General features: G+C 51.4%; 4 protein-coding genes across 6 annotated transcripts in view; 2 read left to right on the forward strand and 2 right to left on the reverse strand.

The window, feature by feature from the left end:
- Positions 1–1,175: 1,175 nt before the first annotated feature.
- On the forward strand, positions 1,176–20,608 carry LOC106731991 (uncharacterized). 2 transcript variants are annotated; one of them, XM_025184454.3, is made up of 4 exons: positions 1,176–1,368; positions 6,720–6,846; positions 8,690–9,189; positions 13,229–20,608. In XM_025184454.3, the coding sequence occupies exons 2-4, from the start codon at positions 6,735–6,737 to the stop codon at positions 13,322–13,324; spliced, it is 708 nt and encodes a 235-aa protein (XP_025040239.3). In that variant the 5' UTR covers positions 1,176–1,368; positions 6,720–6,734; the 3' UTR covers positions 13,325–20,608. The 2 variants fall into 2 exon arrangements, with proteins under 2 accessions (XP_025040239.3, XP_025040238.3); XM_025184453.3 differs by having other exon boundaries at positions 1,182–1,368; positions 6,724–6,846.
- Positions 20,609–21,674: 1,066 nt separating this feature from the next.
- Positions 21,675–100,547, forward strand: SLC4A8 (solute carrier family 4 member 8). Of its 2 annotated transcripts, none has more exons than XM_075901677.2 (25): positions 21,675–21,858; positions 47,914–47,995; positions 54,954–55,091; positions 56,273–56,408; positions 57,521–57,681; positions 59,575–59,763; positions 60,706–60,797; positions 63,149–63,306; positions 64,326–64,413; positions 66,465–66,611; positions 67,906–67,997; positions 69,854–70,028; positions 72,031–72,164; positions 74,040–74,285; positions 75,233–75,338; positions 78,698–78,859; positions 79,834–79,947; positions 81,998–82,159; positions 82,304–82,555; positions 85,580–85,648; positions 87,142–87,315; positions 88,420–88,557; positions 91,322–91,422; positions 94,448–94,550; positions 96,023–100,547. In XM_075901677.2, the coding sequence occupies exons 1-24, from the start codon at positions 21,811–21,813 to the stop codon at positions 94,533–94,535; spliced, it is 3,252 nt and encodes a 1,083-aa protein (XP_075757792.2). In that variant the 5' UTR covers positions 21,675–21,810; the 3' UTR covers positions 94,536–94,550; positions 96,023–100,547. The 2 variants fall into 2 exon arrangements, with proteins under 2 accessions (XP_075757792.2, XP_006122755.3); XM_006122693.5 differs by lacking the exon at positions 21,675–21,858 and adding an exon at positions 35,061–35,631.
- An 8,542-nt stretch (positions 100,548–109,089) lies between these two features.
- Positions 109,090–115,458, reverse strand: LOC102463478 (exendin-3-like). Its single transcript, XM_075903382.1, has 4 exons — positions 115,358–115,458; positions 113,547–113,699; positions 110,620–110,688; positions 109,090–109,099 (listed from the first exon to the last, which is right to left on the reverse strand). Exons 1-4 carry the CDS (start codon positions 115,456–115,458, stop codon positions 109,090–109,092), a joined length of 333 nt encoding a protein of 110 aa, XP_075759497.1.
- Positions 115,459–138,348: 22,890 nt separating this feature from the next.
- Positions 138,349–140,262, reverse strand: part of LOC102461312 (aquaporin-5) — a 5,542-nt gene continuing 3,628 nt past the window's right edge. Inside the window, exon 4 of the mRNA XM_006139579.5 lies at positions 138,349–140,262. This exon is cut by the window's right edge and continues 420 nt beyond it. The gene's annotated coding sequence lies outside the window, so the exon portion shown is untranslated.

Genomic DNA, 140,262 nt, shown 5'->3' on the forward strand with positions numbered 1-140,262 from the left:
GACCCAGTCTGTCCAGTCTAATGTTCTTCTTGAAATGCCTTCTCCAAACTAGTCTTTGAAGCCTCTGTCTTCTTTCCAATCCTTTCCCCAGGCCCGTTTTCAACCCCACACGGGCAGTTGTTGGCTTACAGGGGCTGGGCAAGCTGCCCACACGCTCAACCGAGACCATTCATAATTCCTGGTTATTTGTAACTTTCAATGGACGGAATTGCAACTTGCTACCTCGTACAGTCCAGTCGGAATCCCAGTTGGAATCCCCGCCCAAACTCTGTGGGGCAGGACTCTGTCCATTCGGTGGCTGTTAGAAGGTCCTGATTGTTCTGATCCAGGGCTTAAACCCCGGAGTCCCGTGCTGAGCGGCTGCCGTGTGACTTGCAGCCCCTGCCGGTTCAGCCCCGCTAGTTCCTTGGGAAGGGAACGCTGTGGTTTGCTTTGCACCAAGGCCCGTTTTTAACACTAGATGGTGGTAGCCTCATGTCTCTCAGCACCAGGGAGATGCAGCTACGGCCGCTTCCATTGCAGCAAGAAAGTGCTGGCTTCTAGGAATCCAGTACAGCTGGCCTTGCTTTCCAGCTAAAAGCAGAGGGGAAAGTAAGGCGGGGAGGGGGCCTGGTGCGTTGCTCCAGCAAGAGCCAGTCTGGGGCCGGCTCTTTAAAAAGCGTGTGTGTGTGTGGCTGCAGTCCTGGCCCAGATCCTGGAGGCCCATAAGGACTCCAGACAACAAACCGATGAGACCGCCGACACAAAGGCAGAGAGAGATGAAGTGACTTGCCAGAGGTCATGCAGCGGATCAGTGGCAGAGCCAGACACCTGGGGCTCAGAAGAGCTGGGCTAGTCCCAAGACTGGGCTACACTCACTCTACTGCCAGCCCCCCTCCGCAGGACCGGTGTGAGGCGTCTGCAGTCCTCCACACAGGGCCTTGCGCTTTATTTCGGGCCCTGCCTGCATGGGTGGTATGTCCTGAGGTACCTCCCGACGCTGCTGGCTGCGCATGGCAGTGGCGCCCCCCCCAAGGGAGCTCCCGGCCAGTGGGAAAAGAGAAGGAGGCTGCCGCAGGTACCAGTGGAACTAGGCCCCGTTTGAACTAGATCCTGCAAAAACCACGCCGGCCCTGCCGCCTTCCTTCAAGGGCTCCAAGCTGATGGCAGAACCTACTTTGAAACCCTGGCTCTGTGCAGAACTGCCCCTTTAATTCACAGCGACTCTGTTTCCTGTTCCGGCGCTGGGCGGAGGCTGCACGCTGAGCGTCACGACGGAGGGGAAATTCCCTGGCCCCGAAGTTCTCCCTCTGAATTTCTGTGTCCACTGAAACTCGCAGGCCCAAATGCCCCACAACTGCACAGAGGCCCAGGAAAGGAGGAGACCAGGTATGTTCTTTCTGGAAGTCCGGCCCTTTGTCTCCAGGGATCAACACCCCTGAATTGACTGTCTAAGTTGGGGAGAAGGGAGAGACGCCGAGATTGTGGAAAGTGGTCAAGGGCCGCACTTTTTTATGGGGCGGGTGCAGGGTCTGGGACGGAGGTTGGGGGCTGAGGGGAGCTAGGAATACAGGACTGGGGTGCAGGAGGAGGTGTGGGGTGTGGGAGGGAGTTTGGGTGAAGGAGGGGGTTGTGACCTGGGCCAGGGGATTGGGGTGCAGGAATGGGGGAGGGGGTCTGGGTGCAGGAGAGGATTCTGGGGGTGGGGTACCTGGGAGGGGGTTGTGACCTGGGCCAGGGGATTGGGGTGCAGGATTGGGGGAGGGGGTCTGGGTGCAGGAGAGGATTCTGGGGGTGGGGTTCCTGGGAGGGGGTTGTGACCTGGGCCAGGGGATTGGGGGAGGGGGTCTGGGTGCAGGAGAGGATTCTGGGGGAGGGGTTCCTGGGAGGGGGTTGTGACCTGGGGTAGGGGGGTGCAGAGGGGTTGGGTGGAGTCCCGAGGCAGGGAGTTGGGATTTGGGAGGGGTTGGGCTGCCAGGTGCAGACTCTGGCCAGGAGGCGGTTACCTAGGTGACTCCCGGCCAGTCGACCAGCGGGACCCTCAGGCAGGCTCCCTGCCTGTCAGCTTCCCGGCCAATAGGAGCGGAGAGATTGTGCTGGAGGCGGGGGCAGTATGCAAAGCCACCTCCCCACACCTGGCGTGTGGCACAGAGCACCTCGTGGAACAACCAGCAGCGTGGGGCCGCCCCGTGGCTGAGGGTCCCAGTGGGGCGGGCTGAAGGGAAGGCTTGGCAGGCCGCATCCGGCCCGCCCTGGTATAAGGGGAAGGCTTTGTGCAAGGAAGAGAGAACCAGGCAGTCGGTGCGGATGCTGCAGTCTATAACTATCTTCTAACTCTGCCAAGTGTGGGGGGGGGCACACCGGCCCCCCCTCACTGTTATTAGCAGCATAGCTGATTGTGTCCCGTCGTCATCTGGCGCATCTACCAAGGGATAGGTGGAAGAGGCAGGGCTGTCTGTCCGCTTCCCTGACTTGTACCAGAGCCGTGCGACTGATGCCTAAGAAGTCAGATTGGACCAGCCTCCTCCTTCGCCTGCAGGAGCTGAGGCCACAGTTGAAGCAGAAGCGGTCAGCCAAACGGGCACGCTGTTTGCTCGCTGGAGATCACTAATGGTTGGACATCCCCAGTCCAGCTCGCTCAGGACCGGACTAGTCAGGAATGAGGGATTTTGCCAAGGCAGGAGAGGTCTCCAGTCACTGGTTCCCCTCCCCCCACAACCTGCCACCAGTGCTTGTGTAACCGCCACTAGGTGGATTTGAACCTGGGATCTTGGGAGCGGAGTATAAGAGCCTCTACCCGCTGAGCTAAAAGCCACTTGATTCCCAGCCTGTCCTGTAGAGGTCTCTTGATCTTAACTGTTGCTGTGGGCTAGGGACCACTTGCATTGCTCAGTAACCACACTAGGGTTTGTTTATTCGGCAAAGGGAAATGAAGCCGCGATTTAAATAATCGCGGCTTCATTTAAATTTAAATGGCTGCCGTGCTCTGCCGATCAGCTGTTTGTCGGCAGATCGGGGCAGTCTGGACGCTCCCCTGTCAACATGAAAGCCCTTTATCGACCTCTCCGGTAAACCTCATCCTACGAGGCATAACGGGGAGGTCAATAAAGGGCTTTCAGGTCGGCGTGGGAGTGTCCAGACTAGCGCGCTGAGCCGACAAACAGCTGATCAGCTGTTTGTCGGCTCAGCGCGGCAGCCATTTAAATTTAAATGAAGCCGCGATTATTTAAATCGCGGCTTCATTTCCCTCTGCCGATCAGCCTAATCTACATGGCTCCGTCGACGGAGCCATGTAGTTTAGACACACCCTAGGTGTGTGGGTTACACTTGCAGCCCCTCTACCGCCAGCCCCTGCCGGCACCCTACCCACCTGGCAGGAACATCTGTTGCCGGATCAGAGACTCCTGGTTTGGAGAGGTACAACCTGTGCATGATTTTATACTGTGAGTAGCCAGCAAGTTGCATCTCAGATTAAAATTCCTAGCTACACAATTATCCCAGTTTTATTACAGTTACCGTTGGATATTAAATAGCAAAAAACGATTAAAGTTTTTCTTGAGTGAAACCAGTGTAATGAAGGCAGAATCAGTAATTAGCCCCCTTTTTAATTAACACTTTTTAAATAATTCACTGGCATATTATTGTATGAAATATGGATTAGGGATCTGTAACACATTCCTGGTGTTTGCTTCCCACGGGGTTCCTACAGTGTCTGCTTTGTCGCACGGTACATCTGAGATGGGTTTCTGCTTCTGTGGTGCAGTGCAGTGTCCACTGAAGTATTTTGTTATGTATTTTACTAGAAGACTCGTTGCTTGAGTCCTGCAGGGTTGGGGGGAGGGGGAGAGGGCTCAGAGCAGGAGTCTGGAGGTTTGTATCAGCTACAAACTTTATGAGTTTGATGAACTTGTTGAAATGGCTGATGAAATGCATCCTAGAATACTCAAGGAGCTGACAGAGGAGGTACAGGCAGTCCCCGGGTTACGTACAAGATAGGGACTGTAGGTTTGTTCTTAAGTTGAATTTGTATGTAAGTCGGAACTGGTATATATTGTAGGGGAAACTCTAGCCAAACATTTCTCCAGAGCTCAGTTTTATTCTCTCACCCCTCACTTCCCGCAGTCCTTTATTCTCAAGCTGAGGTGTCTGCTAAGAAAAGCCGCTCCGCGTCTCCCTGGTCTGCTGGGGCGGGGGGGGGGGGGGGCGCTAGCTTCACGTCTCCCTGGTCTGCTGGGGGGAAGCAGCTAGTGCGGGGTTGCCTCACCCCGTTTGTAAGTAGGGATCCGATGTAAGTCGGATCCATGTAACCCGGGGACTGCCTGTATCTGAGCCTTTAGCTGTCATCTTTGAAAAATCATGGAAGTCAGGAGAGATTCCAGAAGTCTGGAAGAGGGCAAATCTAGTGCTCTTCTATAAAAAGGGAAATAAGAACAACCTGGGAAACTACAGACCAGACAGTTTAACTTCTGTGCCAGGAAAGATAATGGAGCAAGTAATGAAGGAATTCATCTGCAAACCCCTGGAAGATAATAAGGTGATAGGGAACAGCCAGCATGGATTTGTAAAGAACAGATCATGTCAAACCAGTCTGATAGCTTTCTTTGATAGGATAATGAGTCTTGTGGATAAGGGCGAAGCGGTGGGTGTGGTATACCTAGACTTTAGTAAGGCATTTGATATGGGTCTCGCATAATCTTCTTATCAATAAATTAGGCAAATACAACTTAGATGGGGCTACTATGAGGTGGGTGCATAACTGGCTGGATAACTGTTCTCAAAGTAGTTATTAACATTGGACTTTGGAATAGTGAGCTATTTTGAAATAGCGGGCTTGTTTAAAAGACACGGCATAGCTCTTTCGGGATAACAGAAGTATCCTGAAATAGTGCCGCAGTGTAAATGTACCCTATTTTCCCTTTTCCAGTCTTCTGGAACCTCTTCCAACTTCTGTGTGTCATCAGATGGATTAACTGAGCCCCTAATTAGGGAACTAGAGTTTAAACTTTCAGTGCAGAGCTGCAGGAAAAAAATGGGAAATTAAGACAAGCAGCAAAGCTGATTTGCATAGTTATGCTAATAGGGATGCATGAGTCCTTCAAACAAGAATTTACGTGGTAGGTGGCTGTGAGCATGGTTTTATTTCCTTCCTTCCCCCACCTAATAATTGGTGGAAACAGCAATGTCAACTCGGCGGTTAAACCAGGAGGATGGTGCTAGATACAATACAAGGATATTTTTCTTAGTGGCAAAACTGTTTTGTTATGGCGTCACGTGGGGGTCCTGAACTAGATTTCCCCTCACACCGTATGTTAGGGGGAGATTTTCAAAAGGCGCAACGGGCAGCTGAATTTTAAAAAAGAACAACCCATGCGCCTCGCTCCCATATAACAATCTTCCCTTTTGCCGTCTGTCTCCCTTTGCCACTGCACGGCCCCCCCATGGGAATACATAAGAACATAAGAACAGCCGTACTGGGTCAGACCAAAGGTCCATCTAGCCCAGTAGCCTGTCTGCCCACAGTGGCCAGTGCCAGGTGCCCCGAAGGGGGTGGACCGAAGACAATGATCAAGCAATTTGTCTCATGCCATCCATCTCCAGCCTCTGACAAACAGAGGCCAGGGACACCATTTCTATCCCCTGGCTAATAGCCTTTTATGGACCTAACCTCCATGAATTTATCTAGCTTCTCTTTAAACTCTGTTATAGTTCTAGCCTTCACTCTGGCAAGGAGTTCCACAGGTTGACTATGCTCTGTGTGAAGAACTTTCGCTTATTAGTTTTAAACCTGCTACCCATTAATTTCATTTGGGGAGTGGGGGGTAAAATTCAGGATGCTCACAGGTGGATGGGAAGGTTTCATGAGTGATGCAAAAGTGATTTAGGAAGCAGCCCTAAACCTATCCGAATGATGATTTCATTGCATTCCCTCTTCAAATCCATGAGGAACCCCAGGCCTGCCAAGTTTAGCCTTTTGTAAGGGTAGTTCCAAACTTCCCTCTTTTTATTGCAAAGTGGCAGTATGGCCTAGTGGCTAGACAGCTGCGCTAAGCGTCAGAAGACCCCTGTGTGTCGTCCCACAACTACTAGGATCCTATTTTGGGCAACTTGCTTCCCCTTTCCTGGTGGGTTACAAGTGTATTGTTGAAGAAACTGCTTCTTATTGTGTGTTCATGCCAACGGCTCCCAACCTTTTCCAGCCTACGGACCTTGGTTCGTACTTCTTCAGCTCCCGCCCCCTCTGTCCCCTGCCCATCCAGGGAGGATATGGCAAGGGGGCTCTCGTGACCAAAGGCAGCTCCTGCCCCGGTATATTGCCCTTGGCCACGCACGGAGCCCTGGGGGAGAAGAAAAGAAAAGGAAAAGAAAAGTCAGGATCGGGCCTACTGCGGGATGGGGATGGGGAGGGGGGTGCGTAAGGGAGCGAGAGGACAAATGGTCACAAATTGCAAGTCCCGGGCAAGAGTCACCTGTAGGAAATTCCCAATCTGGCGGTGGACCTGGTCCTTACTTTTAAACTTTCAGCGGAATCCTTACAGTACCATCATGGACCACCAGGGGTCAGTGGCCACTGGTGGGGTACCACTGGCTTACACAGTGCGCGACGTCTGTCGCAATTCAAATAAAAACCCAATTGTATCCATTTCCGCAGCGGCTCCAAAAATACACTGCATGCCAGTGACAACCGGCCTCCGGTTCTTCCTCAGCAGTTTCAGGTCTAATCCGACTCTGTTTTCCCTGAGCCAGGTGCTGGAGGAATGGATGAAGCCTTTTTCCAGCTTTGCCAGGAATTCACGCGGCTGCAGGACTTATGTGCAAAGCAGGCCGAGCTTTTACAGGAGTTGGTGGCGACGCAGGAGCCCGTCCCTGGTAAGGAACGCTGCTTGCTCCGTGCTTCGGTTTCAGCCGGCGACGATTTCTGGCCAGGCGTAATGCTAAATCTAACCTGAAGGCACCTGCCTTTTAAGGGGAGTCTGCATGCAGCTGGTGTAACCCACACACCTAGAATAGTAATAGAAATGTAGCCGTGTTAGTCCTGTATTTTGCGTCAGCTACACCAGACTATGTAGCACTTTAAAGACTAACAAGATGGTTTATTAGATGATGAGTTTTCATGGGCCAGACCCACTTCCTCAGATCAAATAGTGGAAGAAAATAGTCACAGCCATATCATCTAATAAACCATCTTATTAGTCTTTAAAGTGCTACATAGTCCTGTATTTTGCCACACACCTAGGCTATGTCTACACTGGTTCCCTCTTGTGGAAGAGGAAATGTCACTTATTAGCATATATCATGTTCTCATTTGCATATTTTCTTCTGATCCTTTTTGCGAAGAGGTTTTTGCGCAGAAAAACTCAGTGTAGACAGGGCTGTTTTGTGCAAAAAAATCCTTTTGTGCAAGAACCCTTATTCCTCAAAAAATGAGGTTTACAGGTTCTTGCGCAAAAGGGTTTTTTTTGGCGCAAAACGGACCCATCTACACAGCATTTTTTTGTGCAAAAACCTCTTCTGCAAAAAGCATTGGAAGAGAATATGCAAATGAAGCGCGAGAAATTGCTAATGAGCACTCCATTTGCGTTGCCTCTTCCACAAAAGAGAAGCAGTGTAGACATGCCCCTAATAAGGTTCACTGTCCCATTTGGGGGCACTTAGACAACATCTACACTATGAGTGTTTGTGGCAGAAAATATGCTAATGAGGAACTCATTAGCATAAGTTGGGATCTCATTTACATATTTTCTGCCGATCCGTTTTTGCGCTGGGGTTTTTTGCGCAAAAAACAAGCTGTGTGAACGTTTCCTTTTTACGCGGGATCAGTGTACCTCCTTTTTCGCGGCATAAAGATTTTGCACAAAAAGGGGGTTTCTGAGCAAAAATGAAACGTCCACACTGCTTGTTTTTGCGCAACCCCCCCCCAGCGCAAAACCGGAAATATGCAAATGAGATCATGATTTATGCTAATGAGTCCCTCATTAGCAGGGCTTGCCAAGCGGCGGCGAGCCCTGCTCGCCAGCTGCGCGGTTTCGCGCAGTTCTGCGCTCTGTACATGCGCAGATCATTCTGCACCGGCTCTTCCAGGTTGTAATCTACTCTCCACTGATTTGCATTCGTGCTTTGGTGTGGAGTCTTACCGTCGTTCCATAGGTGACGCAAGGCGAGGAAAGGCAGCTGGAATTGCATTAGCTTCTTCCTCATGCGCAGTCCGTTGACATGAGGGTGCATAAGAACGGCCACAGTGAGTCAGATCAAAGATCCATCTAGCCCAACGTCCCATCTGCCGACAGGGGCCAATGCCAGGTGCCCCGGAGGGAGTGAACAGAACAGGGAAGCATCAAGCGATCCAGTGATCCATCCCCTGTTCCCCATTCCCAGCTTCTAACAGAGGCTGACCATTCCTACCCATCCTGGCTAAAAGCCGTTGATGGACCTAACCTCCATGAACTTATCTAGCTCATTTTTTGAACCCTGTTAAAGTCCTGGTCTTCACAACATCCTCTGGCAAGGAGTTCCACAGGTTAACTGCGTGCTGCATGAAGAAAAACTTCCGTTGCTGCTGTAGAATCAATGCCTAGTTACCGGTGTTTGTCGGAGAGGGCAATGATTCACAATAGGAGAATGATACAGTGGGTTGATGGGGCGGGAGTGCAAACAAAGACAATAAGGTCCTTTCAGCCCCCTGGATGAGTGGCCTCTTTGTTTTCTTTTAAAGCCATGCCCATTTCGATGCCAATCCAGTGCACAGATGCCGGCGGGTTGGAGCAACCAGAGAGGAGCGTCCTCAAACAGCAAGTACCAAAGGCTGATGGCTCCGGCCTTCCCAACCCAACGATGCCTCCATGGCCCAACACCGGCGCTTTTTGGGGCCAGCTGCAAGACTCGTTTTCCCAGGTGGACATCACGTACCCACCCAGGGCTGATGCGGCAACGGTGTTTTTGAGCCGGCCTCGCCACACCCCTCCTGCGGGCAGGATCCCGGAGGGTGACCCGCCACTGGGAACGGACATGACGTTTCCCGCCTGGAACGCGGCCCAGGGAAAATCCACAGCCCCTCGCAGACCTCTGGAGCATGGGACCCTGCATCCGGAGGAGCTCGGTGCCTTCCCCAGCTTCCTGGATCTTTACAGAGCCCCCCAAGAGTTGCAGGTGGAAAGGGCTTCCCGTCGTGTGGCATGGAGCCAAGCGCCTATAGAAATACGCGGCCCCACACAGGTACAGCCGCGGGTTACGCAGCCCTATTGGTTAGTCATGTGATTGCTAGAAGACGTCCCCGGCATCGCTCGGGCCCTTCAAGGCAGGGGGATGGCGGTGGGGGGGGGGGGGGTGCAGGAGTCAGGGCAGGGGGTTGGGTGTGGGGGGGATGTTCAGGGAAGAGGATGGGGGGTAGGAGTCAGGGCATGGGAGGGGGCTCAGGGCAGGGAGTGGGGGTGCAGGAGTCAGGGCAGGAGGTGGGGTGTGGGGGTGCTCAGGGAAGGGGGTGCAGGAGTCAGGGCAGGAGGTGGGGGTGGGGGGTGCGGGGGGGGTGCAGGAGTCAGGGCAGGAGGTGGGGTGCAGGAGGGGGTCAGGGCAGGAGGTGGGGTGTGGGGGGTGCTCAGGGAAGGGGGTGCAGGAGTCAGGGCAGGAGGTGGGGTGTGGGGGGTGCTCAGGGAAGGGGGTGCAGGAGTCAGGGCAGGAGGTGGGGTGTGGGGGGTGCTCAGGGAAGGGGGTGCAGGAGTCAGGGCAGGAGGTGGGGTGTGGGGGGTGCTCAGGGAAGGGGGTGCAGGAGTCAGGGCAGGAGGTGGAGGTGTGGGGGGTGCTCAGGGAAGGGGGTGCAGGAGTCGGGGCATGGGTGGGGGGCTCAGGGCCGGGGGCGGGGAAAGCTCACTAGGGATGCCTGACAGTGCTGCAGCTGCCACCCCCGGCTCTTCGGGGGGGGGGGGGGGGCTGTGGCCCGGCCCAGCAGGCCCTCAGGGGGCTGAGTGGGGGGTGGGGCTGTGCAGCCCGGCCCTGGCCCCGGCAGATTCTCAGAGAGTGTGGGGGGGGGGGGGGCCCCCGGCAGTTTCTTGGTGGGACGACGAGGCTGCTCTGGCTGGCCTAGCGGTGCTCCCGGGGCGGGGGTGGGTGGCAGGGGAGACACTTACCTGTGGCTGGCGGCCGGCAATATGGAGAGCGCTGGCCCCAGCGGGCCACTGTCGTCTTGGTGAGGCCACGCCCCCCGTTCCGTGGCCATGCTGCAGTATAACCGTCCCCTGCGCTCGCTGCCCCCTGTGGCCACTGACGAGCATAGCTGGCTCTTCTTTCAGCCCCCCTCCCCTTCTGTGATCTGGAAAACAATCGGAGTCCAGGCACATCCCGTTTTCCTGGCCCAACCCAGCCCTGACCTGGCGTTAAGTTAGGACAAGAGGAAGCTGCCTCCTGAAATCGGTGATCCTGGCTCTTACCGTTTCGGAGGAGTTCTTGAACCAACGGACTCACAGATGGGCAGACGGACGCACAAACCCCTAAAATACACAGATAGATAGCTCTGGCCCCAACCTGATTGCGCTAGGTGCTGTACAAACACGGAACAAAAAGACGGCCCTTTGTTTTATTGGTCTTGGAGCACCTAATAACTTTCAGCATCGCTACCCGCCCCCAACCGCCCTGCGAAAGAGGGAATGATGATTAGTTCCATTTTACAGAGGGGTCAGAAAAGGCCAATGACATACCCCAAAGTCTGGAGCACAAAGCCTTAAATCCAGATCTGTCAAGTCCTGGTCTAGACCCCCCTACCCAAGAGACCACCCTCTTTCTCCAAGAGATTACAGGGTTGGCCATACACGAGCATTTCCCCAGACATTTTTGGCCCAATTCTAATGAAAATAGGCTCTCACTTTTAGTTTGCCTACTCCAACCCGGCTCTGCCCTGAGGCTCCGCCCCCCACTCCACCCTTTCCCCCAAAGCCCCGCCTCTTTCTGCTCTTACTCTGTCCCCCCCCCTTGTCCCCCGAGACCCTGCCCTTGTTCTGGCTCTTCCTGCCTTTGCTCCACCCCCTCATGAGGCCCATGTTTGCTTGCTGCTCTTCTTCCCCCCCAGTCCCTCCCTGACTCCAATTAGCTGATGAGGGGTTCCACAAAACAGCAGATTGGCAATGGTACCCAATCTTTATGATTGCTTCTTTCTTCCCCTCTCCGTCAATTGGTAGGTCTCTTCAGACTGCACGCTTTTTGAGGGCAGGGTCCATTGTCTTGTTCGATATTAATGATCTGGGTGAGGGGATGGATTGCACCCGCAGCAAGGTGGCAGATGACACCAAGCTAGGAGGAGAGGTAGATACGCCGGAGGGCAGGGATAGAGTCCAGAGTGACTTAGACAAATTGGAGGATTGGGCCACAAAAAATCGGATGAGGTTCAACAAGGAGAAGTGCAGAGTCCTGCCCTTGGGACGGAAGAATCCCAAGTATTGTGACAGGCTGGGGACCAACTGGCTAAGTAGCAGTTCTGCAGAAAAGGACCTGGGGAGACAGTGGATGAGAAGCTGGACATGAGTCAACAGGGCGCCCTTGTAGCCAAGAAAGCTAAGGGCATATTAGGTTGCCTTAAGAGGAGCATTGCCAGCAGATCTAGAGATGTGATTATTCCTCTTTACTCGGCTCTGGTGAGGCCACAGCTGGCGTACTGTGTCCAGTTCTGGGCCCCCAATTACAGGAAGGATGTGGACGCATTGGAGAGGGTCCAGCGGAGGGCAAGCAAAGTGATCAGGAGGCTGGAGCATATAACCTACAAGGAGAGGCTGAGGGATTTGGGTCTGTTTAGTCTGCAGAAGAGAAGAGTGAGGGGGGATTTGAGAGCAGCCTGCAACTTCCTGAAGGGAGGTTCCAAAGAGGCTGGAGAGAGGCTGTTCACAGTCGTGGCAGATGGCAGAACAAGGAGCAATGGGCTCAAGTTGCGGTGGGAGAGGTCCAGGATGGATATTAGGAAAAACTATCTCCCTAGGAGGGGGGTGAAGCACTGGAATGGGTTCCCTAGGGAGGAGTGGAGTCTCCATCCCTACAGGTGTTTAAGTCCCAGCTTGACAAAGCCCTGGCTGGGTTGATTTAATTGGGATTGGTCCTGCCTAGGGCAGGGGGCTGGACTTGATGACCTTCTAAGGTCTCTTCCAGCTCTATGGTTCTATGATTCTATGATTTGGACAGCTGCTAGTGCAAAGGGACCCAGGAGTAGGGCTTGTAGGCAGAATTCCCTATAAGTTATGCATTTGTGCCCTTCCCGAGAGATTCGCATGCCACCCAGCTGATTAGCAGAGCACTCACAGCTAAGTTTTGTTTCTACTGGTGGTGCACATTCACCCATGTCTTGGGGCACATAATAAAATTATTCCACACATGGATGGAAAAAGATTAGAGGGGACACTGCTCATAGGTGCTACGGAAGTACGAATCAGTAATAGTGACAAGACAAACAAATAGATGAACTAAACAAGGTGATGTCGTGGGGAACGGGGAGACGTTTATTGTAATACAAGCACGTTTTTGCATCGTTTCCTTCACTTTGCCAAAAAATGGGACCTTGTTATAATGACATTCTGATGACGGAACTGTGAACAGTGGCAGCTACAGATAGCCAGCCTGGAATCTGTTATTTTATTTTAAAAAGGGGGAAAAATGGACGCGCCACATGTCCTGTAAAACCTAAATGTGCCTTATCGGCACTTCATAATCAAGCGGCGCAAAGGAAATTACAGAAGCTTTCCAATTGACCTTCTACAAAAGCCCTTTTATCACAGCGCGGCTTTGACAGAGACAGACACGCTCAAGTGCCATCAAGAGTAAGGGCAGGAGGGACCGTCCGGGGGAGGGGGAAGGGATTCCTGAAGGAATTAAAGTGGGAAACAGAGGAGCTGCTAACCAGGACAAATCAGACTCACTGGATCTTAGGGGATGGGGATGAGGATGGGCCAACGTTGGCTTTCAACTCTCTTTGCACCTTCTGCTTTCTGTCTGCTCCAGGGCTCGGCATGGCTGCTCTGTCTTAAGGATAGCTGTATTGCTAGCTCCTCCTCCTGCCTGGGTCTGCCGTGCACCTGTTTTAACATAAGAATATAACATCAGAACGGTGAGACTAGGTTGGACCAAAGGTCCCTGCAGCACAGCATCCTGTCTGGCATCAATGCCAGATGCCCCCAGAGGGTGTGAACAGAACAGGGAATTCTCTGTCTTATTCTTTAATCCTTTCTTAATGCTTTCTTTGGGTTAAACCAGTCTTATCTCTTCCCCTTCAATCGTTTTCTAGACATCCTGGACGCCAGAATGGGCGGTAGAAGACAGCTCACTTGGCCACAGTGGGAATTTTGAACTCCAAGGGGACTCTGAATACACAGACCCGTGATTTTTGCCAGGCAACGCAAGGAGACTATCACGAGCTTCGCACGGCCCGTATCAAATAGGAGTGGTAACGTCACATGCTTGTAACCCCGCTTACCCAGGTTATATGCTTGTAACCCCACTTACCCAGAATGGTTTTCTGCCCCCTGGCATAACCCCTCACGGGCCTCGGTTGCCCATTGCTGGTTTGGACAAAAGTCTTCTTATTTCTTCCTTCCCTGTTTGCTTCAGACCCACACCCAGCAGAAATGGCTTCAATCTCCTCCCCCATCCGTGCTGCTAGGCTACTCTGGACAACAATGAGAGGACGACATTGTAATTATGCTCCTTTGTGGTCCTGTGCTGCACGGCCTCGAGGGGAAGATTCACACAGGGTTGTGTTCCTGGCAGCAGTGTCAGAAAACCAGCTCGGGGGGAGTGGCAGTAAATTGGTCTGGTAGGACGTTCTAGTGGGCATGGGGGAAGCGGAGAATCTGCCAGGAGGAAAAGGCTGGATCTTTTCTGTTTTAGAAGTCAGCGTTGTACATTTGATTAAAAATAAAGCACAGATGGATTTTCCCCAGGAACGAAATTCATCTTCAGTGTGTTGCTGAGTGACAGTCTCTTGTATATGAAGTTATACCGGTTAGACATCCCGGATCTGGCACCTTAGCATCCAGAAGAGGAATTTTGCCATACCAAGAGAGGTAATTTCTGCCTGCCCCCTGCTGTCAGCTCCATCCCCTGCTGTCGGCTCCATCCCCTGCTCTGCTGCCCCACCAGCTCCCACAGGCAGCCTCGCTGAGCCGCATGCTGGGTTCCCCCTCCCCTACATCATGCTGGTCTCCTCCCTTGCATTGGGCCAGCCTCCCGGCCCCATGCCCTTTGCAGTGCGGCAGGATGCTCTGATCCTGGACCACGGAGGTTGCCGGACCAGAGCGCCCCGGTTTATAGACGTGCGGCCTGTCGTACAATAGCAAGGAGCGCTTGGAGGGATTGTGTTGAGTAGGGGTTCATGCCAGCATGGGTTTGCGGGGTGTGGCACAACATCTGTAGTATCCCAGGCTCCTTGTCTCCTTTCTGAGTTGCCACGTCAACAAGCCACTTTGGTGCATGCCGAACATTGCGCGTGCGCGTCACGGCCTTGCCGTCGGCAGTGCTGCTCAGATGTGTCACTAGTTGCACGCTCGCTCCCTACCTGAGTCACAGGCCCCGCCACGCGCCGTGAAAACTAACGCGACTCCTTCGGGCTTTGTTACCTTTTTAAATGTCATGCTGCAAGGAGCAGTGAGTCACCCTGGCTCGGCAGATGGTCGGCAGGGACATAAAATTAAAAAAAAAAATCATCGAGTGGTTTTCACGGGCATGAAAATCCCTTTGCTCCCTAAATAACCATAAGTGTTGCGTGTTTGTCTAACTGCCGAGGGTGTAGGTGGCTTCTCACTCTACTCGGCTGGGTTGAACTCACTGAAATGGACGGGGTATCACTTCTGAATAAGCCCGTGTTGGCTGGTGCGTGCACGTTCCATGCATAGAATGTGCGATACCCTCCCTAAGATACTGCTCTTACCGCTGGATGTGTTATGGATGCTGCGGCTCACATGGGTTAATACAGAAACAAGCCTGAGAGCTGACCGGTAATCGGCTGACCACCGGGGAATGGCGTTGTGGATGCAACACTTGTCAGGTGTTTGTGGGAAGGTGAGATTCCCGTTGCAGTCTCTATGCCAAAGGAGAAATGGATGCAAATCAGACATCGGAAATGGTAACACACGCAAACCCGGAGGGGAACATTTTAACCTGCCTGGGTGCTCGATCGTGGATTTAAAAGCAGCTGTTCTTCTCCAAAGGAATTTCACCAGCCAATTACAGAGAGAGACGGCAGAACTGGAATTCATCGGCAGATTCGACACAGTCACCCTGGGCTTGAATAAATACATTAATTAGTTAATGCACTACAAAGCCAGTTTCCCCTGCCTTTAACATCCGCATTGTCCCATCAAAAGCTATGTTTGGGACACATCCAGCTGACTTGATTAGCTTAGTTAGCCCTACAATTGGCAGGCACTTTTTTTTCCCGTTATAAAATACTTGATATTTGTTATTTCTCTCCAGCTCATCATCTGACATTCCCCCCCCCCCCCCCCCCGAAAATATCTGTCAAAAAAATTGTTTTGAAAATGGCAAAGTGGAAAATTTCGGCTTTTCGTTAGAAAAGTGAAACTCAATTTGGTTTTTTTTTCTGTCACTTTTCCGATGAGCAACAAAAAAATTTCGGCTGAAAATTTGTTTGCTCAGCTGCATTTCAGCAAAAAGTCAAACATTTTCAAGGTGAGCGGACATTTTATGCAATTTTTTTCATTTGATCTCCCCTCCTCTCCTCCCCTCCACCCCGCTGCAATTTTTCTCTTGGTAAAAAAATTCCAAAGGAAAATTTTCAACCAGGGCAGTTTATATCCCTGTCAGTTCACCAGATGTGCCTTGAAATGGCCACTGGTCACTTGGATCAGACCATAATGTAACTATTTACTAGCCAGATTAGCTTTCAGCATCTTCTCCATCCTTGGCCAGTTTGGCCCTGCAATCAGGTAGGTCTCAAACAGCTGGTGGTTTTTGAGACATGTCGGGCCCTACCAAATTCACAGCCATGCAAAACGCACCGCGGACCATGAAATCTAGCCTTTGGAGTGCTTTTACCATACACTCTGCAGATTTCACGGGGGAGAGCTGGGTTTTTCCAATTGGGGGTTCTGACCAAAAGGCAGTTGCAGGGGAATCACAAGGTTATTGGGGGGGGTCACAGTATTACCCCCCTTATTTCTGCACTGCCTTCAGAGCTGGGTTCCTGGCCAGCAGCTGCTGCTCTCCAGTTGCCCAGCTCGGAAGGCAGTGCTGCTGCCAGCAGCCATGCAGAAGGAATAATAGCAGAGCTGTGATCCCTCCTAACGCTTCTGTAGTTCTAAGAGGAGGGGTCACGGTGAAGACTGGGCAGCGCTAAGGACTGACTGCCCTTGTCCTTGTCCCTTCCAACCTTGGCCCCGCCCCTTCCACTCTTGGCTCCTCCCCTTGACCGCCTTGCTGCCTTTGATTGGTTCCAGGAATTCTTTCAGGGTCCAAAAAGGGCAATCAACATCAGTTTCTCGCCACTTATCATATAATCCTATCTGGTCATCTGCCACTTTATAGGAAATCCATAATGGGTCTGTTAATTACTAATTTACCGAGTTACATTCCATTTTCAGCTTCCGGTAAGCCACGGGGAAGATTAATGTTTCCTCGCACCATTTCATTAGCAAATGAATACGAACCTGGCCCGTACACAGACAAGATCCATTTTTAATCTGTTTTATAACTAAAAAAAAAAAAAAGCAGTGTCATTGGAAGAGTTACAGCTAAAGCCATATAAGGTGGAAGCCTGGCTCTTGGCAAATGTTTTTAAAAGCTACTTTTGAAAGCCCCAAAGTTCCATCTGGCATAAGAAGGGGATTTCTAAGGGCTGTGATGGACAGAAAGTGAGACTAGATGAGGGCAGAAGTAAGGAAGCTTGGGGTTAAGGAGGCAGCGGTAGATGTGATACATCTTGGCTTTAATAAGGCGTTTGATATAATCTCCCATGACCTTCTCTTAAGACAAACTAGGGAAATGTGGCCTTGACAAACTTGCTATAAGGAGCCTTTAAGGGGGTCAGCACTCACCCCCTGCAAGCGCCCCCGTTTGGCCAAGTGTGGGTTCTTGCACTACCTCGATGTTAAATGCCTTGCAGCCAAGACCTACAGCCTTGTGTGAAGGCACCAACCGCTTCCAGGGTACACCTCTGCCTGGAGCCCACCCCGGTGCCCTCTGTCGAGTGTCTCTCTGAGTCCAGTCCAGTATCTCAATCTGCATCCCCATTCGGTAGGTTTCTCCGCCTGGCAACAATGTTCTAAGAGCTCCCCACTCTGAGCTGTCCCTGGTCCTGCCAGCCAGCTCCCTTGACCTTCTCCCTGCCAGGTCTGGGCTGCAACTGAGCTACTGCTAGTCCTGCAGCTCCTCTTGTAGTCCCTCCTGGCTCCTGATTGGCTGGTTTCCTCCTAGACCCTCTAGCCACCTGGAGGGCTTCTCTATGGTCCTTTTGGCCATTACAGGGCCATACTTGGAGAGAGTTTTCAATGTTTCGCAGCAGGGGGGGCGGACAGAATTGCCAGGTCCCTGGACAAGGTGAGGAGTGACTCCATGCTCCTGGAAGGGGCGGGGCCTTGGCCAGAAGGGGAGGGGCTGGGGCAGCCAGCCCTTAACGCTGCCAGACATGATGCCGTCTGGGGCTCAAGTGCTGATTTAAAGGGCCGAGGACTTTGGCCACCACTGCTGCAGCCCTGGGCCTCTTTGAATTACCGGGCCCCAGGGCAGTTGCCCGTTGGCAAGCGGGGAGGGCATATCATGGGTCTGGTTCCATTCAAGATCACCATCAATGCTTTGGATAATGACGTAGAGAAACCACTCGAAAAGTCTGTGGATGATACCACGCTGGGAGAGGTTGCCAGTGCTTTGGGGGGCAGGGTTAGCCTTCGAAATGCTCTTGGCCAACTGGAGAAATGGTCAGAAATAACTCGGAGCCCATTCAAGAAGGAGAAAGGGGAAGTCCTGTATTTAGGAAGGAAATAATGAAGTGCACAAATTGAAAACGGGAAATGTCTGCCGAGGAAGGAATGCAGAGAGACAAGGTGGGGGAGGTAATATCTTTTATTGAACCAACGTCTGTCGATGAGAGAGACAAGCTTTTGAGATTACTCAGCGCTCTTCTTCAGGTCTGAGAAATTCACTCAGCTGTCCCTGTGAATCGCAGAGGAAGCAGCATGGCAGAAAAGGATCGGAGGTTATAGCGGATCACAAATAAAATGAGAGTTAGCAGCGTAATACAATTGCATAAAAAGGCAACCATCATTCTAGGATGGTAAGAACATAAGAATGGCCAGATGGGGTCAGACCAAAGGTCCATCCAGCTCAGTGTCCTGTCAGCCCACAATGGCCAATGCCAGGTGCTCCAGAGGAAGTGAACAGGAAATCATCAAGTGATCCTTTTCCTGTCATCCATTTCCAGCCTCAGACAAACAGAGGCCAGGAACACCATTCCTGCCCATCCTGGCTAGTAGCGATTGATGGACCCAACCTCCATGAATCTATCTAGCTCTTTTTTGAACCCTGTTATAGTTTTGGCCTTCACCATATCCTCTGGCAAGGAGTTCCACAGGTTGACTGTGCATTGTGTGGAAAAAAGTACTTCCTGTTTGTTTTAAACCTGCTACCAAATCATTTCATTTGGTGACCCCTAGTTCTTAGGTGATGGGAAGGAGTAAATAACTCGTCTTTATTCACTTTTTCCACACAAGTCATGATTGTATAGACTTCTATCCTATCCCCCCTCCAGGAGTGTTGTAAGGAAGAGACGAGATATAACTCTTCCACCATATTCAGTCCTGAAATGTCTCATCTGGAGTCTTGTGTCCAATTCTGGTCCCTGCACTTCGGGAAAAGAGTGGACAAAAAGGAGAAAGTATAGAGGAGAGCAACAAAAATGCTTAAAGGGCTAGAAAACATGACCTACAAGAGAAGATTGACAAAAAATGGGTTGGTTTGGTCTGGAAGACTGAGGGGAAATGATAACAGTCTTCAAGGGCGTGGTTATCAATTGTGCTTATACACTGAGGACATTCGAAGAAGGCACGGTCTCAAATCGCAATAAAGGAGATTAAGGTTGAACATTAGGAAAAACTCCCTAATTGTCCTGGTCATTAAGTAGGCACGAACCCTGCAGCTCCTAGGGCCCCCGGTTCACCATTCCTGGCCAATGGGAGTGGCAGGAAACAATGACCCGGTCTGTGTCACATCTCCCATTGGCTGGGAACTGTGGCTGCAAGTTCGATACCCCTGGCCTACATAAATTTAAGTCCTGCCTCAGTGCAGGGGACCGAACTAGAGGTCGCTTCTAGTCCTACATTTTAAGATTCCATCACCACATTTCTATGGCTTTCCAAGCACAGAATGTGCATCTTAAAAAAAATTTATAAAAGCCACCTGGCTCGTACACATGGATTTATGGTTTTTCTCCTGATTTCATGAGCATAGGTCTCTTTCCCGTAGCATTATGACTCAAACTCCCAAGCTACCATTCTATGATTCACATCTCCAAAAAGACAATGTGTTGCCAAGTGGCGTACACAAAATAGACTCTGCTTCATATATCTGCATTCGAAGGAGCTATGTTTCATTATTTTTTTCTCAGGGTTTGATCCAACTGCCATGAATTTTAAGAGATGATGGATCAGGTCTTCAATGAATAATTGGGAATATGGATGTAAGTTACAATTAGAGATGAGTGAATAGGCGTTCTTTTTTTTTTTTTTTTTGGTTTGGTGACCCAACTGAAAAATGTAAATAAATACATAGAATATTTTGGGTCACATTGAAATTGATTTTTTTTTTTACCTAAACAGGTAAACAACCAAGCAAGCAGATCCAAAAAGAGCCCCATTTGCTTTGGGTGGAGCAAGATATTTTGTTTGGCCCACGCTATTTTTTTCATTGTTGGTTTTGTTGAGTTCCTTTTTCTGGCATTTTTAAACTCTTTCCATTTTCCTTGACACACCGATCTAGCTCACTTTCGAAATGGAACACGACCTTGAAATAAAACGTCACGTGTCATTTAAAAACCTGATAACCAACTTTCTTTTTTACCTCATTTTTTATTCATCGGGGATTATTTGCACACCTGACCTGAAATCTTGAATCGTTTTGGTCATCCTAAGAGTGCATTTTTCAGTGAATAAGCTATGCCTTAAAGAAAGAAGGAGACCGTGCTACTAGGCGAGCAAACTTCTGAGCTGAATGGTGCTGGAAATGAGTAGCTTTGCTCCTAAAAAAATACGCTGAGTATACTCGGAACAAGGGTGTAGGGGACCTAATATGAAGGTGGGGGGAGTTTGGAGGGGAAGGCATCCCCCGATCTCCTTTCCCCCAAGTAATATCACCAAGACATTTTAGACAATCTGGCATTCCACAGGCAAACAAATTGAGTTGCTGTGTGGCTGTATTTTTTCCTAACTCCATCTCTGGCAGGTAAGGGTTAGCAGCAGGGGAGTTTGGGGTGGGCAGGTGGATTTCCACGGACTCCATCGGAGGCAGGGAAAACACTTCAGCTCACCCGCCAGCAAAAAGCTTTAGGGTCCCCTCCCCACATATTCCCTTTCTCCTCCATCTAGGAACCAGAACAGGAATCTCCCTCCTTCCTATCCCACCTCTCCATCCCTCTTTCCTCCTTCATTTGCCTCCTTGTATTTCCATTAGCCACTTCCACATCCTCCTCCTTCTTATCCCTCGCCTGCAACTTGCCCCCTCTCCTGCCTCTGCGCCTTTGTGCTCTCCTCCTTCCCCCTGCACCCCACATCTTCTCCCCCTCCCCCACAGCCCTTCTGCTCCCACCTCTCACCTCCCCCGCTCACCTTTCCCCTTTATCCCCCATGTGTCCCAACCTGTATCCCCTCCACCCCATGCTCTGCCCTATACCCCAACCCCCACATCCCCTCCCCCTGCAACCTCCACTTCCCCCCTCCCTCTTTTCCCCCTTGCAGCCTCATCTTCCCCCCAATAATCTCCACCTGTCTCCTCCTTCTTGCCCCTCCCTCTTCAGCCCTCCCCTCCACCTGTCTCCTCCCATGTGCATCTCCCATGTCTGCCGGCTCCTTCCCCTGTCCCTTCCCCCTCCCTTCCACCTGTCCTCTTCCCCTCCCTTCCACCTGCCCCCTTCTCCCTCTCCCCTCCACCTGCCCCCTTCTCCCTCTCCCCTCCACCTGTCCCCTCCCCCTCATCTCCCTGCACCTGTCTCCTCTCCCCTCCCTTCCACCTGCCCCCTCCCCCTCATCTCCCTGCACCTGTCTCCTCTCCCCTCCCTTCCACCTGTCCCCTCCCCCTCATCTCCCTGCACCTGTCTCCTCCCATGTGCATCTCCCATGTCTGCCGGCTCCTTCCCCTGTCCCTTCCCCCTCCCTTCCACCTGTCCTCTTCCCCTCCCTTCCACCTGCCCCCTTCTCCCTCTCCCCTCCACCTGCCCCCTTCTCCCTCTCCCCTCCACCTGTCCCCTCCCCCTCATCTCCCTGCACCTGTCTCCTCCCCCCTCCCTTCCACCTGTCCCCTCCCCCTCATCTCCCTACACCTGTCTCCTCCCCCTCCTCCCTCTCCCTGCACCTGCCCCCTCCTCCTCCATCCCCCTCCACCTGTCCCCTCCACATGCATCTCCCTCCCCTCCTCCGCCCCCCCGTGCCCCTCCCCCGCATCCCCATCTCTCCCCTCCCCCTGCAGCCCGCCCCTCCCCCTCCCGCTGCCTCCTCCCCTCCCCGCGCCCCTCCGCTGCTCTGCCCCCTCCACGCCGCTCGCCGCCGGGACTGGCTGCCGGCGGGGCTGGGGGAACCGGGCGAGGCCGGCGGGGGGGAGGGGGCGCGCAGCGGAGCTCGGCGGGGCTCGGAGCCGCCTGGCCCAGCCATGCCCGCGGGCAGCAACGAGCCGGACGGCCTCATCCTCAGCTACCAGGTGCGGGCCGGGCCGCCGCGGGGATGGGCGGGGGGACCGGTCCTTGCTGCAGCCGGGCCGGGCCGGGCCGAGCCGGGGGAGCTGCGGCTGCTGCTCACTGCGGCAGAGCCATTTCCTAGCGCTGGGAGAGGGGTCTGACTCCGGATTCGGGGGGCTGGCGGGGGGGGGGGGTCTCACTCCGGAGCGGGGGTTGGCGGGGGGGGGGGGGGGTCTGACTTCGGATTCGGAGGGCTGGCGGGGGGTCTGACTCCGGATTCGGGGGACTGGCGGGGGGACTGACTCCGGAGTGGGGGGTTGGCGGGGGAGTCTGACTCCGGAGTGGGGGGTTGGCGGGGGGGTCTGACTCCGGATTCGGAGGGCTGGCGGGGGGTCTGACTCCGGAGTGAGGGGTTGGCGGGGGGGTCTGACTCCGGATTCGGGGGGCTGGCGAGGGGTCTGACTCCGGATTCGGAGGGCTGGCGGGGGGTCTGACTACGGAACGGGGGAGCTGGCGGGGGGTCTGACTCCGGATTCAGGGACTGGCGGAGGGGTCTGACTTCGGATTGGGAAGGTTTGCGGGGCGTCTGACTCCGGAGTGCCTGGCTTGTGGGGATCTGACTCCAGAGTGTGGGGGGGGGGGGGCTTGCGGATGGTCTGACTCCGCATTCGGGGGCTTGTGTGGGTTTGACTCCGCATTCGGCGGGATTGTGGAGCTATGACTTTTGAGGGGGGCGGCCTTCGGGGCTCTGACTCTGGGGGGGGGGAGGGCTTGTGGAGGTATGACTCCGGAGAAGGGGGTTTGCGGGGGGGGGGGGGGTCTGACTCCGGAGTGGGTGTTTGCGGGATGTGTGAACTGCTGCTGCCCGGGAGGGGAGGGGTGACCAGATCCCCCTCCCCTCTCTACTCCCCCCATTGCACAGAGCTGCCCACCTTGTGGGGTGGGGTATGCACAGCTAGGCCTGGGGGCTGATAGGGGAGACCAGTTCCCCCTCCCCTCTTTGCTGAGAGCTGTCCGGAGGCACCTCTCTGGGGTGGGAGTTGGAGTTGTACCTAGCCACAGCCTGGGAGGCAGGGGGGAGGGGAAAGGGGAGGCCACCCCCCTCCCTTCCCCGCCCCATCTGCAGGGAGCTGTCCAGATGCAGGCATGGGGGGGAGAGGGGAAGGCTAGTATACATCGCTATTGCCCCGGGGGGGGGGGGTAAGAGGAGACCCAATCCCACCTCTCCCCTTCCCTCCAGATGCTCTCTCCTTGCTGGGGGGGGGGGGGGTTACCCAGCTGCTGCAGCTGCTGCCCCTCGGAGGAGAGGGGAGAGCAGCCCCCCCTCCCATGCTGAGAGCTGTCCAAACTTGCTTTGGGGAGGAGGGGGGCAAGTCCGGACCTTGTCCGGGCGGGGGGGTGTCCAAGGAGCCCTGCCCTACCCCTACAGCCCTGTCCAGACCCACTGACCTTTGGGCGAGGGAGACCAACCACGACCTCGGTGGTGGAAGAGCCCTTTTATCCCCCCCCGGCCCCCGTGGCCCACACACACTTGAGGGTGGGATCCGACCCCTCTCCCCGGCTGGCCCCCTGGGGCTGCCTCTGGGAACCAGCCAGGTGCCTAGGGCAGACTTTCAGGGAGCCATCCAAGCCAGTGCAAGCGGATGCTCTGGGTCAGCTGGGGGTGGGGGGCTGTGCCTGGTGGCAGAGGATTTGGACACCCTGAAACAGCAGCTGACTGTACCCGGGGAAGATCCCAGATGTCTCATTTCTCCCTTGCCAAGGGGCCAGGGAGAGCAGCAGGAGAGCTAATGGCCGATGGGTATTTTAACCCCCCGTGTTTCCCCCTCTGGTCAGGGTACTGTGTCCGGGATTTACACATCAGCTGGAGGGCTGCTCCCAATTCCCTCCGGATTCTTCTGTTCTGGTTGGCTGTTGGCCATCTGGCCCCAACCCAACCCAGGGGAGGTGGGACTTGAACCCACGGCCCTGTCCTCCCTATCGCCGGGAAGCATTTGCATAACTGTCGCCCCCTGTGGGCCCTTCCCTAGGCAACAGATGCTGCCCCCAAAGAGCTGGCAGGCGGAACAGAGGAACCAGACAGCCGAAGTGATCTCTTCAAGGTCACGCGGCGGCCGAGCCATCCGCAGAGGCCTGCTCCTCCGAGCCCCTCGCTAAGTCCCTCATGACAGTGCCGAAGCTGCGATTTGCCACGTCCCCCCCCCCCAGGGCAGGACCAGGAGTAATCAGCTTCGTTTGCAGCAGGGAGGCTTCAAGGAAAACGTCCCGAGTCTCGTCGCGAGGCGGTGGGACGGGCTGGCGAGGGAGACTGTGCGGTCCCAGTCCGCCGGCGGTGGGACACAACTGTTTGGAGAGGCGCCTGGTGGGGAGGGTCTGGGGACGGGGGATCCTGCCTCAGTTCGGGGGATGGATGAGATCACTCCCGAGGTCCCTTCCAGCAGAGCGTAGCTGTGACGCGATCACTCGAGTCTTTTCCATCCAGGGACGGATTTTTTTCCCGTCCACGTGTGAACGTTGCCGCCAGTAGCCCCGGAACGATGGCCTAGGGGGGTTGTGGACTCTCTAACACTGCAGATATTTAAGAGCAGGTTGGACAGACCCCTGCCAGGGATGGTCTAGAGCAGAGGTTCCCAACCTTTTCGGGCACACGGCTCTCTTCTCCATTTGGTTAAATTTCACGGAACCCGGCTCCCCGGGGGAGGAAAAAAAAAGCAAAGGAAAAGAAAAGTAAGGTGGGCCCGATTCTTCCTTTTACACTTTCCACGGCCCCCCTGAAGTACCGCTGCGGATCACAGGTTGGGAACCACGGGGCTCGTGGGTGCTCGGTCCTGCCGTGACTGGGCTTGGGGACCTCTTGTGGGAAAGTGGCAGGATTCTGTGTGTGATGATCTGTGAGGCAGAGGTGGCACGCCAACGGCCTTAAGTCCCAGGACGGGTTCTGCCGGGGTAGCTCCGCCAGAGCAAGCAAACAAGGAACCGAACACACGATAGATGGGGCCTGCCAGGACGGAGAAACGAGTTTCTAGGAGACCTCTTGGTTCCCAGCTTTTTTCTCTGGGGCCTCGCGGCTGCCTGCTTATACCTGGGGGGAGGAGGGAGCATGCACAGCGCCTAGCTACAAACCCTCTCTCTCGGATTCGCCGCTCCTCAGCGGAGCCAATCAAGCAGGGGGTGGAAACGCCAGCTGGGCAGGAAGTGATGCTGGGGTTAACTGAGGGTTTCCCCAGGGATACGCTGGATCTCCACATGCCGATGCTCATCCAGGTTTTCCCATCTCCTGGCTCACCCGCAGGGGTGGTGGGTGACCCCCCTGGGAGAAGGCAAGTCCAGTCGCCTCTTCTGGCCAAGGCTCCACCCCATAAGAGGGAAACCCCCTGAGGGGCCCTGCAGACCAGGGGAGCCCCGGTCTGCCCTCCCCAGCCATACTGGACCGAGCACCCAAGTGTTGGCCCAGCCCCAGTGCTGCCAAAGTTGGGTTTGCCCCAGGCCTGTACTTCCAAGCATTGGGTTGGCCCAGTACCGGGCCCAGAGGGCAACCCCCCTTCCCTACCCCAACTGAGCCGCCGGCCCCAGCCAGGCCTGCCAGTGGAGGGGGGCAAAAGGGGCAATTGCACAAGGCCCCAGTGTTTCAAAGGGGCTGGTTCTCTGGACCCCTTTGAAATGCGGCTGGAGCGCTGCTCTGCTGCTCCGGAGGGGGCGGGGGGCCCAGCATTGTGCTCTGGGTGGCGCGAGGAGCTGACAGCCTCCTGCCCTGCCTCTTCTATCTGAGGCTCTGCCCGTTCTGGGGGGCACAGCGCCAGGCCTCCCCACACCTTGCCCCCGGGCCCGCAGTCCGCCGGCTCCCCGCGTCGCTCCTCAATCCCCTGTCCCCAAGGGGAGGGGGATGGTGGCAGAGGAGGGGTTCTCAAGGAAGGGAAGCCCTGCAGATGCACCTTCGCTGGCCTGTTATACCCACCGCCCGTGTCCGCCAGCGTCCGCTGCGCCTTTTCGTGCAGGCACCACGGGCCCAACGTGCCGGCGGCAGGCACGGATCACTCGGCCCCCCCAGCCCGTCGCATTAAGGAGAAAGGGCGGCCGTGGTTTTGTGATGTCGTGTAAGGCCGAGAGGCGGCACCGAACTTGGGACTTCTAGGCATGAGGCTCTACCGCCTGAGCTAAAAGCCCGCTGGCTCTCAGCTAAGGCTGTAGTGCACACTCCACGGTGCCAGTGTCCGTTGTTTTGCTCTGTGTTTGTACAGCACCTGGCGCGGTGGCCTCTGGTGCATGATGGGGGCACATGGGCGCTACTGGAACAGACATCATGAATACAGCCGGTCCCCGAGTTACGAACGCATCGACTAACGACCGTGCGTATTTACGACCAACCTCCTATACAGCCAGAACCCGAGTTACCAATGAAATCCGCACTTACGAACAGCGCGGCCGTGCGTCAGTGAATGTAACCCGACTTGCGAACATCTCGCGTTACGGCCAACTGGTTGGTCTGTCGCTCGTGCGTAAGTCGGGGACCGGCTGTAATAAGAATACTGAGCGAGGCCAATGTACTGTGGATTGTACAGCTCTCTAGGGAGACAAGGGGTGAAAACTGGGATGGGTTGAAACTGGTTTTGGTGGCCAATTGGGTTGTGGAGAAACCAATTTTTCAACGTTTGTTTTTTTCTGCAGAAAAACAAATGGACTTTTAGTTGAAAAACTGAACATCCGACACCCTTCCCCCCCCCCCCCTGCAAATTTCAGTTTTGGAAATGTCGTTATGGCGCCAGGTGGGAATTGTAGTCTGAGTCACTCATGCTGCCCCATTCTCCACTGTTGGCTGGGGTCCCTCCATGAGGCTACATCTCCCAAGAAGGGAATGAACCTAGAGGTCATGTGATGGGAGCATGTGACTCGGAGCCAGGCATGCTGGGAGATATAAAAGGCAGCATACGCAGTTAGAGGGCGAGCGTCATAGGAGGTAGACCTGCTTTATCTTGACCTCTGAATTTGGAGAAATGAAGCTCACGCTGGCAGGAAAGGGCCGGGAAGCCGGCTGCTGTTGGGAATATTATCTGATGCGCTGGCGGGTGGGTTGGCTCAGGCACTTCCTGGCGGTTCTGGGGTGGCAGGGACGGTTTTAGAACGTGGAAGGAGTTCGGATCCAGTCGAGAGGAGGCCGTTGCCATTAGCAGTGGCACTGTGAATGAGTTGGATTCTTTTTATTCCGTGTAAATGGGAGTTGGTTGTTTTTTTTTTAAAGATCTCTTTTCTCAGGATCCAAATACCAAATCCTGAATTAATCCCTCTCTTTTATTGTGAATTATTTTCAATACATTACTTCTCCCAACCAGGATCTGGGCTTTGTTTTGCCCGGCTCTGTACAAACACACAATCAGAGACAGACTTTTGCCTGGGTTCTATTCTACACAACTTCTTAAACTATCTTCGTCCCTGCATCGAAGCACACACTGTTACTAAGTGGAAGGAGCCCGTCTTTCAAGCCCTGGGTTCTGTTCCTGGCTCTGCTTCTGTGTGATGTGCTTCCCCTTCCTGTGCCTCAGTATTCTTCAGTGTGAAATAGGTGTGGTGATGCTGAACTCCTTTGGAAAGCACTTTGAGAACTACTGGTAAAGAGAAACGGAGGCCCAGAGAACTGAAAGGACCTATCCACAGTGGGGCAGAGCCAGGAAAGAAGTTAGGTATCTTGAGTTCCCTAGTCTGGCACTATAATCCTTAAAATCATGCTGGTTCCTCAAGGTTTTTGAAGGTTTTCAGTAACACAGAAGATGGCCTGTGGGAAAGGACAGTTTAATTTATCTTTTCCATGCAATGACATTAATAGGCAGCAGGCTCAAAGCAATCAAAAGGAAGTACTTCTTCCTGAATCCATAGTTAACCTGTGGAACTCCTTGCCAGAGGATGTTGTGAAGGCCAATACGATTACAGGGTTCCAAAAAGAGCTAGATATATTCACAGAGGTTAGCTCCATCAATGGCGATTAGCCAGGATTGCAGGTTTATAGGCAAGCGAGGTGGATCCATGGCCCCAGATGGCCAAGCCATCATATCTGTGGTTCCTTTGCTCTCGTCTCTGCCTGTTGATTGCCGAACGCACCGGTGTGAGCAAGCAACCCAGGCTGTTTTCCAAGTCAGTTTCATTTGTCCACGTGTAGAGGTGGCACCTCTATAAATCGGGACTCTGTGGTCTGGCAATGGACCATGGATGTTCCAGGATCAGAGTCTGGTGCACTGCAAGGGTGGGAACCCAGAATGCTGAAGAGGGCATTGTGGGGTGGGGGCAGAGACCCGATGCAGGGGAGGGGGCTGGGAGCCAGGAAGCCAGACTGTGTGGGGGGGTGGTGGAGGGGAAGGCGGAGGCTGGGAAGCTGGTGGGGGAGGGGGGGAGGGGCTGGCATGATGTAGCAGAATGAGGTAGGACCCCAGAGCATTGCAGCTTGGCTTCTGGTGGGGGGAAGGGGGGAAGGCTTGGAACCCAGCATGTGGCCCAGTTGGGCTACTGGGGGAGGGGGGAGATGGGAAATTTGGCCTAGCTGGAGCTGGAAAACCTGCTGGGGAGGCAGGGCAGGGTGTGGGCCCGGCGGCGGGGGAGGGTGAGGCAGAAACAACCTCCCTTGGTCTGGCCAAATTCCTCCTCCAGGACCCATCGAGTCCCAAGGGTGCCGGGCCAGGGAGGTGCACCCTGTATCTGGTTGAACTGAAGGTTCCACGTCACGTTAGCCGTTCAGTGAGAAGAGGTCCAGTAGATCTCAGATAATTGCCCTCCTGGGCCAAAGAGGAAGTTTGACGAAGAAAAGTTACACCCCCCAGGCCTAGGCAACCCCAGCGGCTGGAAAACGCCATTCCAACAAGGAGCAGCCGTCGGCCCTCGTGGTCCCCGGAGCCTGCCACAGCACGGTGACTGCACCGTGCCACAAGGGTCAAAGGGAGAACGGTCGAGCGCCGGCCCTTTAAACTGCGGCTGGAGCCCTGCGCAGGAAGGGCCAGGTGGCCCTGACAGCTGGCTGCCTCTAGCCCCGCCCCTTCTGTCGAAGCCCTGCCCTTTCTGGCGGGGCCCGGGGCTAAGCCCCGCCCCTTGTGAGGGAGAGGCACCAAGTCCAGTCCTCTGCCCTCGTGGCAGGGCCTAGCACCCTTTGAGCTGAGGGACTTTGAGCTGAGCCTGGGGCAGGGAGTTGGGGTGCAGAAGAGGGGGCAGGATACAGGCTCTGTAAGGGAGTTTGGGTCCAGGGGGCACAGGGCTGGGGCACGGGCTTGGGGTGCAGGACGGGGGTTCATGACTGGGGTAGGGGTTCGGAGCTGGCTCCAGCTGGATGCTGCTGACCTCAGGTGGCTCCTGGGTGGGGGGCAGTGGGGCCAAGGCAGGCTCACCGCTGCCCTGGCCTTGCACCACTCCCCAAAGCAGCCAGCAAACTCCCTCCCCCACTCCCCAAAGCAGCCAGCAAACTCCCTCCCAAGTCCTGTTGTGTCCCTGCCCTTCGTTCTGTAGAGATAGAATACAGGGTAGGAGGGGGGCACCCTGACATCAGCACCCCCTCCTCTCCCTTCCCTGCTCGGCACAGCAAGCAGGGGTGGACGGAACAGCTGCAAGGCAAAGGGCAGGGGATGCGCAGCATTGGGAGGAGGGGGAGCTGAAGTGCCGGCACTTGATAGCCTATTGGCCCAACCAGTCGGGTTCCCCGGCCAGAGGCTCCAAGATCTACCGGTAGATCCCAATCGACTGCTTGGTGACCACTGGTCTAGACCATCGCTGACAGGTGTCTGTCCAACCTGCTCTTCAATATCTCCAGGGATGGAAATTCCACAACCTCCCTAGGCAACTTATTCCAGTGTTTAACCACCCTGACAGGAAGTTTTTCCTAATGTCCAACCTGAACCTCCCTTGCTGCAGTGTAAGCCCCTTGCTTCTCATCATCAGAGGCCAAGGAGAACAATTTTTCTCCCTCCTCCTTGTCACACCCTTTAGATACTTGAAAACCACTATCATGTCCCCTCTCAGTCTTCTCTTTTCTAAACTAAACAAGCCCAGTTCCTTCAGCCTTCCCTCCTAGCTCATGTTCTCTCGACCTTTCATCATTTTTATTGCTCTTCTCTGGACCTTCTCTAATTTCTCCACATCTTTCCTGAAATGCAGTGCCCAGAACTGGACACAACGCTCCAATTGAGGCCTAACCAGCGCAGAGTAAAGCGGAAGAATGACTCCTCAGGTCTTGCTCACAACACTCCTGTTCATGCCTCCCAGAATCGTGTTTGGTTTTTTTGCAAGTGTCCCATTGCGGATTCCTATTTTGTCTGTGGTCCACTCTGACTCCCCAGATCCCTTTCTGCAGGGTTCCTTCCTAGACAGTCACTCCCCATTCTGTGTGCGTGAAACAATTTGGGTAGCATGTTATGAAACCAACGTAAAGTTGCTTAAAGAGTTTTAGGGTTAGCTGCATTCTGGTATTTTCCGAAGGCTGAGCTAAGTTGAATATTCCATTGTATGGAAACTTCTGTATCATCAAATGTTTATTTTAGGGAATTAGAAAGATGGCAAACTTGTAAGAGCAGTGGGCACAGAGCCAGAAAGCAAGAAAAATCCATTCTGTTTGGATAATCACCAATTCTCTGGCTGGCTGCGATTCAAAGACGGACTTATTTAGCTCCGAGCATCAAGGCTTCGAGTCCCGGACGCCCGCTGCAGGAGTCTGACTTCTCAGCTACACACCCTGAGAGAGATTTACACAAAGAGAAGAAATCCCAGGGAGATCAAGGGAGGATGACAAAAACTGTTTGCGTCTGTCAGGAAGTGGAGGCAGGATAATAGATGTCTGAATAGGGTTGCATTGTTGAAAAGGTTATAATATTGTGGCTTTATTAGGCTGCTAAATCCCTCCATCGACTAACCTATTCAAAAGGCTGCTCAGGATAAGATAGCGTTCCCTAGTTGGGATGTATCTTTTTTAAACGGCCTGTAGGTTTGATGCATGTGGTCATTTCATATATTATTTAGTGTTGGTGCTCGAGAAGCACCCTGGAAGCCGAGTGCTCAGAATGCCTTTATACAAAGCACCGTGCAGCCACATAGCAAGAGATTGGCCTTTTCCCCACAGGCCGCAGACGGTACAGGCAAAGGGGGGGAGGGCAGACAGATGTGGTGACTTCCCCAACATCAGCCAGCTGGGAATTGTCTCTGAGGCCAGTACACTTATCCATAGGCTACCTTGACTCTCTCGTCCTCTCTAGGCTGGCATCTGTGGTAAGATAAGGGCCTGCCACATAAGCCCACGTATCACAGGCTGGGTATGAGGACTGAGGCCTACACACAATGGTCAACACCCGGGTATGAGGCCTGAGGCCTACACACAATGGTCAAGACCCGGGTATGAGGCCTAAGTCCTACACAACAACGGTCAAGACCCGGATATGAGGCCTAAGTCCTACACAACAACGGTCAAGACCCGGATATGAGGCCTGAGGCCTACACACAATGGTCAAGACCCGGGTATGAGGCCTAAGTCCTACACAACAACGGTCAAGACCCGGATATGAGGCCTAAGTCCTACACAACAACGGTCAAGACCCGGATATGAGGCCTAAGTCCTACACAACAACGGTCAAGACCCGGGTATGAGGCCTGAGGCCCACACAACAACGGTCAAGACCCGGGTATGAGGCCTGAGGCCCACACAACAATGGTCAAGACCCGGATATGAGGCCTGAGGCCCACACAACAACGGTCAAGACCCGGGTATGAGGCCTGAGGCCCACACAACAACGGCCAAGACCCGGGTATGAGGCCTGAGGCCCACACAACAATGGTCAAGACCTGGATATGAGGCCTGAGGGCTACACAGCAATGGTCAAGTCCCGGAGGCAAACTCAGGAACGCACGCAGCCGAGCGGTGATCATCACTGAAGAAGCAGGAGACCTGTCAGGACACACCAGTGAATCCTGCCAGCTGTAGGAGCCTTTTTGGGAAAATGTGGCCACACCCTTCAGTCATGGGAAGGGGCCCTAATTCTTCCATATTCTGCTGTTTCTTCTCTTTAACTCCATCTTAACCTGGACTGGGCCAGGCACCTGTCTCTGCGAGACACTAGGTTATCATGGTGAGACACAGTGAGACTCAGGTATCATAGTGAGACATTGTCGAGGTTAGATGTGGGACAGAGAAATGCATGCTGAATTGCTTCCCTCCATCCCCAACTGGGCCCACATACGTACACACATACAGGTGACCTTAGAAATGCTAGGACAAGATGGGTTAGAAAATGCCTGTTGTCTCTCCCGGGGATTTCTCTGGGAAGCAAACCCCTACACCTTCTGGAGTTTGCAGTTGAGTTTCTGCCACCTAATGTCCAAGAGCTGCTAAAACTTTGGGTAAGTCTTTAAAAAAATCAGCATGGCTCTCTGCTCCAGGCACGTTGCTAAGCATAGATCACTAGCCGGTGGCTTCTCTGTATCGAACAGCCAGTACCATAGAGCAACATGACTGGGAAGCTAGAACTGAGATTTCCAGCTGTAAAACCAGATCGGCAGGGACCACGGAATCCTAGAATCCCAGGGCTGGAAGAAACCTCAGGAGTCATCTAGTCCCACCCCCTACCCAAAGCAAGACCAACCCCAATCTCATGTTCTTCTCTAATCTCTTTGTGAGCATTTCACAAATGTATTTATCCTCTCACGCTGCTTGTATCCTGTTTTGATTCCGTCCACTTTTATTAACTTATTAATAAAGAGGGGGATTTGATGAATTCCTTGCCGATCGGAGAAAGCTGTAGGTCCTACAGGAGAAGTGCCCTGTTTAGACCAGTATTGCTGTATCTGGAATAATGCGTGAACATTGGCCTTCATTAGTCAGGGCTCTTTCTGAGAATTGTCTGTTGTACCTCGCGGCATTTTGTGAGAGCTATTGCATTGATTTTTAAAAGATCTAGCTCTTAGGAAAGTATTTATAGTAGAAGAGGCAAGTCATTCTGCACGGCAGCAGACTCTCATTGCAACGTTGACTGCAATTTGAGCATTATCAGCACAACCTGTGTTTCATTTTAAAGAGGGGTAAAGTCGGGACGAAACTCTTGCATGAAAATAATTATTTCTTGGTCTTATTAGTGAAAAGTTTTGAAAATGTCTCCCCCTCCCTCTCCCCCTCCACAATGGAAATTTTTAATTCAAAGCAAAGAACGTGTCATCGGAACTTTTGGTGGAAAATTGTGATTTTTTATTGAAACAAACCAACCCCTCCAAATGTGTCAGTGTCCCAAGGAAAAATTGGAATTTTTGGAGGAAAGCTTACAAAAACTGTTTCTTTCTTTGAAAATCCAATTTTCCCTTCCAAAAAAGTCAATGGAAATTTTTCAACCAGCCCTACCAATCCCATCTTAATTTACTGTTAAATTATTTCAACCCTTTTATTGCTGTTGTTCAGCATTTATCACTCTTTGGCTTTTTGCCCAGTTTGAACAATGAGGGTAAACTGGCCTCTTTCCCTTTCGGCCTATAGGAAAACTGATCCAAAATCAGAATTTCTATCACATGGGAAACACTGATATTTCAAAATTTGTTTCCATCCCAAACTGGGTCCCAAAGTCAAAACGTCAGAAGTTTTCGTACAGTGCAAAGTTTTACTTGGTGGGATTTGTGTTCTTCTGGAAATCTAGTTCCTGTTGTGAGGCCCGAGGTGACGGTGTTGAGGCGCCTAAATTTGAAAAAGTTTGGTGTGGTATACTTGAAAACTGTGCCAGAGTGGTAGGCTGTCACTTTCAATCATAAGGGGTTTCCTGATCCTGCTTGCGTGCTAAGGGGCTCTACAGGGAAGATGCGCCTCTCTCTTGTGAGGAGCAACCTGGTGGGTCTATGTGTGTGGGTTGTGATGTGCGATCCGGCTGAATTCTAAGAAAGGAAGTAGTGTTGTGTTGTTGTGTTGCAACAGGAACCCTTCATGCTTTCAACTAACTTCCTGGAGTGTAGGCTGTGAAGGCCAACGGTTGCCCATAATACTTTCCATCTCCTTACAGATTGTCTCTTCCGCTTCTCCAGTTTCTTGCGTCTGAGGCTTTCCTGTTAAATAATAAAAAGGCACCTGGGATTGGAGACCGAATTGTGACCTGATTTTAATTGATTAGACCTCGGTGTCGTTTTCATGTACCAGGTCATTTTACACCGAGTGTCACATTTCTTTTAAAGCTGGGCAGTTGACCTTTGGCCAGCGTCGGAGGAAGCGAGTCCATTACAAGAAGCGAAAGTGAAGCATATAACTAATTAGTCGTGCTTTTAAAAAAACCTCCATAATTTATCCTTGTAAGAGAGAGAGATGTTGAGCACAGTGTAAATAAGTGATTGGAATCAAATGTTAAGCATCCCTGTAGATGCTAGGTTCAGAGTCCACTGAGGCTCTGTGGAAGTTATTGCATCACCTGCACAGTGCATTCTGGGAAATTCTCAGGAGGCGTAGCCCCCAAAAAGAAAGGAGGGATTTTCAGCAGAGGTGGTTGAAATTCAGAATTTCTGTTCCATGGGAAATTCTGACCATTAGACATTTCCTGAATTAAAAAAAAAAATTCAAAATTTTCAAATTTTCCCTGTGATATAAAAACTCAGCCTAGTCACTTAGGCCTGGTCTCCACTAGAGCAGAAGGTCGACCTCAAATACTCAACTTTAGTGATGTTAATTGCATAGCTGGAGTCGATGTTTCTTAAAACACAGTGGGAGGTTGATGGGAGCAAATGCTCCCATTGGCTTTCTTTATTCCTCATGAGGAGCAGGAATACTGGCACCAACGGAGGCACCCTCTGAGTTTGATTTAGCACGTCTTCACTAGACCTGCTCAATCAAACCCGGAAGATTGATTGCAGCAGCATAAATCTTCCCTCTAGTGTAGACGTGCCCTTAGGTAGTTGCTAATAGAGACACTTAATTGGAGGTGATTGTTGATACTTGGGGGCAGTGATTGGGTAATGAGGTAATTAGCACATTAAGGGAAAATATATAATTGGCAGGAACAGGAAGAAAAGAGGGAGAGCGGAGAATGAACTGGGTGTGGAAGAGAAAGCTGGGTGGAAGGCTTCTCTTCACACATACTTGTACTGTGTTTTCCGAAGCTGACAATGTAAAGGTGAAAGATACACCCAGGGAAAATAAATCTATCTATCGTAGGGTTAGAGTAATAGACAACCCAGATGCGCCCGGAAGCTGGGTGCACCGCCCTGAAATGAACCTCAGTCCCATAAGCTCTTTGACCAGCCCATACGGTTATGTGTCAGCCTCGCGTTTGATTGAAAACGTTCAAATAGGACTAGCCCCTCCTCCCACTCCGATGCCTTTCTCCACACTGACTCAGGCGCGATATCTTTTTAAAAGCACTTAGAACCTTTTGGCTTGTGATGCGTATTTTCAGAAGCCAGTAGAACCAACCCCCCACTTGCTGTTTACTTTGTGCCATGCTGTGTCATTGGCCATCAGATCCGAGAGTCGTTTGCCATTTAGGCGTTCGCTGCAGGGTTACCGGGTGGACTAATCAGAGTCGTATGAAAGTGCCCATTGGGTTTTCCCCTCCTTTGGCTCCAGGACTAGGATCGCAGTATTTAAGGGCTAATCCGGACGTCCGTTGGCTGCTTTTTCTTTTTTAATCAAAAGCGATTGCTGTAAAGTTCCCCTCTCTCCCCATGGCCCAACGCAGGCAGCAGCTTGGAGGCTGAACTCGGCGAAACAGGCAGGGAATTGGCTCCGAGGTCCGATCTGGATACGAAATAAATAAAGCATTGGCTCACTCCGCAGCAGTGGGCCCAGACTGAAAGCAGCCATGTCCTCGGAGAGACTGCAGGTAACGGGAGACGCGGGCAGGTGATAAAAAACACAATGGGGTTGAAAAGAACAGTGCTCGTACTGAACTATAAAACCCCGGTGGCCCACTGCATTAGCATGTTCGGAAGTGATGCTCAGCAGGAGCGGGGAGGAAACGGTTTCAAAGCGAGAGGGGGTGCCTGGGAAGCAAAATGGCGGCGCATGTGGCCGAGGGACGTAGACAGAAGTGGGTGTTGAAAGAACCAGGGTGCAGCAATTCGGATCAGAAAGGGAGGAGAGGAAAGCGTGCCACGGTTGCATACGGCAAAGGGACGGCTGAAGTCACACGGACTGATGCATGTCCGGGATGAGTGCTGTTGCTGTCGCAATCCTGAATGTGCATATCGTGGATATAGGGTGTTCTAGGCAGATGTGTGCCTGGCTGCGGCTACAAAACAGACGCTGGCTGAGGATAAGAAAGGGGGTACATTTATATGGGGGTCCGGACCTTTCCAGGACCCAATCCCTGATGCAAGCAGGGACACACCTTCATGACTGTCCTGTGATAGGAGTCAGTGTCCCTGGATTCCTAGAACAGCTGCGAGGCGTTGCCGCCTAGAAAGCATGCAGGGTCCTCACCAGACTTCCCCCACGAGGGCATGCTGAGTTGGGGACGATGAAAAGAACAGGGGCAAGTTTTTCTGCCCCTCCCTGGCTGTGTCCAGACTCAGGGGTTTTTTCGGGAAAAGTAGCCTTTTTCCGAAAAAACTTCCCCTGCGTCCAGACTCAAGCCACGTTCTTTCGAAATTAAATCGAAAGAACGCGGCTTTTCTTTCGATGGTGGTAAACCTCATTTCACGAGGAAGAACGCCTTCTTTTGAAAGTTCCTCTTTCGAAAGAAGGCGTTCTTCAATGTAAATAGGGCTTCTTCGAAAGAGAGCATCCAGACTCACTGGATGCTTTCTTTCGAAAAAGCAAGCCGCTTTTTTGAAAGTTCAACGTGCAGTCTAGACGCTCTCTTTCAAAAGAGGCTTGCAGTCTAGACATAGCCCCTGAGAGCAAGTGATCAGGCCCTTTGTCACTGCTGGAGAAAGGTTACCTCTGCCCTCGCTGTCTTCTGCTGCCCTGTGGGAATTCCGAATGCCTGTTCCCGGTAACAGGCGGGTAACAGGCGGTAACACCTTCTCCCAGCAGGGCCAGGGTTACAAAAACTTTCCCCTGCCCAAGCCGGTTGTTCTGGAGTTCACTTTCTCCCCTCTAGCTATGAGGCTGCCTTTAAGTTTGTCCTTGACAGCTCATGCATATTGACAGTCCTGATTCTGCAATAGCCTCCGCTTGGGGCTGGTAGCTTCTTCAAATGGGATTTACCTCCCATGGATTGAACCTCTCTAGTCCGGCACCCTCGGGAGAATTTGCCAGACCACGGGAGGTCGATACTGTCTAGCAGCATTACCAACACTTTCGCTGCTTCCTAGGCTCTGAAAAGACATTGAGGAGTAAATTAGAACGAACTAACAGCACAGGACACTGCGAGTGAGTCTACACAACAATGTTTTTCGGAACAACGGCCGTTATTCTGAAATAGCAGTGTGAGCGTCTACACAGCAATTCCGTTATTTCAAAATAAATTCAAAATAACAGACGGTTTATTCCGATTTCTGTAAACCTCATTCCACGAGGAATAGCGCCTCTTCCGAAATAGCTATTTCGGAATAGCAGTAATGTGGACGCTCCACTGCTGCTATTTTGAAATAGCTCCTGCCCAGGGCTATTGAAGTAATTACTCCCCAGTGCCTCCTGGGGCTTCAAATCAAGGTGGTACATTCACATTAGGGGAGCCTGCCTCGGATTCATTTGGAGGCTTCCCTGTAGTGTAGACGTGCTATTCCGAAATAAGCTATTGCGGAGTATTTCTTCCAGAATAGCTTATTTTGAAATAAGTGGGCAGTGTAGACGTACCCTGAGAGCCAGGACTGGGGGCAATAAAGAAACTTTATGGGACCACGGGAAACTTGGCCACCCCCATGCTAAGGGGCCATCCGGCGAACTCAAATCGTGCCGAACCACGGACGTTGCCGGACCAGAGAGCGCCGGACCAGAGAGTACCAGATGAGAGAGGTTCAACCTGTAGTGATTAGATTATTTCTCTTTACAGGGAATTAGGCCTCAAAGCCAAGGGATTTAGACACCTCATGTCCATAGGAATCGGTCACAGCTCTGGGCCTAAGTACTGGCGAAAGGAGCCAGGAGCGAGCTCCCCGGGACAGGGTGATGTCCAGGCGTATCTCACGGGATTTTCCAGGCTCCGCCCCCTCAAATCTGCGCCTATTGAAATCAGCTGAGAAGCTCCTGTTGATTTCAGTGGTGCAGGGGGATCAAACCCAACGCAGATGGGGTTTGGCTATAGCCTGTGCCTCCCTGGCAGAATCTGGCCCAAAACGCGGAAGGGGGTCAGGTTATTTATATTGTAGCCATTCCCAGGGTGCAAAGTTTGGCAGGAACCCCAAAATAGCAGCTCCTTTCTGGCTTCGTGCTAATCTCAAGACTGGGTTTCCCGCTCGGATTATTCCTCGTGGACTCGGTTTTAAAACGAGAATGGCAGAGCCTCAGTGCCTGGTCTGTGGGCCGAGAGAAATCCAAGCCCTGGGAACAGACACTCTGCCGTGATGGCTGGTGAGGAGTTGTCGCTGGGTCTCGAGGAATCCCTCGAGAGCTTGTATTTTTAGCGCTGTTCCCATTTTTTCCGAGCAACGACACGTCAGTCATTAGGGTGGGAAAAAGAAAGGACAACAGGGCAGCCGAAGCTCTTATGCTCAGCAACTTCCTCTCTCTCTCTCTGAAGCCAGGTCTACGCTGGCAGAGAAAATAATAGAATCAGAGGATACAGGAATGGGAAGGGACCTCGAGAGGTCATCGAGTCCAGTCCCCTGCCTTCACTGCAGGACCAAGCACCGATCATCCCTAGCAGGCGTCTGTCCAACCTGCTCTTAAATATTTCCAGAGATGGAGATTCCACAACCTCCCTGGGCAATTTATTCCAGTGTTTAATCACCCTGACAAGCAGGAAGTTTTTCCTAATGTCCAACCTCAACCTCCCTTGCTGCAATTTAAGCCCATTGCTTCTTGTCCTGTCCTCAGAGGCCAAGGAGAACAATTTTTCTCTCTCCTCCTTGTAACACCCTTTTAGGTACCTGAAAACAGCTCTCATGTCCCCTCTCGGTCTTCTCTTTTCCAAACTAAACAAGCCCAGTTCTGTCAGTCTTCCCTCATAGCTCATGTTTTCTAGACCTTTCATCATGTTTGTTGATCTTTTCTGGACCTGCTCCAATTTCTCCATACATTTCTTGAAATGTAGTGCCCAGAGCTGGACACAGTCCTCCCATTGAGGCCTATTCAGCACAGAATTGAGCGGAAGAATTACAACATTGATGTGAATTACATTGCTGGAGTCAATGTACCTAGCATCGATTTTTCTGGGGCAGTCCCTCAGATGGAGGTCGATGGGAGAAATGCTCTGGTCAACTTCTCTTGCTGTGAGGAGTAATGGTGCCAATAGGGGCACCCTCAGTGTTTGATTTATAGGGTCTTTACTAGACCTGCTAAATCGAACCCTGGATAATCAATTGTGAGAACATCTGGTCAGTGGAGCCGTGGCCTGAGCCATGACAGAATTGAAAGTCAGGCGTATCTTGTTTGTGACTTAGCCCAGATCCACACTAGAAAAGCAATACCAACAAATGAAGACATAACTCTGCTTTGCAGTGATACCCACAAAAACACTTGACCATAGTTACCCTAATGGTCTGCTGACACCCTGCCTAGCAGGCTAACTGGTACTGATTCTTTGTTTCCTTGTTCTCTCTTGGCTGGCTACTGATCCAGGTCTCATTCTTAGATTGTAAGCTGTTTGAGGCAGGGACCTTTTCGGTTTGGTGTTTGTACAGCATCTAGCACGGTGGGGTCTTGGCCCAGACTTGGGGTTGGTTCCCAGAACAAAATAAGCTATCTGGACCAAAGTACTTTCATGCTGGTATAACTACATCTCCAGTAGGGCTTTTGTAGGTATAGCAATGCTGCCAAAAAGCACCTTCCTACCCACTCACAAACACTCAGCAGTCCCTGCTTTACCAGCAAAGGTTTCTAGTGCAGATCTGGCTGGAGAGCCTCACCTACCGACCTATGTTTTACACATCAACTCTGAATTTGACACATGAGGCCTTTTCTAAACTGTCGACCGTAGGCTGTGGACCTAAGTTATGCAACTTCACTACGTGAAGAACGGAGCTGAAATCGGTGTACTTAGGTCTGCTTAGCACGGCATCTTCATTGCAGTAAGCCGACAGCTAACACTCTTCCACCAACTCCGCTTTTCTTCTCATTTTGGTGGAGTAGCGGAGTTGATAGGAGAGCACTTAGCGATCGATTTATCATGTCTCCATTAGACGCGATGCATCAACCCCTGCACGATCAATCGCTGCCCGTTGATGCAGTGGGTAGTGAAGAGTCTACCCCAGTTTAAGGAGTCCAAACTGATCTAAGTTACATGTGAAAGGGGCTGGAAAAAAGATGTAAATTATATCTAATTATTTCCCCTGTGATTCATCTCTGAGATGGGCCCCACACATTTTACACTGAAAGTCCATATTTACCAACAGCTGCCACACACTGTAGTATCCCACATGAGCACAGTCTCCCCTTATAATTAGGAAAATAAACAACTATATTGTCCGTGGGGCTTCCGGTGGCAAATATTGATTTTTAGAAGGCAACCACTGTTATTTTAGCTCTCGGAAATGGTGATTTTTTTTTAGTAGCAAGTATGGGACAAAGGGTCCTCCAAAGCCACAGGGGGCAGCGTTAATGTAGACAATTTTGGCAGGCTCGGTGGCGGGTGCACGGTGTCTGCCTCATTAGTTAAGTTGTGTTGAAATTAGTTGGAGGGGTGATGTAACTCACCAGCAAGTCTGGGAATCGACTACATAAACGGAACACTCTCCCACTGTGGTCAGATCTCTTTCCACGTGCCAGTGTAACCCACACACCTGCTGGGTGTGGTGTCCTGTCTCATGCAGTGCTACTGAGGCCAGGTCTAGACTAGATGCAGAAGGTCGGCTTACGGTACGCAACCCCACTGACATAAATAACCTCAAAGGGGTTGCCGTGTAAGTCTGTAATTTTAAAAACAACGAGTCGTCCTGTGGCACCTTAGGGTGTGTTTACACTTGCACCCTATTTCGAAATAGGGATGCAAATGAAGGTATTCGACATTGCAAATGAAACTGGGATTTAAATATCCTGCGCTTCATTTGCATATTTGCGTTATGGCACTATTTTGAAATAAAACGTGCTGTGTAGATGCGTTATTTCGAGAGGAAACCCTTCTCTCGAAATAACTGTTATACCTCATTTTATAAGGAATAAGGGTTTATTTTGAGAGAAGGGTTTTCTCTCAAAATAACGCGTTTACACAGTGTGTTTTATTTCACAATAGCGCTATTTCGAAATAGCGCCATAATGTGAATATGCAAATGAAGCACAGGATATTTACATCCTGGCTTCATTTGCAATTTCAAATGTCTTCATTTGCAGCCTATTTCAAAATAGAGTGCAAGTGTAGACATACCCTTAGAGACTAACAAAAATATATATAGTATCCTGAGCTTTTGTGGGCAAAACCCACTTCCTCAGATGAGCTGGAGTGGAAAAAATGAGAACCCAGAATTTAGAGACACAAGGAAGAGAAAGGAAAAAAAAAAGGACCTGTCAAGTGGGGTGCCCTCACCGTTCGATTTAGCGGGTCTTTACTAGACCTGCTAAATCAAATGTCAGAAGATCGATTGCCAGCATGTAGTCCTAGCAATGGAGAGGATGAATGAGAGTGCTCTATAGCCTTTGCTGAGAGCCAGCTGGCTTTTCTCTCCTGCGGCAGAGACTCCGCACTGAGGTCCCAGGTTCGGTTCGGTCAGGGTTACACCAGCTCAGCCAGGAATACAAAGGACAGGCAATGCCACTTAAAGGCCTTAATTGAAAAACAACTGGTGCTAACGAGTTTAAATTTCCATGAGCTAGAGTTCTGCTGCAGGGCTATTGCTTTTACATCCTGCCTTTTAAGACGGGTCAGATAAGACTCACTCGAATCAGGATCTGTCTGATGTTGCCTTCGAATGAAACCACTGGGGTGATTCTGTGCCTGTCTGAAACTTTGCCAGAGGCAGTCTGGCGGCTGTTGCTAAGAGGGGACACACAGCAGCAGAGCTAGTTACAGGAGTAATTAGGAAATGGAAAGGCAAGAGGGTTTGTGATAATAACCTTGCTGCTAAGTAACGGGAATTAGTTCTGCAGAAATAGGACCAATTTGCTTTCTGTCAACAAAGTCAGCACAAGTTTCCACCAGACCTGGGACTTGTGGGGCTGTAACGAGCAATGCTCCTTCTCCGACGGGAACCACGTCTGTGGTCTCAGTGGTTTCCCGTTGTTTTTCGTGGCCGGCGCTAGGATTCTCCCGAATGCACGGTGTTTATTTGCAAGCGATGCCGTACGTTTGAAGTAAGAACTCAGAAGAGACACGTCCAGACAAACACGCCACCCAAGTCTCCTCCTGTGGAGTTCGGATTTTCTTTTTAATCATTTTCCCAGCATGTTCCAAACATCAGCAAGAGTAGGGTCTGTGGCAAATATGCTAGGCTGAAGCATAGCATGATAGCGGTCTTTTTGGCTGGGCTTGAATTCGGAACCAGCAGAGCTAAAAAGCATCAGTTATTAGAACTTTAGCTAAAGCTGGAGCTATCGCCGGCTTGTATGTCTAAACTACACCCCTTTTTCGATAAAGGGATGTAAATTAGACGTATCGAAAGTGCAAATGAAGCTGGGATTTGAATTTCCTGCGCTTTATTTGCATAATGGCGGCCGCCGCTTTTTTTCAAAACGGGGCTTTTCGAAAAAACCTGGCAGTTTAGAGGGGGCATTTTCGACAGAAATACCCCGTTTCGAAAGATCCTGTACTCTGGCTTCATTTGTACTTTCGATATGTCTAATTTACATCTTTTTATCGAAAAAGGGGTGTAGTCCAGACTGTGGAACAGACACAGAGTCTGTAACACGCAGTCACCAGTGCATTAGCCCTTCAGGTCCCAAGTACTGTCCCAGGGCCCAGATGGTACAATTCCGGTTCAACGCCTGCTAACCTTAGTTATTTGCCTTACCGCTTCTGATCAGCTGTTTGTTTTTGGATCCTTCGTTCCTCAATTAGTCTCCTTCTTACATAAGCACAGCCAGACTGCATCAAACCAAAGGTCCATGTAGCCCAGTGTCCTGTCTTCTGACAGTGGCCAATGTCAGGGGCCGCCAGGGAATCATCATATGATCCCTCCTCTGTTGGCCCTTCCCAGCTTCTGCTGGGAAGGAGAGGCTAGGGATACCATTCCTACCCATCCTGGTTGATAGCCATTGATGGACCTATTTTCCATGAATTTATCTAGCTCTTTCTTGAACCCGATTGTAGTCTTGGACTTCACCACATCCTCTGGCAAGGAGTTCCACAGGTTAACTGCGCCACGTGAAGAAAAACTTCTTGTTGCTTGTTTTAAACCTGCTACCTATTCCTTTCACAACATCCTTTGGCAAGGAGTTCCACAGGTTATTAATACGTCCCATCTAGAGACCCTAACCAAGATCGAGGCCCCATTGTGCTAGTCCAAACACACAGTAGGAGACAATCCCTGACCCAAAGGGCTTGGGGTCTAAGGAACCGAAACATGCTCATGGTGAGGGCTTTTGTTTTAAAAAGTGGACTCATTCCAGCTACCTGTTGGATGTTGCCAATCTGTTTGGGGGCATCCATACAAGTCGCAGGTGTCGCTAAACTTTGTTCTTTCCAAGGGTTGCCTCTGCCAGCATCGCAGACAGGCGTGCAGGGAAACAAAATGGAATCCTAGGATAAGAGAGCAGAAGAATGGGGTGGTAGATGATGACAAAGAAGCATATTTAATTGCATCTCTGTTTACAAAGCAGAGCGCTACGCATGCCGACATAGCATATGCTTTTAAATCAAGCTCCGTGTTCTTGTTTGATTCGAGCCCATTAATATGTGTAAGCAGCGTTGCTTTTAGCTTTCCTGTTTCTATAAAGCTGCTCTCTTGCAATTGTATTGCGAGTCAGTGGGTTTGTTGTTGTTTTAGCTCCAGCAGCCATCACGGTATTTTTTGTTTTTTGCTTCACAACTCTTGGCCCCTCCCTTTTTTTTCTCAACAAACTTTTTCCTGGCATGTTTTTGTTGTTGTTGTTCGGTATTTTTCCTGAAACCATCTGGCAACCCTCATGTCTTATGCGAGCCAAGGGAATAAGATACATTCTGAGACAAACGCAAACTAAAAAGTGACCATTCCTGCCTCTCAGAATCCCTTCTCTGCGCCTCCCAGCTGGAAAGGTTTTGCTTTTTTTTTTTTTTCTGGAAAGCTCTAATTGCAAAGAGTGATACCAGCTTCACCTGCACGCAGGGCAGGATTAAGACCTTTAGAAGCCCTAAGCACTGAAAAGCTTATGGTGCCCCGCCATATGTAATTCAAAATAAAAACAATACTACACCGTAAAATAAATTTTTATTTTTCGAAATGACACAAAACTTACATGTCTGCTGAAATGAAAATAGCTTCTTTCTAGATTTTCTGATTGCAAAATTCTGGATAAGTTCATTGACGCTGACTCGACGAAGCACGTCCGCTTCCATACACAATAGGGAAAGCGAATCAACTCTGTCCTGACACGTAGTTCTCTGAGGTTTTTTTATTCTTTTCAGCTGATAAAAAGAGGGCTCTGCAGAGTTCTGATTTTTCCCATGATGACGACTTCGATGCTTTTTTTGAACTATCAAATTTAAAAAAAACCCCTCTTTTTTTTGGTGCCCCTGTTCGGCTGGCGCCCTAAGCACGTGCTTAGTCTGCCTATTGGGTAATCCAGCCCTGCCTGCACACCTGACTTTCCAAGTGCTGAGGGGAAACATAAGGGGTGTGTCTAGACTACATGCCTCCTTCGATGGAGGCATGTAGATTAGCCAGATCGGAAGAGGGAAATGAAGCCGCGATTAAAATAATCGCGGCTTCATTTAAATTTAAATGGCTGCCCCGATCTGCCGATCAGCTGTTTGTCGGCAGATCGGGGCAGTCTGGATGCGATGCGCCGACAAAGAAGCCTTTCTTCATCGGCACAGGTAAACCTGGTTTCACGAGGCTTACCTGTGCCGATGAAGAAAAGCTTCTTTGTCGGCGCGTCGCGTCCAGACTGCCCCGATCTGCCGACAAACAGCTGATCGGCAGATCGGGGCAGCCATTTAAATTTAAATGAAGCCGCGATTATTTTAATCGCGGCTTCATTTCCCTCTTCCGATCTGGCTAATCTACATGCCTCCGTCGAAGGAGGCATGTAGTCTAGACACACCCAAGGACACAACGGTGTACTTTCCCCCTGTTGAAAGAGTCTTAACAATGAAGAGCAGAAATGTAGCATGAAGAGAAGGACAAAATGCTATTCCAAAAGGCGCTGTGTTAAAGCCACAACTGTGGCGTACGTCCGAAATGCAGCCGGTCTTCGCATCTTTGCTCAGAGAGAGGGGCGATCCTTTTCCACAAGGCCGATGTCAGGGAAAAGCAAAGACTTTTCTGTGTCCTTTTTGGTTGTTGTGCATTTTGAGAAACGAACATTTTCTCTGGCCTGAACCATCCTGAAAGTGACTGCATGTGGACACCGTTATGCCAATTTTAACATCTTTAAACCAGCTAAATAAACTGGGAATAAACTATACTGCTCTAAAAGTTTCCGAGGGGTAGCCGTGTTAGTCTGTAACTGGGAAAACTTAAAAACACGCACCTAGCAGCACCTTAGAGACTAACAAAAAATGTCGGTGGTATCATGAGCTTTCATGGGCACAACCCACTTCTACAGATCAATGGAGTTTAAGGGGTCGGTCCTTAAATAAATAACCTCTCTGTGCTACCTATTTGAAACCTGGTCCAACGCCTTCAACTCCAGTCATCTGAAGAGGTGGGCTGTGCCCACGAAAGCTCATGATACCACCGACATTTTTTGTTAGTCTCTAAGGTGCTGGGAGGCTATTTGTTGTTTTTTATACCGATATAAGTGTACCTCCTTCCACACTACAGGGGGTTTATTGCTTTAACGATGCTGATATAATTAAAGTGTGTATAGAATCATAGAATCATAGAATACTAGGACTGGAAGGGACCTCGAGAGGTCATCGAGTTCAGTCCCCTGCCCTCATGGCAGGACCAGATACTGTCTAGACCAGTGGTCCCCAACACGGTGCCTGCAGGCGCCACGGTGCCCATGGGGGCATTTGTTTGTGCCCGCCCAGTGCTTGGTGCTGGCCCCACCCTGGACACGTGGTGCATGCGTGGTGCCGGAGCCGGCCCCGGGCACATGGCGCACGGGGAGCGCCAGCCCCAGGCGCACGGCGAATTGGGTGCTCTGTCCCCGGGCGTGCGGCGAATTGGCCTCCCTGCACCCGGGCACGCGGCTATGGGGGGCGCTGGCCCTGGGAGCATGGTGAATTGGCTGCCCTGGCCCCTGGGCGCGTGGCTGTGGGGGGGGGGGTGCCGGCTTTGGGCGCGCGGCTCTGGAAGACACTGGCCCCAGGCTTGATGCAAACGGGCAGCCCCCCCACCCGTGGCCACGCGGCGCATAAGGTTGCTGGCCCCAGGCACGTGGTTCATGGGGGTGTGGTGTATGCGTGGCCCCGCCCCCGGGTGCGTGAGTGTCCACGCCCCCTGGCGCCTGGCAGCTTCAAATGGTTGGGGACCACTGGTCTAGACCATCCCTGATAGACATTTCTCTAACCTACCCGTAAATATCTCCAGAGATGGGGATTCCACAACCTCCCTGGGCAATTTATTCCAGTGTTTAACCACCCTGACAGTTAGGAAGTTTTTCCTAATGTCCAACCTCAACCTCCCTTGCTGCAGTTTAAGCCCATTGCTTCTTGTTCCATCCTCAGAGGCCAAAATGAACACGTTTTCTCCCTCCTCCTTATGACACCCTTTTAGATACCTGAAAACGGCTCTCATGTCCCTCCTCAGTTTTCTCTTTTCTAAACTAAACAAACCCAATTCTTTCAGACCAGGGCTGGGCAAGATGTGGCCCTGGGACCGGATCCGGCCCGCCTAACACTTTCATCCAGCCCACAGGCTGCATCTAGCTGTTTTCTATTTATATCCTGCTGCCTGTACCACTGAATTTCCAGGCGGTGGCTCAGGCAGCAGGATTCTATTTAAATGGCTCCTGGCTCCCACTTGTGGTGCTACTCCAGCAGAGGCTGGAGCCGTGAGCTCTTTGCTGTGTGTTTAATTCCATGTCTCCAGCCCAGTTCTCAGCCCCGCCCCTTCCATGTAAGCCCCGCCCCTTTTGGGGGTGGAGCCAGCCCCGACCACGTACCGAAATTCATTAAGTGGCCCCCTGATGAAAATTATTGCCCACCCCGGTATAGACCATAAACATCATGAGATTTACCACCTCCCCTCACAATGGTTGGGATCAGTTTATTTGTCTTGTGTGTGTCTTAACTTTTAGGCCTCACATTTTTTAACCTTTTTCTGTAATTATGAGGGCTTAAAAAAAGAAGAAGACGGTGATGGCAGGAAAATCTCATGACTCCAGGAGCTGGGTATTTTTGGAAACTCACCAAATCTCTCAAGACGCATAATTAAATCAGGAGACGTGCGTGAATCCATGATGTTGTGAATGTTTGACTGTAGCTCCTTGCTTCTTCGCGTTCCGCTGGTCTCTGTCGGGATTGGGATGGCATTATGCTTGGTGCTGTACAAACATCTAGGAAGATAAGTGGTTACAGTTTTAGCAGTGGCAGCGCAGCTAAGCCAACACTAAAGGTACGTCTGGACTGTGTTCCTCTTTCGAAAAAGGAATACAGGCTAGACGCACCTTAACTGTGTTTGAGAATCTCACATTGTGCTGCTAATTGGAGCCAGGCGAAAAGGGCATCTTTTGGCGCATTGGCAACTCTGAAAATGAAGAAAAAATCATTTACGATTGAATTGAAAAGAAAGTTTTTGGTGTGTTGAAAAGTTGAAAAAAATCACATGGTGGGAACACAATGTTTCATTTTTATTGCACGCACTTTAAAATGTTTCAACTGTAAAAAAAAAAAAAAACAAGGAACGGAAATTTTGAAATGTCTTTGGAATTGTTTTTAATAGGTTTTGGTTCTGAATGAGAAAAATGCGGCAGCATTGCCGCGGGTTCGTGAAATGTTTCGGTGTCCCTGAATCTACATTGGTTTGGTTTTGTTTTTAAACAGAGAGCTGACGAAGAGGCGGTTGTGGATCAAGGCGGGACCAGTAATGTTGTTAATATTCATTATGAAAAAGAAGAGCTGGAAGGTAAGGCTCCGAGCTGCTTCTGAGAACTAGAGTTGTTGCTTTTCTTGGACATCATTCATTTCTAGCTGGATGGTGCTTCGTGGTTAATAAGAATTAAGATAGATGAAGTCTGGTCATAACACAACTTCCATCAGTCCCTTTGTGACTGGATTGTCCTTCCCCCTCCGGAGTGCTGTTGTTTACTTTTCCTTGCATACCGGAGGCCTCGTGTTCCGTTGGGCAGCCCTTTTGCACTAGTGCAAAGTATGGTGTAAATGGTGACCATTTAGGCGTGGCAGTATTTTACCCCTCACCGGTGTAAATACCAGCAGGAGGGGCAGAGCCACCGAGAATCAGGCCCTGTGAGCACTGCTGAGCTGTGTCAGGCTAATTCTGTAGCGTTACGTTTTGGTGCCAGTCGCCACACACAGTGGCACAAAGAGCCATTGTGCACGTTCACAGTGGTCTGGCAGTGCAAAGGGGCGTGAAGGCACAGGAGCGGGAGGCCTATTCACGGGTCCCACGGTGGCAAGAAGCGGCGGAAAAGCGAGAGCAGACGGGCAGTGTGGGGGGTAGGCAGTGGCTTATCACCGGACAGACGTCACTGGACAAGCTATCCCTGGAGAAAACGTTCTCATAGCCTGGTCCATCCCTCTGTGCAAAACCGTTAGGGGGCGTGTCTGTCTCGGTTCGTGACTCACTACTGCGGCGCCACCTGCTGGTCATGCTGGGAATGAGCCCAGCCTCACAGCGCCCTCTGCTGGCGGTGTCTCGCCCGCCGTTACCTACCTTTTTGTCCGTTCTCCACCGCTCGCCCCTCCCAGACTGAGGCGCCCTTCCCTCTGGGTGCTGCCCAGCCGTAGCACCCACACTCCGAGGTCCTCCCCTCCCAGGGAACCCCCATTATCTCTAAGCCACCATCTTGCCTCAGTGGCCCACTGCTGTTCGTCCCCTAGCCCCTTCCCTCAGGGGCAAGCTGCAGTCTGAACTGGCTGTTTCATCGTGGGCCAGGGGGACGGGACCTGCTGCCTGTTCCTACCCTGGCTGCTCCTCTGTACCCCGAGTATCTCCCTGAGCCCCTTTTGCTGGGCCTCAGCCTGGGGCTTATTCAGGCCCGAGCACCCCGGCTCCCCACTTTTCCCCAGCACTGCTTTGTCCAAGGTGCCCTTGCTAGGAGGCAGCTAGGCCCCTCTCCCTCCAGAGCTGGAGCAAGAATGTGCCGCCATTTTGCCAGCCATCTTTTTATACAGCCCTGCCGGGCTCTGATTGGCTGCCTCAAGCCCTCTCCCGATTGGCTCCCAGCTTCAGTCCTCTCCCAGGGCTTTTTTAACCCTTTCCATTCCAGTGCAGGGCAACTGCCCCATCACTGGGTCTTTCTGAGGGAAGCTCCCACAGGAGCGACACAAACGGGAATTTCAGTAGGTTTACCCCAACTTTAGAGGGTGTGTCTAGACTACAGGGTTTTGTTGACAAAAGTGGACTGCGTCTAGACTACCGCCAAGTTCTGTCGACAGAACGCGGCAGTTTTGTCGACGGCGGTAAACCTCATTCTACGAGGAATAACGCCTTTTGTCGACAAGAGTTCTGTCGACAGAACGCGGCAGTTTTGTCGACGGCGGTAAACCTCATTCTACGAGGAATAACGCCTTTTGTCGACAAGAGTTCTGTCGACAGAACGCGGCAGTTTTGTCGATGGCGGTAAACCTCATTCTACGAGGAATAGCGCCTTTTGTCAACAGAGTTCTGTGGACAGAAGACGTTATGGCATCTACACTGTCCTTTGCCTCTACACTCTCATGTCGACAAAGCGGCTTGCTTTGTCGACAGAACTGGATGTCGTCTAGACGCTCTTTGCCGACAGAATCTGCCAACAAAGCCTCTGTCGACAAAAGCCTGTAGTCTAGACATACCCTAGGTGACGCAAGGCTAAGAGTAACCCCCACACTGAGCATGGTTCACTGTCCCATGCTGTGGCACCTAGACCACAGCCACAGATAAGCTCAAGAGACCTCTACAGGATGGCTTCGGAGCTAGCTGGCTTTTAGCTCAAAGGGTAGAGGTTCCTATACTAAGCTCTAAAGGTTCCAGGTTCAAATCTGCCTCCGGGCGGTTATACAGAAGTCATAGGTTCAAATATGCCTCCTGGCAGTTATATAAGCATGACAGCTCCTAGTTGGGCTGACGGCCCAATCTTGTCGTTAGCTTTTAATTCTTACGTTTAGTTTGGAAGCGCACAGGGACCAGCTGCAACCCCCTGGTGCTAGCGCTGGGGGAACATGGAGCGGTACCCAGACCTTGCCTTGCAGAGCAGAGCCGGGCTGAGGAGAGGAGAAGAGAAGAGGCAGAGGAACAGGCTGCATTGGCACTTCAATGAAGTCGCTATGGCGCTGACAGGAGTTTGTCGGTCAGGGCTGGGCAAGATGCAGCCCAGGGAGGGATCCGGCCCATCTGATGCATGGATCCGGCCCCCAGCCTGTATCAGGATCCTATTTAAACGGCTCCCGGTCGTGGTGCTCCCCTGGCTGCAGGTCCTTTAAATAGCCGCAGCAACCCTAGCGGCTGCCTGACAATGCAGGAGTATCAGGGCCGGGAGCCGCGAGCCCTTTCCTGTGTTTTGAATTCCAAACCTCTCGCACATTTCGGTTCTGTTCAAGCCACAGAAATACACCAGACGGGCGTTTTTCTGCAACACGCTTGGCCTAAAAATGTTTACCCTGCCCTGGTTTCAGCGATGATACAAGACACAGGGTGTGACGGCGTGTTGGGGGGGAGGACTGACCCTGCACCCCATCCACAGCCGGAGGTGAGACTCATCCAACCAGTAGAGTAGAAGGGTTATTGGTTCACAGGGACACAGCGTAGCTTAGGAGCGATGTTAGCACAGGCACCTAGAGCAGGCAGCCTTATTCCTCTTGGGGGAATTATTCCTCTTGGACCCTTCACCCCCCCCCCCATCCCTGCTCTAAGCCTCCGCAGAGACTGCCCCACACTCACAGCCACTGCTCACCGGCCCCAGGCAGCCCTGCCTCCTGGTTTGTCCTGCTTCCAGGGCCATCTTCTGTCACCTGGGCCTCAGGACATGAGAGACTGAACGTACGTCCCCAGTTGGTCATGCCCAGCCTCCCCCTCCTCATGCCGCTAGTGCTGCAGGGCCTGGGGAAACTGAGGCACACACACACAGTGTCACTTCAGAGCCGCACAGGACAGTAGGATCACATATCACGCCACAAGACAATCGGTGAATGCAACACCAGGGCGAACACAGGACTACAAAAACAAACCGCACCCCCACTACATCACACAGGGCAATATCGAACCAGTCCTTTCCATTTTTGGTTCCAGTCTCTCTCCCGGCTTGGACAGATTTCAAACCCAGGGGAGGGGCCGTCATGATCATCAAGTCTGACAGCGTCCGTCCCAGGGCCCAAAAAAATCTCATTACATTTCAGGTTCATCCCGACAAAATGGGCTGAAAGTAGTAATAAGCGAGGCGGCCGGTATTTTCCCCACAAACGCATATAAACAAAAGAACAAAATAATGCCAGCGAAACAACATTAGCTGGCACAGACAGGTTGGATGACTCATCACCGTATTTTTAGTCCAGCAGGTAAAAAACCCAGCGTTGAAAGGCCACTAGAATAATTTGAATGCTGAAGGTGTCTGGCTGGGATTTGTCTAATGCAGTTCATTAGCAGATTGGCTCTGTCTCCTCCTATGTTAGGCCTTCTGCAAGCTTTTAAAATAATTACCTTCCGCCTCTGCTTGATGAACTGTTGGGAACGTGATCCCGTTAAAATAAATTGCAAAGGGGGTTGATTCCTTCCTATGGGCTTTTCAACGCAAGCAGCTGTCTTGGTTTTGAAGCTTGGTAAGAATAAACTAAGCCAGAGACGTCAGCTCTAAAAGCGAACAAGCTCACGACCCCTAAGAGGTGCTGTGTAAAGCGGCGCCTCGGTCGATAGCTGATGGACTCGGTTGAGAGAATATGGACTGAGTTCTTTTCTACATGAGGAAGTTGCCCTAGTTTTACTTGAATCTGTGTTTGCGCCGGTGTGGTTAACTCAATGCAAACCTCATTGATTTAGAAGCTGCTTATTTCTGTTGAGTTCGAACTTGTTTCCAGTGGGCAGTTTCAATCCTTCATGCTACACTTTTCTCTGCTAGGTTGAAGAGACTACAGGCAGTCCCCGGGTTACATGGATCCGACTTACATCGGATCCCTACTTACAAACGGGGTGAGGTAACCCCGCACTAGCTGCTTTTCCCCCTAGCAGACCAGGGAGACGCGAAGCTAGCGCCCCACCCAGCAGACCAGGGAGACGTGGAGCGGCTTTTCTCAGCAGACACCTCAGCTTGAGAATAAAGGACGGAGGGAAGTGAGGGGTGGGAGAATAAAACTGAGCTCTGGAGAAATGTTTGGCTAGAGTTTCCCCTACAATATGTACCAGTTCCGACTTACATACAAATTCAACTTAAGAACAAACCTACAGTCCCTATCTTGTACGTAACCCGGGGACTGCCTGTATTATTAAATATTAGTTCCCCAGGTAAGTCATCCCTTAACCTTCTCTGGGTTAAGACAAATAGAATGAGCTCTTTAAGTCTTATCACCATAAGACTAGTTTTCTACAGGTTCACCCTCTCTAGTCCGGCACCCTTGGGACCTCTCCGGTGCCGACTCAGAGAATTTGCCAAAACATGGGAGGTCGATATTGTCTAGCAGCATTACCAACACTGCCTCTGCTTGCTGGGCTCAGAGAAGACATGGAGGGGTAAATTAGAGCTAAGTAACAGCACTGAACACTGAGGATACATCTACACTGTGGCATTTGCCTCAAGAGCCTATGCAAATGAAGCATGGATTAGCATATCACCACACTTCAGTTGCATAATTTGTTCAAGCCGGCTTTTGCGCAAGGGGTTTTTGTGCAAGAACAAGCAGTATGGACGGGTTTTTTTGCGCAACCCCCCTGTTTTACACAAGATCCTTATGCCTCTCCCGGAGTTTTTGCACAAAACCTGAGGTTTTTGCACAAAATACCCTGTCATACTGCTTGTTTTTGTGCAAAAACCCCTTGCGCAAAAAAAAAAAAAGCTTGAATCAATTATGCAAATGAAGCATGTGATCTGCTAATCCACCCTTCATGTGTATAGGCTCTTGCGGCAAACACCGCAGTGTAGATGAAGCCTGAAGAGCCAGGACTGGGGGCTTTAAACAAACTTTATGGGACTGCGGAAAACTCGGCTACACCCACAATAAGTGGACACCCGGCAAACTAAAATCATGCCAGACCATGGATGTTCCCAGACCAGACAGTGCTGGATTAGAGAGGTTCAAGCTGTGGTGAGTCTCATGGTTCTGAACTCTCCAATTTATCAACATCCGGGTCAGACCTGGGCTGAGTACAGAGGTCTCAAATCTCTGCCTACTTGAGATTCCCACTCCAGTGTCTCCAGGGAGATACGGTTTTAGTGTCCTCATGCTTCTGTTCTACCCCATCAGCTGGGCTCCCTGGCAGACTCCATCTCCCATGATGCACAGTGTTCTGCCCTCTGACTGCACAGAATGGTGCAAGTGCATCATGGGAAATGTAGTCAGACTGGGACGCCTGACCTAGATAGGTGAATGAGACTCGTAAATTGAACCCCGAGGGCAGCTCCGGCTGGCGCCGGTACTGCTGGCTGTCGTGAGGAGTAAGGGAAGCCAATGGGAGTGTTTGTTCCCATCAGCCTCCTTCTGTGAAGACTTTTAGGTAGCTGGAGCTGCAGCCCTTAAGCCGACCTTCCAGATCTAGTGTAAACCTGGCCTCCATGACGAATGTGGATAAGGTTGCCAGGTGTCCGGTACTGAACTGGACCGTCCGGTATTTTCGCCTCCTGTCCGGTAAAAAAAATTCAGAAAATACCGGGCACCAAAAATGTCCACTACTTTCTGATTTTTTCCCAGCCAGGAAGCAAAAATTCCGGGCTGTCGGGCTCAATACGGAAGTAGCCTGGCAACCCTAGCGCATACCAGGATCCGCAGGGGAGCTGCCCAGCCTAGCGCAGGGAGGCAAGATGGCGGGCGACCGCCGTCAGCCTGTTGGGGCCAAAAAACCTCATCACACCGTTTTAAAGGGGCCATGGTTTTGCTTATCAACTTTAGGGTCTGTTTTTTTTTTTTCCCTCAACACACTTTTTCCTGGTGTGTTTTTGTGGTTCGGTATTTTTTCTGAAACCATCTGGCACCCCTAAATGCGGAACTGATGTGGAACAAAATGTTTCCCGTTAAAACTGTCCTGAAAGTTTTTGGTCCATGAAAACTTTGGGTGTTTCACTTTTCCTTTCCGGATTTGGGATGAAAACAGAGGGGCTGTGTCTAGACTGGCCAGTTTTTCCAGAAAATCAGCCGCTTTTCCAGAAAAACTTGCCAGTTGTCTACACTGGCCGCTTGAATTTCCGCAAAAGCACTGACAATCTCATGTCAGATTGTCAGTGTTCTTGCAGAAATACTATGCTGCTCCCGTTCGGGCAAAAGGGCCAGTATACACAGTTCAGATTTGTTTTCCGCAAAAAAGCCCCGATCGCGAAAATGGCGATCGGGGCTTTTTTGCAGAAAAGCGCGTCTAGATTGGCACGGACGCTTTACCGCAAAAAGTGCTTTTGCGGAAAAGCGTCCGTGCCAATCTAGACGCTCTGTTCTGAAAATGCTTTTAATGGAAAACTTTTCCGTTAAAAGCATTTCCGGAAAATCATGCCAGTCTAGACGTAGCCAGGCTGAAATATCGATCGGCATGTCTACCTGGCAGGAGAAACTGAGTTTTCGCTCACCTCCATCATCATACGACCTCAGTGGCTTTTATTTATTTTTTTTTTTTTAACTGATTTTGAACATGGTGAGCTCCGTGAGCAGCACCGTGATACCCTGGGCGCTGTTCCCCCTTCCAGGCCCTGTGATGCTGACAGGGACACAAGCTAACATCCCTCACTTTGTTGCAGGGCACAGGACACTCTACGTGGGGGTACGGATGCCTTTGGTGAGACAAGGCCACAGACATCACCGGACCCATGGCCAACGACACAGGAAACGAGACCGGGCGAAGGGAGCCATTCAGGAAGAAGAGGCGGAGTCTCATGGTACATAAAACCCCAGGCTGATGGGCGAGGGCAGGCCGGGCGATACACAACAGTCTGGAGCTCCCGGCTAACTCTGGCACTACTGTGATAGTGGCACCGGCTGGAGCCCTGCGGCTTTTAAATTGCTGTTGGAGTGCCGCGCAGCATGCTCCTGGCAGCACTGAGAGCTGCGGGAGGCGGTGCCTAATTCCAGCCCCACCCCTTCTGAGATCCCGCCCCTTTCAGGGCATGGAGCAGTCCCCCCTCCCATCTTGCCCAGGGGCTGTTGGACCCGCCGTGTGATGAGAACATGGCGTTCATTTAATGCCGGAAGCATAATTTAGGTCGTTAACGTGGGGAAGGGGGCAAAAGGAGCAGCTGTCCTGGGGCCCGGCGATTTCAAAGGACCCAGGGTTCCTGGCTGAGGGGCAGAAGGGCTGGCTGTGGGAGGCTAGCCCCCAACCCCACTCCTGCCCAAGGGCCAGGCCCCTCTGGGGGCCGAAACCGCCCCTCCCCCACACTTTGCCTGGGGCCCAGCCAAGTCTGTCAGCCGTCCTGTGTGTAAGTAAATGGGCACAAATATTTTGGTTATGGGTCTTTGATTCCAGGGCCAGAAGGGACCATTATAATGCAACTTTTTACCCATCGAAATGCACCGTTTATCACTTTCTAATTTCCTGAGGGGTGCTTGACTCCCACCTACCCCAGGGCCCGCCCCCACATCACCCCTTCTCCCCAGGCCTCACTCTGCCCTGCCTCTTTCCACCAAAGAACTGACTGCCTGAGGCCCCGCCCCTTTGCCCAAAGCCCCGCCCCTTCTGTCCGAAGCTCCGCCCCTTCCCGGGGCATGGAACCGGCCTTCCCCCATCTTGCTGCTGGGTCTGTGGTGGCTATTGGCCCTGCTGGTTGAGGGGGAGTGTGAGGATCTGATAGGTGAGGTTTCCGGTGGGTGCTCGACACCCACAATTTTTTTGTATGGGGGCTCCTGGAGCCCCCACCCTGTCGGTGTCTGTGAATTTGATATTTGGCTTGTGACGCAGGGGTGAGTTTGAAACCAAGTGCCGTTGCCCCGGTGTTCCTATTAGAGGCCCCTAGCGCTGAGCAACCTCTTCCTTTCCAACGGGGCGTTTTTGTAAAAAACGGTCTAACATGGTCGTACTCCCCCCCCCCCCCCGCTGCCTCTTCTGCTCTTTGCTCATCAGACACCCCGTCTCAGCGTGTCCAGTTCATCCTGGGCACGGAGGAGGACGAGGAGCACGTTCCCCACGACCTGTTCACGGAGCTGGATGAGATCTGCATGAAAGAAGGGGAGGATGCAGAGTGGAAGGAAACGGCGAGGTGAAACGACGCTATAAACTCCCTCCCCCCCATGAAACTGCATGTGTTCCCCACCATTCGAGTATTTGGTACCATTTCGTTGACCTTTTACCCAACGGCGCCACCTGCTGGGAGAAGAGATGCTGTTGCTAGACAGGGCTTTCCTAGGCGGGCATTTCCAGAGTGTGGCTCGGTAAAGCAAGGAGGGAGGAAGAGATGAGGCAGGCCCATATATAGGAGCCCTCTTCTATTTCTTTATGGGCCTGCTGTGTGACAAAGTCCGTTCTTTGTTCATCAGAGGGCCGTAGGCTCCTGGCTGTCCACCAGAAGGCCCAGGGTTCTCAGTGCGTCCAGTTCATCAAGAGACGTGATTATTCTCCTTTATTTGGCACTGGTGAGGCCACAACTGGACTATGGTGTCCAGTTCTGGGCCCCCCATTACACAAAAGATGTGGACGCACTGGAGAGGGTCCAACGAAGGCAACCAAAATGATTCGGGGGCTGGAGCACATGACCGACGAGGAGAGGCTGAGGGATTTGGGCTTGTTGAGTCTGCAGAAGAGAAGAGTGAGGGGGGATTTGAGAGCAGCCTGCAACTCCCTGAAGGGGGGTTCCAAAGAGGATGGAGAGAGGCTGATCTCAGGGGGGCCAGGGGGCAGAACGAGGAGCAATGGGCTCAAGTTGCAGTGGGGGAGGTCTAGGTTGGATATTAGGACAAACTATTTCCCTAGGCGGGTGGGGAAGCCCTGGGCTGGTTTCCCTAGGGAGGGGGTGGAATCTCCATCCCTAGAGGTGTTTAAGTTGACAAAGCCCTGGCTGGGTTGATTGAGTCGGGATTGGTCCTGGTTTGGGCAGGGGGCTGGACTCGATAACTCCTGAGGTCTCTGCTTCCCCTGGGATTCTATGATTCTGTGAGATGGAAAATAGTTCCTTCCACACGTTATTGAAGCGGGAGGGAACGTTTTTATCAGCAGCTTCAACGCCATGCGAAAAGCACACTGAGCCCCTTGGCCCCTTTCCTTTGAACCCTTCCTTGGGCGACCCAACGTCTCTTGTGTAGACTTGCGTAGGAGTCTCTTCCCTGGACCTGGTCGCTGCGCAGCCTGATTGGTGTTGGTTTGCAATGCTCCCAGGTGGCTGAAGTTTGAAGAGGACGTGGAGGACGGGGGAGAACGCTGGAGCAAACCCTACGTCGCAACGCTTTCGCTGCACAGCCTCTTTGAACTGAGGAGTTGCATCATGAATGGGACCGTCCTTCTGGATATGTGCGCCAACAGCATCGAGGAAATTGCAGGTACAGCTTGAACCTCTCTCGTCCGGCACCCTCGGGACCGGACTGGAGCCAAGCCAGAGAATTTGCTGGGCGATGGAAAGTCAAGATTGGTTAGCAATACAGTCTGGGGGCTGAAAACAAACTTTATGGGGCTGCGGGAAACTTGGCCACACCTATGATAAGGGGACATCTGGATTATTAAAATCTTGCTGGACCACGGAGGTTGCTGGAGCAGAGAGTGCTGGATTAAATGAGTACTGTGTACAGATGTGGTCTTCTCACCTTTAAAAAGATATTTTGGCTTGGAAAGGGTTCAGAAAAGGGCAACTAAAATGATCAGCGGTATGGAAGAGGTCCCATATGAGGAGAGGCTAAAGCGACTGGGACTTTTCAGTTTAGAAAAGAGGACACTAAGGAGGGATATGACAGAGGTCTATAAAATCATGAGTGGTGTGGAGAGGGTGAATAAAGAAAAGTTATTCATTAGTTCCCATAATGTAAGGACTAGAGGACACCAAATGAAATGAATGGGTAGCAGGTTTAAAACTAATGAGCGAAAGTTCTTCTTCACACAACGCATAGTCAACCTGTGGAACTCCTTGCCAGAGGAGGCTGTGAAGGCTAGGACTATAACAGAGTTTAAAGAGAAGCTAGATAATTTCATGGAGGTTAGGTCCATAAAAGGCTATTAGCCAGAGGATAAAATGGTGTCCCTGGCCTCTGTTTGTCAGGGGCTGGAGAGGGATGGCAGGAGACAAATTGCTTGATCATTGTCTTCGGTCCACCCTCTCTGGGGCACCTGGCACTGGCCACTGTCGGCAGACAGGCTACTGGGCTAGATGGACCTTTGGTCTGACCCAGTACGGCTGTTCTTATGTTCTTATGTTCAACCTAAACTTGCTCTTGTGAGTGATCTGTCATGTCATGGCCGAGGAGAAAAAGTTTTAGGGAATATCCTTTGTGTTTTTCCCTGTGCCCCATGTTTGTGCCTGCAAAATCCTCGGTAGGGATGTCACCAGAATAGCCAGGGATAAGTAAATATTTTAGAATATGCACGGGAACCAAACTTTAGATTTAGAATCTTGCCTTTTCCAGCCTGATATCCTGACTACATTCATCCAATCAGCATCCAGAAACAGACCACATGCCAATCAAAAGTTTTTCCTAATGATCAAAAGTTTTTCCTAATGTCCAACCTAAACCCCCCCTGTGGGGGGCATGAAGAAACTCGAGGGGGGGGGGCGTGAGATGATGCAGCCCTCCTCCCCCCGTCAATTCTCCCCCCTAAGTTTTGCTTTTTTTTTGTTTTTTTGGCCTGGCCCTTTTTTCACATGTCCGATCTGGCAACCCTAGAGGCATGCAGCCTCCTTCCCAAGCCCCTCGTGGGTTATGAATGTCACGCGCAGGACCAGGTGCTATTCCACCGGAGCGCCGGCGGCCTCTTCTGGCTGTCTGGGACTGTAGCAATTCTCGGAATGAATCCCAGCTCAGTTTCTCCATGTGTGGAATGGGGTTTCCCCTTCCCCAACTGGTGGGGAGGTGAAATTTGGTGATTCCTGCAACCAGGGAGTCGTTTTGAGCCCAGAGCTAACGAAGAATGGTTTGATGACGTGTAGCTCTGTCTATGGTACTTACACGGCCTGTTTTACTGAAGGCGCTAAGCATCTCCGGCTCCACGATGCATTTATCCTCACAACTCCCCCCGGGAGGTAGACTCATGCTCTTATCTCAGGTGTAACTGAGGCTTAGGGAACATGCCAAAGGCCACACAGGAAGTGTGTGGCAGAGCCAGGACACACATTCAGTCCTAGGGTCATGCCCTACTCAGTGTACTGCCTTTCCTACTGGCTCATACTTTTAGCACGTAGACATCCATCAACGATACAGTCAGAGAATTGGTTTTCTCCTCCCCAGATTTGATCTTGGATCAGCAAGAACCAAGCAGCGAGTATGATGAAAGCACGAGAGAAAGAATCCGCGATGCCCTCTTAAAAAAGCACCACCATCAGAATGAGAAGAAGAGGAACAACCTTCTTCCGATTGTCCGCTCTTTTACTGACGTCAGCAAGAAGCAGTCGGATCCGCACTTATTGGACAAACCAGGTGAGAAGTTTTGTCTTCAGATCACCCGACCCTTTGAGGTGGAATTTTCCAGAGGGTGTAAGTTACCAAAGAAGCAGAAATCCCAGCTGACTTATTCACCACTTTGCTGGAAAAAAAGCTGGCTTTTTAGCATCTTGGGCAGAGCTGGAAAGCTAAAGACATTTTGGTTTGCCAGTGGTGATGAAAAACCGAAAAAAATCATTTTGAGTTGACCGCAAAACAGAATATTTTGCAATTTTGGCAGATCAAAAAAGTTCTAAAACATCCCCTCATTTCAGATCGGACAAAACACTGTTTCAATTTTAAGAATTTGAAAAATAATATTGAAGGAAATTTCTAAACTGCCTGTTGCCTCGACCCAAAATAATCAAAGTGTTTTATTTGAAAATGTCGAAATGAAACATTTCAGCTCATTTATCAAGATGCCTCAGAATAAGAAGACCTGTTGTAATGGGGATGCTGGGAAATTGGGAGGAAGTTTCTACAAGGTTTTTCTATTCTTTATTTCTCTTCCCCCTCCCCCTTCACGATGGGACCATGAGAGAAGGCGCAATTGTATTGGGCAGTTCCGGAGCTGTTGATATATTTGTGCGGGTGTCCTTGTAGCCAGTGGTAGCGGAGTGTGACTACTTAGCATTCATGCAAATGCGATGCTGATCAGTACGTCACAAATACCAATAGGTCAGCTGATGGGGGTGCAAAAGGGGACAGAGCCTCAGACCACTCTGACAATCTGGGTGGCTCTAACAGCTGACTGCCTTTAGCCCCGCCCCTTCTGCCTGAGGCCCCTCCCCCTCTCGGGCCACGGAGCCAGCCCCTCCTTCCACCTTGCCCCAGGGTCTGCCGTGGCTGCCGGTCCCACTAAATCCCAACGACTATCCCGCAGGAGAGTGTGTTTTCCACAAATGGTGCTAAGGAAACACATTTCCCTTTGCTTTTCAGCAACGCACACGCTGTCTCCGCACCCTGGCACGACCAATCTCGAAATTAAAAACGGAGTGACCCACGACACGAGTCCTATGGATTTAAGCAAGGTGAGAAGCGACGTGAGGCGGTGTCAGCCCAGGTAAAGGCAAGTGGTAGGCTCCATCTGAGGGGGCCAGAGGTTTCGAGAGCTCGGCATGCTGGGTGAAAAACTGGTCGGAAGTATCACAATGAGGGTGGGGGAGAAGTGGAGGTTAATACGATTTTTTAGCCAAAACGTTTGGGGGGAGGGGGCTGGAAAATAGATTTGGGTCATCGAAAACGTTTTATGTGTTGGTATTGAATGTGCTGAAATGGCTCAGTTGGAAACAAAAATTCTGAAAAAAAAATTGGTTAGACATTTTCTGACTGAATCTTTTTGCTTAGAAACCACTTTTCCTTTTGAATGTTACCTCCGTCCCATCAAACAAACAAACAAACAAACAAACAAACAAACAAACCTACCCTCTCCCCTCCCCCAAATGAAACAAAACATTTTTTTCGGGTCCAGCAAAATATTTCATTTAACCCCAAACAATTATTTCCCCCATTTTTTTCTGGTTTGGCCAGTGAACCAAAAATCGATTATTTGCACTGGTCTAGTGCTAGTGCTTTGACAAAGCTAGACCTTTTGGAGGGGCATATTTGGGAGCTGAGCTTTTTTGAAAATCAGATCCTAGTTCTAGGTAATGAGAACTTGAAAATCCGTTCATGAGTTTTTATAACTTGGTTTTGCCCTTGGGTTGGGCCATAAAGGCTTAACCATCTGTCCACTGAACTCAGCCATTGACATGTGATGCTTATTTCACAAGACAGGTTGTACTGGAAGAGCTATACTGATCTAAATTCACTCAATATTAGAGCTGGGTGGTTTAAAAAACAAAACAGTAAATATGCCAAAACCGTTCCTTTTTTTCTGAGTGGTGAAAGTCTTCACAAATTTGGGTTAAAATTGACAAAGTTTTAACTGAAAAAAAAGATGTTTTTTCACACACACAAAAAAATCAAAAATCGAAATGCCTCATCATGTCCCAAAATGAAACAAAAATATCCTGAAAGACTGAATATCATTGTGGGTTGAACAAAGCATTTTTGGATGAACCAAAATGAAATGAAAAAATTAATTTCAGATCAACCAAAAACATTTTCTTCAACTGAAATAATTGTTTTCAGGGGTTTTTTGTTTGTTTGTTTGTTTCATTAAGAAAAATCACAAACATTCGTTTTTTGAGGGGCACAGAACTACATTTTGTTTAGGTTTATTTTTGGTTTGTGCTCTTAACCTGCTCCTCCCGCCCTCCCTGAACATAATATCAAATATTTGCTCATCTCTTTTCCTTAGAAAAAACTTTCCCATGTAAACAAGTCCTAAAGAACTTTTATAATAGTGCTACTGCATCCACGCGGAATCGGTTTAACTATTTCAGTAGAAAAGCACCCCCCAACCAAAATAATTAACCCAATATAAAACCTGTGTAGAAAGCAGGGCTTACCCATATGCAGCTACGTGGGGTACCTGAAAATTTGGGGGCATCACAGGGTCTTAATGTCCACCCATCTGTTTTTCTTCCTGTTCTGTTGTAGCTATGTAGTTTTATAACACTGTGGCTTTGCTTTCTCTGGAGAGGATCTAATTAACTTAACAGCCAGAGCTATTAGTAGAACATGGAACCTGTGAACGAGCCATTTGAGTGGCAAAGAAGTCACTTAACAGGCTTTTGCCAACCCCCAGTATATCCCATCAGTGTCTGAATTTACTGTCTTCAGAGGGTAGCCGAGTTAGTTTGTACGGGATAAACTTAAAAAACAACAAATAGTCTGGTAGCACTTTAAAGACTAACAAAACATGTAGTGTCCTTCTGCTATGTATATTGGACAGACTTCTCAGACACTTCGCCAAAGAAGTAATGCCCCCAAATCAGACATCAGACATCTTCACAAGGAAAAACCAGTTGCTTTTCATTTCAGCCTACCTGGATATAGTCTTAACGACCTTACTACATGCATCTTACTTCAAAGAGACTTTAACACCGGATTACAGAGGGAAACTTCCGAACTTTCTTTCATCCTTAAATTTGACACTTTACCAATGGGCCTTAACAAAGATGCTAATTACCTTCACCATTACAAAGATAGCATCCCACTTATCACCCCTGATTGGCCATTCATTGACTCATATAGCTATTCCCTCCGTCCCTCACCCTACCTTCTGTACTAAATCTGATTTGCCAGTTTAATAATGTGTTCACTTTTTTCATTGTATTCCTTTGGTAGATATGGTCATGCCAATTCTCTTCCAGAATATGATCTGAGGAAGTGGGTCTGGCCCACAAAAGCTCATCACCTATTAAACCATCTTGTTAGTCTTTAAAGTGCTGCATAGTTTTTCGTAATGGTCTGGAAATAATTTCTTCCGCACCAGGCGGAACTTCATTTCATGAAGAAAATTCCGACCGGAGCAGAAGCGTCCAACGTTCTGGTGGGAGAGCTGGATTCCCTCCTTCGCCCCGTGGTGGCGTTTGTGCGTCTGACGCCAGCTGTCCTTCTCTCAGGCATGACGGAAGTCCCTATTCCAACGAGGTAAGGGCGTTAAAACCAGCTCACTTTTTAAAAATTAAGAATATGTTACAAATTAAATTCAAATGCGTGTGTGTGTGCGTGTGCTTGTGCGTGTGTGTGCGTGCATGTGCGTGTGAGTGTGCGTGCGTGTGCGTGTGTGTGTGCGTGTGTGTGCGTCTGCGTGTGTGTGTGTACACACGTACAAATCAGATAAAAACATTCTAGGGAAAGTCTGGCTGCACTCAGGACAGGTTTTCTCTTGTGCCTTTTATCACTTCATTGCAAAGGCACGAACATCAGAGCGGCCAGACTGGGTCAGACCAAAGATCCATCTAGACCAGTGTCCTGTCTTCGTACAGTGGCCAACGCCAGGTGCCCAGGGGGAATTAACGGAACAGGGAATCATCAAGTGATCCCTCTCCTGTCGCCCATTCCATCCTCTGACAAACAGAAGCTAGGAACACCATCCCTGCTCATCCTGGCTAATAGCCATTCATGAACCTTTCTTCCTTGAATTTATCTAGCTCTTTTTTGAACCCCGTTAAAGTCCTAGTCACCACAACATTCGGTATTTGATCCGAATGAGTTCCACCCATCAGGTGAAGCAAAGTTTTTACAGAAGCAATACACTTAAAGGTGGAGCCCTGTGCGGATACAACATCTGGTTTCCCATCCACATCCACAAAAAGGATCCACATCCGCAGATGCGGATACCGCCGGTTATAAGTTGGGTATCCACATCCGTATCCCTGTCCGCCTCCGTATCCTCCGAAATGAGCCGCAGATCTCCACATCCGCCACTGCCGATCCCCGAGGCTATAAAGCAGAGAAGTGTGGATTTGCAGGGCTCTACGTAAAGGGGGAGGTTTTTAGAGGCAGTGCCTAACGCCCGTTGCAAGTCCATGACCGTGGTGGGCTAACGCCCATGAAAGCTGATTTACGGGGCAGATCCCTTTGGAAACGTCAGGATGTGCGTTTTCGCGCTTGGCCCCGGTTTTAATGAAGGCGGGTTTTTTTCTCTCCCTGTTTTCTCCGGCCAGGTTCTTATTTATCTTGCTGGGACCAGAAGGGAAAGCACATCAGTACCATGAGATTGGCAGATCCATGGCCACCATCATGACAGATGAGGTACAGTGTAGCACAAGTGACATTTTCAGCTCTTCTCCTTTGCATCCCCTTGTTTTCTGCCCACTCCTGAACCTTTCTCGCTCGCTCTCCCTCTCAGCCCAGGGTGGCGGCGGGTATCCTAGGCAAGGGAAGGCATTACCTTCCCAAACCACCATCCTGGCCCCGCCCACACTGCACCCCCAGGACACCTACTGTAGTTGAAGTGGGGGTGGAGTGTTGCTGGCCTTTCCCTTCCTCCCCATGCTCTGGAACAGGGGAAGCTGGGGTTGCATGCTGCCCCGCCTCCCTGTGGTGCTCTGGGGGGGGGGGGGGGGGAGGGATGCTTGGCTTCTTTGGGGGCGGGGCCTGAGGCAGAAGGGGTGGGGCTAGGGCCTTGCCTCCCCCAGCCCTACCTTCACCCACTGCCCATGCAGCCCAGGGTTCCAGGACATGTACTGTCTGTTTCCAGACTGGTCAGATGAACAGGGCTGGATTAATGCAGGGGCATTAGGGGCTGCAGCTCAGGGCCTCAGGCTAAGCCGGAGCCCCAGAAAAATTAATCTCTGGGCCACTAAAAGTCCAGTGACACTGTAGGGGTTAGGCCTGCAAGCCCTGGCCTCACGCCACTCCCGGAAGTGGCTGGCTACCTCCCACAGCACCGTCCCTGCAGCTCCCATTGGCCGGGAACCTCTTCCCCCAGGCCTGAGCATGCTGGACTTTTAGCTGGACATCATAATCGTCTGGCAGAGGTTCCTGTGGATAAATGCCTCCCAGCCAGATCCGACCCCTCCTGCATCCCCAAACTCCCTCCTAGAAAGAAACTAACCTAACAGCTGTTCTAAGGAAGTAGGCTATTTCGAATTAACTTCACTATCTTCTACACGAAATGTAACCACAGAAAGGCTTTATGTTAGTTAAAAGGCAAGTTTAGCATAACGCTAATAGCCTCGATGCCCTAATTGTGAGCCTTTTGTTTCAAATTACAAAAAAGGTGGGATCCAGGGGCCTCACAAAATCTAATAGCCCCAGGCTTGCTGGAGAGTTAATTGGGCCCTGCAGATGAAGAATGGGAGCAGAAGGGGTGTATATTGTAGCTCTAGGGGAGTTTGTTCTCTTCCCCAGCAGCAGCCAAAGTCCACGTTTGCAAAATCGCGCAGCCCCCAGGTAGGCATCCAAACAAGCGTCTGGCTTTTCAGCAGCTCCGCAGAGGGGCCCCGATGGTGGGCAATGACGAAGCTGTCTGGAAATGTCCCATCACAGCTGGGTTTTGAGGGGAGGTTGCGATTTCAACCCAACAACGTGGAAAATGTTGCTTTTCTGTGTGTGTGGAAAAAGTAAATGCCTGAGCGTTGCAATGGTGTAGGCCCAAGTTGAACGATAGTCGCCAAACCCTGGAAGGTTTTGACTCTGAAATGACACTGCAGTGCCTCAGAGTCCTCATTGCTCACGTACCACATACTCCCATTCTCCGCTATGTGCAGCGTTCCCCAGTCAGACTTGTGCTTTGCCAAATGGGAATTGTAGTTTAGTTACCACATGCTCCCATTGCCCTGTACACACCAGGCCTTCTGGGCGGACTACATCTCCCATGATGCATCATGGCTAGTGATTGTCCAAGTAGGGAGGCCATGGTGCATTATGGGAAATGTAGTCCGCCCAGAAGGCCTGCTGTTTACAGGGCAATGGGAGCGTGCGGTAACTAAACTACAATTCCCATGTGGCAAAGCTGTTGCATTTCAGAATCAAAATATTTTGATTTTCTGCTTTTCACTGAGCTCTTGCAATTTCCTGTGGGAATAAACCTCATTCTCTGACCAGCTCTAGTGATGAGCACATGACAGAGTCTGGCTCAAGCGAGGCAGTGTGATCTAGTGAATAAAGCATTTGACTGGAAGGCAGGTGATCTGGTTTTATTTCCAGCTCTGTCTCTGACCTGTTGTGTGATGTAGATTCATGGGGCTAAGGGACTGCAAGGGTCATCTAGCCTAACCCTCACAGGGCAAGTCACACCATCGCTCTGTGCCTCAATTTCCCCTTCCCAAGTGGAACATCCCTTACTCTCTTCTTTGTAGGTTTTCCATGACGTTGCGTATAAAGCCAAAGACCGTGCTGACCTTGTAGCTGGCATTGATGAATTCCTGGATCAGGTGACAGTATTACCTCCTGGAGAATGGGATCCATCGATTAGAATTGAGCCACCAAAAAATGTGCCTTCTCAGGTAGGTCACATTTTTCACTTCGAGCGGTCTGTCGTATTGGATAAAGCTCAGGACTGGGCCGCGAGACCTGGGTTGTATTTGTGGAGCTGCAGTTGTCACTCACACTTGGGGCAAGTCGCTTCGTCGCTCCCTGCCTCAGTTTCCCCATCTCTGAAATGGGGCTATCACACTTCTCTGGCTCACAGAGGGCTTGGGAGGATAAAGGCATTAAAGACACAGAGAGATGTAGATCCGCCATATAAGTACTTGGCTCGATAGCTCAGGTGGCCAGGCCGGATTCAGAGAGAGGGGCCGGGGCGGGTAGAACTCTGCATCAGAGACCCTCAGCCCTGGGCGACACATAAGGGAACACGAAGGGTCATTTGCCCCCCAAATGACATGGGGGGATGGAGCCAAGGGCCATCCGTTGGTGGGCAGAGCCATCCTATCCTACGGACGGTTCATCCAACTGCCCTGGGCCCCACACTTTGGGGGGCCCCACAGAGATCAGGGGACATGCTGACAGTAGGAGTTACCCCCCGCATTCACCAGTGGCGGTAGGGGGAAGCTTTCTGCTGCTGGTGAGTAGGGAGGGCAGCCTCTCCCCCCAAGTCCTGTGGCCCGGGGAGCTAGTGGGGGGGCCTGGCACTGGTGGTAGGGTTGCCCCCCACACACACACCGGTGGCAGCAGGAAGTGGAGTGACCTTACTCCATCCTGTCTGCTCCCTCCACCACTGCCCAAGAGTGCAAGGGGGTGATCCCTGCTGCCGGCACCAGCTGCCCCCACTAGTCCCAGTGGGATGGAGCAGGGGCGGGGGGGGCCCTCCTGTGGGCTAGGAGTGGTGTGGGGAGGAGTCACGCGAGGGGGTGGTAACACGGCCAGTGTTTTCCCCCTCCCCATCCCGATCCCTCCCCAGACCCACAATGATGAGAACCGCTGGCTTTGACCCAAGCCTGCAAATATTTGCGCAAAGAGGTGGATTAGGGTACCGTGGGGCCCGGGGCATGAGCCAGTATGGGCCCCTCCCCATCCCATTGGCCTAGGGGCTAATCCGCCACTGCTTACGCATGAATATTCATTTGTGTGTGTAATGCCCTTGACGGCGTAAAATAAGCAGCAGGTCTCAGTGCTTGCAAGCACAAAGCCTCGTGGTAGCATACAGGAATTGGGTAGCCTTTCTGTTACGACGGAAGCCACCAGAACCCACCACGGAAGCATATACATATGTAGCTAAGCACAGGCTTCAAAACGTGGATCAGACACAAGGGAAGCAAACACTGCTAAGATCTCTCTCTTGGGTTTCTGGTTCTGTAGAAGAAGAGGAAGATGCCAAGTGTTCCTAATGGCACTGCTTGCCATGCCGAACCCGAGCAGCACAGCGGACCCGAACTGGAAAGAACGGGAAGGTTTGTACGACTAGATTTCACATTCGTCTTCAAGTCCACCCCAGAGCTTTGCAAAGGATGGATTTGTTTCATTGCTTGGTTGCGTGTTTGTAAAGTACCTACTAGAACAGGGGTGACGTGCTGAGATAATACAAAGAAATACGAATACTTTTTATAAAAGTCAGGGCCAAAAAAAAAAGTTTCAAGTGGACCCCAAACCTTTTCTTTTTTTGCCAGACTTGGTTGGCAAATAGAAAAGCCTCAAAAGTGTTTTTTTGTTTAGCTTGGAGCCATTTTTTTTATGTTTGAATTTCTTAAAAATAAAAGCGAAGGAAATTTCTAAAGAAAAAGTCATTTTCAGTTGACAAATCAAACTATTTTGTTCCGAAAATGGGCACATGGTGGGAGGGGGAAAACAGATCTACAGAAGTCAATACTTGTCCTTTGACCACTCTAAAATTGAGAGGTGGATTATAATTAGTAATTAGTTACGAGAGAAGATGTCCGGTAGATGGTTCTCCAGTCTAGGTAGAGTTGTTCCTGGATTTTGTGGGGCCAGTCAAACTTGTTGTGTAACTCAGTGGAGCTCTTAATAAACACAAACAACAAGCATGGTTGAAGAGAGGGGTCGCCGTGTGAGTCTATAACTTTAAAAACAATGAGGGGTCCTATGGTACTTTAGCGTGTGTCTAGACTACAGGGTTTTTTCGAAAAAAGTGGCCTGTTTTCGAAAAAACTTCCCCTGCATCCAGACTGCCACCGCGTTCTTTCTAAATTAAATCAAAAGAACGCGGAGGTTTTTTTTGACTGTGGTTAACCTCATTTTACGAGGAAGAATGCCTTTTTTCGAAAGTGCTCTTTGGAAAACAGGCGTTCTTGAATGCAAACAGGGCTTTTTCGAAAGAGAGCTTCCTGACTGCCTAGGTGCTCTCTTTTGAAAAAGCAGCTCGCTTCTTCGAAAGAAGGGGTTGCAGTCTAAACGCTCTCTTTCGAAAGAGGCTTGTAACCTAGATGGAGCCTTAGAGACTAACAAAAATACATAGAATTGGGAGCTTTCGTGGGCAAAACTCATGTCATCAGATGAGCTGGAGTGGAAATAACAGAATCCAAGATATATATAAAATGGAGAAGAAGTATCCGTCAATTGTAGGACCCATGTTAATGAGGCTAATTAAGTGGGCTGGATGTGTCCTATTCATAGCTCTTGATATGAAAATGCGGATTTCTGCAAAGGAATTTCACCATTCAATTACAGAGAGAGACTGCACAACTTGGAATTCATCTACAAATTTAACACTGTTACCCAGGGCTTGAATAAAGATATTCACTGGTTAACACAATACAAAGCCAATTTCCCCTGCTGTTGACATCCGCCTTTTCACCTCAGAAGCTGCGGCCCTAGCTCTTACCATGTAGGAGTTCTTGAACAGACAGACTCACAGACACACAGACAGACACACAAGGGCTCTCAAATGTATAGTAGATCACTGGAACTCCTAATTATTATTGGCTTTTGTGTCACTGTACCGGCTAGGAGCCTTAGTCATGCTTGGTCCTGTACACGGGTGTATAAAAAAGATTTTGAATGTACCGTTCGGATGCTCAGTAACAGAAAAATTAAAACACAGCAGCCATGGGTGGAACACTAGACTGCAACCAGTGAGACCTGGGTTCTGATTGGTGACCCCAGGCAAGTCACGTCCCCTCCCTGTGCCTCAGTTTCCCCATCTGTAAAATGGCCCTTCCTAGGCGTAGGGAGGCTCTCCACAGAGAATTTATAGTACAGCATTGCTTGGGTCTCTGTTTAAAAATGAAAATCTCCCATTGTGGTTCCCAGCGGGGAGGAAAACCTCTCCCTGTTCCTTTTCTTTCTGCAGGCTCTTTGGTGGTTTGATCCTGGATGTGAAACGGAAGGCGCCGTGGTTCTGGAGTGACTTCACGGACGCTCTGAGCTTGCAGTGCCTGGCGTCGTTCCTTTTCCTCTACTGCGCCTGCATGTCCCCCGTGATCACCTTCGGGGGGCTGCTTGGGGAAGCGACCAACGGACAAATAGTAAGAAGATGTTGGTCGCGAATGTTGCCCAAGAGAACGAGCCCCCCAGACCACAGCACTACCCGCCCTGCCCTCCCGGCCCCAGGCCCAGAAAGCTGCACGGAGCAGTGGCTATTCAAAGGGGCCGAGGGCTCCGGCCGTTGCCGCGGTAGCAGAGGTGTAGACGCACCCTTAGACCGGGGGAAGGGAACCGGTTTTGGGTCGGGGGCCGCTGACCCACAGAAAAATCAGTCGGGAGGGGGGCGTACACAAATGAGAAGCAAAAACAAACCACCCTGGCGTGGCCCCCGTCTGGGAAGGAGAAAGACCCTCCCCACATTCCCCTCGTGCACCAGAGCCGGGGAGCGGGGGGGGGGGCAGGCTAGTGTGTGCTCCAGCCCTGTGGGGGGTGGAGGGAGGGGCTGGAACGCCAGTGCAGGCTCTCCAGTGCTGGGGGGCCTGAGCCGCAGGGGCCGGATCCAGGCAAACCGGGGGCCACATCCGGCCCCCGGGCCTTAGGTTCCCTACCCCTGCCTTAGACAGGTTGGTACGCTAGTGTGAGTGCGAATACAGGTGGCGCCATGATGCGGTTTGTTACGGAGAGGCCGATGGCTCTGCTCCTGCGTTGGACCCTCGCCGACGGCTCCTGTCATAAGAACATAAGAACAGTCAAACTGGGTCAGACCAAAGGTCCATCTAGCCCAGTAGCCTGTCTGCCGACAGTGGCCAGCACCAGGTGCCCCAGAGAGGGTGGACCGAAGACAATGATCAAGCGATTTGTCTCCTGCCATCCCTCTCCAGCCTCTGACAATCAGAGGCCAGGGACACCATTTCTATCCCCTGGCTCATAGCCTTTTATGGACCTAACCTCCAGGAAATTATCTAGCTTCTCTTTAAACTCTATTATAGTCCTAGCCTTCACAGCCTCCTCTGGCAAGGAGTTCCACAGGTTGACTATGCGCTGTGTGAAGAAGAACTTTCTTTTATTCGTTTTAAACCTGCTCCCCATTAATTTCATTTGGTGTCCTCTAGTTCTTCTATTTAGGGAACTAATAAATAACTTTTCTTTATTGGCCCTCTCCACACCCTCACCACCACCACTGTCATTTTGCTTTCCCATCGCGTTGTGTTAGGCAGCACAACCCCCTCCTCTTCTGTCTGCCAGGGTTACGGTTTCTCCCCCTCCTCACGGGCTACGTGTGTGGGGAAAGGTTCGCAAGCGAACGCCGTGAGCCTACGGCACTATCGTTCAGCACGGGGCGTGTGCTCTTTGATAGGGCAGGACTTTTCACGGGAGGGATTCCAACCCCCCCCGCAATGGTCTAAAATCGTGAGGAAGGAAGAGGCGTTTGCAGATTTTATTAATTAAATCCAATACGCTGCTGTCCGTACATAATTCTCATCCCTAGCGCGTCTCTGGCACTTTTCATCAATAGGGCTCAGAGCACTTTACACAAGAAGGCATTCTCATTATCCCCGTTGTACAGATGGGGAAACTGAGGCAGCATATATCGTTCCAGCAAAAGGAATATGGGACTGGGAAGGACATCCTTGGTCAGCAAATAAAGTCCCTTAGTATTACTACACCCATACGCGGCATACGGCTATTCAGTAATGTAAAAGGCAAGAAAAGAAAGCCCAACTGGGATTTTCATACCAACTCTGGGATTTGGGTGCTGGATTCCCATTAAAAATCTGACCAGGTGTTTGGCTCTTTTGAAAATAATCACCTGAATTAGGGATGTGAAATTTAGATGAATTGGCTAATCGAATACTCGATGCAATTTGCGTTGACTATTCAATTAGTCGATAAGGGCGGCTCTGTTCACATCCCTAACCTGAATTGTCCATCATGGCTGCGTATAATTCTCCGGCAGCGTCTACTCACCTTTAAATGGTGTGACTATAGTTTACACCCCTCTTAAGCGCTGGCCGAGCAAAGTGAAGTGGATTTAGTGTAAATGAGACTCAGCCCCAATGTGTATTAAACATTAAACACGTTGCTTGTCATTTTTAACTTCAGAGCGCAATCGAATCCTTATTTGGAGCCTCCATGACAGGCGTTGTGTACTCGCTGTTTGCCGGACAGCCCCTCACGATCTTAGGAAGTACCGGACCGGTGCTGGTGTTTGAAAAGATTTTGTTCAAGTTTTGCAGGTCAGACCGTGCTCTCCTTAGACTGTAAAGAATCCATCCAGATAGCCAGGGGGCAGAGTAAATGGGTAATAGGGAAAACGTGTTGTTTTTTTAAAAAAAGAACAAATGAGAAAGGCAGAGTTGGTTTGTTTGATGCAAATAAAACACTGCTGGCTTCATGGGTGATGGTGCAAGACTGGTATACAGTAATTTGTCAGGATATGTCCACACAGCAGCGTTACTTCGGAATAACTGACGTTATTCCAAATAACAAAGAGCGCGTCTACACCGCAAGCCGTTATTTCGAAGTAATGTCGAGCTGGAGGATTTCTTACTCCGACTCCTGGCAACCCTCCTTTCACGAGGAGTAAGGGAAGTCGGAGGGAGAGTGCTCTTTCTTCGACTTCCTGCGGCGCAGACAGCACCAAAAGTCGAAATAAGCTATTTTGACTTAAGCTACGCAATTGACATAGCTGAAGTGGCGTCGCTTATTCCAACTTTAGTCCTGCTGTGTAGACATACCCTCGTTGAGTTAATAAAAACTAGAATGGTGAACAGTGTACTGACTTTCATGGGCCATGGATGCGCTGCTCAGGTGCTTAAAGTTACGCACGTTCTCAGTTCTTAGCCCACATCTGCAAATGCTAGTTTGTCTCATCCACTGTCTCATGTCCTGTTTTTTAGGACTGGACCCTAGAAACACTTATGCACGTGCTTAACTTTAAGCATATACAGTAATTCCTCATTTAACATGTGCCTGCTTAAAACGTTTTTGCGATAGCACGATTTTTTTTGAGGGAACGTTTTTTGAATTACACGACCGTCCCCGGAATAACACGATTTCCCCAGCTGGCCTGTTGCTGGTGGCCATGCGGGGCTTCCCCCGCCTCCCTGCAAAGCGGCAGAGGGTTTGCTGCTCGCCGTGCCGTTCCTCGCTGACCCCCCCTCACTGGATGCAGTGCGGGTCCCGGCAGACCCGTCACGGAGCATACTCCCAACCCAATTCCCCTCCTCTCTCCTCCCCTTCCCTTCCCCAGAACCAAACACCTCCCCTCCCTACTGTAACCCAGTCCCCTTTCTCCCCCAACTTTATGTCCCGGTCCCAACAAACCGCTTGAAACGTAACCCCCACCTTTTCCATTATTTTCAATGGGAAAATTGACCCCCCGTAACACGTTTTCACTTAACATGATCATTTTCTGAAACATCTCGATAGTGTGAAATGAGGAATCACTGTAACTAGTAGAGCTGATGGAAACATGAGTGTGGGGAGGCTTCCCTGGAAAGAATCCCGATTTTTTTTGGGTGGGGAGGTCGAAATGTGAATACTGAAAATTTTTGTCCGAACAGTGAAATATTTGACTTTTGGCTGCATTCTTAGGCTTTCAGGCTTTTTAAAAAAATGAACATTCAAAATTTTCTGTGGGAAGCTGACACTTTCATTAAAAAAACCCCCGAACATCCAGTTTTCTAGCGAAAAGTCGTTTTGCGGGAAACTTTCCTGCCGGCCATACGAATGAATCCCATTCAGATTAAGGATTCTACTACCATTCTTAATGTGATGCAAGCGCGTGTTTGAAAACGGTACGTGCTTCGGGGCAAAGATGGAAATTTTAATATCGACGTGTCCAGGGCCTGGCTGAACTGGGCCGCTGCTAGTTGCTATGAGAACAGGAAAGATTAATAATCATAGGAAGTGAGGTCTTCTCAGCTCGGCCTGCATCCTTGGCAGGTCGCTGTCATTGGCTGGTGGAGCAGTGATGCATTTAATTGGTCCTCAGAAGAGTTTTGATGCATGAATAAAATCCTTCCCAATTTCCTGTGCCAGTCAAGGACCACTGAGCGCCTGCTTGCTCATTCGGATCTTTAGTGCGTGTCCCTCGCTCCTTTTTCCAGAGACTACGCCCTCTCCTACCTTTCCCTGAGAACCAGTATTGGATTGTGGACGGCTTTCATGTGCATCGTCCTTGTGGCAACGGACTCCAGCTCCCTGGTGCGCTACATCACTCGCTTCACGGAAGAAGCCTTCGCCTCTTTGATCTGCATTATTTTCATCTACGAAGCCCTGGAGAAACTAATAGCACTAGGAGAGACCTACCCCTTCCACATGCACAGCCAACTCGACCAGCTGACCTTCTACTAGTGAGTTCGCCTGTTCTCTGTTCTAAAGCTGTTCTCGTCAACGGGGCGGGGAAGGGGCAGAATTGCCACGCCCCTGGACAAAGTCAGATGGGGGGCAGCGCCATGTTCCTGGAAGGGGAGGGGCAACCTGGGTCCGCCCTCTGCTCCGGGTTCCAGCCCAGGGACCCTACAGGCAGCGGCAACAGGTAGTGCTTCCTCCATCACCAGACCTGCTTTTCCCTCAGCCACTTCCCCAACCAGCTCTTCCAGCAGCTTTCTCCTGGTACCAGACCGCGTCCTTCTGCTCTTCCCCTGTACCTCCTCTCTCCCAGTCCTTGGCCTCCTGCCCTCCCCGAAGGGAAGCCTTTTAAACCAGGTCCTGAATGGGCCGCAGGGGCTTTGACTGGCCTGTCTCTCTCTTGCTTCTGGCAGGCTCTTAATTGGCTCGAGGGTCCACCTGATTGCTCTGCAGCCTTCCCTTCTCAGGGAAGAGAAAATGGCTTCTCCAGTGGCCAGTCTGCTGTGGGCCCACAGGTCTGGCTCTGTCACAGCTCGTAAAACAGTCTTGGCTTTGCTTTTGATTGCGAAGAATACAGCCTAGCCTCTTCCCTCCCTCCCCCCGCCCCGTTAATAGCTGGGTAGATTTATTATGCAGTGAGGTTCTGTGGTCGCTGAGGAGTCCCGCTCTTCTGATATTGGGCTTAAATTGCAGCAAAGGAGGTTGGACATTAGGAAAAGCTTTCTACCTGAAACACTGGAATAAATTGCTCAGGGGGGTTGTGGAATCTCCATCACTGGAGATATTCAAGAGCAGGTTGGACAGACATCGATCAGGGATGGTCTAGTTGGTGCTTGGTCCTGCCGCGAGGGCAGGGGACTGGACTCGATGACCTCTCGAGGTCCCTTCCCGTTCCAACGTGCTATGATTCTATGAGACTTTAACTCTCAAATGTTTCCTCTGCTCCTAGCTGTAAGTGTGCCGTGCCCAACAACCCCAGCAATCAAACCCTGCAGTACTGGAGCGACAGGAAGATTGTCCCTTCTGCAATTGAGTGGGCGAACCTCACCGTCAGGGTAAGTGCCCCGGCCTCTGTGCGCGTCTCTGTGGCGTGTTACAGATCCGAAGGGCGTCGCGGTTCAAAGAACCATCTCTCCCACTAATGTTAGTTCTGCTTTTTCGCTGTGCTAATTTAGGGTACGTCTAGACTACAGGCTTTTGTCGACAGAAGTTTTGTCGACAGATACTGTCGACAAAGCTTCTGTCAACAAAGAGCGTCTAGACTACATTCAGTTCTGTCGACAAAGCAAGCTGCTTTGTCGTCAAAACCCTGTAGTCTAGACACAACCCTAGATGCAATAACACCTTCTGTCGACAGAACTCTGTCGACAGAAGGCGTTATGCCTCGTAAAATGAGGTTTACCAGCGTCGACAAAACTGCTGAGTTCTGTCGATGTTATGTCGACAGAACTCAGCGGTAGTGAAGACGCAGGTGTAGTTTTGTCGACAAAAGTCCACTTTTGTCGACAAAACTCTGTAGTCTAGATACACCCTTAGTGAGGCCGGGTCTATCCTCCCGGAGAAAGTCAACTTAAGAGATGCAACTCCAGCTTGCTGTTATTTTCTATTTTTCTTTTCTATTCATTTTCTATTGGAAAGTTGCATTTTGAGGCAATTTAAATTTTCTGAAAATTTCCCATTGTGACATTTTTGGAACCAATGGTTTTGGGTTTTTCTGTGTGCTGCGCTTGGTTTGTTGGTTGCACTTTTCATTTGGAAACCTACTTTATTTCAGAGGCTTTCAAACTTTGGGTCGCGGCTTGTATGGTCCCTACACACCAGATGTCCCCTTTTTGTCCTGACTTCTCCTCTCCGCCACCTTCATCACCTCCCATTCCTGACCAGTGGGAGCTGCAGGAAGTGAGGGCCGTGTTAGTCTGTAGCTTTAAAAATAACAAGGGGTCCTGTGCAGGGCTGGCCCGAGCCATTTGTGTGCCCTGAGTCCCGGGAGCGCGGTGCTGCCCCTGGGAGTGTGGCACAGGCGCCTCTGGGTGTGTGGCGCCTCTGGACCCCGGGCACCCGGAGCATGCGGGGCACCAGCACATGCCTGGCCCTGCCCCCGCCAAGTCCGGCAGCCCTGTACGGCACCTCCTACAATGGGGCGCCCTGGGCGGTAGCCTGGTCAGCCCGTAGCTTGGGACGGCTCTGGTCCTGTGGCACCTTAGAGACTAAACATAATATACAGACTCATGAGCTGTCATGGGTAAAACCCACTTCATTAGATCTTTCACTCCGATTCATCTGAGGAAGTGGGTTTTGCCCATGAAAGCTCATGGTTGTATATATTTTGGTGAGTCTCTAAGGGTACGTCTAAACTACATGCCTCTGTCGGCAGAGGCATGTAGATTTGTTTGTTCAGCAAAGGCAAAGGAAGCCGCGATTTAAATGATCGCGGCTTCATTTACATTTACATGGCTGCCGCGCTGAGCCGACAAACAGCTGATCAGCTGTTTGTCGGCTCGCGCACTAGTCTGGATGTTCCCCCTGTCGACATCAAAGCCCTTTGTCGGCAGCCCCGGTAAACCTCATTCCACGAGGAATAACGGGGCTGCCGACAAAGGGCTTTGATGTCGACAGGGGGAACGTACAGACTAGCGTGCGAGCCGACAAACAGCTGATCAGCTGTTTGTCGGCTCAGCGCGGCAGCCATGTAAATGTAAATGAAGCCGCAATCATTTAAATCACGGCTTCATTTGCCTTTGCTGATCTGTCTAATCTACATGCCTCTGCCGACAGAGGCATGTAGTCTAGACACAGCCTAAGGGTATGTCTACACAGCAAAGTTATTTCGAAATAACAGCAGTTATTTCGAAATAACTTTCCTAGCATCTACACAGCCATTCCGTTATTTTGAAATTAATTTGAAATAGCGGAGGGCTTATTTCGAAATTGGTAAACCTCATTCCACAAGGAATAGCGCCAATTTCGAAATTGCTATTTCGAAATAAGTGCTGTGTAGATGCTTATTTCGAAATAGGGGGCCTCCGGAACTTCCCAGGGTGCCCAGCTGTCCGCCCTGGCCTCAAAATAACTTCTGATAATCTGCCAGAACTTGTTCCCACCAGTCTTAAATGCGATTCAATGTCCATTCAGGGTGGGCGTGCTATTTCGAAATAGAAAAACGCTATTTTGAAATGCATTTTGTGTGTAGACGCATTATTTCAAAATAAGCTATTAACTATTTCGAAATTAGATATTTCGAAATAACGCTGTCGTGTAGACACACCCTAAGGCAGGGCTACTCAACATGTTTGTTTGTGCCCCATGGTGCAGTTTGGGTTTATGTGGGGCTTAACACAAACAAAACAAAACAACACAAACAAAAAAGTTGTCAATATAATGGCCATCTATTGATATGAGTTTTAGTAGTTAAATTCTTGGACTGTCATTGCTTATTAAAAGTGCTGTCATATAGGTAGAAATCGGGTAAATATTGCATTTCATTAATATCAACAGAACTGACTTAAATGGGGCCTGCGTGTTGTGTAGTCTTGCCTTAATCTTTGTATTGATACCTGTCAGTGTGAAAGAAGCAATTTGCATATATTTGCATATATATTTGCATATATATTTGCATTGTGGTCCCCGGGGCTTCCAAAGTTGAGTAGCCCTGCTCTAAGGTTTCACAAAACCACTTGTTAATCTTGAAAACGTCACCCGGAGTGATGACTCTCAGCTGTTAAGTCTTTGCAGGGTGGAGACTTTAAGTAACTAATAGTTTGTTCCTATCAAGTTCAGAGTTAGGTGAGCAGAGGTCTTACTAAGGGTACGTCTATGCTGCACAGCTGTTTTGGCATATCTCCGGTACCCCGAAATAGCTACCCCGTGTCTGCACAAGCCATCCGTTATTTCGAAATATTTTTCAAAATAACAGGCGCGCTCTTTCACCATCTCGGTAAACCTCAAGGGATAAGGGACGGCTCAAAGGAGTGCGTTATTTCAAAATGTGGTGCTCTGTGTAGAGGCACCAAATAAGCTATTTTGAAATGCAAATGGCGTATCTAATTTCCAGTTTCGGGTGCTGTGTGGACGCGCCTAAGTGATGTAGCCATCCCTTTGGGGCTTAAAATCTCTGAATGGAAAAGAGTTAGCGACCAAAACTTGTAACAAGAATATCCAGGAATCATTACAGCCCTTCTGAGCATTCCTACAGGGTGCTACCTATTGCATAATAAAGCCGTATACCCTTAGCCAACGGCACCCTGTAGTCAGTGGCCTATGTAAGAATAGCAGGATTTATCGCTGAATGCTTTATCTCTTTCGACTGTGCCTTTAAATAATCCCTTTGTAAAGATGTCACATCTTTGGCCCATTGGTGGTGCCCCAAGGGCATCATACGTGTTTATGGTGGTGTCTTGGTTACCTGTTCCTCCAGGAATGTTGGGAAATGCATGGAGAATTTACCGGACCCGCCTGTGGGCATAACGGCCCCTACACACCAGATGTCCTCTTCTGGTCCTGTATTCTCTTCTTCACCACCTTCATCCTGTCCGGCACGCTGAAGATGTTTAAAACCAGCCGCTATTTCCCGACAAGAGTAGGTAGAAAAGAGTGGCGAACTGCCAACCCTTCTCTGTCCTGAAAGACCAGCATTTCATGGCCTCTCTCCTTAGTGCACATGGCTGTGGGGTCTAACCAGTTCGGACACAGCAGTCGCTGCAGCGAACTAGCCACGTTGTTCTGAAAATTTAAATAATAGGGCGGCTACTGTTGTAGCCAATGAGCCACACTCAACCGGTCCAATAGCTACATGTGGCTAGTGGCTAGGGTGTTGGACACCAGGAGCAGACTGGCCCAGCGGGATACCGGGAATTTCCCGGTGGGCCATCGTCCGATGGGCCGTTATATCCACATGCCGTTGCCCTTCACTCCGAGCGGCTCCGCGTCCGTGCTGTATGCGGCATGCAGAGCCTGACCCGCCGCCTGCGCCGTGTGCCGGACATGACGCAGGGGGCAGGGCTTGAGGGGCACGCAGGGGTGACGTCATGGGGAGGGTCATTCTCAACTCATTTCCTGGGCCTATTTTGATTGCCAGTACGCTCTATATGGCTATACATACCAAGGCTGTGAGGAAATTAGGATTGGTCATACATTTTGCTGTGGTTCTCTCATGTCCCCATCCTCCACTGTCATTTGGGTTTCTCAGGTAGACTACGTCGCCCATGATGCATCATGGCCAGGGACTCCCATGATGCACTGCCACCCCCCTAAGAGGGAAGATCAGAGTGTATCATGGGAGATGTAGTTTGGGTTGAGAGCCCAGACCATGGAGGACAATGAGAGCTTGGGCATAGAACTACATCCCCCATGAAGCATCATAGCAGATTTTTCCAAATTGAAATAATAGGGGTTTGGCCTGAACTATCCTGTTTGACCCACAAAATGGTGCCCGAGAGAGGAACCCCCCCCCCCCCCCCACATTTTCCAGTTGTATTATGGAGGGGGAAGAATTCCAGTGGGAAACCCATTTGCCTTTGTCCAAACAAATGCCTCTCTAATTTCTCATCCCAGGTCCGAGCCATGACCAGCGACTTTGCTGTTTTCTTTACCATCGTCACGATGGTGGTTTTGGACTTCTTAATTGGCGTCCCGTCGCCAAAGCTGCAAGTCCCTAGTGTCTTCAAGGTAATCAAAGGGGGTCACGTGGGTTTGGTTTCACGGAACAGCTTGCACGTGTGATGGCCTTGGACCTTGTGAAAGGCAGTGTGGTCTAGCTCAAGGGGAGGGCGGGGGGGGGTGGGACCAGGGCCGCACTCTTCCATGATATTAATGGAGGAGGTGTGAGGTCTGGGATGGGAGCTCGGGGTGGAGGATTGGGGTAAAAGAGGGAGTGTGGGGTCTGGGAGGGTGTTTGGGTGAAGGAGGGGGTTGTGACCTGCGGCAGGGATGCAGGAAGGGGTTCAGGGGTTTCGGTTGTGACCTAGGGCAGGAGATTGGGGTGCAGGCTCTGGGAGTGGGCATGGGTGCAAGAGCGGGGATGCAGAGAGCTTGAGCGGTGAACCTGGGGCAAGGATGCAGGACGGGAGAGGGGAGGGGGACAGAGAGTTGTGGGAGGAGGGGTTGGGGTACCAGATATAGGCTTTGGCCAGGAGGCGCTTACATGAAGTAGCTCCCAGCCAGCAGCCCAGCAGGAGCATTGCAGGGGAGGGGGAGGGGCGGAGCCCTCCACATGCTGCCTGCACCATGAGCATAGCCCAGGCAGCTCCCATTGGCCAGGTAGTGGCCAATAGGAGCTGCGAGACTGTGCTGATGGGAGGGGCAGAGTACGAAGATCTGGCCCACCCCCCGGTCTAATGGATGGCAGACTAGAAGTCAAGGACTGCAGGATTCTCTTCCTATTTCTGCACGAGGAGTAAGGGTTAGTGATTGAGGCAGGAGAAACTGAGACACGCTGCTGGAATCCATTCCCGGCTGTGGGATCTATTGGTTAGAACAGGGACACCTGGGGACCCCGGAGATGTGAGTTCTGTGCTGATTTTTTCCCTGACCCTCCTGAGTGATCTTGAAACTTCAACTCCAGGGTGGAATTTCAGAAGCCCCCAACTGACTGGGGGGGGGGGGTGTCGGTTTTGGAACAATGGGACTTATTCAAATGAGGGTCATCAAGCAAAATGGGAGAAGGAGGATGTGAAAAAACAACCAAAAGAATTCATGTAATGGCGCGACCAGAGCTCTTATAATAGGGCAAACAACAGAGAGCAAAGACAGCCTGGTAAAATAGATGGGAACTTGGTGTTTGAAGGACACCAGCTCAATTCTCTGCTCTACTGCAGTACACAGTCAACCTGTGGAACTCCTTGCTAGGGGATGTTGTGAATACCAGGATTTAAAACGGTTTCAAAAAAGAGCTAGTGAATAAGGAAAATGTATTTACTTGTTCCCATAACGTAAGAACTAGGGGTCACCAAGTGAAATGAATAAGTAACAGGTTTAAAACATACAAAAGGAAGTTTTTCTTCATGCAGTGCACTGTCAACCTGTGGAACTCCTTGCCAGAGGATGTTGTGAGGACCAGGATTTTAACAGGGTTCAAAAAAGAACAAGATACATTCATGGAGGTTAGGTCTAGCAATGCCTATTAGCCAGGATGAGCAGGGACGGTGTCGCTGGCCTCTGTTTGTCAGAAGCTGAAGTGGATTACAGGGGAGGGATCATTTTGGTGATTCCTTGTTCTGTTCACTCCCTCTGGGGCACCTGGCATTGGCCACTGTCAGAAGACAGGACATTGGGCTAGATGGACTTTTGGTCTGTCCCAGTCTGGATGCTCTGATGTTCTTACCACAGACTTTGTGTGGAACCTTAGGTAAGGTTGAAATGTTCAGAAATACCAAATTGATGTCGAAGCCTAAGTCCTGCTTTTCAAAGTGACTTAGGCACTTACTCCTAGAGCCTCAAAGATACGCAGGCACTGAACTTCTATCGGAATCCGTGAGCGTAAGGACGATCTTTGAGGACCTGGGCCTGAGGAGCCCAAATCGATGGGACTTCGGTTCCCAAGTGCAGAAATTAGTTTTGAAAATGTTCTCTCGAGTCCCACGGTCGAATGAAGACAGTAGCACTGTGCTATCTTGCAGGTGTGGGTTGAAGGAGAGCATGGATCGAACCATGACTGAGGATGGTGCATTTGCCCCAACTAATGGCATTGATGCTGCTGTGTGTGTATGTTTTCCCACAGCCCACAAGAGATGACCGGGGGTGGATTATTAGCCCGATAGGACCCAACCCCTGGTGGACGGTGTTAGCCGCCATCATCCCGGCTCTACTCTGCACCATCTTGGTATTCATGGACCAGCAAATCACAGCGGTGATCATAAACCGAAAGGAGCACAAACTCAAGGTAACGGTGTTTTAGGAGCTCAGTGCGGGAGCCGGGTGAGGCTGTAACTTAAAAAAACAACCAGGAGTCCGGTGGCACCCGAGCGATGACCCACACTGGACAGACTTATTTCTTGTATGAATATTGGATTGTATTTTCCTGCAGAAAGGATGTGGCTACCACCTGGACCTTCTGATGGTAGCGATAATGCTGGGTGTGTGCTCTGTAATGGGGCTGCCCTGGTTCGTGGCTGCAACTGTTCTATCCATCACCCACGTGAACAGCCTTAGACTAGAGTCCGGCTGCTCAGCTCCGGGAGAACAGCCGAAATTTCTGGGGATACGGGAGCAGAGAGTCACTGGCCTCATGATCTTTGTGCTTATGGGCTGCTCTGTCTTCATGACCGCCGTGTTAAAGGTAAGAGAGCACAAAGCCCCAGAGTTCAGCAGGGCAATATGGATGCATATTGTGTTTGTGAAACTGCCACCGGGCAGGTTTGAACCTGGAACCTCAGCATAGGCGCCTCTACAACTTGCGCTATAAAGCCAGCTGGCTCTCAGCTCAGGCAATAAATTAAATACATGGAGATTGCCTATCTCCTAGAGCTGGAAGGGACCTTGAAAGTCCAGTCCCCTGCCTTCACAGCTGGACCAAGTTCCATCCCTGATGAATTTTTGCCCCAAACAGCCTCTGCAAGGATTAAACTCACAACCTTGGGTTTAGTAGGCCACTGCTCAAACCACTCAGCTATCCCCATAGAGCTCCCTTGTTCTTATCGCTCACTGTAAGTGGTCTAAGTGCCCCTCCCTGGGACAGTGACCCATACTAGGTGTATGGGTTACAATTGCACTGCGGAACTCACTGCCACATGATGGTTCTGAGACCAAGAACTTAGTAACATTCAAAGAGGAATTGAACATTTATAGGGATAACAATTATTATCCAGAGCTGTAATAGATAATGCAAGAAAAACATATAGAGAATCTTATGCTGCCATCTTTGAGCCAATCTAACTATTAATTAAGACAAGAGCTTCATGGGAGATTATCCCACATTTGCCTATTTCTGGGTTCTTGCACTTCCTCTAGTGCATCTGAGACTGACTCCATGGACCTCAGGTCTCATTCAGTCTGGCAACTCCCATGTTCCTACAAAAAACATTAGGGTATGTCTAGAGTACAGGCTTTTGTCGATAGAGGCTTTGTCGACAGATACTGTCGTCAAAGCTTCTGTCGACAAAGAGCGTCTAGACGACATCCAGTTCTGTCGACAAAGCAAGCCACTTTGTCGACATGAGAGTAGACGCAAAGGACAGAGTAGACGCAATAACGCCTTCTGTCCACAGAACTCTGTCGACAAAAGGCGTTATTCCTCGTAGAATGAGGTTTTCCACCGTCGAGAAAACTACCGAGTTCTGTCAATGTTATATCGACAGAACTCGGCGGTAGTGTAGACCCAGGTACAGTTTTGTCGACAAAAGTCCACTTTTGTCGACAGAACCCTGTAGTCTAGACACATCCTAGAAGACTTTCCCAGCATTGCCCAGGTCCTTCGGGAGAGGGGCCTGGGGATGTGGAGTGTGGAGGGGTCTTCTCGGCAGAGCTTTCTCTTCCCCTGGCCAGTAGGGTTGCCAGGTGTCTGGTTTTGAACCCGACAGTCCAGTATTTGAGCTTTCTGTTCGGGAAACAAATTGAGAAAATAGAAATGAGACAATAGGAATGTCGGGGATTTTCTAAATAAGACGGAATGTAGATTGGGATGTCATGTCAAGTGTGTCCGGTATTTTCGTGGAAACCATCTGGCAGCTCTACTGGATTTTCTCTCTCCCAACCCCCCTGCTGGCACAGGGACCTCCTGTCTCCTCACAACCCTTCCCCCAGCTGCCAGGTGCCTTCTTTCTCCCCCTAACCGCCTCTCTCTCCCCCCCCCGCCCCGCTGTGATGCAGCCAGGGCCTGGGGTGGGGGAAGGGTTTAGGGCAGCGGGGGCTACTTACCTGGCGTGCTGGCAGGCAAGATGGCGGTGCCCTAGTCCCTCTGTCCACGCCCTTGGTGGTGCGGCTGCCCCCACTCTCAACATCACATCCCTTGGAACAGCCCCTCCCTTTCCATGTTATGGAAACCAGTCCCATTCCCAGCAGATCCCGTTGTCCTGGCACAACCAAACTCTGGCCTTGCTTGGAGTTAGGAGAAGAGGAGGCTGCCTGGCCAATGTGGTGGCCCTGGCTCTCACCGCTTAGGAGGAGCTCTTGAACAAACCGACTCTCAGACAGACAGACAGACAGACAGACAGACAGACGCATGTTTCTAAAAGATATCAAAAGATTACAAGGGGCATTCCCACAAATGGCAGCTCACCCTACCCACTTCTTCAGAACTGCCTTCCGACTTCCTTATTCACTTCCTCCACACCGGTCAGGACTTTATAGACCTCTCTCCTCTCCCCCACTACGTCGCCTCTTTTCTAAGTTGAAAAGTCCCCGTCTTTTTTATCTTTCTTCATAGGGCAGCCGTTCCCAACCCCTCGTCCTTTCTGCTGCCCTTTTCAGAACCTTTCCCAAAGCCAAGGTAGCTTTTTGGAGATGAGGCGGTCACATCTGAACGCAAGATTCAAGAGGTGGGCGTCCCATGGATTCATACCAAGGCGATATGATATTCTCTGTCTCATTCTCTCTCCCTTTTTGAAGGATTCCCCACAAGCTGTTGGCGTGTTTGCCGGCCGCTGTCCACGGGGAGGATGTTTTCAGAGTGACTCCAAGATCTCTCTCTGAAGTGGGAACAGCTAATTTAATCCCCATGGCTACGTCTACACTGACATGAACTTCCGAAAATGCTTTTAACGGAAAAGTTTTCCGTTAAAAGCATTTTCGGAAAAGCGCGTCTAGATTGGCAGGATGCTTTTCCACAAAAGCACTTTTTGCCGAAAAGCGTGGCCAATATAGACACGGTTTTCCACAAAAAAGCCCCGATTGCCATTTTCGCAATCGGGGCTTTTTTGCGGAAAACAGTACTATGCTGTCTACACTGGCCCTTTTGGGCAAAAGTCTTTCGGAAAAAGACTTTTGCCCGAACGGGAGCAGCATAGTATTTCCGGAAAAGCACTGATGATTTTACATGAGATCGTCAGTGCTTTTCCGGAAATTCAAGTGGCCAGTGTAGACAGCTGGCAAGTTTTTCCGGAAAAGCGGCTGATTTTCCGGAAAAACTTGCCAGTCTAGGCACAGTCCATCAGTTTGAGTATGGTTTCCAATGTGCATTCCTTTGCGTATGTCCACATTACAATTCACCTGCCTTTTTGTTGCCTAGTCCCCGAGCTGTTTCTGAGGTAACTTCTCCCACCCTCCCATCACCCCCAAAATCGTTCTGAGACAAAGCTGGAGCATGGAAAACGTAGCTTATCTAAAGGGCTGATATTTACTGTTCAAGGGTTTCTCTCTCTTGCAGTTTATCCCAATGCCGGTGCTGTATGGCGTGTTCCTTTACATGGGCGTTTCGTCTCTCGGAGGAATTCAGGTATGCGATTTTGTAGTGCCTAGCGGTCTGCTAGATAGCGCGGAAATGGCGGGACTCCTGAATTAGGGCTCACAAGACCAGGGGTGGGTAATAATTGTGCATTGGGGGAGCACTCCAAGATTTTGGTAATGGGTCAAAGGCCGTGTTTTCCAATGGAGGGGGTGCGGGGTCTGGGTTGGGTGCAGAAGGGAGCTCGGGGTAGGGGACTAGGGTGCAAGGGCGGGTGGGGTCTGAGAGGGAGTTTGGGTGCAGGGGCCAGGAGCGGGTGTGGGTGCAGGAGAGGATTCTGGCCTGGGGGAGAGGTTTAGGAGGGGGGTGCAGGGTCTGGGAGGGAGTTCTGGCATAGGATGGAGGGAGGGGAGTGCAGAGGGTTTGGGTAGTGACCTGGGGCAGCGAGCTGTGGTGCAGGAAGGGGTACCAAGTGCAGCCTGTGGCCAGGAGGCATTTACGTAGGCAGCTCCCAGCCAGCAGCCCAGCAGCACCCTCAAGCAGCTCCCAGCCTGGCCAGCAGGAGCTGAGAGATTGTGCTGAGGACAGGAGTAGTGTGTGAAGCCCCCCCCCCCTTGCATGACCAGAGAGTCACATGGAGCAGCCAGCAGCTTTAAGGGTGCTCCGTGCCTGAGGGCCCCAGCAGGGCAGGCTGTGGGCCACATTGGAAAGCTTGGCAGCCTGGATGTAGCCTGTGGGCTGTTTCTAGTCCACCCCTGCACAAGACCTAGGTCCTATTCCTGGCTATGGCCTTCTGGGCAAGTCTTTTCCTGTCCCGTGCCTCAGTTTCCCCATCTGTGAAAGGCTAATGACGCCACCTTTGTAAAGAGACCTCTAAGGCCTCCTGTAGAAGAGCTAGATGGGGCGTCTATTATGCTTGAGCTAAAGGACCGGGTCTGTTAGCTTACAGGCAGTAGTACCGGGGTCTCAAACTCGCCACCCATGGGTCATGTCGACTATATATTCACAATCCATCCTAGGGCAGCTGGTGGCCTGAGGAGGTGTGCCTATTCCCAAGCTCTGCCCCTTTCTTCCACCACCCTGCTGTCTGCCCCTAGCCATCCCTCTCCCAAGGCACTCATCCTCCGGGATTCCTGGGGGGGCCCATGTCGGGTGGTCGGAGGTGGGAGAGGACAGGGTGGTGGCAGGAAGGGCTGGGGTTTGGGGGACGAAGATGAGCGCTCCCCCCTCTAAGCCGCAGTCTCCTGGTGCGGATTGTGAATCTGCTCTCGTCTGTAGATGGCCATGGACTTGAGACCCCTGCAGTAGTAGAATCACAGACCTGTAGAGACACACGATGTAGCCACTGCAGGGAAGGGGTGGGAGGAGGAGCACAGACTCCCACTGGTTTGCATATGGTAATTTACAGCCTCCTAGATTTTGTATTTTCAAGGACAGGCTTCTATTTCTCTTTCCTGAGTGTAATTAAATCAAAAAATGCAAATCTTAGCCAGCGCTTGCAGGCCCCTGTGCTCAGAACGTCTTCTGTCCGCGGTCTTTTCCAGTTCTTCGATCGCCTGAAGCTGTTCGGCATGCCGGCCAAACACCAGCCCGACTTTATCTACCTACGGCACGTCCCCTTGCGAAAAGTCCATCTCTTCACCGTCATCCAGCTGACCTGCCTTGTCTTACTCTGGGTCATCAAAGCCTCTCCCGCGGCCATCGTCTTCCCCATGATGGTAAAAACGTTTTCTCTTTACCGGCGGGATGGGCGGCATCGATAGACACCTCGTCGGCCGCAGCGTGCGATGCACGGTTTTGTTCGAGAATCTGGAAGGATCTTGCAGTGTCTGGCTTGCTTCCCTGAGGGTCATCCTCACCCATATACAGAATTTGTAGGGGCATCCGAAAATTTGGGACATCACTGGGTCTTAGTGACCACCTGCCTCTTCGGCTGTGTCTAGACTGCATAGTCTTCCGGAAAAAGATACGCAAATTGTGAACCGTAATTTGTGTATCTTTTTCCACTTCTTTTTTCAGAAGAGGCTTTTCCGATATATGGCCTGTCTACACTAGGCCAAATGTCAGGAAAAGCCCTTTTTCAGAGCATCCTTCTTCCTCGTAAAATGAGGTTTACAGAGATGCTGAAAAAATTCATTCGGAAGAGCAGACGCATTCTTTGGATGTGGCAGAGTTTTCCGGGATAATCCCAGAAAAACTCTGCAGTTTAGACATATCCTTTCTGTCCCTGTTCTGGGGCTTTGTGTCCTCCGAAGAGGATCTAGTTAATGTGAAAGTGGCAAAGGCTGCAAATATATACAGGGAGTCTCCAACTTACGAACGGGCGGTGTTCCAAAAGTTCGTTGGAAAGTCGGTTGCTTGGAATTTTCCCATGGAAACACTGTTATAAAGGGTGATGAAGTTCCCACGCTAGCCCACAAAAGCCTATTTTGCCCATCACATAGCTGAAATACTGTTTGCAATGAAAAATAGTAGAAATAGTTTTTAATTGAACCTTGAATGCTGAATTAAACCTGAGGAAAGGCAGGTTTAATTGGAGGAGAATGAGGAGGTTGGCGGAGATTCGGAAGGGGACGTCTCCCACAAAATTTGCGCCATCCCCTATCGGCTAACCGTAACCGCTAAGTCTCACCCGTTAAGGGTAAGGCTTACCGGTGAACCATTCACATCCCTACTCTGACCCTGAAAACTGAGGGGGACCGTAACTGACTTGGTCCATTTGACCCGTTCGGATCCGGATCCACATCACTGGGGAAGACTAGTCTGAAGACTAGCTCGGAGCCACCTTTGTACCAAATGGCTGTTCATGTGTATCCCTGCAGGTCTTGGCTCTGGTCTTTGTCCGGCAAGTCATGGATTTCTGTTTCTCAAAGCGCGAGCTCAGCTGGCTGGATGACCTCATGCCAGAAAGCAAGAAGAAAAAACTGGACGATGCCAAAAATCAAGCCAAGGAGGAAGAGGTAACGTTCAATGAGTGTGTGGCGGGGTGCCCTTGGGATTGTTCCCCGGTGCGCTGATCATGCCACTGACACCCGCCTTCTTGCTCTCTGGGATTCCCCACCACCCTGTCCTGCTGGGCCAGATCCTCTGCTCTCCCCCAGGCAAGGCACAGAGTTGGGGTTACCGCCCCCCTGCAGCGCAGTGCAGACACCAAACCACTTCCCCTCTGAGAGGACGCAGATCTAGGACTCAGCTCCCAGGAAACCAATCGCAAATGGGATCCAGACCCGCCCCCAAATAAACCTGCCTTTGTGTAAAAGTTTTACATAGGGAAAACGTATCTGGTAAGCTCCCTTTATCAATGAGAGAGAGATGCACACTGGGTGTTCCCCGCGGGTAACAATTATTTACACGGGACCTGATGGTAAGCAAGGGTATGTCTACACTACAAAGTTAGTTCGAACTAACGGACGTTAGTTCGAACTAACTTTAATAGGTGCTACACTAGCGCTCCGCTAGTTCGAATTTGAATCGAACTAGCGGAGCGCTTAGTTCGAACTAGGTAAACCTCATTTTACGAGGACTAACGCCTAGTTCGAACTAGCTAGTTCGAACTAAGGGCTGTGTAGCCCTTTAGTTCGAACTAGTGGGAGGCTAGCCCTCCCCAGGTTTCCCTGGTGGCCACTCTGGCCAACACCAGGGAAACTCTATGCCCCCCTCCCGGCCCCGGACCCCTTAAAGGGGCACGGGCTGGCTACGGTGCCCGTGCCAGGTGCAAGCCTGCCAGCACCCAGCTAGCAGACCCTGCACCTGGCACGGCACAGAGCCACCCACCCGATGCCCCCCAGCCCACCCCCTCTTGCCGGGACCAGGCTGGCGGCTCCCGGGAGTTTGCCCTGGACCGCAAGAGGCGGGCACCTTCCTGGGCTAGTGCGGACATCGTGGACCTCGTCCACGATCTCCGCACTAGGCACAGGAAAGTGGCCGTCTAGGGCAGGAGAGCTGCCAGCCTGGCCACCCAGGAGCAGGTGTGCATGAAAATCAAGGGGGTCCACTGAGACCCCCGACACTGAGCCCTGAGCTTACAATGGCCGTCCTGGGTCAGACCAAAGGTCCATCTAGCCCAGTAGCCTGTCTGCCAACAGCGGCCAACCCTAGGGACCCTGGAGGGGATGGACCGAAGACAGTGACCAAGCCATTTGTCTCGTGCCATCCCTCTCCAGCCTTCCACAAACTTTGGGCAGGGACACCACTCCTACCCTCTGGCTAATAGGACTCCATGGACCCAACCTCCATGACTTGATCTCACTTCCCTTTAAACTCTGTTCTAGTTCTAGCTTTCACAGCCTCCTGCAGCAAGGAGTTCCACAGGTTAACTATTTGCTTTGTCAAGAAGAACAACTTTCTCTTACTAGTTTGTAGCCTGCTACCCATTCCTTTCCTTTGGTGTCCTCTAGTCCTTCTTTATGGGAACTCAGGAAGAACTTTTCTGAATGCACCCTCTCCACCCAACCCCTTCTTTTAGAGACCTCTATCCTGTCCCCCTCCGTCTCCTCTTTTCTAAGTTGAACAGTCCCAGTCTCTGTAGCCTCTCTTCATCTGGGACCTGTTCCCAACCCCTGATCATGTTAGTTGCCCTCCCCTCTCCCAGCCTTTCTCTTCCCCTCTCCCACCTCCTTTTCCCAGTCTCCCCCAGTTTTTTTTCAATAAAGACAGAGTCAATGTTGGAAGAAACGTTATCTTTATTTTGTACATCAATAAGAAGGGGGGCTAAGGAAGGGTAAGTGGAAGGAGGTGAGGGAGGAATGGGGTACGAGCCCCCGATGGGGAGGACTGGGCTGGCTCTGCGGGCTTCTGGGGGTGGAAGCTCTCCTGCAGCCCCCCAATTACTCCCTCTCCCCAGATGGCAGCCTGCGGCAAGTGCAGCTGGGCTGATGGCCGAGTGGTGTGATGTGCCCAGTGTGGGCACTCAGGGCACTCCAAGCCAGAACTTCTTTGCAAGCGGGGCACCCCTTAGAACTGTGTGTCCGGGGTGGGGGTCGGGACCCTTTAAGCGCAGCCCTCGGCTAGCCTGAGACAGCATCTCCATGCTCTAAGTCCTCCTTTTATGCCCTGCCGGCACTGCTTCCGGCCATCCTTAAGCCCTGTTCAGAGTCCACTCAATGTGGACTTGCTAGTTCGAACTAGCAAAACGCTAGTTCGAACTAGTTTTTAGTTCTAGATGCGTTAGTTCGAACTAGCTTAGTTCGAATTAACTAATTCGAACTAAGTTAGTTCGAACTAGCGCTGTAGTGTAGACGTACCCCAAAAGTGTTTTTTATTAAGTGCACACTGGAGGATTTCAGTTAGGGGTGGGCAATAATTTTTGAGAGGGGGGTCAAACCAAAGAAGGGCTTGAGGAGCCTGAAGTCTGAACCCCTCATCTCCTACTCCACCACAAAACAATGATTTAAGTGAAGAAAAACAAAACTTGGAGTTAAGGATCCGAGCAATGCTGGGTAAATCTTCCTGTCTGCTCGACAGGTTTTTATACCATACACATCTCTGTAGTATCACAATGCCTTTATAGCTGGTCACATGTGGTTTATCCTCTCATCCTGGACTGTCTTGTTTGGGCAGGTTTTTTTTTTTATATACATGTTGCTATTGGAAGATCTAGCACCCTTTGTTCTCACGGTTCTATTTAACTTGTACCCTGGCCTGCAGAGAGAACCTAGTATGCCTACCCTTCATTTCTTCCACAACAGGGAAAGAACTTGTTTTGTTTGGTCGTTTTTTAAACAGGAGGCTGAGAAAATGATGGAAGCAGCTGAAGAAAATGTAATTCAGTTACCGTTGGGGAAAACGAAATATTTGACCGTTCCCGGACGAAATAACAATAGCAGGTACAATTTGCTAAGAAGATCCCCCCGGTATTAATAATTGTCACGTCCTTTGCTCCGCGTGTATCTTCGTGGCTCTGCTGTATTGCTGTCAATCCAAGCATCAGTGTTCTCGGCTGGCATTGTCCCCGCAGGCCAACGAAGCTGCATGTCAGTGTGATTTGGGAATTCATAGAATCCTAGAACCCCAGGGCGGGCAGAGATCTCAGGAGTCATCGAGTCCAGTCCCCTGCCCAAAGCTGGACCAACTCAACTCAATCAACCCAGCCAGGGCTGTGTCACGCCAGGACTTAAACCCCTAGGGATGGAGATTCCACCCCGTCCCTAGGGAACCCAGCCCAGCGCTTCCCCACCTGCCTAGGGAAATTGTTTTTCCTAATATCCAACCTAGACCTCCCCCACTGCAACTTGAGCCCATTGCTCCTTGTTCTGCCACCTACCCCCCCTGAGAACAGCCTCTCTCCAGCCTCTTTGCAACCCCCCTTCAGGAAGTTGCAGGCTGCTCTCAAATCCCCCCTCACTCTTCTCTTCTGCAGACTAAACAAGCCCAAATCCCTCAGCCTCTCCTCGTAGGTCATGTGCTCCAGCCCCCTCATCATATTGGTTGCCTCTGCTGGACTCTCTCGATTGCATTCACATCCTTTCTATAATGGGGGCCCCAGAATTGGACGCAATACTCCAGATGTGGCCTCCCCAGTGCTGAATAAAGGGGAATCGTCACTTCTCTAGATCTGCTGGCCATGCTCCTTCTAATGTATTCCCTTGGAGCCTTTAAACATCCAAGCCCGTCATTATAACCCAACAATAAACAAATAGCTCGACTTTCTCCCAGTGTTGCCTATTTAAATGCCCTTGATATTCCAATAAACACAGAGGCCATTACACCGTTTTGGACTCTCCGGGCAGATTGAGGGTGTAGAGAGAAACTCCAGCATCTGTAATAGTGTTCCTAACACGGACCCTTCCCTTGTTAACCGCTCTGAGAGCAGACGTGTATTAAATAGAATTGGTTGGAAAACAGGTTTTCCATCCTGTGATAAATTTCCATTTTCCCCCACCCGTAATTGGGGAAGAAAGCCTAATTTTTGAATTATTTTGTAAAATGATTTAAAAAAAATCAATAGGGTTGAGTTAATTGCAACATTCTGTTTCACCCTTTTTACGATTTTTTAAAAATGAAGTCCATTTCAAAACAAACCGAAAAAACCGTACTTTTGAAATGAAAATGGCCGCGTGGTGTTCCGACCATGTCAAAACGGGAACGTGCAACGTTTCCCACAACGGATCCAATGTCGGGAAAAAAATCGGTTCCGCCGAAACGGCCCTTTCCGATGGAAAGCCATTTTGCCAACGTTTCCCCAACCGGCTCTGTTCGTAAGGAGAACGATGAGGGTGTGAAAGGTTTTTTCAAGAGCCGTCAGAGCAAGGCGCCCCATTGATCCGTGTTGACAACCCCCGCTAGGCAGAACCCAGTGGCTGACATGTCCTGACATGAAAGTGATGTGAGGGTTCTCACCCCTTCCTCATGGGAAAACCCACTGAAGCCAAGATCTGGCGGTGGATGTGACAATTAAGGTACCTTTGCATTTTGCGAGGAAGCTGTTTGGGGGGCAAGGCACCGAGCAGGGATGCGGGAGGTCCCAAATCTACACCTGGCTCTGCCGTTGGGTGGCTGGGTGACTGGGGGGGTCCCCTGACTCCCTTCCCCATCTGGAAAAGGGGGTTAATCGTCTCCCTTGGCAAAGTGCTGAGTGATCTTTAGCCGGAGAGTGTGATGTGGGAGCTGGAGCAGCCGGTTTCAAACTCCGGGCTGCAGGATTATTGGGCCCTGGCTCTCATGGCTGCAGGGGGGTCAGGTGAGCAGCGGGGGGGGGGCTGAGGCAGCTCCCTGCCTGTCCTGCGCTGCGCCCCAGAAGTGGCCGCAGTAGGCCCGGCTCTTAGGTGGGGGTGGGGTTGGAGCACAGGGCTCCGCCCCCTCCCCCGTCTCAGTCACTGTCTCCGCACTCCCATTGGCTGGGAACCTGCTGCTGACTGCTTCTGGGGGCCGCATGGTCTGCGGGACCAGGAGAGAGAGGAAACTGCTTTAGCCCCTCCCCCCCCGCCCACTGCACTGCTGATGGGGAGTCGCTCGAGGGAAGCCCCCCTGCCCTAGCCCTGCCCCCCAAAGCCAGAGCCCCCTCTTGCACCCCAAAACTCCCTCCTCAGACCCAGTCCAGATCCCACACTCCAATCCCATTCTGTTGGGCAGCAACGATTTTCTTCAGCAGAGAAAAAAAAGACGTGAAAAGCGCTGAGCTAGGTCCTATCCGGATGGATTCCATTTCCTAGTCCCTTGGCTCCATCAGCACAGGCGTTAAGAGCAACCCCCCGGCAGCATCGGCTTCCAAGACATGCATCATGCCCCCTGCTCCTCTGCTGGATACGCTGCTGCAGTCATTTTCCCGCTTGGCGGCTGCCCTGTCGTTTCCAAACTCGCAGGAAACTCGATCTGTGGGGCTCTGCTTCTTCCGAGCGCACCCGGCAGTCCTCTGCTCTCAGTTGAAGTTTCAAGCCCTCCCAGACCAGCCCCCTCTCTGGTGCCCCCAGACTGGGACGGTCAGATGAAGGCTGCCCGAAGGATCAACCGGTTTGCTCTTTGCACTGGGGACGCCCGAGTTAACAAAATGGGCGCGTAGACCATGACGCCATGTGCTGACTCTGTGCAGGGCATCACATTTCACACAAAAGCTTTCTTCAAGAACAGCTGGCTGCAGTTCTGCCATATTGGGTCCTGTCAGTGTTCCCTCTAATTTTTGCTCCTATGTGCGGAATAAATTTTGTTATATGCACAGAGGCATGCACAGATGTGCACCACCTGTGGGCACCCATCACTCCCAGCCCGCCCCGTAGAGGCTCAGCCCCTCTCAGGGTTGGTTCCTAAAGTCAAGGGTTCATGTGGGCAGGCTTGTCGACTTCAGGTGCTTAAAGATAAGCCCGCGCTTAAGCCAGCAGCGATCCTGGTGAACCAGGCCTCTCCTGTTTGTTGCAGGGACGACCCTTCAGAGATCAACATCTCCGACGAAATGCCTAAGACGACTGTCTGGAAAGCTCTCAGCATGAATATAGAAAAACTCTAAATCCAGTGAGAAGAGGTAAAACAGGCAGGGCACCTTTTTGGGGTCGGGGCGGGGGGGAGGTGCTGACCCACCGAAAAATCAGTCGGGAGGCCGCACACAAGTGAGAAACAAAAAAACCTTCCCTGATGTGGGCCCCGTCTAAGGAGGAGAAAGACCCTCCCTCATTTCCCCCCCCCCCCTACCAAAGCCGGGAGGGGTGGGGGGGATCAGGTGTGTAGATTTTGTGTGCTTCAGCCCCATGGAAGGATGGCAGGGAGCTGGAGTACAGGCATGGGCTCCCTAATGTTGGGGAGGGGGAGCCCTGAGCCTTGGGGGATGGATCTAGGCAAGCGAGGGCGGGGGGGAGAGAAACGCATTCAGCTCTCGGTCCTTAGGTTCCCCACCCTGAGGTAAAGCAATGGGCTGATCAGAGAGAACTAGGGGACACCCAATGAAATGAATAGGCAGCAGGTTTAAAACAAGCCAAAGGACATTTTTTCTTCACACAGCGCACAGTTAACCTGTGGAACTCCTTGCCAGAGGATGCTGTGGAGACCAGGACTTTAACAGGGTTCAAAAAAGAACTAGCTAAATCCATGCAGCTTAGGGCCATTAGCCAAGATGGGCAGGAACGGTGTCCCTAGCCTCTGTCAGAAGCTGGGAATGGACGACAGGAGAGGGATCACTGGATGATTCCCTCCTCTGTTCACTCCCTCTGGGGCATGGGGCATTGAGCATTGTCAGCAGACAGGACACTGAGCTAGAGCGACCTTTGGTCTGACCCAGTGTGGCCGTTCTCATGTTGTTAACGGAGCCGTGGTCTTCCTTGGCACAGTGTCACGCCAGTGCGACGACGCAGTCGGAGTTCCCTCATTCCTGCACCCCCGTAGCAGCCAGAACAGACTCTGCCAGTCGTAGAATAGAGAGGGGTTTATTGTTCCTTCAGGATACAGGATACAGCACAACACAGGGCCAGGATGCCTCAGACCCTAGGGTTAGGGTCCATCGCCCCTAGGCCCCCCCACTTCGCCTGTTCTCCCCATGCTTCCCAGACAGCCTCTGTCTCCCCACAAGGCACTGCCCCCCATCCAGGTGCTGGTCTCCGCCTTCCTCCCTTTGTCTCTCTCCCTTGGAGGCTGAGCCGGGGTGTCTGGGTTAATCCACATTTGGGAGAGTCAGTGAGAATCTCCCATCCCAGCGCAGGGGGACCCCGGGTCACAGAGCAGACAGCCCCCACACTACGCCACAGCGAGTTGGATGGGTGTGAGCGTGTGGGCATGAGACACACCCAGAGCTCGCTTGCAGGTTCCCTGATCTGCTGGAAAGATTAAGCAAATGCCCCGTTCCCTAGAGGAGTAACCGGGGGAGCAGGGGGGAATATCCGTGAGATAAGCTGTACAGAAATCCACCCCCTGCCTGTGCAGTTTTCCCACAGGCAGGCACGGACCAGCCACTGGCAGCCAATTTGGCCGTCTCTTGCTAAGGAGGCTCCGTCTCTCTCCGCGTAGCTTCTCCACGCAGGGACCTTGACTTCGGCGGAGGCGAGGGTGAAGATGACTCAGGGACGAGCCAAGACGGACGGCCACGGGGAGACGCGACTCGGAAAACCGGCGCCACGACACAAAAGCGCCGCTCTCCTCGGGTGCTGTTTTCCTGCGAGTAGCTGGATTCCCATTAAACCCATTCAGATCTTTGCGGTGAGCTGCGGCGTGCTTCGGCGGGGCCGGATTCTCTGCGGAGCAGCGAGCGGAGGTGCCGCCAACGATGGTTCAGTGTTACGAAGCCTCCCTCTGTGTGTGTGTGTGCGCGCGCGTTTCCTCTTCTCTTCATGGTTAGACCGCACAGCCCTGGAGCGTTACTGATTTTTTTCCCCCCCAATCTGGTTTTCTTTGAAAAATATAAAGGCGGAAAATACACAAGTGCTTTTTCTGGACGTCTTGGGCCACCCTCCTCGCCTTGTTCTTCACCCGCTGGTGACTGGGCCGGTGGGGGGCCTGGGGTAAGTTTCGGCAGCAATTTCTCTCTCCTCTTGTGTGTTGTCAGAGGTGGCATGGGGGCCGTCGACTCCGTGAGCTCTCCAGGGCTGGAGCACCAGTGGGGGGAAAAGTAGTGGGTACGCAGCACCCATCAGCGAGCTACCAATCAGCTCCTCCCTCTCCCTGCCCAGCACCGCCCACCTTCTGGGGCCACCAATCATCTCCTCCCCTCCTCATCCAGCACCGCCCACCTGCTGGGGCCACCAATCAGCTCCTCCCTCTCCCTGCCCAGCACCTCGCGCCTGCTGGCAGGCCCCACCAATCAGCTCCTCTCTCTTCCCGCCATGTTCCTCCCCCCAGCTCCCACCTTCCTCCCCTCCCCCAGCACCTCCCACCCACCGGCGATCAGCTGCTTAGCGGCGTTGTGGAGGTGCCGGGAGGAGGCGGGACAGGAAGAGGCGGAGCAGGAGTGGGGGAGGGGTCGGAATGGGGCGAGGAGAGCGGAGGGGAGAGGCGGGGCAGGGTGGGGCGTGGGAGGGGCGCGGGTTGAGTATCCTCAAGGAAATTCGAGAGTCGGCGCCTCTCGTGGCCACACGCCCCTGCCGCGACAGCCCATGGGGGTCCGGCCCGAGGCAGCAGGCTGGCGTTGACGCACACGCCCCTTCTCCTTTCGGCTGCCGCGCTCACAGTCTGGCCGCTCCCGCCTGGATCCAGCAAAGCAAAGTCGGCAAATCCAGTGTTCAGCCGGTCGGTGCCACGTTTAGGAGTGACTCTCCGGTGGGACTCAGGCTTCTGAGGGCCTAAATCCCTTTTCCCATGACACTTCCGCTCCTAAATCAACGAGGCGCTGCAGCGTTGAACTCCACGCCGCCTCGAAACGCCTTCGGAAAAGCTCTGTGTGTCGGGGGCTGGGAATGGGCGACGGGAGGGAGCACTTGGTGACTCCCTGTTTTGTTTGCTCCCTCTGGGGCACCGGGCATTGGCCACGCTGGGCTGGATGGGCCTTGGGTCTGACCCGTCTGGCCGTTCTTGTGCTCTTAAACCAGGCTTCATCTGAGGCCCGTGCACTCACGCTGAGGGAATGGGAGCAGTGTAGGGATGGAAGGGACCGCGAGAGGCCATCTAAACCCATCCCCCCGGTCTACAGTGTAGCAGGGACGCCCGAGCGGGGAGGGTTGTGTCCGCGGGCGACTCCAGGTAGCGCCGTGGCCCGGAGGGCAGCCTCGGCTGGCTGCCGTCACTTTGACAGGCCCAGGAGGGTTTCTCAATGAGAGCAGGGACCACTGTCATCCCTGGAGGAGCCCGGGAGGAGAAAGGGGAAAGGTAGTAACAGCTGCTCCGCCAAGCAACAGGTAAGATTCTGGGTGGTACCTCTTAGAAGCTCACCTGTTGACTCTTGGGGGGGCTAATCAGAGGCCTTATGACTGCACAAATTACTACCCCAGGAGGGGCGACCAAAACCTGAGCCCTCCGGAGTCCTGCCACCCCAGGCAGGGAAGGGGGGCAAAACCAAAGCCCCAGCCCCGCTGTCCCAGGTAGGGGGACCAAAGCTGAAACCTAAGGGTGTCAAGCCCAGGAAGGGGGCCTGTAACCTCTGGCTTTGTCCCCAGGCCACAAGAAGTCCACTGTGACCCCAGGCGACCCCATTCATGACCAACATCCCCGCTAATCTTTTCCGCCCCTGTGCGGAATAATTTTTTTCATGTGCACCAAGGCGTGAGCAAATGTGCACCATCAGTAGAAACAGAAAACCAAGCTGTGGGCGCTCTGCTGATCAGCTTACAGGGATCACTGATTGGGGTTCCCTTTGGCATCCCGTCCTATGGTTTGGGCACCAACATCCTAGTTCAACAAGGGGTTTAAATACTTTGCTGAATCTGCGCTCCGTTCTGCTGTTCTGACTTGGCCCAAACTCAGCTCCTGTCGATGTCAATAAGTGAGTCACTGAAGTTAGATTTTTCCAGATCAGTGTGTAACAAGCGCCTGGCGTCTCTAGTGACTGATCTTTTTCTGGTTGGTTTTGTTTTATGAAAGCTGAAGTTTTTGCAGAACGTGACTCCGGATGCAGGAGATTTCAGGAAACCACCAGAGTCAGCGTCACTGATCAGCTGCCATCTTCACTGCCCATGTTTTGAACAGGCTTCTGTTTTCTACTATGTCTCACAACTGGCTGACTTATTATCTAACAGCAATGACTAGGGATCAAAGGGTCAGAGTGGACCACAAGCTAAATAGGAGTCAACAGTGAGACACTGTTGCAAAAAAAGCCAACGTGATTCCGGGAGGCATGAACAGGAGTGTTGTGAGCAAGACCCAAGAAGTCATTCTTCCGCTCTACTCTGGGCTGGTTAGGCCTCAGTTGGAGGATTGTGTCCAGTTCTGGGCACCACATTCCAAGAAAGATGTGGAGACATTGGAGAAGGTCCAGAGAAGAGCAACAGGAATGATGAAAGGTCTAGAGAACATGAGCTGTGAGGGAAGACTGAAAGAATTGGGCTGGTTTAGTTTAGAAAAGAGAAGACCGAAAGGGAACATGATCACAGTTTTCAAGTATCTAAAGGGTGTTACAAGGAGGAGGGAGAAACATGTTTTCTCCTTGGCTTCTGAGGACAGGACAAGTAGCAATGGGCTTAAATTGCAGCAAGAGTGCTTAACACGACGAAACTGTCTGAGTGGTTAAACACTGGAATAAATTGCCCAGGGAGGTTGTGGAATCACTGGAGACATTTAAGAGCAGGTTGGACAGACGCCTGTCAGGGACAATCTAGGTATTTCTTAGCCCTGCCTTGTGTGCAGGGGGCCAGACTAGATGACCCGTGTTCCTTTCCCGGCTTCTGCTACGCTATAACAGATTTGTCCGTTCTCTGGCAATTCTGAAAAATAGAACAGCAAGGAAATGAAAATGATTCCCCACCCCCTGCAAAAGGACTCTTTTGATGAACGGGAAACTATATCGATTTTGAGTATTTTCATGTAAAAAAATCCAGTGAAAGGAAAATTGGACACCAAAAGTCATTTCAACTTAAAAAAAAACAACCCAGCATGTGCTTTTCCCTGCCACCCACGGGGTGAACAGTGGGGATGTCCCGACATCTGTATTTTTTTGACTCCAAAGCACTTTGTCAGCAATGCTGGCTTCTCACAGAGGGCAGCATCAACCCAAGTGTCTGCAAACCCCAGGGCATGGGCATCCCGGGCATGGGCACGCAGCGCCACCCCTGGGTGCATGGCGCATGCGTGGGCCCGCCCCCCCAAGGAGCATGGGCCTGCCCCCCCTGGGAGTGCGGGCCCGCCCCCAGGGTGCACAGCGCATGCGCTGCCCAGCCCGGCCTGGCCACCGCTGCTGGCACGTGTGCTAGGCCGTGCAGGGCCCAGCGGCCGTGGGGGGAAGGGTGCTGCTGGCCGGCGCCGCGGGGCTGGCACTCTGGGAGCCGGGTGCACGGTGTCTCTTACAGCTACCATCGGGCACCCCCCATCAGCTGGCGCCCCGGGCAGCTGCCGGCTCGCCCACTCCTCAGTTCGGCCCTTGCAGACCCCCACGGGATAACTTCTCTTGTGGGCGCAGACAAAGAAAAAAGAGACAGCAGCGTGCCAGAGACCAGAGTAACCTGTGATTAACCCCGCCAGCCCCCAAAGCCAGCCACGGCACCAAGGGCAGCTCCAAATGCAGCAGCCAGTCCCAACACCCCGGCGGTCAGCAGTATCTCGAGTGGCAACGAGGGGTGAATGCAGAGCAGGAATGTTCATGCTGCTGGTCTTAGCCCCGCAACCTAATTCCTGGGAGCCTAAGTCAGCCGACCTGAGTGCTGAGACTCCGGCTACATCTAGACAACACCTCTCTGTCGACAGAAGTAGATTAGGCACTTTGAAATTGCTAATGAAGCAGGGATTTAAATATCCCCACGCTTCATTAACATAAACATGCTTTTTTCGAAATGGAGCTTTTTCAGAAAAAAACAAAACGGCGGTCTGGATGCAGATCTGTCAAAAATAAACCCAATTTCGACAGGGATAGAAATGTAGCCGTGTTAGTCTGGTGTAGCTGAAACAAAATACGGGACTATGTAGCACTTTAAAGACTAAGAAGATGGTTTATTAGATGATGAGCTTTCGTCTGGCCCACGAAAGCTCATCATCTAATAAACCATCTTCTTAGTCTTTAAAGTGCTACATAGTCCTGTATTTTGTTCCAATTTCGACAGATCCTGTATTCCTCAAAAAATGAGGTTTACAGGATCTGTCGAAAAAGGGTTTATTTTCAACAGATCTGCGTCTAGACTGCCGGATTCTTTTCTTTTTTTTTTTAAAGAACCGTTTCGAAAAAAAGTGGTGGCCATGTTTATGCTAATGAAGCACGGGCTATTTAAATCCCTGCTTCATTAGCAATTTCGACCTGCCTAATCTACATCTCTCTGTCGACAGCGAGGTGTAGTCTAGACACACCCTCCGTGTCATGACTTTCTCGTTGTCGACATGATTCGGGGGCTGGAGCACATGACCGACGAGGAGCGGCTGAGAGATTTGGGCTTGTTTAGTCTGCAGAAGAGGGGGGGGGGGGATTTGAGAGCAGTCTCCAGTTCCCTGAAGGGAGGTTTCAAAGAGGCTGGAGAGAGGCTGTTCTCAGGGGAGCAGGTGGCAGAACAAGGAGCAATGGGCTCAAGTTGCAGTGGGAGGTCTAGGTTGGAGATTACGTAAAACGATTTCCCTAGGCGGGTGGGGAAGTGCTGGGCTGGGTTCCCTAGGGAGGGGGTGGAATCTCCATCCTAGGGGTTTTTAAGTCCCGGCTTGACAAAGCCCTGGCTGGCAGAACTGGCCCTACCATGAGGGGAACGGAGGCAGCCACCTCAGGAGCCAAACTGGAGGCGGGTGGGGGGTGCCACTAGGACCCAGAGTGTAGAAAATTGTGTCTGCTGCTGGTTCATCTGTATTCTCTCTGGGTATGTCTACACTACAGCGCTAATTCGAACTACTTAATTCGAACTAGGCGTTAGTCCTCGTAGAATGAGGTTTACCTAGTTCGAATTAAGCACTCCGCTAGTTCGAATTAAGTTCGAACTAGCGGTTTGTATGGGTAGCGCCTATCAAAGTTAATTCGAACTAACGTCTGTTAGTTTGAATTAACTTTGTAGTGTAGACATACCCTCTGCTCTGAAAGTTAAGAGTTACTTAACATTTTTGAACAAGGCATTTTAAGTTGTTAGTTCTCCTTTATTGGGGTAGGTAGTGAAGCAGTCCCATGAGAGGAGGAGAAGAAGGAGGCAGAATTGAAACCTTTCACAGGTTTGGCCCAAGTGAAGGGGGATGGGGGTATCACGTGAGTGCCCCACCTCAGGTGCCAGAATGTTGTGGGCCGGTCCTGCCTGGCTGGGAGGGTTGAGTTGGGGCTGGCCCTGCTTTGGGTAGAGGGCTGGGTTTGATGACTCCTGAGGTCTCCTCCAACCCTAGGGTTCTATGATTCTATGATCCTTGGATGGATTCAGAACAGAGCCCAACACGGCTGTTGCCCCCAGAAAGACCGGAGGCCTAGATGAGTTTAGTGCCGCAAAAGTGAAAACTTCCACCACATTCTGAAGACGAAAAATCCCATGAAGATTATTCTGGGCTCGTTCCGCTTGAAGGAAAATGGAAACTCTTTGCACCTCAGAGTGGTCTGGGGCTGGAGGCTTTGAATTAAAGCCATAGCAAAGGACACAGTTAACCTGTGGAACTCCTTGCCAGAGGAGGCTGTGAAGGCTAGGACTGTAACAGAGTTTTAAAAAGAGCTAGATAAATTCATGGAGGTTAGGTCCATACAAGGCTATTAGCCAGGGGGTAAGGAAGGGTGCACCTTGCCTCTGTTTGTCAGAGGCTGGAGAAGGATGGCAGGAGACAAATTGCTTGATCATTGTCTTTGGTCCACCCCCTCTGGCACTGGCCACTGTGGGCACACAGGACACTGGGGTAGATGGACCTTTGATCTGACCCAGTCCGGCCGATCTTAAGTTCTTATGCTCCCAGCCACGCTGCTACCCCATCACCTGGTAGCTGCCCGGGGTTGCTGCGGCTATGTAAAGGGTTTGCAGCGCCAGCCCTTGCAGGGGTAGTGCCGTGACCTGAAGCCCTTTCAATAGCCGCAGCAACATTGGGCGGCTCCTAGGCAACGTGGTGGCGATGGAGCCATGGGCTGCGAGCCCTTTAAACCGCAGGAATTTAATGGACTTGTGGCTCGTGGTCCCACGGCTACCGGGGCTGTGAGCCATTTACATAGGATCCTGATATAAATAACAAGTTTCCAGATGCAGTCTGCCGGCCGGATCAAGTGTTCGGTGGGCCGGATGCGCCCCCTCAGCTGGATGCGGCCCCCGGGATGCATCTTTCCCATCCCTGTTGTAGGCTCTTCCCTTTTAATGGAGGTGTTAGATTGGTGCTAGTCCACCTTTCCAACAGCCCCAAATTGCCTTATTTCAATGCGACTAGTTTGGAGTGTGCCAAGATGTGACGTCCCTTGTGATGACTGCTCCCGCCTCTTAACCAAAAGCCTTAGCTTAAGAACAAGGCTTCAGACGCTCACATGCAGATAGACTGTGAGTTTGAGTTTTGGTTTTTATACCCCTGTAATTAGTAAAATGGCAAGGATACACCACAATGCTTAAAACAGAGGCCTTTACAGGCAGGTCTGAATGTCTGTGTCCTAACAATGTGAATCCAGTGAACATTAACGTAAAAAAAATAGGATTCCTCCCCCCACCCCCGCGCAGATCTGTCCTTTTCAAAATCTCCTGATTTGAATTCGTCTTATGCTCCGGGGGGAGGGGTAGGGCTGACTTGTGATTTTTGACTCTTCATGGTTGATCATACTGTAAATACGCCGTGGAAAGATTTTCAAAGACACAAGTGGCGGTTTGGTGCCTAACTCCCATTGCCAGATGAGAAATTCACCTCCTAATTGTCAAGGACAATTTTCCCCGGATCAAAATGTACCATTCCCGCCAGCTGTTTTACATCGGTACCGCTTTTCCTTTTAAACCCCAATAGTACGAAGAAACAGATTTGGTGCAATACAGCTGATGTCTAAAGGGTGGATTCTTTTACCGTGCCGTAGGTTCATGTCTTCGCTTGCTCTTGTAAGGCATTTTTAAATCGTCCGCTGTAATCTGAGGGATCTAATTTGTGCGATTTTTTTGGTTTGGAGACTGACAAAGGCTGGGAGGAATTAGGCACTGAAGTTCTCTAAGGGAATCTGATGTCTAATTCCCTTAGGTCCCTTTGAAAATACTTGCTAAAATGAAATGCATAATAATCCCTAAACAAAGAAGGAAAAAAAATGTAAAAAAAGGTGCTGGCACATTTTTTCTACTATATTTTTTTCCTCCTCGTACGCTACATGTAGAAACGGAGAAATTTATTTTCTTTGTAGAGATACTGAAATATATTTATTTTGTTGTAAGAGATGATGTAGTTTGCAAACACTCCATATTGTAAATAAGACTGGAAAACAAAAGTGAACTCTGTGTTACTGACAATTAAACCATTTGCTAAAAGTCCGTCGGGTGATTGGATTGATTTTATTTCCGGGCTGGGGGCTTTGTTTGGGTTTGTTCTGTAAAAAAAAAATGTTGTCTTGTGGTTCATGTCTGTGAAATGTTGCTTGGTGATTGTGGTACCTCAGCAGTCGGAACGGTGGCTGTCTTTGATTTATCTGTAGCTCATCAGAAATAATGGAAAAAATAATAAAAAATTTTTTGTTTGACCCAGTATGCCACCTTCAATGTGTTTGAAAGAAAAAAATCGTGCTGGTGGAGAGAGAGGGGGCTTTCCAGACAGAGTTTGAGTAAGAAGGAAGGCATGGGGGAAAAAGGGAATTGAGTAAACTGTGCGGAGGTGGACTTGGGGACATACCCAAAGGGAACCACAGAAGCGTTTGGCTGTTTCTCTGTTTTAAGGAGGAAAAGCAATGCACTAAGGAACTCAGTTTTGGGGGCACTGTACATTCTGGGGGCACTGTCCCGATGAGACCTTAAGCTTGTGCGTAACTTTAAGCAGGTGAATAGCTCCATTGAGTCCAAGCATAGAATCCTAGAACATTAGAACTGGAAGGGATCTCGAAAGGTCATCACATCCAGTCTCCTGCCCTCATGGCAGGACCACGCACCATCTAGATCATCCCTGACAGGTGTCTGTCTAACCTGCTCTTGAATATCACCAGTGATGGAGATTCCACAACCTCCCTAGGCAATTTATTCCAGTGCTTAACCACCCTGAGACTTAGGGAGTGTTTCCTAATGTCCCACCTGAACCTCCCTTGCTGCAATTTAAGCCCGTTGCTCCTTGTCCTACCCTCAGAGGTCAAGGCTAACAATTTTTCTCCCTGCTCCTTGTAACACCCTTTTAGGTACTTGAAATCTGTGATCATGTCCTCTCTTGGGTTTTTCTTTTTCAAACTAAACAAAGCATGTTAGAGGTTGCTTAGGGTAGTGGTTCTCATCTCGTTTCAGTCCACAGACCACCAGGCCAATCAAAAAATTTTCATGGACCACCTGCTTTTTGAGACATGATAAAAAAGAACAGACAACGAATATTTTGGTTTGAAATCTATTTCTTACTAACAGATTTTTGGTGCCTGCTCATGCCATGTGACTTTGGACAATGTTCCTGTAGACCACCGAAAAAGTCACCAGTTGAGAACCACAAGCTTATGGTAACATGCTCAAAAGCCACACAGGAGCCCGGAATCCATCGAGTTTGAAACGTAGTCGCCGAAGTCGTGACGTTTGAAAATGGAATGGAGGCGCCTGAATCCCATTGGTGCTTTATGGTGGAGAGTAGACACTGGTTCTAAGATATTTAAAGAGGAAACTAACATTAAACCCAGGCCTTTTAACCTTCTGCTTAGGGAAAGGCACAGAAATCCATGGACTGGCTTGCTGGCACAACATCCAGCAAACACCTACCTGAGTCGAGGCCTGGGGGTTCTAACAAAGATCCAAATTAAAATGCACAGTGAATGTAACCTGTTTTGCTGGTTCTTCTGGGCACGAGACACAGCCGCGTGCAGCGGCTATATTGTGTCTGCAGGGGGAGTGTATGTAACTGGGAAAAAAAACAAAACGCAAAAGGACAGTAAAGTTGTCATAGCAGAGGCGAGAAAGTTTTGCTCCTAATTATGGCACATGGCAGTGAGATTTTTTGTCATTTAACTTAGGGGGCTGGAGAGGGTTAGTGAAAGAAGCGGGTGGGTGATTCTACATTGGGTTGTGTCATTGTAGGGTAAGAAATCATCTGATGCCATCAACTAAGCCAGCCTCTTCCCACTGAGTCCCATCAACACCATTCTTAGCTCTTCTAACCAGATTTATATTTTCCCCATCCATGCCTAGCTTCGCAGCTCTACTGCACAGCTGGCTGCAGTGAGATCTTCCACCCCCGTCTCTAGGAAGACCTTGATTGAGCTGGTCCTGGCAGGGTGGCATATTGTTACAAGGAGGAAGGAGAAAAAATATTCTTCTTAACCTCTGATGTTAGGACAAGAAGCAATGGGCTTAAACTGCAGCAAGGTCAGCTGAGGTTGGACACAAGGAAATGTTTCCTATCGGGGTGGTTAAGCACTGGAATAAATTGCCCAGGGAGGTTGTGGAATCTTGATCATTGGAGGATTTTTCAGAGTAGGTTAGAAAAGCATCTATCAAGGATGGTCTAGACGAGGTTTGGTCCAGCCGTGAGTGTAGGGGACTGGACTAAATGATCTCTCAAGGTCTTTTCCAGTCCTGTGCTTCTGTGTCTAACTTTTTCAGTGTATGGGCAAAAGTTTTCTCAGCAGTGCAAGAAGGAAGTTGGATGCCTGACCTTTAAATGACAACGGGCAATCCTGTGGTACCTCAAAGACTAAGGCTAGGTCTACACTCAAAGGGAAGGTCAAATTAAGATATGCAACTCCAGCTACATTAATTACATACTTGATTCGAGTTTCCCCACTATCACCACAGCATGAGCCCCACAGAAGCGACCGCGTCCGTCAGCTTCCCTTACTCCTTGTAAGAGCAGGAGTTTGATTTAGTGGGTCTTGACTAGACCTGCTAAATCAAACTCCGGAAGACTGATTGTGGCAGCAGCGATCTTCCATGGAGTGCAGATATGGCCTAACGGAGTTATTTGGGAATAAACATTCGTGGGTAAAACCACTTCGTCAGATGCATAGAACCACTTCATGTATCCGACAAAGTGTCGTTTCCCCAGGAAAGCTTATGCCCAAATAAATCTGTTAGTTTTTAAGGTGCCACTGGACTCCTCACTGTGTTTGCAGAAACAGACTAACACAACCACCCTTTTATGACTTCCTAAATGACAGTGGATTCTTGCAACTTCTAATGGATTAAAAGACCCCAAAGAAGTTGGAATCCACCAGTCTACTGGTGGCTGCAATAGGCTATTATTCTAACTGCAACTCACCTCTATTTTATTCTATGGAGTGGCTCAGGAGGGACAATTTATTTTATTTCTGGTTTAGATTAACTTCTTCCCCCTCCACAGTTTCAGAAAGGGGCGAGATGCCTTTAATAAACTCAAGATTCAGGAATGAGACGATCAAGCACTGTAAAACAAGGAGAATTTCTACAAAACCTAATGAAGCTACCTCTGATTTGGGGGCATGCATGATGATGTTTTCGCCCCACAACAGCCTGAAAACTGGAAGAATTTGTAAATCAAGGTGAGAGCCTCGGAACCCAACGGTAAACCAAAGGTCTCAAACTCCTGGCTGGTGTGATTGAGCAATCCGACCTGGGACTCCCAACAGGTCGTGGGGGGAGAGCTGTCCATTAGCGGCCCCCATCTACCGTCGCTTTACCCTCTCCCCCCGCCACTTAGGGTACCCAAGTTGGTTTAGGAAATGCATAAAGCAGGGCTGGGCAATAATACAGTGGTGGTTCGTCTGGCAGGCCACCGCCGCTATATTTACCCACACGGCCATAGGTACTGGTCATTGCAGCTCCCATTGGCTGTGGATCGCTGTTCCCGGCCAATAGGAGCAGCAGGAAGTGGCGCGGACTGAGACAACGCTTCCCACAGCTCCCATTGGCTACGGATCACTGTTCCCGGCCAATAGGAGCAGCAGGAAGTGGCGCGGACCAGGACAATGCTTCTGACAGCTCCCATTGGCTGTGGATTGCTGTTCCCGGCCAAGAGGAGCAGCAGGAAGTGGCGTGGACTGGGACAACGCTTCCCACAGCTCCCATTGTCTGTGGATTGCTGTTCCCGGCCAATAGGAGTAGCAGGAAGTGGCGCGGACCAGGACAACGCTTCCCACAGATCCCATTGGCTGTGGATTGCTGTTCCCGGCCAAGAGGAGCAGCAGGAAGTGGCGTGGACTGGGACAACGCTTCCCACAGCTCCCATTGGCTGTGGATTGCTGTTCCCGGCCAATAGGAGCAGCAGGAAGTGGCGTGGACTGGGACAACACTTCCCACAGCTCCCATTGGCTGGGAATGGTGATCCATAGCCCACAGGAGCTGGAATTGCTGGTACTTGCAGCCGTGCAGGGGACCCATCAGCAGCTAACCCTGGTGGACCAGATGCGGCCCGTGTGGGCGGGTAATTGCCCACCCTGGCATAAATCGAACAGAGATCTGTGCTCCGCCTTCGGCCACACGTAACGAACCGCAGGAAAGTCAGAAGAGATGAGATGCCCGGCTTGAGCTAGTGCCAGGAGTTGGCAAAAACTTGCTGAAATCCCATCGAGGTCGTGGGGAATTCGCTGACACGGTGGGTTTCAGTGCAGAACTCAGCTCTTGTTTTGTGGCTAGAGCTCAGGCCATGTTCTATCCCTGGCTAGGCTGCTGGGTTATCTTGGGGAACTCAGTTTGCCTCCGTGCCTCAGTTTCCCAATAAAGATATCGCCATCTACCTCTTCAGTAAAATGCTTTTGGAGTCATGCACGAGAAGTCTTATAAAAGGAATGTAGGGTTATTTAATTTAATTGCATATTTGGGGCTTGCAGATGTGTCTCATCTGAACCAACAAGCTGAGTTATATTTCAAACTGCCAGCATTTTTCTGCTGTTTGTATTATATAAAGTGCCTAGGACTCCCTATTTTGGCTCAGCCCCCCATAGTCCAGCTATGCTACAGAGTTTGCGCTGAGACCTCTTTCTCACATACGCTAAACATTAACCGAAGCATGTTTGTGACACAGAACCTTAACTATCTGCGGCCCTCGGGCACAGGTTTGTCACGTTTTCACTTCCAGTGCATGTTGGAACATTATTAGGGCAATTTTCTTTAAAAAATAAGTCAGATCTTGGCTTGAGAAAGCAAAATGCTGCATTCGGTGTGGATTTATTGTCATTTAAGAGAAGGTGCAGAAACTGTGGTGCCAGAGAAGCAGGCTGCGGACAGCACTAAGAAACACAGAACAAAGGTAACAAGACAAATCCGTTGTGACACAGCTGACAAAACTCATCACAGATGTTTGGGATTTCACAGCACCTCGTAACGACAAGCGGCTGGAAGCAATGAACACTTAGTACTATCCCGTTTCATTGAGAAACCCTTCTTTTAAAAGCATTTGGGGACTGTCAAATGGGACTAGATCCACTCTTCCAGAAGTCTGAATTCCTGGTCTGGTGGCTAATTGGACCTACAAGACAAACACACAAAACACAGTTAGAATTCAGTGACGGAGGTTGTGGGAGAACTCCGATAGAATCCCAGAGGGATCCGCTCTGCCTTCCTGCCTCACTGCCCTGCGGGATGCTTACCCACAATGCTTTGCTTTGTCGACAGGGGAGCGAGCCACGTGGCCACGAAATGTCGACAATGGGAGGCAGAAAAAATGGCTTGACTGGTTTCGCCTTTGGCGACGTTGGCACGTTTGTCGCCAAACCTCCCCAGTGCAGACGCAGCCTGAGTCTGACTCTGGTTTGGGCGGTGTGACTACACCCTTCCCACGGCCTAGCACGGACTTAATTCCATCAATCTCTTGTGCTTGGTACATTGTGGCTAGTGAACACAAACACAGTGTAGGACTTTGTCCCGCTCCGAGAGTGAGACCACATGCATGGGTCGACGGGGCTGCGAGGCAGTGAATTTTGGGGTTCAGGAGGTAGGAGCCTGTACTTTCCGAACTGCAAGTCCCTAGTTCAATTTCTGCTGCTGATTTTTGAATAGAATCAGTGTAGCCCTCTAAATCAGGGGCAGGGAGCCTCTTTTTTGGGTTGGGGGACCACTGAACCACAGAAAAATCAGTCGGGGGCCGCACACACAAGTGGAAAGCCCCCCCCAAAAACACTCATTGATACAGCCCCTGAGAAGGAGAAAGACACTCCCCACGTGCATGGGGGGGGGGGCTCAGGCGGGTAGATTTTGTAGGCCCCCTAGGCTCTGGGGTGGGGACAAAAATGAGGGGTTCAGTGTGAGGGAGGGGGGTGCCAGGAAGCAGGTGTGGGGTGTGGGTTCTGAGCAGGAGGGAGAGTGTAGGAGCAGGATGCAGGGGGAGTCCTGAGCCTCAGGGGACGGATCTAGGCAAACTAGGGGCTGTATCCGGCTCTTGGGCCTTAGGTACCGCACCCCTAGTCTCATGCACGGCACGGGAACTGGTCAGAAAAGGGGTTTTTTGTTGTTTGTTTGTGTCCCAAATGGGGATGAAAAATTGAAACTGTGGGAAAACATGAAGAACAGAAAGAAAAAGAAAAAGAAATCGGGGTAGAAGCTCCACAAAAGCTTCGTTGAAACATTTATGCTTCGATAGTGGAGGACTAATATTAACATTAATAGAAAGACTAAAGAAAAGGGAAAAGCCGGAACAAACTAGACCGCTGCAACTCTGAATCGTTTCCAACCATTTCAGGGGAAAATGTCTCTGGAATCGAGCCGGTCCTTTGAAACACGCTGACTACACAACACGGTTTGACCCCTTAGCTTGGGACAATCTTCCCCCGGCAAAGGCAGTGCGTAACCCATGCTAACACGGCTCTTCGTCTCTGTCCTCGGTGGAGGTTAAAACGTTGCTACTCACCTGAAGGGAATGTACCTGCCTCTTTAGCTGTCAGGTCTAGAACTCACCAGCGTGGTCTTTGCAGGCAACCCAGCCAGAGATACGGCTGTGGGAGCAGCTTGCAAGCCCCAGCTGTGTGACAAGTCACAATGTATCTGACTTACCTAACTAGCGAGTGGTCCGAGGGGAAGGAGATGTGGTTGTGGTCTCCTTTTATGTACCTCTTTGTTGAGCTGTGGAAAACAAGAGATACTCACCCTGGGTGGTAGCCACTGTGCAAACATTCACTCGACTCTCCCTGCTTGGTAGAGTCGTGGAATCCTAGAACCGGAAGGGCCCTCGGGAGGTCGTTATGTCCCATCCCCTGCCCTTACGGCAGGACCAAGCGCCAGCTGGATCATCCCTGATAGACGTCTATCTAAGCTGCTCTTAGATATCTCCAGGGATGGAGATTCCACAACTTCCTTAGGCAATTGATTCCAGTGTTTAACCCCCCGACAGGCAGGAAGTTTTTCCTCATGTCCAACCTGAACCTCCCTGTGAAAGGATGTACCAGCCCCACACTGGGCACGAAAGAGTGAACCAGGGCTGCCTGGCTGAGAAGGCCCCGCCCCCACAGCCCTACTGGGCATGCTCCAGATGGAGGGCAGGTATAAAGGCGGGCAGAGCAGCTCAGTCAGGGCTGACCGCCGCAGAGGAAGGATGTGCGGCTGGAGCTCTGCAGGTGGAGCTACGGGAGGACCGAACCACGGGGGCCAGGCAGTGAGAGATGGCTGGAGGAGCCTCCAGCCTGGACGCAACCAGGACGGGGAGGTAAAAACCTCTGAAAGCTCAGCGTTTTTCGGGGGGATTCCCTGCTGGGCTAACGGTGGGACAAACCCACCACTGACAGGGCCCTGGGCTGGGACCTGGTGGAGAGGGAGGGTCTGGGTCCCAGGCCCTAACCTTCATGGGAAGTGCTACAGCTGTGACTATTGGCGCTGGCCGCTAGGCATTACTACCCTAGAACAGGGAGCGATTGATACTGACTCTGTCCGCTAGGCCTTACTGCCCTGGAGCAGGGAGCTATTGATACGGACTCTGGCTGCTAGGCCTTACTGCCCTTGCTATAGCGGGCACCTCTGCTGGCTCTGACCATTAGGCCTCACTTCCGTAAGGGAAAGGTGTGATGACTGATCCAGGCTACTAGGCCCCACCGCCCTAAGGGAAGGGGCTGAGAGGGACCCAGGCCACTGGGCCTCGCTTCTCCGAGAGAAGGGATGTTGTATTGACTGTGGCCGCAAGGCCAGACTTGTGGGGGAGCAGTGGTTATAGTGACTGGGCCTTGCCCTTAGAGTTTGGGACACTCTTGGGGCGTAAGACCCTGCCTAAGGCACCGGACTCACCTGCCCCGTGGCACTACCTTCCCGCAATTTAAGCCCATTGCTTCTTGCCTCATTATCAGACATTAAGGAGAATAATTTTTCTCCCTCCTCCTTGTGACACTCTTTCAGGTACTTGAAAGCTGCTCGCATGTCCCCTCCGTTGTCTCTTCTCTAAACAAAACAACCCTAATTCCTTCAGTCTTCCCTCATGTTCTCTAGACCTTTTGCTGCTCTTCTCTGGACCCTCTCCAATTTCTCCACCGCTTTCTGGAAATGTGGTGCCCAGAACTGGACGCAACACTCCAACTGAGGCCTGACCAGCGCAGAGCAGAGCGGAAGAATGACGTCTCGTGTCTCGGTCACCACCCTCCTGTTCATGCTGCCCAGAATCACGTTGGCTTTCTTTGCAACAGCATCCCACTCTGGACTCCTATGTAGCTTGTGGTCCACTCGGACTCCTAGAGAGCATCATGCATTCTTCCAGAACAGACGTTATTTTTGATTTAGGCCTTGTCTTTCCCAACAGCCTGATCTTTTAAAACTCTTCCCCCTTAAAAGCTGCCACCATTGGTCTCTGTTGGATCGGCCTCACCCAAGACGCCTGGGCCGATACGCCTGCCCCCCTACTGCTGCCCAGACCACTTTGGGTTGGGTTGGCATGGGGTGTTGTCACTGGGGTGATTGGAGAGGGATTCAGGTACCCTAATTGCAGCAAGGGAGGTTTAGGTTAAAAACTTCCTGTCAGGGTGGCTAAACACTGGAATAAATTGCCCAGGGAGGTTGTAAAATCTCCATCACTGGAGATATTTAAGAGCAGGTTGGACAGACATCTGTCAGGGATGATCTAGATGGTGCTTGGTCCTGCTGTGAGGGCAGGGGACTGGACTCGATGACCTCTCGAGGTCCCTTCCAGTTCTAGTGATCTGGGATTCTTTGCCTTGTTCACACGGCACCTGGGAGCCGGCCTTCCCACCCAGGTAGACAGTCCGGTGGTCTTCTCAAGGCAGTGTGGGGATTGTAGCATGGGTTAGCCATCCAAAACAGACCTGGGGGGTCACGCCGGCTTGTACTTGGGTGACTGGGTAGCGCCGCATCCCTTCTTGCGATCGCCACATTGCTATTTTGAGTGTAGTCGCTCGAACAGAGCTAGGATGACTGGATAGCAAATGTGGAAAATCTGTGTGTGTGTGTGTGTGTGTGTGTGTGTGTGTGTGTGAGAGAGAGGGGGGGGGAGGAGATAATCACCTATCTAAGACAAATTCCAAATATCGGGACATGTGGTCACCCTAAACAGAGCAAACTGTGTCTGTCTTTCCCTCGTTTTTCCTCACAGACATTATTGACAAATCAAGATTTTTTTTTTTCATCTTACAAATTTCCCCCAGAAAATGTTCCCAATTTTTTGGAGGGAGGGCAGAAACGTTGAATCCTGAAAAACTTGGGCCACCCACAGACCCCTTTATACGTTGAGGCCAAAATATTTCAGTGGTTGGGTGTTTGGTTTTTTTTTGACAAAAGATTGAAATTTCTCAGGAAAGCAGACACAGTCGTGAAAAATATCATTTTTTTAAAACTCCTTTCCCCCCTCCCACCTCTCCCGCCCAGTTTCTCACTGTGAAAAAGCCTGGACAGAAATCTTTTAAGCAGTGCCTAAGTCCCTCAGTTCTTGGGAGTCGGCCTAGAATGAGGGCCACGTTCTACCGGTTTCAGCTGTATTCCGCGTGTACCTGTAACGTTTCGTGTTGATAAGCCAGTGCACAAAGTCCTTGGCCTTCATCTTGTCCAAGTATCTGGTAAAGTCACTGCTGAAGGTGCCTTCAGAATGGCGCTTAATGTTGGAAGTAAAACTCCGAGCGCTTTTCGATTCAAAAGACTGCCACCTGCGTGGGAGAGAGGGATGAGATACATTACGTCGCTGCTGTGATGGAAGGGATACAGGGTCCTGCGGATGGCAGGGTGCAGTGAAAGGCCGGCATTTTGCCCCGGCCTTGTCATCAACGTAGCATGTAAGAATGGAGGGTGAGTTCGGTGGTTTGAGCATTAGTCTGCTAAACCCAGGGTTGTGAGTTCAATCTTTGATGGGACTATTTAGGGATCCGGGGCAAAATCTGTCAGGGATGGTACTTGGTCCTGCTGTAAGGGCAGGGGGCTGGACTTGATGACCTCTCAAGGTCCCGTCCAGCTCTATGAGATGGTATATCTCCATGTATTATTAATGGCCAGACTGGGTCAGACCCAAAGTCCCTCTAGCCCACGATCCTGTCTGCTGACAGTGGCCAATGGCAGATGCCCCAGAGGGAATGAACAGAACAAGGAATCAAGTGATCTGTCACCCATTCCCAGTCCTGACAAACGGAGGCTAGGGACACCAATCCTACCCATCCTGGCTAATAGCCACTGATGGACCTATCCTCTGTGACTTTATCTAGCTCTTTTTCACATGCTGTTAAAGTCCTGGCCTTCACCGCATCCTCCGGCAAGGAGTTCCACAGGTTGACTGTGCGCTGTGTGAAGAAAAACTTCCTTTTGTGTGTTCTAAACCTGCTGCCTATTCATTCGATTGGCTGACCCCTAGTTCTTATATTAGGGGAACAATTAAATGACTTTTCCCTCTCCACTGTCAAGTTAGGTAACCACTTGTGACGGCGTGTCGGGGTTCCTCCCCCCCCCCCCCCCGATCCTGCAGCCCTGTAGCAGCAAGAACGGGCTCCGCCAGCCAGTAGAACAGAGGGGTTTATTGCTTCTCCGGGATACAGCCCAGCACAGACGTGATGTGGCTACAGGAGTCAGGGGCAGGATGCCTCAGACCCTTTGAGATGGGGGTCCCTGGCCCCTAGATTCCAGTCTGTCTCCTTCATGATTCCAGCCAAAGACCGCCCCTTCCCCCAACACTCACTTCCTTTGTTCCCTCCCTTCCCTTAACAGGTAGGACCGGTTCGGTTACTGTCATGGGGGCCTTCAAGGCGCCCCGTGCTGGGCAGTGCACACAGACAGAAGCCAGTAGGGGTCATCCACAACCCACGCACAGCAACCAGCAAGGTACTGACACTACATCCCACCACTGGAATAAATTGCCCAGGGAGGTCGTGGAATCTCCATCCCTGGAGATATTTAAGAGCAGGTGAGACAGACGCCTGTCAGGGATGATCACGGCTTGGTCCTGTCGTGAGGGCCGGGGGTTGGACGTGATGACCCCTGTGATTCTAGCCTCATTATCAGGGCTCGACAAACCGCAGCGAAATCCACTTGCCAGCCCCGCACCGCGCATGCCTGCACCACCGGTGAACGGGGCGACCGGCTGAAATCGGATTTGTCGAGCCGTGCTCATTATCAGCCATATTCTCTGCTACGTAATACACCTCACCATGTTATTCGGGTGTTTTTCATCTGCTGCACATCCCCTGGCAACCACGCTGAATAAAACCGAGGCATCTGCATGGTTAACGCTAGTGCTACCTGTCCGAGACAGTCCATCTCCACCTCCTTCCGCCAGTCCCACCAGCCCACGGTGAGTTTGTCCGTCTCAAAGACGCCTTACCTAGACTCATCGGATGTATCCTTGAGGACAACCTGCCTGCTGGCAGGAATCAACGCCACCGTCACAAGTCCACACAGGTAGAGCCACTGTGCGCTTTTCATTTGGCCTTCCGAACAGGACAACAACGCCTGATGTGATGACCTGCAAGCCAATTAAATCCAGCCTGAGTGGGGCCAAGCACCACACCAGTCAACTGCCCGGCGCTTTCCTCATGTGGATGGGCATCAGGTGGAAAATTCCACCGTGGGACCTGATTTGCAATAGGCATATTATAATGTTGGCTACTCCAAGGTACACGGTCACCCTCCCCAACCTTTAATCTATCGACATGCACCTTTCCTTCACCAGATCTCATGAATAATGGCTCGAAGGTTTGAAATGAAGTGGGGAGCTGGAGTCACTTGTATGGGTGCTAAGCCATTGAATCAAACTATAAGCCCGTGTTTGAATGGAATCCGCTTCAAGCCATGGGGTGTAGCAGCCCCCCCCCCACCTCCTCACACCCTTCCTCCAGCTCCTATACATTAAATTGCTTATCTTCTGTTATCTTTCCCCCCTTATCTTTCCCCTATTCTCTTCTAGACGAATCGCACAATTACTGACTTAAGTAAAGTCAACTGTTGGTGAGGTTAGTCAAAAACCCAAATGATTTGGTTTTAAAAAAAAGTCTCCCTCGTTTTACCAATAATGTAGAGTTTCTGATCACTTCCATGCTGTAAGATACCCTCCCTCCTAGCCCCCAATTTCATTTCTTCAAAGCACCGGAGGCTGGCGACTGAGAAGGAGGGAAAGGCTTACCTTGCAGCTGCAACCAATGCTCTCCTAAAATCCGACTCTTGTTTTCCTTGCACAAACCTGCTGTGGTTAAACTCTGCTCCTCACTGGTGCTTTTAAGCTTGTTAGCAGGATGCTAAAAGATGACAGGTAGGTCGTCAGGACTTCTGTTTTTAGCCGGACGGGTCATTATGAATCATTACGTGACTTCTTTTAAGTGGGTCTGCTGCAAGAAATAAAAGAAGAGTTCTCACCGTGGTTTTCAACCTACGCCTTCAGCACCTGTTTTTTTTTTTTACAGTGCTCGGGCCCATCGAACGACTGATCCATTTTTTCCCTCCTTGTAGATAAGTGAGTCCCGTATTGCCACAACGCATCCTATATGGAGAAATGATTTCTGAGCCTGCAGGGGGTCTGTTTCAAACACCTTTCTGTTCAAGCAGGGAAAAAGAGGGAGCGCGACAGTGCCAAATGAACCGACTCCAGATTGGGACCAACATACGTACACTGGCAATCTATTTCTTAATCGCTGGAAGATCAGCCATGTATCTCTAAGAGTGTCATGGATGGGACATGATGCATTGGAGTCCTGGCTCATGAGTTCGCCTCCCAGGCGCTCTTGTACTATAAGGCTACGTCTAGACTGGCATGATTTTCCGCAAATGCTTTTAACGGAAACGTTTTCCGTTAAAAGCGTTTGGGGAAAAGAGCGTCTAGATTGGCACGGATGCTTTTCCGCAAAAGCACTTTTAGCAGAAAAGCGTCCATGCCAATCTAGACGCAGTTTTGCGCAAGAAAGCCCCAATCGTCATTTTCGCAATCAGGGCTTTTTGGCGCAAAACAATACCACGTTGTCTACACTGGCCCTCTTGCGCAAAAGCATTTGCGCAAGACGGCTTTTGCCTGCACGGGAGCAGCATCGCATTTCCGCAAGAACACTGACAATCTTACAGGAGATCGTCAGTGTTCTTGCGGAAATTCAAGCGGCCAGTGTAGACAGCTGGCAAGTTTTTCCGCAAAAGCAGCTGCTTTTGCGGAAAAACTTGCCAGTCTAGACACAGCCTAAGTGAATAAGGAATCTCATCATGCACCATGTGGAATCTCTCTAGTCTGGCACATTGACCGGGGCTGAACCAGAGAATTTTCCTGCCCATGGGAGGTCGATCTTGTCTAGCGACATTCCCAACCCTTCCTCTGCTTACTGGACCCTGTGAAGACATTGAGCTAAATAACAGCCCAGAACACGGAGAGCCAGGACGGGGGGCTGTAAACAAACTTTATGGGACGGTGGGAAACTTGGCCACACCCACAATAAGTGGCCATCTGGCTACTAACAGCATGCTGGACCACGGATGTTAGAATCATCTGGTGGGAAGGGACCTCAGGAAACCATTGACTCCAATCCCCTGCCCAAAGCAGACCCCACCCCAACTACATTAACCCAGCCAGGGCTTTGTCAAGCGGGGCTTAAACACCTCTAGGGATGGAGATTCCACCCCCAGCCCAGCGCTTCCCCCACTCCTTGGGAAATAGTTTTTCTTCATCTCCAACCTAGGCTTCCCCCACTGCAACGTGAGCCCATTGCTCCTCGTTCTGCCCCCCCTAAGAACAGCCTCTCTCCAGCCTCTTTGGAACCCCCCTTCAGGGAGTTGAAGGCTGCTCTCAAATCCCCCCTCGCTCTTCGTTTCTCAAGCCCAAATCCCTCAGCCTCTCCTCGTCGGTCATGTGCTCCAGCCCCCTTCTCATGTGGGTTGCCCTCCACTGGACCTTCTCCAAGGTATCCACATCCTTCCTATAGTGCAGGGCCCAGAACTGGACACAATACTCCAGATGTGGCCTCCCCAGAGCCGAATAAAGAGGATTCATCGCTTTCCTAGATCTCTGGCCATGCTCCTCCTAATGCGCCCCACTATGCCATTAGCCTTCTTGGCTACAAGGACCCACTGTCGACTCATATCCAGCTTCTCATCCACTGGAATCCCCGGGTCCTTTGTTACCAGACCAGAAAGTGCTGGAATAGGCAGGTTCGACCTGTAATTGTATGTGGAAATAGCCAGAATTTTGGGATCGAAACTTTCCTTTGCGGGGGGCAGAGAGCAACTCCGGTACTACAGAAAGATCTTGTGCATTTGTGGTGATTTGTGCCAAATGTTGCATGTTTCCTTTTTCTTCAGTGAAAAAAAAATACCCGCCCCCCAACTGCGAAACGAACGACCATATTTCATTTCAATCGTATCAAAACACGGCCTTCTGACTTTTCCTTTGCAGTGACTTTAAATGCCAGGCAATCTGGAAACACGTTTTTAATAAAAAGTCATTCCAAATGGCCACAACATGGAACCAGTTTGTCGAAACAAAACATTTTGATTGGGCAGAAATGATTTGGGGGGAGGGGTCTTTATGATTGGCCAGAAGTTTAAAAATGGGCTTGGCTTTCCCGACTATTCCAGACCGAATCACGGAATTTTTCGTTTGTTTGCCATTCACCTCTGCTCAGACGAACCCAAGTGTGTCTCTCTTACAGCTCCTTGTGGCAGGGCTCTGGCCTTGGCGCGGGGGTCCTGCGTTTCTAGGTGGAAAGTGTTTGTCTCATCCTCCATGTTGCCTTTTGCCCTGTGCTAGGGGCCAGGGTCACACCCTACGGAACCATCCTCATCCCAGGCCAGTCCTAGGCCTCATCGTGGGCCCTTTAAATCGCCGTTGGAGCCTTGCACCATGTGCTCCGTGCAGCTCTGAGGGCTGGGGGGGGGGGGCGTGCTTCCCCATAAAGATGTCTGAGGGGAAAGCTGCAGGCAGACAGAAGAACCAACTTGGGACCCCAGGACTTCACGTCAGAGCGGGCAAGGATACGCAGCCCAGAGCCCGGAAAGCGGCCGAGAACGGGGGCAGGGGAGGAGCTGAAAAGACGCTCGTGTTGGTTGGGATTTTTTTTTTTTTAGTCCGGCCCTTCACTGAGCCGGGAGGGGTGAAGTGCGTCTGGGGCGTGGCCTGGGGGCTAAGCCATCTCTCCCGGGTGTTGAGGCAACTCAACTCTGGGAGGGCAAGTGAGGCAGGGCAGTGCCAACAGCACCCTGCTTGGCCAGTAGGTGGCACTTTGCAGCACTCGTTAATATCAATGAGCGTCTCGCCCTGACCGTTTCCTTCTAGGGGAGCAGAGTTAAACCAGCTCTGGAAATCTCATCCTTGCTGTTCTCTTGCAGAAGTGATTCATTGTTCTCAGATGGCCCCGATCCGCTTCCTGTCACGGTCGGCACTGACGCAGAGGACTGGCTCCTGTGTTGGCCGGCTCTGCTCTTCATCTAGGAACAGCCTGATAGTGGCCAAGTCATTAAAAAACCCTCTTTAAGGGGAAAGCAACAAACACTGTCCAACTATCCCCGCGGTTCAGAGGGGGGCTGGCCTAGCAGAGCCTCTTGCTAATTAGGTGTAATCAGGGCTTGAAAAGAAACCCCGACATCAGCAAAGCACGGCAAGAATAGAGTAATGAGCCCAACCTTTGCACACCAGGTTGAAACTCTGCTGATCTCCGGCACGTCACTCTGCATTTCCTGTTTATTCAGGCTCTCAAATTTGGGTTGCAGGGACGCTGTTCTGAGATCATTACGTTGTAGCCTGACCTTACCAGGAACTGCAGGCATCAGCCGTGACAGGTACGCGGGAGGGAATAAAAAGCCAGTTTCAACCAGTTTGTCTAAAAATACGAGGGTTCCTCGTGGTCCTGGCAGCCGCAGAAGGAGATGGACACGCCAGGGCGGGGGTAGTTATTAAGTGTCTGGCAGGCCGGGCTGCCGGTGCTTTTGGCTCAGACACCGTTCTAGGTCAATGGTATTCGCTGTTTCCTCCGGCTCCCATTGGCCAGGCGGAGTGATCCTCCGTAAACCGGGGCTGCAAGCGGCCTGTCTGCAGATGCACAGTCAAGTGCACGTTGACGAAATTGGGACTAGGGATGTTAAATATCGCCTAGCTGAATAGTCGATTAACCTCACGAATTCTTATCGGTTAGTCGATTATTCTATAGTCCCCGGGGGCGGGACTGGCAGCCAGTGTGCTATGGCCCCACTCTTGGGAAACCCACTGCCACTCTATGCTGCTGCTTCTGTATCAGGCAGCAGCGTGGGATGCCAGGTAGGAGCTGGTCCACGAGGGGAGCCAGTTTAAAAACCGGCTCCCCTGACGGAGCAGCTGCCTGCTGCCCCCACGCTGCTGCCTCCGGTATGCCCACGGTTTGAATCCTGCATGCAGATTCATCTCAAAAGAGATCTCTTGGCATTAGAAAAGGTTCCGAGAACGGCAACAAAAATGCTGTGGGGTTTGGAACGGATCCCATCTAAAGACAGATTAAAAAGACTGGGACTTTTCAGCTTAGAAAAGAGGAGACAAAGGGGGATAGGATAGTACCACTTTGGGATATATGGTCGTGCCAATTTTCTTCCACAATTTGATCTGAGGAAGTGGGTCTGGCCCACGAAAGCTCATCACCTAATAAACCATCTTGTGAGTCTTTCAAGTGCTACATAGTCCTGCCTTTTGTTTCAGCTGGACCAGACGAACACGGCTGCATCTCTAGTACTATTCTCTGAGTCCAGGAAGCCATGGCAGCGTTGGGAATGCTGCTAGACCCTCTTGACCACCTGTGGTTTGGCAAATTCACCGATCATGTCCCGAGAGTGCCGAACTGGAGAGGTTCAGCCTGTCGTTTGAAAACTTTTCAAGTAGAATCCAGCCTGAGACGGACACCCGGCTGGGAGAACGTCAGCCGAACTGGTTACAAGGTATTCCCAGGAACTGAAAAGCGGGTCTGACAACGGGAAGAGGTTGGCTCACTTCCCTGCAGCTGTGGGCACCTTGGCTGTCTAGACTGGTCTGGACCTATGGCACATGCGGGTTGGAAGGGGCTTAGGGCAGCGTCCGGGAGATCGTAATGTGTGTGTGTGTGGGGAGGGAGGGCAGGGGGTCGAACAAACAGCCAATTGCATACGTGGTGTGCCTAGCCCTAAATCTTCAAAAACCGCTCGTTTGCTTTAAACAAAACTTGAGATTTAAACCCAAAATCTATTTGGGGGAGGGGTCCTTTTCTTGGGTGTCTGGCTCCTGTGACTTCAAAACCGTAGTAACGGGCACTCGGGTCACATTTTCCATCTCTTCTTCCCCATCAGAAGGCCTAGAAACTGGCCTTTTTTCCAGGGACAGCGGAACACCCCACCAATCCCCTGCCTCCGGGAACTGGAGCTTTAAGTAGAACAGCACAGAACGGGAGCTGACGGCGAGTGAGCAGCACGGGGGGCATGTTTGGGAGAGACTCGTGCGCATTTGCACGAGGGGAGGAGCTTTTTCACGGGGCCTGCAGGCTTCCGTGAAGACGATCCTTCCTCCAGCTCACACGGGGTCCACGTTTGAGGTTCGCCGGGCCGCCTCCTTGCACCGTGGCGTGTCTGCCCAGGGCAGCTGTGGTCCGAAGCAGCCAGGCATTGGTTCTAAACACTGGGAAACACACTTCCTTTCTAGGAATCCATCCTAGGCCCCTGTTCTCAACACTTAATCCCAAACCTGGGCACAGAACCCTGGACTCTTGGGTCGTAGCCCGCCTCTAACCAGTAGACCATACTACCCCTGCTTGTGCCTGAGACTGTAGACCCCAGAGCAGGCTTCTGTGAGTGCTGCTTACACGGGGTCTTCTGGCTGCCTGCTGTGCCTGAGCAGATCCAGGCTGTGTGGAGGGGATGTCAAGCTCTCGCCTGGCCAGGCGGCTCTGAGACTCGGAGGCAGGTTCAGAGCAGAGCTTTGGCAGCAGGTGGAGACACAGGCCGGCAGTTTTCGGCTTCCTCCTCTGCAGGAATTGTGGGCTGTCGGCTCTGAGTGATGGAGTCAGGCTCTGCCCCTGCTAGTCCCTTGGGTGCCCATGAGGAGGGGGCGCCCCAAGAATTTGGCAAGTGGCCAAGGGCTGCATTCTTCCGTGATATTGATGCGGGGTGCGGGGTCTGGGACAGAGGTTGGGTGCAGAAGAGGCTCGGAGTAGGAGACTGGGGTGCAGGAGGGGGATGTGGGCCTGGGAGGGAGTTTGGGTGAAGGGGGGTTGTGAGCTGGGGCAGGGGATTGGGGGGCAAGGTCGGGGAGGGGGTCTGGGTGCAGGAGGGGGCACTGTAGGTTTGGGTTATATCGGGTAGGAGGACAGGAATGGGAGGGGCATAAAGTGAAAGAGCTTGGGGTGCAAGGAAGTGGGGTGCAGGGGGTGCAGAGTTTGGGTTGTGACCTGGGGCAGGGGATTGGGGTGGGGGGGGTGCAGGAGTTTGGGTTGTGACCTGGGGCAGGGGATTGGGGTGGGGGGGGGTGCAGGAGTTTGGGTTGTGACCTGGGGCAGGGGGTTGGGGTGGGGGGGGGTGCAGGAGTTTGGGTTGTGACCTGGGGCAGGGGATTGGGGTGGGGGGGTGCAGGCATTTGGGTTGTGAACTTCAGCAGGAGGGGGCTGTGACCTGGGGCGGGGGACTGGGAGGGGGTGTGGGCAAAGGAGGGGGGCAGAGGGTTTGGGTTATGCGGGGTAGGGAGGCAGAAGTGTGGGGGGTGGAGGGAAAAGAAGGGAGGGGGGAAGTACCTGGCAATTGTCGTGCCGGTGCTAATGAGGCTAATTGAGTGGGCTGGATTGGCTTAATTAGCTTCATTAGCATGGGCACTACGATTGAAGATACTTCCACCCCTTCTTTTTCTGTTATAAATTCTAAGGGTCCCCCCTTTTCTCTCCGCGCCGCTCATGGGAGGAAGTGGGTTGTGCCCACAAAAGCTCAGGATCCTACCCGTGTATTTTGGTTAGTCTCCGAGGTGCCCCAGAAGTACGCCTTGTGTTCAACACCCACGGACTAACATGGCCACCCCTCGCAGATGCTGCATATTTTATGCATGTGTCTCTCTCTCTCACACACAGGCAGACTCACACACAGGCACACATAGACACACACAGAGACACAGACTCACACACAGACACACACATAGACACACAGACAGACAGACGCACACACAGACACATAGACACACAGACACAAACACACACAGACACACACATTGAGACACACAGATACACACACACACAGACACAGACACACACAGACAGACACACAGACACACACAGAGATAGACACACACACACAGACACACAGACACATAGATACACATAGACACACACAGTGACAGACACACACAGACACACACAGAGATAGACACACACAGACAGACACATAGATACACATAGACACACACAGTGACAGACACACACATAGACACATAGATACACACAGACACAAATAGACGCACACACAGAGACACACACACACTAGCGAACTAACACACTTGTGAGAAAAAGACACCTTGTCTTTAATATAACTATTTTGTGGCCCTGCACAATATTGGCACGAACGTGTCCCAAATTTTGACTCGGGAAACACGGCCACCTTACGTGTCTGCTTGAGCAAAGAGAACTTGTAAGATTATTTGTAATTGCACCCTCTGGTGGCTTCCAACAGTACACAGGACAACCACCAGCTGCATGGAATTCAGCTCTTTCCCCTTAATTACAAATTAGCTAACGACAGAAGGGCTGAATCAGCTCTGCCAGACTGCAGACACCAGGCCCAAAAAGGCGGCGAGTGTATTTCCAAACTGCTCTTGGCTACTTGCGTAGCTTCCAAGAAGGTTCACAAAAAAGCAGACGTCGAAGCCCCTAGCTGAAGCAGGAGAGGCTTTGTTGTCTAACAAGGCAAAGGATCCTGGAGGCATAAATTATCCCTAATTGCTGTATTTGCAGGTGTGAGGAATTATGATTTATGGAAAGGATCTCGGCAGAGATCCAGCAAATTATTTCTATAAATCACGTCTCCTGTTACGGAGGGTTGGCTTGGAACTAGAAACCAGTTCAAACTTTTAAAACTTTCTGGGCTAGCTCATTTTCTACAGTGCTAAGCACGTTCTCATGAAAGGCAGAGTACTCATGGAATACAGTCGGGATGAAAATTAATCAAAAGTGCCCCCGTATTTGTTCTAGAGATTTTATAGAGAACTTTTACCCCTGCCATGTGAGTCTATAGAAGACTTTTAAAATGGCATATTCTGTTTTAAAAGTCTTATGAGTGAGCTTGGCAGACTTTGATTTTTATAACTTCAATGGATAATATCAGTGTTCATTTTTTACAACTTTTTTTTCCCCTATTTTTGTCTATTCATGTTCACGGTCTCAGGAAACTACGGGGCGGAAGGGGGAGGGGGGATCAGACAATAATTGAATGATTATAGCTACTGAGATTTAAAATTTTAAAACTTTATAACCATGAAGATATAAATTACCAACAAGTCAAACGATGCAAAGTAAACAGCCATAAATCAAACTTGGCTAAGTTCTGAAGCAGCATTTCTGACTTTGCTGCTCTGTGAATTGTGATGACTATTGATGGGAAAATTGTTTTTTCCTCTCCATCGGTTCATGTGTATGCAGAAAATCAACCTTTCTTGGCCTTTACCAATAAAAATCGAAACCTTCAAAGCCTCCCTATAAACGAATTACAGACAAGATATGTCAACGGGAGCTGATCAAAATGTTAATTGTGGGATGAAATTTTTCATTGAAATTGCATCGGAAGGAGGGGGAAGGGGGAGGGGTGGACTGTCAGGAAAAGAATTTCAACTATTCCCCCCAATTTGTCTTTTCACCAGCTATAGAGCTGAGTCAATTGTTTAAAAGAGTCTCAGGGTCAGACTTCCAAAGGTGTACAAAGATGGAGAAGGATTTCTTGTGAGAGTTACATAATCCCTTATAATGTGCGCCTAACTCCTGCTGACTTCCAATGGGAATTAGGTACTTAAGTGCAGTACTCCATCTGCATTTTAGGTGCCTCAAATCCTTTAGTATTCTAAATCACTTGGACCCAGATTTCCAAAAACTTTTTCCAGAAAATGAGTTCCAGCACTAATCTGCATGGAGAAATTGACTAGAACAGCTACTGACGAATACTGTAAATTATTCCCCGTTCCTTATTCCAGAATAGCTTCCCAGTGCCTTTGGGTCAGTTAGCTTCATCTTCTTTAGCAGGTTTTAAAAACAGCTGATGTGCCCCACCTGATAGGACTCAATCTCTAATCTGAACAACAAACAATGATGTCACCTTTGAACATTTTCACCTCAATCCAGTTGGTTTTTGTTTTTTTGTTTTTGTCCGGTGTTGAAATTATGGTGAAAACTTTTGTTGATTTATTTTTAAATTTTGGCCAAAACCCCGGCAGGGAAAAATGTTCAACTGTTAACTTCCCTCCCGCCTTGATTTTCTATTAGTTCCTCTGTCAATCTCCCACAAATAATTGTTATGAAGTGGGTGAAACCTTATTCTGGGTTAGGTGAAAGTCTCACTTGAGACTGGGCAAACACCTATTGAGGTTAATAGGTGTGAACTCACCTGTCAATGAACATAGCTGTAAACAGAAGCCCTACCTAATTCAAAGTATGTGTGAATCCACCCAGAAACTTGCTGGGTATTATTTTCTGTACCTATGTGGAAGAACACAGGGATAGAAGCAAGAAAAGCCAGGTTTCTGTAAGTGCTGTTGGGAACTTCTACCTTAAAACACTTTGAGAATGTTAATTATAGATGTCAGATGTGGGTGTCATATGCCTTATATGACTAAAAATAGAGATTCTCCTTTAGCTTAGCTGGCAGTGCTTTAGGAGCAGGAGCATGTGAATTCCAGAGTGGCTGTCATAACATACAGGAAAGTCCTAGGAGGCGACAAATATTGTACAATGCTTCTGCCTGCAACACGCTTGCCCTTCTTCTTCCTGTGTGCTCACAACATATTCCTGGTGGTTTGAGACTGAATGTGATAAATGCAAAGCAATGTACTTTGGAAAAAGATCAGCTGGGTCGCCGTGTTAGTCTGAATCTTCAAGAACAACGGGAAGTCCTGTGGCACCGTATAGACTAACAGATTTATTGGAGCATAAGCTTTCGTGGGCAAAGACCCACTTCGTCAAATGCATGTAGTGGAAATTCCAGAGGCAGATATAAAATATACAGGCATAAGAAAAGAGCTCCAAAGTAGGTAATCCTACTTATATATTGAACACGACGGGGTGTCTGTTAGCTGGTCTTGGAGTTATTCATTCTCTGCTGATATCTGCACCAATCCAGAACAGATAACAAATGTTAGGAAAGGGATAGAAAAGACAAAAATAGCGTTATGTCACAATATAAATCCATGGTACGCCCACAGCTTGAATACCACCTGCAATTCTCTTCACTCTGTCTCGAAGAAGAGATATTAGAATTGGGAAAAGTTCAGAGAAGGGAAAGAAAAATGATTAGGGGCCATTAAACAGCTTCAGTACGAGGAGCAATTCAAAAGACTGGGATTGTTCATCTTGGAAAAGGGAGAACTCAGGCCACGTTTCCACTTACTGGAGGATCGATGCTCTGGCGATCGATCTTTCGGGGTTCAATTGAGCGGGCCTGAGAAAGACCTGCTAAATCAAGCACTGAGGGCACCCCTGTCAACCCCAGTACTCTGTGTTGTCAGGGCCGCCCCAGAAAATCCATGCAAGGTACATTAACTCCAGGTCTGCAATTTGCAGAGCTGGAGTTGTGTATCTTGCATCAATTTTCTCTGCCGGTATAGACCTGTGGGAGAGATGACCATGAGTGAGCCTCTCTCTTCTCCCATGGAAGTCAACAGTTGCTTTCAATAGAAGCAGAGTTAGGCCTGTGCTCATTAGCTCCATTTCACCTAGCCTTGCTCCTCGGCATGATCTCTGCATGGAAGAAGTCAAGGATACCTAGTAGAGGTGCCATAGCTTCATTGGCCAAATTACCCCCAAAACAGTCCAGCAGACCCACTTGCACCCCATTGGGCCTTTGGCTCCTCCTGTTGGAAGCAGCACCCAAAAAACAGGCAATCACAGTGGGAGGCCATTACCTTTTACCAAACAGAATCCCAGCTGGTCAGATGTGTGTGTCATATGCCCTATATAACTAAAAATGGAGATTCTCCTTTTGGGGTTGAGGCGCGGGAAGACTCTACAGCCCCCCACCCCTGTGAGCGCTGTCCTATGGTGCATTGTTGGGGTCACATCTTCCAGGCCCCTGGTTCGCCCCAGAGCTTAAATTCAGCCGGAAATGTCTGGCGTCTTGCATCCGTCCCAGCCCCCTCGGCTTGGCTTCTCGCTAGCTTGCTGCCTCCAGGAAGGACAATGCCTTGGGAAAACTCAACGGCTCTCTCCCCACCCCCCTTTGTGGAACAATACGTTCCTTGTCAGTCGGAGCGGTGGCTGTTTTCTGTGTTTGATTGCCGCTACCTCCTGGAGACACAAGGCTCCATTATGCTACCCTGGAGCTGCACCAGCGCTTTGTGCAAGTCAATTACCACCACGCTATTGAGCGGTATTTGCCGCCAAGGGGTTAGCAAGGTCAGATTTAGCACACGGAGCAAGGGTGTGATCTGGCCTGATGCTGGGTGAGTCCAGGGGGTGTGGAAGGAGCCAAGCATCTGCTGGGAGAATCGCAAAGGCCAGGCCGTACATACATAAAAGTGCCCGGGATTTTGCCACAAGAGGTCGGAATCGGGGCTTGGTCTTTCTGATCTGTGCCAGGAAGCAGCTGCAGCCCTGATCCAGCGGGTAACATCGGCCCAGCACGTGGAGAGGAGCAAGTGGAGAGGGGAGCAGGGTGATCAGAGATAGATGAGACCTGGCGGCTCATCTCAGCCAGCCAGGCCTGCTCCCGGAAGCGGAGAGGCGGGAGAAGGGCTGTCACAGGCCAGGTGGTAAGGACAAGGGTTTGCCTTGCTTTTAGTAATGCTGATTTTCTCCCAGGTGTCCTGCCCAGTTCTTGCAGCAGGGGGTGGAACTGAGCCCCCAAAATAGCATTCTGAAGAGACTCCCCAGGCCTGAGCTTGGGGGGCAGAGTGCCTGGATTTCAACATCCGACCGCCAGGCGTAGTTGAAGAAGTACCGCTACTCCAGCGAGCCGGGTAAAGAGCTAAATGCACTGGCCGGAGGGTCCCGTCCGCAGGGTCCTCTGCTGGGAAGCAGGAGACCCGCCCTCTAGCCCTGAGTTTAACCCTAGCCTGCTGTGAGGCGTATGGCCAGCCTCCGTGCCTCAGTTTCCCCTCTCACGCTTTGTCTCCTCGACTGCATGCTCTTTGGGACAGGGGCTTTCTCTGGCTCGGTGGTCACGGCACATTGTGTGCTCTTGCCTGGCTGTGGCCCTTCACCCCCCTCCCGTCCCTACCTTCCCCCCCCCCCCCAGCAGTGTGTTGAATGGTGCGTCACCCCAGAACTAGCTGCCCTCCCAAATTCACAGCCATGAAACATGCATTATGGACCGTGCTCTCTGGCCTTGTGGGCTTTTCCCCGACGCTCTACAGATGTCATGGAGGACACCGGTGTTTCTCCATTGGGGTCCTGACCCAAGAGGGAGTTGCAGGGGGACTGTAAGGTTATTTGGGCGGGAGGGGGTGTCACAGTATGGCCACCTTTTACTTCTGTGATGCCCTCAGAGCTGGGCAGCTGGAGAGCAGCGATTGTAATGTGGGCCGGGCACTCTGAAGGCCACATCCAGCCGTGCAGAAGCCAGGGTGGTAATATTATCATAGAATCATAGAATCATAGAACTGGAAGAGACCTCAGAAGGTCAAGTCCAGCCCCCTGCTCTAGGCAGGACCAATCCCAACTAAATCAACCCGGCCAGGGCTTTGTCAAGCCGAGACTTAAACACCTCTAGGGATGGAGACTCCACTACTTCCCTAGGGAACCCAGCCCAGTGCTTCACCACCCTCCTAGGGAAATAGTTTTTCCTAATATCCAACCTGGACCTCTCCCACCACAACTTGAGCCCATTGCTCCTTGTTCTGCCATCTGTCACTGCTGAGAACAGCCTCTCTCCATCCTCTTGGGAACCCCCCTTCAGGAAGTTGCAGGCTGCTCTCAAATCCCCCCTCACTCTTCTCTTCTGCAGACTGAACAGACCCAACTCCCTCAGCCTCTCCTCATAGGTCATATGCTCCAGCCCCCGAATCATTTTGGTTGCCTCCGCTGGACCCTCAAAGTATTTGCACAGGAAGTGCTGATTTTGTACAGTACAAAGTCAGTGTTCTTGCGCAAATTCAAGCGGCCAGTGTAGACAGGCGGCAAGTTTTTGCACAAAAGTGATCACTTTTGCGTAAAATCTTGCCAGTCTAGATGCACCCGGGAGTTTGGAAGTTTTTCCTGCTGTCCAACCCAAACCTCCCTTGCTGCAATTTCAGCCCATTGCTCCTTGTTCTATTCTCAGTGGCCAAGGAGAACGTTTTTTCTCTCTCCTCCTTGTAACACCCTTGTAGGGATTTGAAAGCTGCTAGCATGTCCCCTCTCAGTCTTCTTGTAAGGGGGCGTCTGCCCCGCGCTGGCCCTTTAAGGGGTAAAAACCCAGCCCTGGGAGAGGGCTGAGTGCAAAGCCTCACAGCTGAGGCAGAGACAGCCAATGGGGGCCCAGCTGGGGCTGTATAAATAAGGGCTCTGGGTGGACGTAGAAGAGCTACTCTTGCTTTAGCTGGGGAGCAGGAGGGACCTAGCTGCCAGGGAAGCTGCCAGGCTGGAGGCAAGGCCTGAGGGTCCTAGGGGGACAGCAGAAGGCAGCAGGTCCCCACCCTCTTGCCAATGCCGAGTGGCCATGTCAGGCTGCAGTTGGCCCTTGAGATGGGGGATCACCGACACCCGGCAGGGGGTCCCTGAGATGGGCCTGGGGGAGTTGGGTGTGTGTGTGTGTGCGTCCCTGGGAGGGAAGGACCCTTGAGTGCAGGGGCACAGACCTCAGACGTTACCAGCTGCTGTGGCACCAGCTGAAAGGGGGTGCTCTGGAGCCGAAGAGCTAATTCCCAGAGTGGCCAGCAGGAGGCGCCGTGGGGGTGAGTGCCTGCCCAGCGACGCGTCTCATTTCCCAACCAAACGTGCCCGGTTCTCCCCGCCTCGGGCGCCTTTTCTAGCCCTGCCGGCGCTGGTGTGGCTCTTCCCTGCCCCCTCTCCCATTGCGCCGGGTCTTCCCTGACACGCGGTGCCCAGGACTGGCCGCAAAACGCCAGCCAAGGCCTGGTCCGTGCCGCCTCGCATCCTGCTCTCGCGGCCCGGAGCGGCGTTAGGCACGGGCGAGCGGGCGGCCCAGCCAGCGCCCGTCTCCTGCAACAACAGGAAGCGTATCCGGGCGCGAGCGGCAGTGGCGTGGGTCGCTCCGAAGCGAAGGGCGCCCGCGTTGATTGCCCTGGCAGGAGGTGAGGGGGCGGGCAGGCTGCTGAGAGACCCAGCACTGAGACGGAGTGCGGCAGGAACAAGGCAACACCTGGCATGGGCTTTCTCCGCGGCTCCTGCCTCCGAGCAGCCCAGCTGGGTGCAGGGCTCAGTGGCGGAGGGAGGCAGCCAGGGAAGCCGAGTGTCGGCCAGCCTGAAAGCCCCAAGCTACGGGCTGCGTCGGCGGGTGCGTACACCAGGGAGGTGCTTGGCTTGCTGCAGACATAAGACATTAAAAATGGCCGGACTGGGTCAGAGCAATGGTCTAGCCCGGTGTCCTGTCTGCCCACAGTGCCCCAGAGGGAGGTAACACAACAAGGAATCCTCACGTGATCCGTCCCCCGTCACCCACCTCCAGACAAACTGAGGCTAGGACCCCATTCCAGCCCATCCTGGCTAATAGCCATTGATGGACCTAACCTCCATGAATCTATCTAGCTCCTTTTTGAACCCTGTTAAAGTTCTAGCCTTCACCGCATCCTCTGGCAAGGAGTTCCGCAGGTTGACTGTGCGCGGAGTGAAGCAAAACTTCCTTGTGTTTGTTTTAAACCTGCTGCCTATTAACCTGCAAGCTGTTCAGCTGGGGAAGGGTGCAAGGTTGCCGGCCCTTAGAGTTGACGTCATCGGTCAGGCCTGCTGAAAAACACGAGATGGCCTTAAAAGTCGTGGTGGTGGGTTTTTTTTTAATGGTGCGGTTCTCATCTCCTGGTGTCCCAGCCTGTGCGGCAGGGAGAGTCATGTTTTCAGCCTGATCCCCACAGCGGCGAAGGCTGGGAAACTTGCCCTTTATTTTAAACAACCCGATTTACCCGGCATTGCATTGGTAAGGACGTCAGAACAGCCAGACTGGGTCAGACCGAAGGTCCCTCCGGCCTAGTGTCCTGTCTGCCCACAGTGGCCAACGCCAGGTGCCCCAGAGGGAGGGAACAGAACAGGGATCACCAAGGGATCCCTCCCCCTGTCGCCCATTCCCAGACCCTGACAAACTGAGGCTAGGGACACTATTCCTGTCCATCCTGGCTGGATCTAACCTCCATGAATCTATTTAGCTCTCTTTTGAACCCTGTTAAAGTCCTGGCCTGCATCACATCCTCTAACTCAATTAAGGCTTTTTTTTTTTTAATAAATAGAAGGAAAATGTACATGCTTTATTGACACAATTGCATTGGTCAAAAATACAGTGCCGCTTTTATGAAGTTAATTTTTATTTCAGATTTCTTTAGAAAGGGTTGTTAATATATTTCCATTTAATTTTTGGAGTCATTTGTAAGTATTTTTTCCTTATTCCTGTACACTTTTATGGCTTGCTGTGTTTTAATAAAAAAGGGCTTAAATTGCAGCAAAGGACACTTAGGTTGGACATTAGCAAAAATGTCGTAACTGTCCAAGTGGTGAAACTCTGGAATAAGTTGCCTAGGGAGGTTGTAGAATCTCCATCCCTGGAGATATTTAAGAGCAGATTGGCAGTTTTCAAACCTTAAGCATTGATGTAGCTGGGCCAAAACAGACCGCTACTCCCAGTTGTTCCATGTTATCTCTTTTCTGGAAGATTTCTTGAAGCAACCCTAATCCCGGTCCATCCTATTTTTCTGGCTCATCTTGGTTCCGTTTCAACCTTCCCTCCGTGGCGTCCGTGTTGAGGACTGTACTAGCTTTGGTGACTTGGTTTCTTTCCTGTTGGGTTTTTCTGAGAAGCAGTCCCATTCCTGGTGCATCCCGTTTTCCTGGCACAACCAACCCCTGACCTTGTTTTAAGTTAGGGGAAGAGGAAGCGGATTATGGTGGTCTTCACTCTTAGGGTATGTCTAGATTACATGCCTCTGCCCACAGAGGCATGTAAAATAGGCTACCCGACAGAATCAATGAAGCAGGGATTTAAATATCCCCGGCTTCATTAAAATAAAAATGGCCGCTGCGCAGTGCCGGATCAGCTGATCGTGGGCACAGCACGCAAGTCAAGATGCGGATCGGTCAACAAGGGAAGCCTTTGTCGACCGCTCCTGTAAACCTCGTTTCACGAGGCATAAGGGAGCAGTCGACACAGGTTTCCCGTCGACCGATCTGCCTCTTGACTTGCGCGCTGTGCTGACAATCGGCTTTAATGTAGACGTAGGAGGAGTTCTAGATCAAATGGGCAAACTCTCTACAATATGTAGTAGGCTAGTTGAGATGCCCAACGAGCCAGGGCACCAAATATTGCAAGACTTGATCAAATCAGCCAGTGGCAGATGCTTTGAGAAGAATTAACCTCAAACCAGGTAACCCCTTTTTGCAGCTGCTGTGGACGAATGAGATGGTGAGCATTAGAGATGGGATTCCCAAATGGGCCTAGGGGGGTTGGGAACATCAAAAAACTCCATTTTTTTCCCCTCACTGGCGATCCAGCTACGATTGCATCTAGCCTCTCTAGCAAGAAGTGATGGGCGGAAGCCACGACTTCTGCCCACGTACCCGGAAAAGAAAGACCTGATCTCCCACATTATGCCGCGAAAGCTTTCGCTTAACTGTTTTAGTGGCTGTATCCTGGGGGCTCCCGTCAGAGGTTTTGACTGTCTCGGCCATGGCAATCTTGTGGCCCACTAGGATGGAAGAAGGCCACTCACGCGGCCCTCTCACTGGCCTTGGTAGCCAAATTGGTATTTCCGCATCATGAAACTCCTGCGGCGTCTATTCCTGGGTGTGAGAGATTCGTGGCTCGAATGGATGAGTGGGAGAGTTTAAGGGGGGTGCGATCACCCCCTGCCGGTTGGTAGGGGGAGTCTGCGGAGCCCTCCGGCTCATGACTGGGTCTATAGTTCCAGCCCTTAGTCTAGTTTTCTGCTCTTTGGGTGCGATCACCCCCTTTCCGCGTGACAGCCACGGGGGGGGGGGGATCAGCGAACCCTGGTTTGTGTCCGGCCTTAGTAACCGGTTAAGGGTAGTCGGGGTTCCACTGGGGGGGGGGTGTTTGGCGGGTGGGAGGGGGACCCGGTCCCGCCCTCTCTCCGGGTCCCAGCCCAGGGCCGTAAGTGCAGGGGCTTGCGTTAGCCCCTGCACGGCAGACGGGGGACGTGTTCCTCCCGCAACTTGTCTGCCCACGGGCGCCAGAAGGCTTCAGCCCTGGGCTGCTTCCTCCCTTCCCCCAACCCCCTGAGATGTTCTCCTGCCTCTCCCGGCTTACCGTGCTTCTGTAGGTGGGGTCCGGGGTTGGTCCGCAGGGAACCCAGGGGCCAGCCGGCTCCCGAACTTCCTGTCCCGGCCGGGCCGCCCTCTCCGTGGCCGCCGTAGTTCGTCTTGGCCGTCGCCGGATCTGGGGCTGGCCGCTCGCTGGCTGTGGGGGCTGTCCTGGGCCCCCCGGGAGTGGGGGTGGGCCACCGGCCGGACTCGGGTGCGTCCCCTGTCCGTCCTGGGAACCGGGCCGCCGCCTCCTCCCCGGTGGACTGAGAGTCCGAATTTCTGGCTGCAGGTGGGGAAGGAGGCTCTAGTGGTTAGACGAGTCTTTCCCTGCAAGGCCGCCCTGCCTCTCCCTCCCCTCCCTGTGCGGGGAAGCGCTGTAGAATTGCACGGCTTCACGTTCCGGGGGCGAACCCACATACAGCAAGACTTTCTTTGGGTGAGGAATGTGCTGTCGCCGTGCCAGGCAGGACGCCGTGTTCTCCTGTCACTTGCCAGACCCGAAAGCCGCCCACAGGGGCGGCGCGGTAACAGGAGCCCAGCGCCCAAACAAAGCTCCAGAAAAGAGGGGTGAGGGGGCGGCGGGCGTGAAACGCCGAGCTGACGAGGGTGCGGCAGCCAGGCCTATGGGCCCAGCCCGTCTTCATTATGTGTGCAAATGAGACCGCCTGGGGGTTAAGGCCTGGAAGAAAAAATGGCATTGCGAGGGTGGGGGAGGGGATTTTTTTTGCCCCCCCCCCCCCCCCCCCGTCCACCTAAGGCAGCCTCCATATGCCACCCTGTTAAGCTAACAGATGAGCACCTTGCAATCGTTAATGTATTGACCCTCCCCTTGGAGACAGTGCAGTTTTCGCCGTTGGGGAAACTGAGGCACGGTGCCTTATACCCAGCTTCTGAACTGGCGCCCAGCTCTCATTGAAATCCACCTCCATACTGGTCTAGAAAGACTTGCCAGGGGTGGCACGTGGTGTTCAGGGCCGGGCGGGGATTTGAACGGGGATTTCCCAAGACTCCGTCGCAAATGGACACGTTCAAGGGTCCACGGAAGGGGGACCTTTAAAGAGGGCGGGAATTGCTTCTCCAACTGCCAGAAATGCCTCTTCCTTCCTGCAAGAGCAGGGTCTGGTTTTTGACGAAACCCTGAACGTGTTCAATGAAAACGAATGTTTTTTATTAACGTTTCTGTTCCGCAGAAAGGCTGGTTCCCGAGGTGGGGGTGGGGACAAGGGGGTGGCGTTTGCATGGAACATTTTTCAGCAACCGGGTGGACACTTAAATTAGTTTCGTCGAGGTTGGGCCTTCCCCGCGAGTCGGCAGGGGAACGGGGAGGCGGGGGGTGCTCTGTGGTCTGTGGGAGGTCAGACGTAGTGTGAGGATCCCGTCTGGCTTGGAGGCCCATAGAGCCACGGATCGCTTCCCCAAGAGGGCATACCTAGATTGGTGGAAGAATTCTTCCACCCTCCTAGTGCTGCCTGCTTTGTGGCTTAGCGGGGATTTTTCAAACACCCCTGAGCCATGTTGCTGGGTCATCGTAACACGGAGGTGGGCAGCTTCAAACCTCAGGCTCCATCTGCAGCCCATGGATTGCCTCTCTGCCCCCCCCAGGTGCCTCTCGCACACTGGGGCTCCGGAGCCCCGTACTTTCTATGCCCCCCCCCCCCTTCCCAGAGCTGGGATGCTGCAAATCAGCTGTTCATGGCATTCCAGCTCTGGGAGAGAGGGAGGGAGAGGAACAGAAATGCGACTCAGGTGACTTACATGCTCCAAAAGTGCTGGGAGGGATGGGGGAGGAACAGGTAAATACAGGACTCCGGCGCCCCAGTGCAGGGGGGCGGAGCAGGGGTGAGGGGGCTGCAGCTGCAACCCCAATGTGCCACGGCCTGCTGCGGCCCACCCCCCCCTTCCTGGTTGCCCACCCCTGTCTTAACATCTCAGTGTAGACCTCCATGTGGCTCAGACACTGGTTTGTCTGAATTGGCACAATCCCTCCTAGTGTGAACGCTCTTGCACCAGGTTAGCTTCAGGTAGTGATAGTCTGATCTGAATCACGCCTAAACCGAGTGGAGAACGTCTACATTAGGCGCAGGAGCTGTCTGGGCAAGCCCGAAGCATTGGCATAGCAGCTGCCGGGGATGCACGTTTTTTCTGAATGGGCAGCAGATGTAGCCCCGGCGTCTGCCACTGCATCATGATCCCCATCTTTGGGGCTGAGACAGGGGGCCCAATCTCTGTTCTCTGCTCCTTTGCAATTGGATCGATCTATGGGCTGGATCGTAAACCGAACTCGCAAGGAAGCCAAGACTCCCACCTCCCTCGCGCCTTGCGTAAAGGGACTGTTCGCCCCTCAGTAAAACTCTGGGGCTGTGTCTAGACTGGCCAGTTTTTCCAGAAAATCAGCCGCTTTTCTGGAAAAACTTGCCAGCTGTCTACACTGGCCACTTGAATTTCCGCAAAAGCACTGACGATCTCATGTCAGATTGTCAGTGTTCTTGAAGAAATACGATGCTGCTCCCGTTCGGGCAAAAGTCTTTTTGCGCAAAAGGGCCAGTGGAGACAGCGCAGATTTGTTTTCCGCCAAAAAGCCCCGATCGTGAAAATGGCGATCGGGACTTTTTTGCGGAAAAGCGTGTCTAGATTGGCCACGGACGCTTTTCCGCAAAAAATGCTTTTGTGGAAAAGCGTCCATGCCAATCTAGATGCGCTTTTCCAAAAATGCTTTCAACGGAAAACTTTTCCGTTAAAAGCATTTCCGGAAAATCATGCCAGTCTAGATGTAGCCTGGGAGGTTTCGGTTGGCCAGCTCCCAGTACTAAAAGGGGAAGGGTCCATGAGAAATCGGGGCCCTGACATTGACAGACCCCAGGGACAATGGGAAGAGGCCGACACTCCAGCTCAGTCTGACCGGTTCAATGGGAGAATTAGAAGGCCAGGTCCCGACCTCCGTCCTCCGTGTGAGCTGGGATTTTCTGGGTCTGAGAAAAGGAGAGCTGAGAAGAGCAGCGGAAGAGCAAGCTGTGTGGAGACACAGACCTGCAGTGAGAGAGCCAGGCGCGCACAGCCCGTGGAGCGCAGACCCTGTGCTGAGCAGCAGACCTGCGGTGACCAGAGAGCCAAAGGGGTCAGCGAAGCAACACAAGGCGCTGGAGTCTGGCAAAGCAGCACAGTCTGCAGCAGGGTGTGGTGAGCAGCTGGAACCAGCAAATCGGGGAAAAGAGACTCAGGCCACCAGCCAAGAGGCCCTGCAGCCAGACTCGGAGAGGGATTGTAACTCCAACTGGGAGAGGGGTCCTGCCACCTAGAGCCTGCGGCTCACGGCCAGAGCAACCGTGTCCAACCTGCAGCCCCCCTGCAGCACAGCCAGAGCCTGAGAAAGATCCCTGGGACCTATAAGGAGCAGACTGTGAACTGTCCTTACGCTCTGCAGACGGCTGTTTGTGCTGTCCCTGTGCTACAGAGGGGGGCTGTGTGTTCTCATTGAACCTGTCTCGTTTCTCCTTATTCCTTTCTTTTCTTAATCAGTTGCTGTTTAGCAAATTGTATTTGCTTTGAACTGTATGAAATGATCAGTAGGTCACGAAAGCATGCAGTGTGCAGAGAGCACCCCCGGAGTGGGGACACCCTAGCCCCTGCCCCAGCTGACTACAAGGTTGGGGTTTAAGCCCCAGAAAACCTGGACCCAGCCTTGTTGGGATTTCGAGGACTCAGGTACTCAGCAGGGGAGCCCTCAGGGGCAGGGAGGCTGTCGGGTGAAAGAAATGGGAGCGGGGACTCAGATCCGTTCGCTGGTCCATTTCACCAGGTGGTATAGAAGCCAGGAAAGTTCCCCACAATAGCGGGACCGTTCCCCCGCTTACACTTGCAATAACGCTTTGTTAGTTCTATCGAGCTTGGATTTCTCTGACATTGAACCAACTTTCCCGCAGCCCTCTGCCGGCTGGGCCCCTGGGGTCCGTCCCGCTTTCCAGCTGTGGACAGGAAGGAATGGAGTCGGAAGTGAAACCCCTGAGGGCTTAGCAGTAGAGTCCATCTCGGCACCTGGCTTTTCTGAGTCCCGTTCCACATCTAGGCCATCTTCCTGCTGCTGCGACTCCACCCTGGGATGGGCGTGGGGTGGGGCAGCATGAGCCTGCCCCGGAGTTTCCACCACTTAGCTCAGTCAGCAGGGCTTTCTCTGTTCAGATGCACTCGCAGAAGCCGGTGGCAGAACTGGAAAAGCCAGCCGGCTGGAGGAAGGCATGGTGTTGGCTGAGCCGTGGGTGGGGGAGCTCGGTAAAAGGGTGGGAGTTGCGGGCTGGGATTAAGGTGTGTGTGTTTGGCCGAGCTGCGTGTGTACCGGGCCGGAATGGCTCAGCGTCCGGCACGCTCAGCATTAAACAGAGCGAATCCTTGAGGGACGCGTGGCCGGTGCTGGCTTGCGCTTCGTGTTGCTGGGTTTGATGGATGCCTTCCTGGCGGTTCCCTCACACGACATCCTTAACGATGAGTCCCAGGTGACTTTAAGGTCTGGGCACCCTTCTGGCTCCTTTAATCGTTGACCGTGCATAGAATCCTGCTTGCATCACTGTCCCCCGAGTCCCTCTGAAATCCCCTTCAGTGGCAAGCAGCCATAGCCCAGCCAACTCCTCTTAGCATATTCAATGCCCAGCTGGGCCTCAGTTTCCCCATCTGTAAAATGGGCACAAGGGAGCCTCGTGGGGAACAAAAATTAAGGTGTTTTCTCAGGCACCGGAGCAGCTGGGCTTTCAAGATCACCCCTTGGCATCCCCGAGCTCTCAGAAGTGACTCCTTTTTTTGTTTTTTGGCTTAGTTTATTGACAATAAATAATACAATATTACAGAGCTCTGAGTGCAAAGTCCAAAAATCATATCCTTCATGCACCAAATAAACAAGGGATCGCCGACACCAGCCAGTGCAGGAAAACGCAGCACCTTCCGGGGCAGGGGAGAAAGGTTTGGGGTGTAGGATGCATCACAAGGGAAACCAGACGGCCCCCAACGATCTGACAGAACCCGACTAGAACAGCAGTTCTCAAGCTGCGCTGGCTCGCAGATTTCATTGGAATGACAACATTTCCCTCACGACCCCAGGAAGGGGGCCAAGTCTTGCGCCCGCCACGCGGCAATACCAAAGCCAAGCCCCATGGAATCCTAAGCCAGTCACGGGGAGCCGGTGAAAAGGGGTCGTGACTCTCTTTGGCGGGGTCCCAACCCTGCGGTTGAGAATCGCTGGACTAGAGCATCTTAAAAAGCATCCTCCAGAGCGTCTGGGCCTGCTCTTTTTCGCTTTCCCAGGCCCACGCGGAGGATGGAGAGGCCTTTAGAGAGAGGCTGTGCCCCTGGCTACTCTGGGGTTAATTCCTTAGCGCTCAGGGAGCGTCGTGTGGTTCTCAGGAGAGGCTGCGGAAGAGCGGGGAAAAACAGGCAGATGCTTGCAGTCGGGATATGCCGGCAGCTACGGACGGATCCGGGGCCTAGCCTGCTGAGGCTACAGGCTCCTCAGTCTATCTCGCTGTCTGGGGCCTTGTGCCTTGTGGCCAGGGAGCAAATACATTTCCAGCCCAGCCAAGAAGGCAGCAGGCCCTAAGCATGCCCTAAAGGGAGGAGGGATAGCTCAGTGGTTTGAGCATTGGCCTGTTAAACCCAGGGTTGTGAGTTCAATCCTTGTGGAGGCCATCTGAGGCAAAAATTCATCAGGGCTGATACTTGGTCTTGCTGTGAAGGCAGGGCAGTGGACTCAGTGACCTTTCAAGGTCCCTCCCAGTTCTAGGAGATAGGCAATCTCCATTATAAAAATAAAAAAGACTCAGGCCTCTTAATCCCACCCAGCCTGTTTTCCCTTTTGCTGTATCTCTGGCTTCCTGGTGCCTTTTCTCTGTCCCTCCTGCACCTCCTATGTCTTGTGCCTGGGGGGGTGTACCCCTATGCAGTTGGCGGCTAACGGGGGAAGCCCAGAGACCTCCAGCTGCAGGGGTAGTGGCGGGGCGGGAGGATGGGGGACGCTATTAGGATGTCACCCTGATACCGAATGCACTGAGGCGAGGCCTACTCCCAATCTGCTAGCGCAACGGCCAAAGGAAAGACCTTGTGCTTGTTTCTCGTGGGCTTTCCATTGGAACCCTCCTCCCCCGAAGCCAATTGGGGGCCACAGTAACGGGAGGTCCTGTCCCTTCAGGCCGGGTGGTCTCTCGGAGAGACTCGCCCTTGTTAAAACTTCCAGCCCACCCCACCTCCGGCGACTGAATGTCACGCCAGAGGGCTGCCCACGGTCCTATCGGCCTGGCCCATGAGGGGCCCCTGTTCTGGTGACCCCGTAAGGGGAAGGTGAGGAGGTAACGGCGGAGAGAGACGCGCTTGCGAGCGGCACGCGGCTGTCCTTCGCAGCTGGGCTTGTTCAGGCCGAGCGCGGTAGCTCAGAAGCTTGTCTCTCTCGCACACACGCCGAAGCTGGTCCGATAAAAATTATATCGCCCGGCCCACCGTGCCTCCGTGGACGGACACGGCTACAGCAACCCGGCCTGTGCCCTCACGAGGGGCACCCCTGAAGCGTTACAAGGAAGAAAAAAGCAGGGAAATCACCCACCCCCGGAGTGAGGTAGGCTGTGAAATTCACACCAGGCTGAGGCGGGTTTCACCTCCGCCAGCCCGCCCGGGGGGCGCGGGGAAGGGTTTAGATCTGGCACGCGGCCCAAAG

Source organism: Pelodiscus sinensis, chromosome 31 (genome assembly GCF_052426305.1).
Source record: "Pelodiscus sinensis isolate ZL-2025 chromosome 31, ASM5242630v1, whole genome shotgun sequence".
In the NCBI taxonomy this organism is placed as follows: Eukaryota; Metazoa; Chordata; order Testudines; family Trionychidae; genus Pelodiscus; species Pelodiscus sinensis.

Excerpts from the sequence above, each read along its gene's own strand:
- LOC106731991 (XM_025184453.3), top strand. The coding sequence starts at position 1,326 with ATGCCCCACAACTGCACAGAGGCCCAGGAAAGGAGGAGACCAG. Across the intron at positions 6,847-8,689 it reads GACGCAGGAGCCCGTCCCTG|CCATGCCCATTTCGATGCCA; the intron begins GTAAGGAACGCT and ends TTTCTTTTAAAG. Across the intron at positions 9,190-13,228 it reads AAATACGCGGCCCCACACAG|ACATCCTGGACGCCAGAATG; the intron begins GTACAGCCGCGG and ends ATCGTTTTCTAG.
- SLC4A8 (XM_075901677.2), top strand. The coding sequence starts at position 21,811 with ATGCCCGCGGGCAGCAACGAGCCGGACGGCCTCATCCTCAGCTACCAG. Across the intron at positions 72,165-74,039 it reads ATTTTGTTCAAGTTTTGCAG|AGACTACGCCCTCTCCTACC; the intron begins GTCAGACCGTGC and ends TCCTTTTTCCAG. Across the intron at positions 88,558-91,321 it reads ATCAAGCCAAGGAGGAAGAG|GAGGCTGAGAAAATGATGGA; the intron begins GTAACGTTCAAT and ends TTTTTTAAACAG.
- LOC102463478 (XM_075903382.1), bottom strand. The coding sequence starts at position 115,458 with ATGAAAAGCGCACAGTGGCTCTACCTGTGTGGACTTGTGACGGTGGCG. Across the intron at positions 113,700-115,357 it reads GATACATCCGATGAGTCTAG|GTGGCAGTCTTTTGAATCGA; the intron begins GTAAGGCGTCTT and ends TCTCCCACGCAG. Across the intron at positions 110,689-113,546 it reads ATCAACACGAAACGTTACAG|CTCAACAAAGAGGTACATAA; the intron begins GTACACGCGGAA and ends TGTTTTCCACAG.